The sequence below is a fragment of the Populus trichocarpa genome, chromosome 10 (assembly GCF_000002775.5).
Source record: "Populus trichocarpa isolate Nisqually-1 chromosome 10, P.trichocarpa_v4.1, whole genome shotgun sequence".
In the NCBI taxonomy this organism is placed as follows: Eukaryota; Viridiplantae; Streptophyta; class Magnoliopsida; order Malpighiales; family Salicaceae; genus Populus; species Populus trichocarpa.
Genome location: NC_037294.2, coordinates 10,900,979 through 11,031,535, shown reverse-complemented (window position 1 = coordinate 11,031,535; position 130,557 = coordinate 10,900,979). Strand labels below are relative to the sequence as shown.

The 130,557-nt window shown below is 32.9% G+C and overlaps 11 protein-coding genes and 1 long non-coding RNA gene across 26 annotated transcripts; 9 read left to right on the top strand and 3 right to left on the bottom strand.

The window, feature by feature from the left end:
- Window positions 1–10,677: 10,677 nt before the first annotated feature.
- On the bottom strand, window positions 10,678–13,638 carry LOC7498062 (protein IQ-DOMAIN 19). Its single transcript, XM_002314630.4, has 4 exons — window positions 12,804–13,638; window positions 12,439–12,672; window positions 11,262–11,948; window positions 10,678–11,069 (listed from the first exon to the last, which is right to left on the bottom strand). The coding sequence occupies exons 1-4, from the start codon at window positions 13,152–13,154 to the stop codon at window positions 11,049–11,051; spliced, it is 1,293 nt and encodes a 430-aa protein (XP_002314666.4). The 5' UTR covers window positions 13,155–13,638; the 3' UTR covers window positions 10,678–11,048.
- A 7,310-nt stretch (window positions 13,639–20,948) lies between these two features.
- Window positions 20,949–24,077, top strand: LOC7498061 (uncharacterized). Of its 5 annotated transcripts, none has more exons than XM_024609921.2 (7): window positions 20,949–21,380; window positions 21,599–21,754; window positions 22,387–22,467; window positions 22,555–22,680; window positions 22,811–22,891; window positions 23,623–23,704; window positions 23,802–24,077. In XM_024609921.2, exons 1-6 carry the CDS (start codon window positions 21,275–21,277, stop codon window positions 23,697–23,699), a joined length of 627 nt encoding a protein of 208 aa, XP_024465689.2. In that variant the 5' UTR covers window positions 20,949–21,274; the 3' UTR covers window positions 23,700–23,704; window positions 23,802–24,077. The 5 variants fall into 5 exon arrangements, with proteins under 5 accessions (XP_024465689.2, XP_024465690.2, XP_006378382.3 ...); XM_006378320.3 differs by having other exon boundaries at window positions 20,950–21,380; window positions 23,856–24,077; XM_024609920.2 differs by having other exon boundaries at window positions 20,950–21,380; window positions 23,799–24,077.
- A 17,357-nt stretch (window positions 24,078–41,434) lies between these two features.
- On the top strand, window positions 41,435–45,832 carry LOC7498060 (VAN3-binding protein). Of its 2 annotated transcripts, none has more exons than XM_024611379.2 (7): window positions 41,435–41,893; window positions 42,372–42,479; window positions 43,402–43,849; window positions 43,988–44,215; window positions 44,561–44,610; window positions 44,819–44,876; window positions 45,033–45,832. In XM_024611379.2, exons 1-7 carry the CDS (start codon window positions 41,585–41,587, stop codon window positions 45,245–45,247), a joined length of 1,416 nt encoding a protein of 471 aa, XP_024467147.1. In that variant the 5' UTR covers window positions 41,435–41,584; the 3' UTR covers window positions 45,248–45,832. The 2 variants fall into 2 exon arrangements, with proteins under 2 accessions (XP_024467147.1, XP_024467146.1); XM_024611378.2 differs by having other exon boundaries at window positions 41,438–41,893; window positions 42,369–42,479.
- Window positions 45,833–46,451: 619 nt separating this feature from the next.
- LOC7474174 (chlorophyllase-2) lies at window positions 46,452–48,940 on the top strand. Its single transcript, XM_002315716.4, has 2 exons — window positions 46,452–46,869; window positions 48,100–48,940. The coding sequence occupies exons 1-2, from the start codon at window positions 46,537–46,539 to the stop codon at window positions 48,769–48,771; spliced, it is 1,005 nt and encodes a 334-aa protein (XP_002315752.2). The 5' UTR covers window positions 46,452–46,536; the 3' UTR covers window positions 48,772–48,940.
- A 7,412-nt stretch (window positions 48,941–56,352) lies between these two features.
- On the bottom strand, window positions 56,353–57,420 carry LOC7498059 (EPIDERMAL PATTERNING FACTOR-like protein 5). The gene is made up of 2 exons (XM_002314629.4): window positions 57,102–57,420; window positions 56,353–56,999 (listed from the first exon to the last, which is right to left on the bottom strand). Exons 1-2 carry the CDS (start codon window positions 57,202–57,204, stop codon window positions 56,749–56,751), a joined length of 354 nt encoding a protein of 117 aa, XP_002314665.1. The 5' UTR covers window positions 57,205–57,420; the 3' UTR covers window positions 56,353–56,748.
- A 4,032-nt stretch (window positions 57,421–61,452) lies between these two features.
- LOC18102508 (uncharacterized) lies at window positions 61,453–64,190 on the top strand. 9 transcript variants are annotated; one of them, XR_002984046.2, is made up of 5 exons: window positions 61,453–61,669; window positions 61,890–61,998; window positions 62,124–62,809; window positions 62,881–63,693; window positions 63,780–64,190. It is a non-coding gene; the product is annotated as an uncharacterized LOC18102508 (long non-coding RNA). The 9 variants fall into 9 exon arrangements; XR_002984048.2 differs by having other exon boundaries at window positions 62,115–62,809; XR_002984049.2 differs by having other exon boundaries at window positions 61,843–61,998; window positions 62,749–62,809.
- A 4,327-nt stretch (window positions 64,191–68,517) lies between these two features.
- Window positions 68,518–71,050, top strand: LOC7498057 (heat stress transcription factor A-6b). The gene is made up of 2 exons (XM_024609856.2): window positions 68,518–69,328; window positions 69,959–71,050. Exons 1-2 carry the CDS (start codon window positions 69,023–69,025, stop codon window positions 70,727–70,729), a joined length of 1,077 nt encoding a protein of 358 aa, XP_024465624.2. The 5' UTR covers window positions 68,518–69,022; the 3' UTR covers window positions 70,730–71,050.
- Window positions 71,051–84,991: 13,941 nt separating this feature from the next.
- On the top strand, window positions 84,992–92,944 carry LOC7474173 (uncharacterized). Its single transcript, XM_024611156.2, has 18 exons — window positions 84,992–85,443; window positions 85,659–85,898; window positions 86,582–86,645; window positions 86,730–86,859; window positions 86,953–87,097; window positions 87,529–87,777; window positions 87,868–87,952; window positions 88,398–88,500; window positions 89,477–89,602; window positions 89,696–89,809; window positions 90,122–90,240; window positions 90,373–90,454; window positions 90,574–90,666; window positions 90,769–90,858; window positions 91,034–91,153; window positions 91,253–91,344; window positions 91,440–91,497; window positions 92,581–92,944. Exons 1-18 carry the CDS (start codon window positions 85,254–85,256, stop codon window positions 92,659–92,661), a joined length of 2,181 nt encoding a protein of 726 aa, XP_024466924.1. The 5' UTR covers window positions 84,992–85,253; the 3' UTR covers window positions 92,662–92,944.
- Window positions 92,945–97,169: 4,225 nt separating this feature from the next.
- On the top strand, window positions 97,170–99,818 carry LOC7498055 (transmembrane emp24 domain-containing protein p24beta3). Of its 2 annotated transcripts, XM_052456465.1 has the most exons (5): window positions 97,170–97,516; window positions 98,425–98,611; window positions 98,828–98,935; window positions 99,504–99,647; window positions 99,682–99,818. In XM_052456465.1, the coding sequence occupies exons 1-4, from the start codon at window positions 97,310–97,312 to the stop codon at window positions 99,635–99,637; spliced, it is 636 nt and encodes a 211-aa protein (XP_052312425.1). In that variant the 5' UTR covers window positions 97,170–97,309; the 3' UTR covers window positions 99,638–99,647; window positions 99,682–99,818. The 2 variants fall into 2 exon arrangements, with proteins under 2 accessions (XP_052312425.1, XP_002315749.3); XM_002315713.4 differs by having other exon boundaries at window positions 99,504–99,818.
- A 6,433-nt stretch (window positions 99,819–106,251) lies between these two features.
- On the top strand, window positions 106,252–108,885 carry LOC7474172 (stem-specific protein TSJT1). Its single transcript, XM_002315712.4, has 4 exons — window positions 106,252–106,546; window positions 107,400–107,640; window positions 107,766–107,886; window positions 108,445–108,885. The coding sequence occupies exons 1-4, from the start codon at window positions 106,344–106,346 to the stop codon at window positions 108,633–108,635; spliced, it is 756 nt and encodes a 251-aa protein (XP_002315748.1). The 5' UTR covers window positions 106,252–106,343; the 3' UTR covers window positions 108,636–108,885.
- Window positions 108,886–111,264: 2,379 nt separating this feature from the next.
- LOC7498054 (meiotic recombination protein DMC1 homolog) lies at window positions 111,265–115,608 on the bottom strand. The gene is made up of 15 exons (XM_024611006.2): window positions 115,417–115,608; window positions 115,206–115,288; window positions 114,504–114,595; window positions 114,353–114,424; window positions 114,218–114,256; window positions 114,036–114,093; window positions 113,870–113,915; window positions 113,708–113,753; window positions 113,122–113,183; window positions 112,918–112,984; window positions 112,572–112,664; window positions 112,405–112,473; window positions 112,245–112,323; window positions 111,819–111,985; window positions 111,265–111,576 (listed from the first exon to the last, which is right to left on the bottom strand). Exons 1-15 carry the CDS (start codon window positions 115,431–115,433, stop codon window positions 111,532–111,534), a joined length of 1,035 nt encoding a protein of 344 aa, XP_024466774.1. The 5' UTR covers window positions 115,434–115,608; the 3' UTR covers window positions 111,265–111,531.
- Window positions 115,609–119,832: 4,224 nt separating this feature from the next.
- LOC18102507 (uncharacterized) lies at window positions 119,833–130,242 on the top strand. Its single transcript, XM_024610208.2, has 11 exons — window positions 119,833–120,602; window positions 122,049–122,313; window positions 123,139–123,301; window positions 123,430–124,183; window positions 124,295–124,724; window positions 124,818–124,999; window positions 127,049–127,208; window positions 127,311–127,538; window positions 128,080–128,430; window positions 129,245–129,346; window positions 129,561–130,242. Exons 1-11 carry the CDS (start codon window positions 120,061–120,063, stop codon window positions 129,783–129,785), a joined length of 3,402 nt encoding a protein of 1,133 aa, XP_024465976.1. The 5' UTR covers window positions 119,833–120,060; the 3' UTR covers window positions 129,786–130,242.
- Window positions 130,243–130,557: the final 315 nt, after the last annotated feature.

Here is a 130,557-nt window from a genome sequence, read left to right as displayed (position 1 = left end):
ATTAATATGCCTGATATTTGATATTGATAAATGATTGGTTTAAATTTGATATTATTTAATAAAAAAATAAGATATTATTTGAGCCATAAATTCAATGATACTTTATTCTCCTTTGTAAATAATCTTTAAATCGGTGAGTTGTAATTTAATTAGTATTTTCTCTTTTCTTTTTAAAAAATCTCGAGTTTGAATCTTTAATCTATATATTTTTTTAAAAAAATTCGCCTCTAGATTCTAGGCATTAAGGTAGGTTTGTGCAAAAAAATATTTGGATATTTAGGTTTGCCTAAATAAAGTTTAGCAGATGTGCTTCTCTCTAGTTGGCTGAGGACATCCAGCAAAGCACGTGGCGGTTCATTGACCTGGTACGACTAATAATTAGTTTGGTCTCAATAATTAGGTTCCCAACTTCTCTCATTATAAGTGGGAAAACTAGCTGATCCAGATTCATATGAGATTTTTTAATTAGTTCTTTTAATTTAAATCAGTGTTTAGAATCTCTACTGGACAATTATAAAGAAACAAAAATACTCAGCAATTTACTGTATATCAATTCATAAAATACTGTGAATTAAAATAATGATTTTATGTTTTAGTCACTCTCAATAAAAACTAATGTTCTTGTTAATAGGGGTAATATTATTTTTTTCACATGATTTATTGATTATTGTTAAATTAACTGGAACAAATCTGATTTTTTTATATTTTTTAGCACAATAAAATTACCTAACTTTATATGTTTTTCATATTTGATTTATATGAGGTGAATCAGTTTTATGACTCGGGTTTCAATTATTAGCTTGATTTTACTTTAGTATTTTTTAGAATTTTTTTTTATCATAATTTGATATTAGATTATTGGATATTAAGTTTTGTAATTTTTACCACTTTATTTTCTATGATTTTATTTTTATCTCATATTTCAGGTCACAAGTTAGTTGAGTAACTCAAGTTTTTTTATTAAATTTTTTATTATTTTTTCTTAGTTTTTTTTATTTAGTTTGCTTGAAAGTTGATTTTTGTTATTTTATTTAATTATTTTTGAACAGATTATCAAATAAAATCATTCATAATATTGATAAATATTTATTTTTGTACTAATCATTTATTTTTCTTCTTTTAAAAATATTATCATTCTCTAGAAATTTTTTTATATTAAAAAAAATTAACTTAGGCCATGTTTGTTTTCCGGAAAGTAGTTTCCCGGAAACCACTTTCCAAACTTTCCTGTGTTTGTTTGCCATTAGGAAAGGTGGTCAACGGAAAACACTTTCCGGTCAACGAAAAACACTTTCTAGTCAAAGAAAAATTTAACTTGGTTTCTAGGAAAGTGTTTTTCCTTTTGATTGTGTTTGTTTTCTGGAAAGTGATTTCCGGGAAACCACTTTCCAAACTTTCATGTGTTTGTTTGTCATTAGAAAAGTTGGTCAACGAAAAATACTTTCTAGTCAAAGGAAAATTTGGCTTGGTTTTCAGGAAAGTGTTTTCCTGGAAAATTTGGGCGGAAAACACTTTCTGGAAGTTGTGAAAAATTTAGAAATGTCATTATTTGCTGATTATATCAAATTTGATCCTCAAACTTTTGATTGCTATATATATTTTGTATTGAATATTTATTTTTTAATTTCATCTCTTAAAATTTAATTTTTATATTAACTTTGGTTCTTATTTTTATAATTGCTATTTGCTTTTTTTTTAATTTCATTCTCATTCAAATTTTTAATTTGTAAGATTTGTTACTCATTATTTTAATAAATTTTAAAAAAATAAAACATTAATAAGTTATTTTCCAGCTCATTTTCCATAACTTAACCAAACACTGGAAAGTGTTTTCCAACTTATTTTCTATTATATTATTAAACATTGAAAAATACTTTTCTAGAATTTATTTTTTCAAAAATTTAATTTTTTTAAAAAATACTTTTCAATAAATAAACGTGAAATTAACCTCGAATTAATGCTAAACACCTATCTGGTTAGTATTACATATGGGCAAAGACTGGGATTATTAAAACCATCAAATCAGCATTAAAGTTCTTGAGTCAACACTGTTGCCATGGAAGGGAACAGTAAGAAAAGAAAGTTGATTTGAAATTGCAAATGAATAATTTACAAGAGACGACCAATTCCGTGTGAAATAGTAATTTCCTTTCTCTTCTTTTATTATTAATTATACCCCCCCATAACCATAACCATAACATTACTTTGGTATATATGAATCTCCCCACTTACTAATAAATCATATTTTTTGAACGAAAATTGGTGCATAATCAGCTGTTCTGATTATTTTTTTGAGAAATTTATAAATTAACAAGAATAAATTTTACAAGAATAAATTTTAATATTTCAAGAAAATTAAAAAAAAAAATATATTTGATTAAAACTCAAAATACTAATAAGATTCTATGTGAAAAAGATTGCCTTGTAATTTCTTTCTAAGAAAATATAAAATTTCCCACCTTGTCCAAGCGGATCAGGATCTGATTCCACTAGACACGTAAAATCCTAATAAAATATATAATATAATATAACAGAAACGATAGTTGATGAGGAAGATTAGTATCATCATAAAATAGCTCCAGATCCAATAATCCTCAGCATCCATGATAAAATAAAATAAAAATCAAATCAAATGCATCGCACAGAACCATGTTCTGTGAAAATGTGAGATTCTAGTCCCTTTTTTTTATATATAAATATTATTACGTGGGATTCTACTGATTTGTATAGTTCGAAATTAGGTTCTAGCTAGCAAACGTGTAATTTAGGGCGGAGGGAGTGCGATGCATGCCTAAAAGGGATTATACTCCGAGACAGTAGAATATTCTAGAAGGCTTTGGGAGCCACGGATCGAACCCTCAACAATAAGGATCTGTTGTGCTTTGAGTTGCTCAAATGATTTTTGCTCTTTTTAGTGAACATATCGCATTGGAATGTAATTCGAAGGTAATATTGAGGGCTTAATTTTAACTGGTATAATTACAATTGTATGATATATATATATATGACAAAACATATATTTGTTATAATATATTATAATATTTTTATAAAACATATTAAACTTATCTAATTTCACATCAAATATATGTATTATTACATAGAATATTGTGCACTCGAAGTGATGGATCGCGTCCACTTTACGACGATCATATTCCCAAACAACATGATGATGACATCCATGGATTTTTACAAACTAAACAATAAATTTCATAAGAATTTTTTTTTGTTAGATTTAAATGTTGTGAAAATTTGTTGTTAAAAGAGCAACTGATCGGCCGGTTGAACTAATTATATGAACCAATCTACTATTTTAAATAAAAACCATAATTTTATGAAAGGTTTTTATAAATATACTTTACGAGTCAAAATATATATCTTTATCCAATTTATAGACTAAAAAACTTAAAATATCAAAAAGTTAATGTTCAGATAGTAATTGTTTTTAATTTTTCATTGTTAATTGGTCAGCTGATTTAACTGACCATTACGAACTGGTTGACCTATTTGTTCTTCTTAATAGCATTGAAATTTCTTAATAGCATTGAAATTTAATTGATAATGCAATTCTAAATTGTAATATTTAAATAAATATTATATTTCCAAACTGCAAAATTAATTAAATATCCTGATTTTGAATCTTGAAATCTAAAAATGATCTATTTCACCGAAATTTTTCTTCACCGTTAATTCTCCTTATTGTTTTATTTTGTATGCTAATCGGCCAATTTGCCAGATAAAGAAAGATGTTGTCCAGAATTCACGTGGACAATAGTTGCTAACCTGAAGCTACAAGGCCCCGGGACTCCATGTTTCACGGAAGCCGAAAACAAGAGATGATGTGTTTCACGAGGGCATAAACGATGTTGGAAAGGAATTTTAAGGTTAGCAGAACTTATTTGACCGGTAAAAAAATTGAAAATTTCCATGCTCTTTTCCTCTTGTCTTTCTATACAATCATTGTATCCTACAATAATGGTAAAGCAGCCACGTTCCTCTTTCCAGGCTCGCATCTCCCACTTTCTAAGAAATCTCTTTGGGGAGTAGTGCCCCAATTCCTCTAAATTTAAAAGCAACAATAATGTGAATATTGCTGCCTTTACTTTACATTGTAGTTTACAGAGTGATTCTTAGTTAGTTGAGAGTGATATCAGATATTTGTCTATCTGATTCGGATTTAACCCATTCATGATTCATCCTTATCTTGCTTGAATGCATAGATCAAATGATAATTCCTCGTGCTTAATTCCAGAAGGCCATATATATTAAAATGGTTCTGTTGTAAAATCTAAAATGGTGGTAACTGATACCGTGTATGACGAGCTAATTACATCTACTTGGATGTCATGGTTCATGAATACAGAGAATTAATTCATAGTGCCACAGAAAAGCTAGTTCTTTATGGGGAATAAAGGTCAGCACAAAGTAGCACATGATTGGAAAGATGCTCATAACAGGATTGAAAGTACTCTTAAAGTAGCAGAGGTAAAGGAAAATGCAGTATTGTAATCCTCTTTTTTGCATTGAAATTAATAAAAAATGCCATAAATAGTTAGTGGTAAAGATGAAACTGCAAGGGCTAGCAGTTGGGATTTCAACTTCTCGAAGGATGAGAAAATGGGATACCCTCGCCAACCAAAGGCATCGATTGTAAGTGGTTTATGGTAATGATGAACTTGTTAGTTGCCATTTGGATTAGTTAAGCATTTCACCAGATAAAACTGCTTCTTCATTATTTAAGACCCTCCGACACCCTCTACCAGTACTGTTTGTCACTGATATCTGATGTAAAATGTAACTTACGTCATTACTTGAGTAAGATTAGTCTCTCCCACTAGCTTAGATATACAGATATTATCACAGAATACTTTGCTGCTAAATTTGTTACCTCACAGAATACTGAAGAATCAATATTTAACCTATAAAACTAAGCTATCAAGAAAATAATTTCGCAAAAAATGTCAGTAATAAGTTTTTGACTTCGAGGAAATATTATACAACGTGAAACAGCACCAGAATGTTTCACACCTAACCCAAATCTTTACCCTATTATAGTTTGCTACCACTTTAAGCTTTGTTTGTTTATGTGGTGCGTTTTGTGTTTTACTCCTACTGTATATTTTAATTAAAGAGTTTACTTAACTAACAAACAATTAACATAGTTTTATATAGGTTAAGAATTTTCAAGAAGTCCATATTTTCGCAATATTAAGAATTTTCAGAAACAATTTTTAGGCTAAAGAGGTCAAAACCTGCAATATTTTTTCTTACAAAGAAGAGGCTTTGACTTACAGACCACTAATAAAACAGAAACTACATGCATTTCTACTCAACGTAACTAGTTATTTCCAATATATAGACACATGTAAATTTGGGCATCTACGGTGAGGAAAAGTTCCGGCAGCTAATTGAGGTCATATGTTCAATATTGCTTCGCTTTCCTAGGTGTAGGGAGAGTTCGGAGTACTGTTCTCCATGTGAAAAAGTTTTAAAAAATTAGATCACATGCGTGGTGAGATTATTGCAAATAAAAAGAACAGTACTTGAGAATCTGGATGACTGTGTTGTGATAATGCCCGTACTCGTTTCGGTTGGCAGTATATATTCATCATCTGTTGAAACTTGAAATCCCGTTGTCTTGTCTTGGGAGAAAAAGATTATTCTTTCGCTGATGCAGTCCAGTCCACTGGTATATATGGATTATATGAACACTATCAGGCTGAGTTCAATTTTATGACCCATGAAATAGTACTGAAAGTTAAAGAATTAAAACAGAGAAATTTCCACTTCCTAGCTAGCAATGGTCCCTATAGGGTTTGAAAGAAATGCACTACAACAAATAATTGTGAAGTTATTGATTTGGTTTAAGAATGGGGAGAGAACAACCAGTAAGTTATGTACTAGATTCTCCGCATTCCATTGCGGGAAGAACTATTCCAGTCATCACCATAACATTTTTTATTGTCGATAAATGATGGTTGATTGATCGTACTTGTAGTCTCGATATGTAAAAGAAAAGCCACAGTATTATTGATATGAATATATACAGACATACTTTGATAAGCAAATGTTAATACTTCATGGAAATCACAATATTGCTTCGACGAATTTGGACGGTGGACCGATCAAATTCTCGTGTCTTGTCCACTGCTGCATGCCCGCCAAGCCCCGCGCATTGAGTGCTTGGGTAGTCAGTTTCACCTGTGTGTTTTCTCGGGGGATATTCCTTAATTTCCCCGTAGCTGTCGTCAGGATCAATAGAAGCTATTCGCTTAGCCTCTATCATGCACTCTCAGGTGGGCTTCCCGCATCTGGGATATTTCGTGTGGTGCATGAGTGTCTGCACTTTGTAGTTTATAAAGGATTATTATATGAGATGGCGTATCCTACTGTTTTCATCGATCCTAAACGATATGCAATCTCAAGCGTAGAGCTAGCTTTAGAAACCTCTCTTTTAGTTTATTTTTCTTTTAAAGAATGCTGATCGATTACTAAATTAACAACTCTTCACCTAGGCATGTCGTCTGCTTGCACTGACGTAACAAAACCTGGATCACACATGCTCTGCTACAGCTGCTTCTTTATGTCTCCAGTCTCCACTCCTCTGGGGATTTCTTTTTTTCCGCTTTGTTTTTTTTCCTAATATATAAAATGTGAAAGAATAATATAAAATAACTTTAAAATCTTATTTAATAATACAAATTCTTTAATAAAAATAGTTATTTGACATATAATATTTATATTAAAACATTTTATATTTAAAAATTGCATGGAAGATGAATTTAATTTGCGTGAAAGAACGAGCTGAAGGGTAGAAGCAAGTGAAGATAGCAACATATAATGAGCAAATTCACGTGCTACTGTTGTCACTTTCTTTAATTCTTAGTTATTTTTAGAGTATATTTGTTTTTATATTTTTAAAGGCATTGATTTTTTTTTATTTTTCTGTTTTAAATTATCTTTTTAGTATTCTTAAATTGTTTTAATATAATAATATTAAAAAATAAAAATATAATTTTAATATAATTTTTTTAAAAAATACTTTAAAAAATAAATAATATCACATTCACAAGCTGAAATTATAACGCATCAATGTCAACTGGCGCCAGCCGTCTACGCACTTTTCAATCTCGTTTCTTCCTCTCCACCAAAAACGTCAAAATTTCAATCAGTAGTCTTTTCATCAAGTCAAAACCAAAATAATAATATATATCAAGACCGGCACACTCCAGGTCTAAAATAATATCCATCGGAGTTGTTTGTTCCAAAATGTATTTCAAATAATATTTTTTTTTAATTTTAAAATAAATAATTTTTATATTTTAAAATGATTTTGATGGATTAATATTGAAAATGTATTTTTTTAATATATTTTGAAATAAATTTGCAGTCCCGGTGGCCATGCATGCTCGGAGAAATACAGCACCTTTAAATGTGGAATGTGGATATTATTATCCCGGTCTGACTATCCATATTCCGTACTTCAGTTTATGACAATATTGCTGTCATAATTGAAGCACGTAATTTATTCACGACTCCCTTAATCGGCAATGATACGTTATGCGAAGAGGATATGAGGAATGAAGTTTGTTTGATCGTGTGGTGCTTGAAATGTGACCACTGCTTTTCCTCCAAACCGGATTACATTGTTGCATTGCAGATATTGAACAGGCAAGGAAGTGGTCATGATGAGGGGAGAAAAGAGATGTGGAGGAGATCAAGGATGGGCACCATATTGTGGTTGACCTCTTTCTAATAATAGAGGAGCCAGGAAGTGAGTGGACTTGCTTAATTTGACTTCGGTCGATCGTGCTGCTCTTCCTCACGTTAAAATAGATACCTCTTTCATTTGATTGGTTATGCAAAAGAAACATCACCTCTTCAAAAATGCTTGGCAGATGGGGATCTCTGCTCTCTCAGACCCATGAACAGCTCCTGGTAATGATTTCATGGAGATTTTATTTTATTTTTTGGATCCAGATGGTGCCCAGCACCACGTAAGAAGATTGGAAGGTCCATGGCCGGCCTAAATGAGGAGAATATTGAGGATTTTCACAGAGATAAATATTCCCCTCCTTTACATGCATAAATATTAATATTCTTGGCTCCAATAATAAGCTTGTGTCAAATCATTGATACAGTGGAGGATAATCACGTTCTGGACAAATTTAATAAGCAACTGACCGTATAAAGAATTGAAAATTGATGACTTGTTGTTCCAGCACCAAGGGAAATGTCAGTTAATTACATTATGCTTCCACCCTACATATCTATAAAATTCTTCTCTTTTATCTTTAGATTTTGAATCTGATTGCTTTCCAATTTCTAAATATCACCACTACACCAACGGTTCATTAATTAGAATTTGTGCTCCTCATTTATATATATAATATTAAATCTCATGCTTCTGAGAAACTCTTGAGTAATTTATTGTAATTTTTTTAAAAAAAATTGTAACATATCAGCTAGTTTTTAACCTAAACAATTAAAATTGTTTGTATTGATTAGAGAGAAATTGAAAAGCTTCTCTTGCCACGAAAAGATTGTTTTTCTATGTATCCTTATTTTAGTTATTGTTTCATAGAAAGATAAGATATATATATATATATATATATATATATATATATATATATATATATATATATATATATATATATAAAATTGTATTTGGTAGTGATATAAAATACAAAATGATTATTTATGTCTCTGTATCATGTTTAATTAGGTGGACAATAGAAAATAAAATATAAAAAAATTATTTTACTCTTAATATATATATAATTATTAAACTTACATGTTTTAAAAAATAATTAGACATTATCTTTTTTTACTTTAGCTTATATTGAGTATTGAAATTAATAATACTATAATAACTCTAGTTATAAAATGAGGATTGACATGACGGGTTGACTAGGAACGCAAGCCTACCCGAAGCTTGAATTGGTCTGAATTTAAAAAATAGAGAAAAGATTAACTTAACATGACCCGGTCAAAAGCCTAGGTTAACCCAAGATAAAACATGGGTCAAAAACCCGTTCATTTTTTTTTTTAATTTTTTTTGTCAAAACAAGGTTGTCTTGATTATTATTTTTAAAAAAACAATATTGAGTTAACCCTTTTGACCTGTGACATCAATCTTGTCTCGATTCGATTCTCGAATTGAGTTTTAAAAGTATGATAATAACTATTTTTATTCTTACATTAACTTAGATCAACCTGAGCCTCGACTGGTGACCTAACCCTTGCTTCGTATCGACCTTCGAGTGGATTTAAAATATATATATATATATGATAATAATTATTTTTATATTTGCATGTTTTAGTTGGACAATTTTGAAATTAAGAGTTTTTTAGAATTATATTATAGAAATAAAGATTGATAAATATTATATTTGGAGACTTATTTTCTTACTGTTTTGAAGATAAATAAATTCACTCTAAAATTATCCGAGAAAAAAATTTATTTTTATATTTATATTTATTTCTTCAATCAAATATATGTCTATCTTCATTATCTGTATCATTTTTCTTTTAAAACAATAATCAAACACTATCCTTACATGATAATTTTTACTACAGCAGCGGATGGATAGAAAGCCGGGCATCAACAACACTTTAACATTAGGTTCTCCGATTAAAAGATTTGTAAGTGGCCCACTTGTCCTATCCTGATGACCATCTGGATACTTTCTTAGCATAGGGCAGGCTTCCTAGACTGGCTTAAAGCCATATCCATATAGGCTTTTCTATTGTGTTTTGGGCTTTGTGAGAAAATATATGCTAGCCCAGGATAAAAGAAGAAGTGGTTTCATTTTAAAGCCCACACATGGATATCTTTATTTTTCCTTGACTTTCTTAGCATGAGTTTCTCTTTTCTTTTCTTTTTGTATTTTTTAGTTCTATATCTTAAATTCGTGAGACGAATTTAAGAGGGTGTTTCTGTTCATTTCGAGAGCATATGATGTATCCAAGTGTATTCCTCCTCCTCCTTTCTTTTTTTTTACTCTTTTGTATTTAATTTGCTATTTTAATGTTTTTTCTTGTCATCTATAAATGAAGAAAATTAAAAGGGAGCACAGCACATAATTATTTTTAATTTTTTTTAATATCATCATATTAAAATTATTAAAAATATATATTTATCAAAATTAATTTAATATTCTTCCCAAATAAAAAATACTTATAAAAATAAAAGCTATCACAATATTTATTTTCATGAAACACGGCTTCAACACGGTGTTGGCCGTAACTTACGTGATCTATGTTAAGTTGTGCTCGAGGAACACACCCGTAAGAGTCCATGCTTTTATTCCATCCATATTTTTCCACGGATTGGTGATTTTAGGCATGGAATCAAACACTGCTTTGGTCGGGGGGAAATGGTAGTGTACATTTCCTAGGCCACCACCCAGTGTTTTTTGTTTCTATGTGTTATTGAACATTTATTTAGTCCGGTGACAGGTCGGTTTCCATAATTGCTGTGCAGGTTATGCGTAATTACCTTACGAGCATGTTAATTTATCATTTACTTTTTGTATGTGATTGCTGTTGAGAATCGAGTGATATTTTTGTTTTGCATTTTTGTATATGATTAAATAATTATTTATGTCCTAATTTCAAGGAAATGAATGGCATTAGCAGGATTAATATGAAATCGCAAGCACAAAACAAGTGACCATCTGGGGAAAAAAAGAATCCACTCTCAAATAAATTTCTATGAACACATTAACATTATAATTAAAAAAGTTAAACTGAGTGTCCCACTCCCAGCATTTAATTTGCAATGCTTGCACGTTAGCTGTCTTTGCCTTCTAAGGATTAAGGAACACGTTCATGGAAAAAAAGAAAAAGGAATACGACTCTACATACAGGGGTTTCCGACACTTTACTCCACCTTGACACTACAGTGAAGAGGAATTAAAAGTTGTACAACAATCCAGCAGCTTTCTGCGTAGAACATTTCTTCAGTTTCTTCCTTGCATAGTGTTTGCATGTGTTATTTTATTGGGGGCACACAACATACTGAGTAGCAATGGCTGGCTAGTGCACTGTTAGTACCTATTTCGATGAACCTGCAGGTTAAGAAAAGGTTCAACTGGTTAGATTTGGAGTAATATCAACCTTTTAACACCAAATCCTCTTATATTCAACTTCTATCAACCAATCATCTAATATCACCGGTTTGATATATTTACTTTGTCTAGTGTTTTTTTTCTTCTGATTTGTGATTTGTATATTGTGATTTAAGGATGGCTCATACTCACTTCAAATCCAACAAGAGATCTGCAGTAATTGGTGTTCGTGAGCATCGTACTGTTGGATTCGCACTCACTCTCTTTAAGTGAAACGGATGATCTGTCAAGCTTAATTGACCATGGATATTGATAGTTTTGAGCAGTGGCTCCAACATGAGAAGATGACCGCTGCATCCGCACTGCCCTTGGGACATTCCTTCCCTCTATCGATACCTTCCTCCGGCTTGGTTGCCTCTCAAATGAGTCTGGCCTTTGTTTCGGTGCACTATGTGACCGAACTTTGGCCCTGGATGATTCCGTGTTTGCCATGTAATTTGGAAATAATGAGTAGTCATAGGTCAGGGATTCTGCATACTCTGGCCTTGGAAAGGCAAATGGAATTGTTGATGGATCAGGTTTTGACACTGTAGAGTAGTACTGGGGACTGCTTTGTGCTGTGCTGAAGGAATAGTCCTCAAAATGCCCACTGGAGGCTCTGGGGCTCATATCTGTTAGAGCTGATGGAGCTGGAGAGACCTGGTAGTTCTCTTGCTTCGGGTATGCATGATTTGGGGCAGAATGTGTGGAGAATCTGTGCTCTGCTCGATCTGTTTGTGGATGGTGTGAGTAGCTATTTCTGCTCTTTATACTTCCCTTTGATTCTCCAACGTCCATCTCCACAATCTTGATGTTCTCATCCATGACTCTTTCATTCTCCTACATGTACCAAAACCGAATTGCAGATTACTCGCAGTGGTTTCAAAGTACTAATTGTCCCCTACGTGAATGACTTAGTTAAATATGCTTTCCGTTGACAAAGTATATATATATATATATATATCGTTTCCTTAAAAAAAAGGAGGAGAAAATTTTAGATAGTTGCGTCTTGGTGTGATGTTGGCAAAGCACTAAGAATACAGGAAAGATACTGTTCTGCTACCAGGAATATTTTTATTACTCTTAATACCACATGGCATTATTTTTTAAAATTAAGATTATGAAAGTTTTGTTTATTTTTCATTTACAACTACTGTTGAACAGGATGGAAAGATTATGGTTAAGAAACATGTTTTTAAGCATGACATGGAATATTAAGTTTTCCATTTATGAGGTAATCTGACTCATTCCTTGTCAAATGAATGGATAGCTCCACTGTTTGATAATAGAAAAACAAGGCATGAACTGAATAGAAGGAAAGAATCCTTACATAATTTGTGTGCCTAATCCTGTTCTCCTGAGTCGATTTTCTGTGGATTGATTGCCTCTGGCTGGGATTTACGTCTTCATTCATCCAGATCCTCTGAGCCCGAGCTCTAGTCTGTACATTCACCAATGCCTGCATGCACCGGAGAGTGGCAGTTGCCTGTTTCCTCACCAGGTGACCCCTTACAAGTGCCTGCAACTTCACTAAGCCTTTTAATGCACGCAATGCTTTTCTTGCCTGTTAAAAATACCAAAACCAATCAAGCAATCCATCAGTTTCATCCATGAGGCATTGGTTTTTATAATTTCAGTCTTGATATTGATACATTCACCAGATAAGAATCGATGGGAAATTCAAGAATTGCATACCAGATAAGATCGAAAGACTGATTGAATTTTTATGGCTTTAGCCTCTTTGTTTGCGATAGCCATGGCGTGCATTTTCTGTTCATTCTCTGAATCGAACGTGTCCTGCACTGCAGCTGGTTGTGTGGTGGCAGTTGGTTCTGTATAATTCGAGTCCTTGGGAGCAGCTGCTGTGGCCGATGATCTGCGAAAACTCCATCTTCTTTTTTCTTTCGCAGTAGTTGGTGGGATCGAAATTGGAGTCACCGGATTCTCAATACTAGGTGTGGAATTCTGATTACTTGTACCCTTTTCCTTCTCCTTGTCTTTCTTCCCTGTCAAGAAACTTCTAAGCCATTTGCCTGGCTTCCCCATCTCTGTCAATTCCGTCTACGGTGTCATTTTATCACCCGAGCAAGAACATATAAGAAAGCAACAAATGAGATTCAGATCTCTCTAGTCTCTCCTGTCTACTTATCATTTATTGCTTTCAACACCATAATGGTCCGGCTGTTTAGTACGGGATTTAATTACACCCTTCTTTTGACAGCCCAACTCTTACTGTTTTATTATTTTTCTCTTGCTGTAAATACCATTTTCCGAGGGCGGGTGCTGTGGCTTATTAAGTAAGATTTGCGAGGGATAATAAAAGCAGATGAAGTTCCCGGTTTGCCCACTTACCTTCCTCCTGGAAGATTATAGGCAGAGATTCCTTGCCTTTGATGGAATTTCTTAGATGCCAATCATGTCCCTGCAGGTAAGGCTGATTCTTGCGTAGCCGCCATTAAGGACTGAAAGGGTTTATTGGTAACTTGAAACCCTGTTACATTGTCTATTAAGAAATAAGGGAGGCGCAGAAGACCATGTGAAAATGGGTAAAGAACATGCAGAATCCTTGTAAAATACTCATCTCAGGCTGGGGGGAATTGTCCACTTGGGTCATGGAATTTAGAACTTGTATCATCCTGTGGGATTGTGGGGTCCTCGGAGTAGTGCAGTAAGGGGGTGCACATGCTTATCCTGTCCCTGCTGGTTGATTCTTTCACCATCTTTTTTGTAAAGTGTTTTTTTCCATGATCCCAAGTGAAGGTCACCTTGATTCCAAAGACTAGTAACGAAGTCATCTTATTTCATTATCATCACCCACCTCTAATAGGGCAGGGGTCCGGTTGCTTTCAAAACCCCTGTAGGAGACACTGCTAAGCGATAATGATGCAAGAATGAGAGCTGTTGTTGGGGAGACAGGCCCATTAATGCGTAGATTACCTCCTGCCTTTGCTTGTATTCTACGTACTGGCAACAGCTAAGAACCTCTACATGCTATACCCAGAATTGGTTAGGGAGATGTTATGTTAGTGTATTTTATGCCTTTGAATGGATTTGAAGGAATTTTGAGACCCGTCATTTGAATTCTTTTCCTTCTTTTTGGTTAGGAGAATCATTTTAACAAAGTAAGTTATCACTCCTGGTATAAATTCAATCTTTTTACTTCTAAATATTTTTTTTTAAACTGTTTGATCCATCATTTTTTGTGTTTAAAACATCCCAGTGGAAAACCTGAGGCTGGAATTACAACGAAACTGCTGCTGCAGCAGTATCAAAGTACATAAAGTTTGTGTTTCAATCCATGGCGAAAATATGGGCTTCTTTCTTCCATTGCCTGCATCCTTTTTCTTCTTGGTATTTCCCTTGGAATTCAATTGCTTCTTCCAACTAAATCAAGTACATGCACTAAAGACAAATACTGAAAAAAATAAATTAAATCGTGTTTCACAGCACTGTTAATCAGCAAGGACACCGAAGCCTCTTGGCTTGTAGTGATCAGTGCATGAACAATATTGATTTCATGGCATTTGGCTCACCTTTCTCATGAGTATAAAATTTAGGATGCAAATAGAAAAATAAATAATTCTTACAGGTGAAAAAGATTAGTTGGCATTCACATGCTATGTTGTACATGCAAAAAAGATAGCATGTGAATGTTTGACTAGGTGTTTGTTTCGGGGAAACACCATCCCTTCGAGGCTTGTTCATTTCCCTTGTCTAACCTCTGTGATGTTTAAGCACGCAGTTACTGCTAGCATTGAATAATTTATTAGCACGTTCATCCTTGGCAGAGACACAAGTACAAGATGGTAAGATATTCTAAACTCTCATTGTACACGGGTTTGATACATTTTACACCAAGCATTGATTTTTTTAAAAGATTATACACGCCTTACAAATCATTGATGATGATGTACATATTTAATATTATGGGTAGCAATTATTTTATAAATTTTTTTATATTTAAAAATATATGAAAATAATATTTTTTATTTTTAAAAATTTATTTTAACATTAACCTATTAAAACGATTTGAAAATATCAAGAAAACTAATTTGAAGTAAACAAAAAAAACCTAATGTGTTCAAGTTAGTTAGAAAAAAATTACAAAACAAAATTGTTTTATTAAAAACTGCAAGAGAAATTAAGAATTCAAATAATCAGTGAGATTTTGCAATCCTTAAAGTTGGATCAAATAATATAGCCAGTAATTTCGCTGTTATAGGTTTAATTAAGCTTTCAAAGAAAAGGCATCGTTCTAATCGACAAATTGGTCTGCCGTCTCAGTCTGCCCTCAAAACAAAACATCAAGAGCATGAATGGCAGTGATAATTCACTCAAGTTGAAGAAAGATTTGGAAGATCTGTTAGGCGGGGACACCAGAGACATCTATGATCTATATTTTGTCCCAGTTGATGATGCTGGCCATGTGAAAAACAGTCCATATCCCCTCAAAGACATTCTGTATATGTGCGTTAATACTATTAATGCCATAAAGCAACGAATCATATGCTAATTATGTGATTAAATATTCGTGCGTCAAGGAGCTGGGGGGAAAACAAGTGTATTATTAAAAGAGAATCTCTTGCTCGAATAAAATTGTGATATTGTTTTCACTTGCTCGCCACATGGCTTTGAGAAGGCTGTGCGATACATCAGTGGCATGTGAAGGATTACTTGAGTGTTAACCCGTAGATTAAATGGTTAGGTTGGATTATCAATTTAAGTATTATAAATTTTAAAATTATTGAAAATTTATATAGTCGTTGATTTTAGAGTTTTAAAGGATTAGTCAAAGAATACATAAACTAACCCAAACATTCACAATTAAAAAAAAAAAATTACTTGAGTGTTCTTCCTTTCCTCTTTTTGTCTCTATGTTTATCTTGCTTTCATTTATCTCATGGAAATGCTTCTGTGAAGGATTGAGATCGTTACACCGTCCAAGTTCTGAGTGTTCGGTTATTGTGCTATTTGTCGGGCAAAAGGTGTGTAGAAAGTGTAGCGAAGCTGTTTTTACTCTCTTTTTTTCCTTCTTTTTTTTTTAAACGCACACTCGTACGTGACATAGATTTATTTGACGCGAAAGATCATTGAACTGAAAAAAATATAGAAATTAGTCCTGAGCTGATTCACCTCCCGTGTTATATTTATCTTCTACGTCCATCCCTGCCCCGTAGCGTTACCAGGGACACATAGAAGCTTTATAGACAAGGCGGAGAGAAGAATTTTTTCTGTTATGAACTATTAAATAAGTATATAAATTTTTTTTAAGATTAATATAAATTTTTTTTAAAATTAATTATTAACCTATACATGAATTTTTAAAGTTAATAATAAAGTTTTAATTCAAATACACTATTCAAAATATTAAAAAATAAATTTAAAATTATATAAAATTGAAGTGAAAGTAAAAATAAACTCACTATTGAAGTTACATCTTTCAATGTTTTGTGGAATATAATTCATTTATAATTGAATCTAAATTGATATTGTAACAACCTCTCAACTGGGATAAAATAACAATCTCATGTTAACTGGAAAACAAAGTAATTAAGTTTTTTTCCTTTTTCAATTCCTCCTTCCTTCACTTGATTCTTACTTAAATTAGTGTTTTATAAGTTAGACTTTGTAAGTCTATAAGGTTATTCTCTCATTTTTATTATTTTTTCTTGGATTTGTTTTTTTATGTTTTTCCCTTACTTTTCTCTCTTTCTTTCTCGCTTTTTTTTTTCTTTTTCTATTCTGCTTCTGTCCAGTCGGCAACATATAAAAGGAATGAAGAGCTTATTTGTTTTATTTTTTAATGGAAAATAATCATTTTACTCCTAATAAGTCGTTTTGCTTTTATTTGACGGTCCTTTTTTTTGTTAGCACTACCAAACTCCATTCCTCGTAAAATTTTAACCATATTTTATTCAATATATTTTAAGATTCCTCATAAAATTTCAGCTCAATCTGATGGTCGGATTGAAAATTATGTCAAGTAACGTAAAACTGGTCAAATTGTGATTTTTCATTAAATTTTTGAATTTCTCCAAAAATTCTGAAATTTTAACCCAAGCTAAAGCATCATATTAAAAGGCTTCACACAAATTTTCAGATTTTTTTGATAACTCAATCAAGAATTATGAATTTATTTTACATAAAACAAGTCACAAAATATAGATAAAATCTTAACCTGGGTTATAACTCACCCAAGCCTTTAACATGCATCCACTCTTGTTTATAGATGTTCAGTATTGAGTTTGCTTTTTACAAGTTATTAGTTCAAGTACTACAAATCTCAGGATTATTAGAGGAATTATTAGAGATTTATCTAATTATTAACTTTAAAATTTTAAAAAATTAGTTAATGTATATAAGTTAATCCAAATACCCGTGGTTATTAAAAAAAAATAAAAACCTATCAGTGAGAAATTCTATACTTCGATAGGGGTGGATACATAGGTCTAGTGGTCAACAGCTTCCATCCTTCCATGAGACCGATGCTCTCGGATCATGTCGGATGTTCTTGTGATACTTCTGCGTGCATGTCACCAACTTAAGAAACTGATCTGCTAACGTTTACTCTCCCATCCCAAGTAAATCTCATCCACGGAGCAGGCCAGAGCAAATAGATAATTTGGACACTAATTCAAAGCCTCGGTCGCTTAACAAAAAAATCTCAAAAATAAATATATATTTATCAATTATGCGTTATAAAATAAAATTTGTCCCTGTTTAATAAAAGATTTCAAATAAAAAATGAATATTACTCAAGCATCGCTTGTAAATATACATGAAAAAATAAAAAAATACTTTATTTATAATCTTCTTAAAAATCTTTATTCACGGCTCTAATACCATCTTTCATATAATTCTGTAATTCCCCCCTCTCTCTATCTATGCTGGTGGACCGTACTATCAGCCCAGCACAGCTATCAACGCCTTTGTGATTCACGAGTCACGGCCACCTGTTGTACTCGAAACAATTGAGATGTGGTCCACGGATCCTGGTGACTAGCTAGGAGGTCTACCAATTTTATGAACAAGCCCATGGGTTAGGAATGGAAACAAAGACGTTCACCCTGCTGGGTTTTCATTTTTTATCGTCTTCGAGACTTTGATTAATGGAAAATTTTCCTTTCAGATTTTCAATAAAATAAAATAATAATAAGTGCAAGGGCTTGAGCCCAATATGGAGAAACAATAGGAAGTTCAACAGAGTTAAGCCCAGAGCTCTCAAACAACCATCCGAAAGCCCAGCCTAGCAGCTAAGATTAATTATCATTGATCAATATAATTCATTTAAAGTATGGAAGGGAGTAAATCCATGAAATGTTTCAAGGAACCCATTTTTTAAAGATTTTTTATTGGTTATTATACTCTTAAATGATTAATATTATTATATTAATTATACTCTTAATAAATTCCATTATATGATTATGCTCTCGGAGTTTAACATTGTTAGTTTAGGATTTTATTTTATTTTTTGTCGGGAAAGGTATATAACATTCAGATTAGGCGTTCCTTTGTTGTCAGAAAATAATAAGCTAAATACTGTACATTTCTAAATTAAGTCAATAGAGAATGCATAAATCTTGTTTCGTTCTAAAATTATGTCTTTATATTACGTCACAAAAACAAATTGTTAAAGTTTTATTTCACCAAAATACTTCTATTATTTTATTTAATGACAAAAAATATATGTTCAATGAATAAAAGGTTATTAATGTGCACATGGATAAATGGAATGAAAAATATATATATATATTTTTTTGTATTTAGACACATTACGGTGGTTGTTTTTTAAAATAATTTTTTATTTAAAAATATATCAAAATAATATATTTTTTAAAAAATTAATATTAATATATTAAAACAATCTATAACTATAAAAAAAATAAACATAAACAACTCATCCCGTTCAAAACATAATACCAAAGAGAGACTTGGTCTATTGTTTTTGTTGGACACTGTATTCCACTTATTTTATTAGAACAACAAGCTAAGTTGTAAAAGTGATATTGTAGAACCATCTAGTAGGTGGCCTAGTAGTAAGAGTTTGGAATTAAAGGGTTTGCTCCCCTGTGATCTCATGTTCGAGGCATGTGGTTGCTAATATGATGATCATTAAAGGTTTACATGGTTGTTAACTTTAGAGCCCGTATGATTAATCAAGGTACGCGCAAGTTGACCCGAATACCCACGTTAATTAAAAAAATAAGTGATCTTGCAGGGAACAAAATAGCATGATAATGTACTCAAATTAGGGGTAACATGATTTATTAACTCAAGAAAATTCAAGCCATTATTTTAAAATCAATGGTTTGGATCTTCTCACATTTACCATATATATATATATATAATCAAACCATCCACTAACTTGAAGAGACTAAATCCTAACTATTAAAATCCAAACCAATGATCTAATCCCTCACCTGAAAAAGAATCCAATCCCACGCCAACAAGAAAAGACAACAAGACTTTTTTATTTTAACAGAGTTTGAATTTAATTGCAATAGACATGATTCAGGTCCTGTTTAACATTTGATATTACGATGTAGATGTAGTACTAGTGTGGTTAGAAATACTTTTAAATTCATTATAAATTTAAAAATTATTTGATTTTTATTGTCTAGATTTAATTTTCATTTGAGAAAAATTTAAATTAAAAAAAATATAATTTATAATTTTTTTAAACATGTATTTTTAAATTACAATTACAAAACTATCACAATATCATACCTATATTTAGAAGCTTTTCAGAGTTGTTTTTGCTTGGAAATGTATCAAAATAATATATTTTTTATTTTTTAAAAAATTATCTTTAATATTAGCAAATTAAAAAAATTAATTTTTTATAAAATATTGTTTGAAACATAATTTTAAACCGTGGCTTAATGATATTAGAAGTTTCCATGATGTTGATTTTTTATGAAATATCTTTGTGGTTTTAATTCAAGCAGCCGGTTTTTTATTAAGTGATCCACTAGATAACAAAATTCTCTTCATCTGTAATCAATCTAATTTGTTATTTTAACTATTATAAAGGATGGAAAACACGTGTCAACTCTTGTTGGTTCCAATTCTAGAAAAAAATTAAAAAGGTTAAAAAACTAAATGAATTAATTTTTTTCTCAAGATTTTATTTATCTACCACTATAAGTTTTTTTTTAATTTTTTCTTACTAAAGAAATAATTGAATATTTTTACAAAAAAAAAAAAGATCAAAACATTGCTGTATTTTTATTAATTGATGCTGGATTGTTTTTATTTTTCTAGTTGAGTTTTTCTATTTAGTTTCAAAAGCCAAAGAAAAAACTAGAAAATAAATAATTTTGATGTAAAAATTAGAAAATATTGAACACATAAAATCGAAAATATTTTTTTATTGTAAAATAAAACAAAAGGTGTTGCCCATTATAAAAGTTAAATCCGGGCCCACGATCTAGAGTTTACTAGAATAGTATACACGGTTTACTCTGGAATGTTGATGGCACATAAATAATCTCACCAATTCCGGCGGCGACTCTAGTGAAGTTTCGCTAGACCCAACCCTACTTCCCCTACTTTAATTGTCATGGGTGCGAGCACCGAGCATTGACTTCTACTATCTACCTTTCGAGTGTTTGGTAGCGTCGAAACTTTTGTTTTTTTGTTTTTTTTATGTTTTAAAAATATATTTTATTTTAAAATATGGATTTATGTTTTTTTATTTTATTATTATTTTGACATATAAAAATATAAAAAAATCATGTATTTTTAAATAAAATAAAAAATATTATCTATTTTAAAATTAAAAATATTTTAAAAAACAAATATTACTGTGACACGAAGCACAGGCTTTATATATGGAAGAGATACGCATGGGAACTGGAAGCTATATGCGGTGACATCTGAGTGGCTGCAAAACCATACCCAAGCGCGAGCTTTTTCGCACAGGATCCTTCAAGCATCGACATTTATTAACTAGTTCCGGGAGCCACGTTCGTTCACACACACACACATAAATATCCTTGCTCAGAGAAAATGAAAAAAAAAGGAGAGGTCTCATGAGAGTATGTGACCCAACAGAAGAAGCTTCCAATTTTGTAGAGCCTCTGTCCTAGTTTTAAACTTCACATATTCAAGTACACCTCTGACCTCACCATCTCTCTCTATCTAATTCTCTGTTTGTTCCAGAGATGGCTTATGCCAGTACCTGTGTTACCTGGGTTGCAATCCTTTTTCTTCTGCAACCTTTGATTGCTAGAAGTGGCTTTTTATCTCCACTTCTGTCTCCTGTCTTTGGTACTTGTTTTTCAATCCTTAATCACCGTTTGATAATTAATTAATTTAGTTTCTTGCTTGTTTTTTCTTTGACTAGTTTATACAGCTGCCAATTTTCCTTGATGAGTTTCGATCGATGTTAATAACATTTATCAACAGGGTTTTTCATTCTCGCTATGGTTTTGGCTATAATAACATCATCGTATTATGATCATTTTACTTTGGTTTTTTATTACTAGATGATGTGTGCAAAAAAGTGGAATGTGGGAAAGGAACCTGCAAGCCCTCTGATAATAGTACCTGGTTTTTTGAATGTGAATGTGATCCTGGGTGGAAGCAGACTAGCTCTGACCATGACGATCATCTCAAGTTTCTTCCTTGCATAGTTCCTGACTGTGAGTTCTCTGTTTCTTCTTTTCTCTCCTGTCTTTAATCAATAAGTACATATTTGTTCAACTACGAGTCCTGTGTGTTCACTTTAATGATTTAGCTAGCTGTGGTTTGTCCATGTCGGGCTATACATGGTGATTGGTAAAATATGACAAAAATTATGTGAAATTGAAGATCACCGAGTAAGAACAGAGTAAAAACTGTCTAGAAATATGTGCAAGACTTTGTCTTAGTTTAAAGGAAGGAGGGAATATTCTTTTCAAAGGAGTGGAATTAACTAAAACAAATAAAAAAAAATTCTGAATTGGGAAAGCAAATTTTATTTTTTTTGAGTTGGTAATTTATGCCAATCACAACCGTCCTTACCTTGTCAAGGACGGTTGTCTTGCTGAGATGAATTAAATTTACTAGAGAAATAAAACCGAATGCTTGTCAAGATTTGATGCCGATGGTGATATCTGCCTACATCATCAAGTCAAGGATTAGGTTATTGTTTATCTTCAAAAATGTTGGATAACTAGACAGAAAGATTAATGCGATCCATATCATTTTCGTATGATTAAATTTCGTGAAGAACTTTTTTTGCAGCTCTCACACTTCTGAATTCTGATTGATTATCTGATCCTTATTTCCTTAGGTACCTTGAACTCGTCATGCATGGCAGCACCCTCACCTGTCCAAGAGAAAGCAAGAAAGGATAATGAGTCGATTTTCGATTGTAAGCCTTATTACTACCAAAACCGCACACTGTCGCTTGTTACTCTTTTGATGCAATCTTAGGCTTTTGGTCTATTTATTGTTGTAGCGTGCTCTTGGACTGATTGTGGAGGTGGCTCCTGCAACAAGACATCTACATTCACTTACAGTTGCGCATGTGCAGAGGGTTATAATAACCTTCTTAATGCCTCTGCCTTTCCTTGTTACAAAGATTGTAAGAGACTGCATAACTTGCTAAATATATAACCTGTGTATATAAGAATTTTCAATCTCATTAAATATTTCTGGAATTGATAATTTGCTTTGAAAATATTTACCTGGTTTTGTTTCTTGTTCTGAACAAGGTGCAATTGGAATGGATTGCCGAAACCTTGGTATTTCAGTGTCGAACAAATCAGCTTCGGTTGACAATAGTAGGAATCAAGGTGAGGCTGTCAATTGAAGCCAGTATCTGGCTGCTTATGTTCTTAACATTCTTTGCAATTTCTCAAAGGATTATGCAATGCCATGTCTTGCTTAGTGCTTAATATTTCTTCTTTACCATCATAGTTTTTAGCCATCTAACTCTAATTTATCTTTCAGTTATGGTCCTTTAACATTTTGGAGTTTTAAAGTGTTCGATAAACATCCATATCAATTAAGGTTGCATCCTGAGTTTTTTGCTAGAATTTTCCAACATAAGCGGTGGTTGTTTGCTCCAGTACATCTCAATATGTTTCTTGAAGACATATGACCATACTGTTGTGGAAGAATCCCCTAGGTTGTGTCGACCCAAGCATTGAAAATTCCATAGGAAATTTGAACTGTCTGCGTAGACACTCTCAATTTTGAATCTATATCTATTTCTAAATGGAAATTCATTCTCTGGCCATGTAATACCCAAGCCATGATCCAACTCGTGAACTTTTCTTTGGGTTCTAAGATCTACCTAATGCGGTTAGAATGCCAGCTTAAGCAAATGTTTCCTTTTTTCCAGCCTAATTTAGAAGAAGCATGCTTTCTGGTTTTGAAGTTACTGGATGACCAAAAAGGCCTGTTAAAGTCCTTGATTGTGAGAGCATGTATCTTTCACATTGCATATCCTATACTGCAATCCGTTTTGTGATGCTAGTGCTCCTATGTTTAACATTCGAGTGTCGCCTCTCCCCTTTTGCAGCTTCTTCGATTCTGCAAGAAAAGTTCCATTGGCTGATGACATTGATTATGTTGCTGTCTATGATTGACTGGATGTAGAACTAGTAAGGCATATGCTCGATGGTTTTGGCTTGTTATTGTGGAGAAATTATTGTTTCTGATGCCTAATATACTCGCGACATTTATCTATAATTTTAGCAGTTATATATGGCATCAGGGGACGAGGGGCTGATAGCTTTGTATTCTCACATACAGGATGAAGAGGGGAGCTAGATTTGGCGTGGAGATATGTCTGAGTTACTGAGTTCGCTGTTACTGAATTCATGTAGAGGGGACATTGTCTGCTGTGGCATGTGCTCCAGTAGTGGCTTCATATACTTGATGTACAGAACATGCTGCCACAGTTTGATTACTTTATAATCGTCTGTTTATAGCAATCTGAGACACCTGGTGTTCTCCGAACGCCTTTGCTGCTAACGTCAAAATGCAAGTGCTGATCTTAATTAAATTGTGACGTTTTTTTAGGCGGTTCGGTCCGCCTTTAAAGCAAAACCTAGGCGCGCAGTGTTAAGAGCTCGGGACCAAGAGGTTTACTCCTCTTGTGGTCTCAGGTTCGAGCCTTGTGGTTGCTCATATGATGGCCACTGGAGGCTTACATGGTCGTTAATTTCAGGGCCGGTAGGATTAGTCGAGGTGCGCGCAAGTTGGTCCGAACACCCACGTTAAACTAAAAAAAAAAAAAAACCTAGGCGCTTCCTGTTTGGTAAAGTCAAAACACAGTTTATTGTGTACATAGGACCCATATAAATTTTATTTAAATGAGTTGCTTTCCGCAAACCTGCGGACGTCCAGTAGAGTGAATTATAATTCATTGTTCAAGTAAATAGTGGAGTCACTCTCTACTGTTCCGGTCATATTGGGTCCGATCCAAAGCTAAATATATTGAACTGGATCCAACGCAGTAAAAAAAAATTCAATTTTTATTTTTATTTAATTGTGTTTTAATTGAAAAATTAGAAGAAGATCGCTTGATGACGTAGCATTTGCAGAATTTGATCCAATCCCAATTTTGTTCTTGATGATGTTTTACCTGATGTTGTTGCGCGCTTAAGAAACCAATGAAACTCTAGTCCTTGTCGGATGGATTTCATACGTGATGAAATTGTAGATCGTTTAATGGAACAATAAAAAATATTTGATATCAATATTATTTATTTCATGATGTAATAGCAATAGTTAAATCTATCATACTTAAATTAAAAATCATCTATATATATATATATATATATATATATATATATATTAATTATTTTATAACCTCAATTTGAAAAGCATTCTTTTAACCAAACATATTAAATTACTTTTTGTTAAACCTTAATTTCAATCATAGTTTTAACCAAATATATATAAATACCAAACTAACTTTAACTAAAAGTATTTTTAATAAAATAATTTTTTTTCAAATTACAAAAGTTGCCACAATAACTTTTTTTTTTTAACGGTTGATTTGATATTTCTCAAATAAGAAATTGAATGCAACATGTGGCTCATCAAGCCTTCTCTTTATGGGCTACTAACGCGGGGATAGATAGCCATAGCCCAAGCCTACCCTTGAGAGTAGTGCTGGGTTTGGTCGGGCATCTTTATGGGCCTCGAATGATGTTGCCTTGGTAGGTTGTTTGGTCCTTCGAGCAACTAAATGTTTTTGCTGCTTTCTTCTATGGTTGCTCCTGCTTTGTGTATTTCGCCACCTTGTTCAACGGTCCAGTTCCTTCTTTAGCCATCGCTATAAAATTAATTTCTACATCTTTAACAGTTTAATTTCTTTAATTTAGAATCAGAGGGTTATTAGTTATTACTTCTATTTTATATATTGTTTTTCCACGAGGCTGTTTAGTATTATGTTTTGATATTTGGATGTATTTTAAAAGAATTTTTATATAAAAATAAATATTATTTTTAATATTTTTTAATAAATTTAATATAATAAATTTTTTTAAAACTATTTTAATATATTTTTAAACAAAAAAAATCAAACACGAACAACCGTGAAACTCCAGACCCTGTAAACGCCTAAAAAGCTAACCTATATATTCTAGCAGCTAAAATGTCCCCATCTTATAAATATTTCCAGTACAGGTACGTAATAATCAGTCCTCGGCCCTCAAGATAATGACACGAGTCATTTAGTACGGCGCCTCCGTGCCAGCGGGCTGCGGGCGTACGGCCCACATTATAGGCTACTATTTTTTTCAGCCTACATAGATTGGACCCTAAGCAGTGAACAGTATAACTTTTTTTTTTTTAATTGAACTTAATTGATTGCCTGGATTTAAAAGAAAGTATCCAAGAGGAAGATCCTGGCATTGCTCTTTTTATATCAAGTGTTTATTATAAAAATTATTTTAATATATTAAAATAATATTTTTAAAAACAATTACTACAAACACAACATACAACTTAGGTACCGGAAGTGTTTTTATAGTACTGGCAGTACACTTCCTGACTCCAATCTTTGGTTTGCGTGTGTGTGAATTATTGCTGCTTTTGCCTTCCTTGAATCTCTGCCTTTTGATTCCTCGGTTTTTGTTTCAAACAAAAAGCTTTCCTCCTTGTTTCAAGGTTCTCAGAATGGTGGAGGCATCTCGTCGAAACTTACAAAGGGCCCTATGGTTTTTCACTGGATGGCTAGTTGCAGCCCTTTTCTTATGGTTTTCTCTCTGCACTTCCTTTTCTCTGCTGTGTAATTTCTTACCTTACTCCCGTGCTTACCCTTGTGTGGTTGATTAGATTGGATGCCGCGGCCCCTCTAGCCTTCCCATCAAAATCTAGGTAAATGTGGTGGTCTATCAGTAGTGCCTTCGGGAATTGGAGCTGAGATGTCCATGTTTTTTAGCTCATTTATGTGACAGCAGGAGAAGTCGCATCCTTGGTGGTAGTTTCCATAACTTTACCTAAATGCACTGAGGCGCTCTGTCGGTGGTCGCCAATCTCTGATCCAATTAACAAGCCCCGTGATAATCTTCCTTGAAATTTCTACTTCTTTTAATCATTGCAAGCATATGATGCCGTTTAAGGGATTCATTCCCTTTAGAGCTTAAGCCTGTAACCTTTTTTTCTTCCCTTTAGCCCTTAAAGCTTCAAGTATAATGATTGGTGGAAGCTAAGAGGACAAGTTTAATTAAGAAAAACAAATTTGGAATGGTCGTTCGGTGGGTTTGCGCCCACTAATTATCAAAATTTATATGTTCTTTATTTCAGTGCTTAAACACTTTAAGGTTTTCTTTTATTCTTCATAAAATAAAATGAAAGCAGAGTCTAACAAACGAGGTATCGGTCTCTTATAACAAGGGCTTTGAAATTAAGATTTCGAGAGTTCGATCCAAGTTTTATAACGGGGAACTTAGTTTGATTTATCAAGATATAACTTTTTAAGAAAATACTGATGTTGTTAGCTTTTTTTACCGTTCATAAAATTTTTACCACAAGCTAAAAAATTTTATACGTGCATTTAATAAAAAAATTAAAAATTGTAAAAGTTAATAAACAATAAAAAAAGTGCTAATTAAAAAAAAAAAAAACCAAAACTAACCAAATGGATTCTCGTTAGAATCTAACTGCTACGTGGATCAGAACTCGATTCCATTTACGGGCTTAAATACTCGATAGATAAGTGCAATATCCATGGAAAATGAAGTGTGCTCGATTTTGGGGTTGAACATATCGGACAAATGGCATGTCATCTCATAAGACTATGCATAGCGAGAATGGTTGCTAAGCAGCATTTAGGTGGGGGTACATTGATGATAAAATATTCCACTGACGCTGTGTTTGAAATTAGGGATGGTGAATATTTTGCTCGGTGTGGGCGATCTCATGCTGGATGTTTGAATTTCACTTTCACCCTATTAAACTGGTAGGGACTTCCTGTCATTCACACGAAAAAGCTCCCTCTAAACATAGTATTCTGTGAAGCAAATTCAATGGTTCATGTCACCCTCCAGTTGGTAGTGGGTTTTAATCTCCTATTAATCTTCTCAATCCTCCAGTTCTTCCAGCTGACTTATCTGGATCGGTACTGATGCTGACCCATCTCATTATATCTGCTTTAATTCCTTGCCATTTGTTGATAATCAACTTGCAATAGCTAGCCCACAATTTGATGTATACAATCGCCGTCGCCAAAAGCGCCGTGTCTAATATTGTAGTTTAAAATTGCTTTTCATTCTTCTTTCGAACTGCTATTTAAAGAATTTCTAAATAACTCGATCTCTCTAAATAGTTCAATCTCGAACTGTTATTTATTCGCAAAATCAGCTTGGCATGATATATTTGGAGACACGAACCAATTAAAAATCAAAGTTTCCTGTTCGGATTAAATTATTGATTTCGGATACACGACTGTGTTGAATTATGTAGTATCAATAATATGGTTCGAGTTATATTGTAGCAATAACGCTGATGGAGACAAAATGTAGGGGAAAGGTCATTTTCGCCTGCGGGATTTGACTCGGAGGTCATGATCAGAACTCCGGAGGGGATGGTTGCTTCGGGCAATGAGAAAAAATAGAGCCATACACCTAGGGCTATAAGGAGCTGCTCGGAGTATCATGTTTAATGTTGATAATGAGATAATTCTGTCCTACCAACCGAGGTACCCCTCACTTTAATCTCTTCCTCATCTCACCCTGAGACCTAGCGTCCCTGTCTCCCGGTATTAAATGAGAAGGAATTTGATGAGTGGCTGTATTTTCTTACGGACATGGCTATCAATCATAAAAACCTATCATGTTTCACGAACTCATTGACTTCAGAACAAAAGAAGGAAGAATAATAGATTAGCTACGGCTGCCAAAAAGCCCAATATGCCGCTGCCGGTCACATTCTTTCAGGCTAAAAAATACTAGAGATACTCCCTGGTTCCATAGATTGCAAGCTTTCAGGCTTTCCTGCACAATTTACACATGATTGTCCTAATCTTCTCTCTTCTTACTTTCTTTTCTTGGAATGATTGTCCCGGTGTTCTTGGATGAAACGATGATGATTTTTTATCTTCCCTTTTCGTCTGATGGGTTCTATACGCAAATAACTCACATTAATCCATAATATATTGGAGAAGAAACGGGAAAAATAATGTACCGTTTCTTGAATGAATCTCAACTCTTTTGTTTTTTTTTTTTGGAGAATAATCTCAAACATTATGTATCCTTTAATTCTTTATATATAAACATCATTACCAAGGTTTCTCACAGAATATTCTTATTATCTCCCCCAGTAAAACCATGACAACTTGTGTTTATGCTAGTTATTCATTTTTATTTTTATATTCTAAATTTTGACCAATTAATTCTTATATATTCTTTGATTTTATTCAATTTATCTTGGTGTTTTTTGAATTCTTTTGGTTAGCTCAAAAGTTACACCAACTGTACCTGCTAATTACATATTAGTTAAATATTTTATATCATTAAATGACTTTTTTATATTCATTTAGGTTCTACATCTCCAATAAATTGTATTGGGTTTATTTTTCTAAACAATTATCAATTTTTTCAAAGACAATTTATTTGGTAATATAGGCCTGTATAAATATAAAAGGCCATCTCAAAAATAAATAAAAACGTATTTAATAATATATGATCTGTATACATGTATAGTAGAATCGATAATTAATACAAGTATTGCTACAAAATCAAAATTCGTAGCAGTTATTCCGTACCTAGCTATACCAATATTTGATGAAAATATCATTGTAAATACACATTATAATACCATTCTTAGCAATTGTCTTCATTTTACATGTTTAAAGGCATTTATTTAACTTAAAGATATCTGTACCAATTATGATAGGCTATTCTATCTAAATGTACATGTTTCAAATAAAATTTAAATTTAATTTCATTTGAAAATAAATGCCTTTGTATATATAAAAAATACCACAATTTCCAATAAAATTAAAAAAAAAATCAATCAAAAATATATAGCAATGGAAATTATATTTAAAATGCCATTTGAAGTTAACTATATTGGATTAATTAGATAGATTAGAGAACACAATAGGCAAATTAATAAATTCAAAAAGTACAAGAATTAATTTATCAATTTAAAAACACAGAGGTATAAATGAACAATCCACGTAAGCACAAGTATATAATCATTGGTTCCGCAAAATTAGAATTAGAACCAGAATCACTACTGTAGTATAGTGGTATACATTAGCCGACAACATAATTTTATGGAAAAATGACAACCTTATGGCCGCCTTCATTTATTTTAGGGTGACCGGATAAAGTACATTAATTGGACATGGACCGAGCAAGAAAAAAAATACAGTACATTTCATTTATTCTTTTTTTTTTTTAATATTAGACAAGATATATTAAATGATGTTTGGAATAATAGTAGAAATTGTTTTTTTTAAATGATATTTTTATTTTATTTTTAAAAATATTTTATTGATATCAAGACATTAAAACGATCTAAAATAAAAAAATAAATAAAAAAATATGTATATGCGAAACTTCGACGCGAGGTCGAATACCCCCTTAAAAATGTATTTGAGAGTGTTTTTGCTTCCACTTCTGCTTCTGAATATTTTTAAAAGTGATTTTTATTTAAAAATATATTAAATTAATATTTTTTATTATTTTATGATAATTTTCATATACCAATATCAAATATTAAAACAAAATTTTAAAATAATTATTTTAATATATTTTCAAATAAACAAATTACTTTCAAAACAACTTGCATCACCTACCGAACAGGCATTAAAATACAAGGGCCATCGGGAATTGGCTAGAGAAGATAAAACAAAGTCAAAATATTATAACCGCTAAAAAATTCTGGATGTCTGTCAAGACTACTTTTAGATAACTGATCCACTAGGACATTCCCTTCTCTAACAATATGCATTAAAGTAACTGATTGGCGACTCCTAATTAACCAAGGAAAAGAGAGGGCATAAAAACTTGTTCTGTAAACGCCATGGCTTGCCAACATCCAGCTTACTAACCCAACGAATAGCGTTAGAGGAATCTAAAAACACCACCGATCCCTGGTAGGGCCGGCTTCCCAATCAAGGACCCCTCGGTATTTCATTTGATCAAGATGTTGTTCTTCCATGAGACCGCAGGACGGATTCTGACTGTGTTGGACCAAAGATCGATGAATACCTGCAGAGCTCCGCAACAGATGCTACCCTGGTCATCAAGGTATTAAGACCAAAATGCTACCCTGTGGAAAACTAGAGCATAAATGCGGTCTCATCAATCCAGCACAAAATCATCGAAGATACAATTATTCCTAGCCAGCCAAACAGACCAAGGCATAGCATACAGAATAAGAGACCATATCCTTCTTTGCATTTCTCCATGAGCATAGAAACTCCACTGCTGGAAAATTCCATCAATGGGATTAGGATCCGTCCACGCAAATTAACCACACCACATAAAATCCAAACCTTCCGACGGTGAATCAACAAATCAGATACAGTTTCTCGATCACAGTAACAAAGATAGCAAAGCAAAGGACTCATCAAGAACAGCTAATATCCAGTTGTTTTTCTTGATCATAAAAATACGACACTATAAAATCCAAACCTCCCGAGATCAATAACACCTTTCCTATGAATATAATATCCATGTACCGAGTTTCCCAAAATAAAGAAAACAAGTGGGATACATAAACATAATTTTTTCATGTTTCTTGATCACAATTGGGACTCATCAAGTGGGTTTTTTCATGTTTCTTGATCACATAATTTTCTCTTGCAAGAAAACTACATCAGCTCTTTTTAATGCATTAAGAAAAGTTAGAGATGATGTTCAAATAAACATCAACTTCAAGAGAAAACAAGTGGCATTGGAGTCATATTTATAAAGGTGTCTTAATCGAGTCATGTATATATATAATTTTGATATATAAAGAAATTATAATAAATTAAAAACACATAGTTCTCACTTGATATATATATATATATCAAGTGAGAACTATGTGTTTTTAATTTATTATTTTATAAAATTAATAAATTATTAATTTACCACAAAGACAGGACTAGTACAAAAAATTATTTAATCAAGGTTATATTGTATATAGGAATTGTGTTTTAGAAAAATTTCCTTCAACATATACACACGGATTTCGTTTCGATCAGTAAACTGTTTTTTATAATCATTAATTTTGAACAATAAATCCCATCTCAATAGCAAGAAGAACAAATTCATCATCCATGACATTGGTGCACCGGTGGTTAATTTTAGCTCCCTTAACTCCCCTATTAGCACCCCCTTCCAATTTAATTTACAACGCAGCAAAACTAATTAAAGACGACATCTCGTCTCTCATCTTCCTGGCAATGGAATCAATATTTCAATCCGGAACGCAAGATCCTGTCTCCAGTGATCCCCTCCAAAACTAAATTTAGTAATTGATATAAAGACAATAAATATAATTAATGTTAAAAAGACGCTGCCTTACTAAATTTACATATTTATTTATTTTTTAGTTCGCCGGCGCCATTGTTCCTGTCATTGCAACGGGTATTGAAAAATGTATTAAATGAAATATGAAACGGTCTGATTGAAAACTTTTATTTATTTAGTCCATATTCTGTAACTTCTTTTCATAGCAGCAACTTTAATTGTTAATTTTAATTATTTTTTTAAGCAAAAGTTTTCTATTAATTGCGATTGGACCGTAACCTACTTTTTGCAAAGGGGGCAACTTTAATTTCATTAATTAGCCGATTAGCGCACTGGATGCCACCTTATAGATGAGAAATGTTATTATATTAATTATATAGTATATCGTCTAGTGATAAAAAATTACGATCAAGTAATTTGCTTATTCTATGATTTTAAGTTCGAGTCTTATGATTACTAATATGATAGTTATATGAGTATTACATGGTTGTTAACTTCAAGACCCGTAAATTAGTCGAAGTGCGCATAAATTGATCCATACACCCACATTAATTAAAAAAAATATTATTGTATTTACATAATGTAATGCCTAATTGCCAGGTCTCGAGTTATTATAAAATGAAGATCGCCCATGTTCTTCTGGGGACAGGATCAACAATTACATGTAATACGTGTCGTACTATAATGTTAAAGAAAGAACCATGGCCATTAAACATTTTTATCTTCTTCCCTGTGCAACCGAAGTCCGACACAAACCTCAATGTACTGATTGTCAAGATTCTGGATATAAAGTTTCTCATTCGCCATCTGTTCATTCCAGTGGTAACCAACAGATAGTTGGAATTTTGATAAACAAAAGTGCATTCATTCTCTAGTGATTCATTACATAGCCCCACTTCTTTGACCATCGTAAGACTTTCTGTGAATTATTGGGTTCAGCTCCGTTGTGTTTGATGTAAAATAATGTTATTTCGAAATATTACTTGAACAAGAATGAGATTTTATAATTAATGGCGGATCTAGTATCCAATTTACAAAGCAGGAAGTCAATAAAAAACAACTCAAAACTAGGAGAGTTCACTGTCACAGACGAGAGACATTCATCTCACTTGGGAACCCAAAAAAAAAAAGGACTCCATCGATACATTTTAATATTGTTTTTTTCCTCCATCCGCCGGGAACATTCTAAATATGGTCTTCTCGGGAGGAGAGGAACTATCGTCGTCAGACGTTAGTCACAATTCCTAGCTTACCACGAAACTTGTGGGCTCTTTGTTTCACTTCGTTGTCATAGATGCTTAGTTTTAAAAGATCTGAACCGGCAAAAACACCACCAATTAATCAGCTGAAATATATCAGATCTCGTGCTCAAATACGAACACTAGTGATTCCAAACAATCCACTCCTGCCTCCAGCCCCTAACATCTCTCCATATCTGCCATTGAAAAGCAACCAAAAGGACTCTGGCCACCACTCTCCATAATAATAACCACAAGCCCATAAAACCCACAATAAATCCACTTCTCCACTGCAAAACTAGCATCTAATTCTTTTCTTTAAACACCAGATCCGTTGATAAAACAAATAAAAACAATATGAAAGCCTTCACAAAGGAAAGAGTTGGAGAGGAGGGGGAAGGCCACCTCCCTGGACGAAGGGATTAAACCCTAGATTAGAGGATTTTTTTTTTTTTAAAAAAAAGATTTTCTCTCCCTAGAAACTAGAGAGAGACGATAAAAAAAATTTAAGAAGAAAATGTTTATGTTATTCTGCACCATTGACAACTACATGCGGATGTGATTGATGTAAACATTATGGTACCGAATTGGCTTAAAGAAAAAAAAAGCTAGCTCAAATTAATATTGTACATGTTCAGAGAATGAAAAATCAATCCGGGAAGGATAAAATGGTAAAATGAGAAAAGCAGGCATTTGAGTCTCTCCTGCTTGTCCTCATTCACGGTGAAGAAACAGAAGATCGAAAGACTCGAAAAGAAAAGGAGAAAAAGCCTGTTATGTTTCTTTTTTTTCTTTTTAACTTGCACAACTTGTGGTCTCGTTCAAGAGAGAATATGAAAGAAATCACAAAAAAGGAGGAGATGATGACGTAGCCAGGCACGCCACCACGCGCACAGTAGCAGAGCACAGTAACATAATAATACAGGAAGTACCCTCTGCCAATAAAAATAAATAAAGAGATTCCCTGCTACGATGAAGAGGGCTGTTAGTTTTGTCAGGACTATCTCCCTCTGTGTTCGTTTGTCTGGCTCAGAGAAAGTCAGGCTCCAGAGGCTCTTTGCCGAAGATAGAAACACAATCACCTGCTTCACCTGCAGTTGTCACCTCCGTTGCTCCAGCACAAACATCCTACGTGGCTTTCATCTGCGGAGTTTTGGTCCCCGTGAAGTGGATGTCTTTCGGGGATAAGGATTTGCAAATTTTAAGGAATGTGATGGTGAAAATTCCACTCGAAACCAGCAAGAGTGTACACTTTTCTTTTATTTATTATTTTATTTTTATTTTTTTTAACGCATAAGAAGACGAGGGGATATTTTAAGGTATATTTTCCATTATTTATTTTTATTTAGGTTGCGTAGCCAAGGCCTCTTTTATTGGTGGTGATTTTTCCACACTTATTTCTTATAACGCCACATCTCTTTTAACTTACTAGTTATTTAAAAAACAAAATGTAAGTTTTTTTTAACATTTTCTTTATATAAAAAATTCTAATTGTAAATTGAAAAGTTTCTGTTTATATCTATGTATTTGATTAAATAAATCGATAATTATATGTATCAATAAATCAAATAAAATAAAGTACTTAATGATAATTAAAAACAAATAAAAAAAATTAAAAGATTATTGTAGATAAAAATATCTGATCTTGCAACACGTGTCATGTACTTTATTATGTTTAATATTATTATAATGATATTTTTATTTTATCAAACGATAATAAAAATAGACACACATATGAAAATGATCGAATAAAATTAGAAAAAATATATTTATTATATATGGTTGCATATTTTAGAAAAAAAATGTTATCATTTTTTGTGAAAACCAAATAAAACTAAATGATATTTAGCCCAAGATTAAATTCAAAGGTTGACAAATAGATGGTGATATATATATTTTATCTCGAAAAATGAGGTCATAGACTCAATTATATTTAATAACTTATTTTTTTGAAATCAATATTTTATTTAATAAAACAATAAAAAAACACACACGCACAGAAAAGCTATTGAATAATTAAAAAAAAATTTAAGTAGGGCCACATGGAAATAACCCATAAAAAAATTAAATCATATTCTATTAAAAATATATAATAGGAGGTTCACTAGGGATATTTATAGATACTTACAAGGGATAAAATTTAGAATCCCTTTCAAAACCTACTACATTGGAGCAAGAGAGGTTGGATTTTTGCATATTTCAACTGTACTAAATAACCCATAAAAGACTTTAAGAATATTAATAATGTTTTTTCTCCAAAGAACAACAACAAAAAAAAATTTATTCATGTCCAGAATCCAAATATCCGGAGCTTAACAATTTCAAGGCGTTCAGCTTGCAGAGTCCCTTGATTCGCACGCGTATATACACGTGCGGGCGTGGGGGGACTTTACAAGAGATGGTAATTAAGGAGTTTATTCAGTGTTAGCTCAAAACTTTAATGAATCAATTGAACATATCCCTTTGTCTAGTCTGGATTTTTGTTTTGTCTCTTACACGTGAAAATAAATCGATCACTTCTGGCGTTTGTGAGCCCACACCTACAATAACTTCTCCTGGACGATCCTATCGAATCTCATCCTGGCCATTCATGCAGCCATCATCAACCTCTCATCTCTCTTGGGGATGCAAGCATTTAAGAGCTTGTACGGCCAATGTCGTTAATTGCCAGCATACGACTGGATGCCTATAACCACCGCTACAAACAAAACAATTGCTCGTGAATAATTGGAATGAAAGATTCGTTACAGTTATCAGGCACTGATTGCAGGGTAAGTAAGTTTATTTTCAGAGGGCACGACGATCCCCCTCCTAGCTCCAGCTCCAGCTCCAGCTCCTTAATTGTTTCGCCATTACAGCCACCTTGAACCGAGCTCAGTGGATGCCTCTAATTCCAGCAACAGCCGTAAAGGATATGGTTACAGGGACAGAACTCAATTTGTATGCAATTGATCAGCTCTCAATATCAGAAGTCGCCTTAGTGAAAGCTCCCAGGTTAAATAACTCGGGACTAGAAATATGTTTTTTGAAATATCTTAAGTATGATAAGTGTTTGCTAAAAGGATTAAAAGAAAAACAGAGGCTGCCTGATAATAATCAGTAAAATTAGCACGCGTCGGAATTTTGTTCACGACAAATACGTGGGTCAATGACATATCACATGGTTGACCCACGTTCCATCCCACTTGTTACGAGAGAGCCATTTTATAGCATATTTTTAAAACACATTATATTTAAAAAAATATTTTTTTTATTTTTAAAATTTAATTTTAACAATAATACATTAAAATTCAACATGGTGTTTTCTTTTCGATTTCATACGAAAACTCACCGTTACAATGGATCAGTACAGAACACAAACTACAGTCCCTCGTTTCATTAATTACTCCGTATGGATACAGTTAATCACAGGTGCAATTCAGGTCCCTACGGAGGAGGGTCTACTGGCCAGCATCCTCTGCTTCTGTCACTGTGATATCTCTCCATAATTATTTTTCCCCTTTCCCCCTTTTTTTTCCCTCTTATTCTTCAATACATGTTCTCAATTTCTCCACTTTCTTCGAGCTCGAGGGTGAGTGAGTGGAAAGAGTGACGAAAGCTAGATTGCCGGTAAGCTGCAAAGGTGACAAAGAAAAGAGAGAGAACGACTTGATTTTCTTTTGATCTTTCAAATTAATCTTTTTTCCTTTTTTGTAATTACCTTCTTTAATTCAGTTAATTTTATTTTTCGGTGATAAATAAGGCGTTCTTGATTGGTGGCTAGACTTGTACCTGTCAATTGAAGCGGGAGGTGTTCTTTGTACACGTATGGTGCTTGGCCCCTGGCCTTATCTAGTTATCTGTTCATACAAATGATTGGGGAAGGGGCTTCTATCCTTCTATGAGAAATCTCGTGCTTTTGCCTCAGGAAGAGCATTATTTGATTATTTTCGAATATTATTGCATTTGGTTCGGTCTCATTTAAAGACACAATTTACGGTTTGCACGTATAGATGATTTATTGGTAAGATCACTACGTTAAGTAACATAGAAATAATCGAAGCACCGCCACTCGGAGAGGGTGAAAATGCTGCTGACCAGGGAGCTTTAAATAGTGTTTTTGCATTTCTTACAGATTTAGTCAAATGCATATACAATTCAACTCTCAAGTCCCGACATGCTACGTGACAAAAAAAAAGAACAAAAAACTGATGATGTTCGAAGTTAATCCCGATGAGATTCAAATCTTTTGTTACCTTTACAGATATTGTTTTGTTCGCTTGCTAAAGAAATATGTGAAATAAATATAATTCCTGTTACAGGCTTATTACAGCTTGATTGTGTATATTTGAGAGCCTTGAAAAACTGTTTAAACCTATAGAACGATTGTTTTGCAGAGTTGTTTACTCATTTACAAAAATAAATATTTGAAAGAAAGGCTTGGACCGGTCCGATCTATCTCTCAGACAAGGAGCAGGGATTAAATTCTTCAGTGCTCTCGAGCGGATTGCCCAGTTAAAGCAAATGCGTTTCCCGGATTGAAAAAAAATCAAATTAACATATACTAAAAGTGCAAGTTTTTTATTTATTTATTGTATTGATAGACACATAGCATCCGATGAGAAGGAAAAAGTGACAAGGGATATCGTTGTTGGGGAACCAAATCTTTCCGTGTGATTTAAATTCCAGAATGTACGTCCTGCTGCAGCTGCTCTGTTGGGCACACACCTTGTCAGCAAGCCCTTCTTTCATGACATCTTTCCCTCCCCTTCACTTTGATTTCCGATCACAACTCGCAGCTGAAACAAAAAGACAGAGAGGTAAAGAAAAGCGAGAAAAGAAAAGGAAAGGAGAGAAAGAAAGGAAAGAAAAGAAAAGTCATGTTCTTCCTCAACTAGTTTCACTTTCATGCCATTACTTGGCATTATCAATTAGATTTTTTAAAAAAAGTATTAGTGTTTTACTGTGTCGTGGGAAAGATTTCACTATAGATTCCCAAAATCTCTATTTTTTTTCTTCTTCTTTTTCTCATTTTGGTACCTTAATTTGTTTTTCTTTTAATGTTCTGTTTCTTTGGTATTGGTTATGGGGTGTATAGGAGCCTTGTAATGTTGGGGGAATAATTTGTCGATCAGTTGATGCTTGGTTTGGTAAAATAATATTCAATTTTATTGATTTATAAGAATTAAAAATTTAGAGATCAAATTCAAAGCTAAGACAAATATTAAGCTCCTTTAGTTTGCTAATATAAGGGATTGATTTACACTATTAAGGGGAGTTTATTTTTGTGGCATAATTTTTTTCTTCTAATTTAGTCCTTTCATGTTGATTTTATTTGAGATTTGATTTGGTATTCCATTTTAGATGCCTAGATATGGGGTTCTCGCAGTGTTGTGAGAAAATTCTAGAGCTGGGTTTGAGAAAATAAAATTATTTTTATCTTAAAAAAATTAAGAGTTAAAGAACCAAAATTAAAATTAGAACAAATATGGTGGACTGGGGTAAACATGCATGTTAACTTGGATGTCTGTATATGGGGTTCTTGCAATGTCGTGAGAAATTTTTTGGTGCTCAATTTGAAAAAAATAATAAAAAAATTATTTTAAAAAATTAAAAGTTAAAGGATCAAAAATTGAAACTGAAACAAATATAATGGACTAAGATAAACAAGCAAGTTAACTTGGTTGGCGCCTACACTACACGCACCAGCCCTTTCTAGCACATGAGGTTGCTTACGGTAACTAAAAATAGTCGTCCACTGTTACATTGAATTTGTCGCGGCTAGAGCTTTTAGATGAGGTGGTAAGTGGCAACTTATTTTTTTTTTTTTCCTTCTCCTTCCTCTTCTCTCTCTGCTATCCTTGAGATTTGTGTTGCTCTACCAAAAATAAAATGTGTTTATTTTTTTGGATTTTTTATAAAAATTGATATTTTTTTCAACTTCAACCTTGAACACTAGGTTGGTTGGGGATTTCACTCTGTGATCTTTTTGCACATTTCTTTCAATAAGATTATTCTAATCTCATATCCTAAATCACGAGCTTAGTGAGTTAGCACGTGGTGACTTAAATCTTTTTTTTACATTCATTTCCAATTTTTCTTTTTTAATTTTCCCCTTCAATATTTAGTTAGTTCAGGAATTGAGCTTCGTGGTTTTATTTAATATCTTTTTATGGAGTTATCCTGATCTCTTGACTAGATTACTAATTTGACAGGATAACTCAAATTTTTTTTATCCTTTTTTAAAACTGATTTTTTTAATATAATTTGGTCCTTCAATATTTTATTTATTGGAAATTAAACTTGGAATTTTTGTTCATTTTGCTTTCTAGTGAGCTATCACGTTCTTATTTATATTTTGTTTTTTTATCAAATAAGATATGGAAACCTTTTAAGAATAATGAGAGGATATCCTTCTAAAGTATTACCAAGTGTTTATTTTTTGCAGTTAATCATTGTTAATTTTTTTATACCTCTATTTATTTACTGTTGTTATATGTTTTTTTTAATCATCTTATTAGATTAAATAAACTTATTAAACTTAGCCAAGTTAATGACCAAGTTTTGGATTTTTTTTACTTCTATAAAATTCTTGTATCACCTAATCATCTTTTGTTTATGGGAACCACCAATCTAGTTTTTTTCAAGAGAGAGATTGAAGTCATTGTAGTCCCCCAACTTTATAAAAGAATTTGTCAAATGAGTTATGAGCTAATTGTCCTGCTTGACATATAATAAATTTTCGTGCAAGAAATTTCTAATAAAAAATGTTGCATGATTTTTTTAAAAACAATTTCAAGAATGTGTTTGTTTTATGTAAAATATTTTTTTAAAATAATATTTTTTTTAAAAAATGATGGTTATAGTGAATTTATAATAACATGGTGATGGTAACAATAATCAAATGACGAAGTGACGAGGAGGTTGTAATAATGATGATGGTAACAAAACCTGTAATCCAATAATTAAAAACATATATTAACATGAATTTTTAATTCATATAAGCAGTAGAACTAACATGTTCGGTTTGGATGTTTTGATAATTACAAAATTTAAAAAACAACTATTTAGTTTTTGTATTTTCAATGCAACTATAATTTATTTAGTATCTTCTTAAAACCACCCCTTAATTTCTTGATCTGCTTTTTTACAATTGTAACTTGATCCTGTGAGCTGTCTATCGCTGGGGTGGCTCTGCCACGTTGTTGTGTTGCGTCGTTTCCGGACCTCTAGCCCACCTCTCTACCAGAAATCTCAAATCCATGTTTAGATATATATAATAGAATAATAATTCTTTAGTCTGTACTTATATTTTTTATTTAATTTAATTTATTCTTAAATACAAGTTAAATTTATTCGGACAAAATCTTCAAATCAAATCTCTAGAACTAGCCCTTTGATTTCATTTAAAAGCTTCCATTTTCTTACCTTAGATAAGAAAAAAGTCACATGTAATAAAGAATATATATTTTTATATAAAAACAGATCAAGTTATTAACCTAAATAATTTATTACTCCCAAACGACCAGATGAGTCCCATGTTTTAAATTTCAGGAACCACAAACAAAATCCAAAACAAACTTTACGGGCACTAGCACTAAGTAAGTTTTCCCACACATATATCCCATCATGTAGTCTTCTCATCTTCTCCTTGGTGCTAAATATTCTGTTGAATCTCCGTAGAAGTTTCGTCGTCAAGACATTATGACAACTTGGAAGAGAGTTCTGGGCAGGATCTTCATAATGTTCCTTTTGGCAAATGAATTCCAGCTCGCGGCTAGAGTTTGACCAGAGCATCAGACTGAATTTCGTCATAAACTTTTCAGCGTTGGAGGGCACACAACAGCTCCCCACTTGCAACCTTGTAATGAGAGCAAGAGTGTCATTGACATTGACTAAGACGACCCGACAAAATGAAGCTCTCTTACTTCGCACCTAATCTCTCCTCGTTATGGTAGGAAAATTGCATGATTGTGCTAAGTGGATAGTTCAGTTAAGATCTGATCAATGAAGAATTTATTTCTATAAGCAAAAATTAATTAGAAGATATCTTGCTGTTGGGAGCTAAAAACATTATTCCAAGTATCTTTATGGGAGAAAAAGAATCTAACTTGCCCTTTTCCCTCTTTATCTTTATTGCTAATTTTCAAGTTGTTATTTTATAAATATATATATTCCTTCATCCAATCCTCTAAAAATAAAAAAGGGCATTCATAAAAACCTGTCATCTCACTCCACCATCCTCTATAAAACACCCAAACCCAACCATCCACATTCCTTAATAAGAACCCCCCACTCAACACACCACCAACACTAAACACACAAGCGCGCTCCTCTCTTTCCAATGGACAAACCCATAGCAGAGACATGGCGACCGGAACCGGCCCATTTCCGGCCACCGGAAACACCACGTGAGCCCATGGAGTTTCTTTCACGTTCATGGAGCTTGTCAGCGTTGGAGGTATCAAAAGCCCTGGCTCCACCACAGATGGTTTTCTCAAGCAAGACCAACCCATGTGGTGCTGGTGGTATGATACAGGAGGATATTATTGGAGAGTTAGAAGAGAGTGGTGCTACTGTTTCTGGAAACCCGTTTTCTTTTGCTTCCTCTGAGACTTCCCAGATGGTCTTGGAAAGAATCATGTCACAGTCGGTGAGTTTAATTTTATATATTTAATCAAACACACGCAGAGGGAGAGAGAGAGAGAGAATAAAGACAATATGTGAGATTTCTTTCTTTTTTCCTTTTGGCTCTCTTTGAGTCTTTGTTTTCTTCTCTCTTGATAATATACTAATCCACTCTGCTTTGTCTTTTTTTGACGCTCTGGTTTTATATCTATTTTGATAAAATCTTGTTTCTGGTTTATTTATATCGAACAGATTTGCAAAATTTATTTCAGTATGATCTTGTTTTGAGGCCTGTACACCCCCTCTCTTTTTTTCTGGTTCCGTCACACCCCCGACTATCGATTGAATTATTTATTTTCCCGTTCTTTACTCTTGAAACACACACGAGCAGAGACTCTGTCTCTCCTTCCTTCACAGTCACTACTACCTGCGATCATTACTTATAACTATCTCAAAAAATGAAGCACCCATTTTTCAACTCTTGGGGTCTGTTAATGCAGCAGGAGGTATCTCCACGCACTTCAGGCAGACTCTCCCATAGCAGTGGACCTCTCAATGGTTCCTTAACGGACAGCCCTCCTGTTTCCCCTTCTGAAATGGATGATGTCAAGGTAATTTTTTTAAGAGTTTGCCGGAGCTAATTAATATTATGAAATCTATTGCTATTTTTGGGGTAATATAATTATACAAGTTTGAATAAAGTTGGTGTCTTTGCTTTTGTGGCTCTCTGCTTGTTTTTGCTCTTTTTTTGAACAAAGCACGACTTCTGTTCCACTGACTTTAGACCACCATGAAACATATCTCAGGCTTTCTCCTTAACCAATGCTACTTATATATATATATTTAAAAAAATTATTTTTAACATTAACATATTAAAACAATCCAAAAATAATAATAATAATAAAATTTAAATTTTAAAAAACATTGTCGGAAACACAATCCAATCTGCCCGGAGTATCTAATGTTCTGTTTCTCTTTTTAAAATAATCAAAGCAATGATACCTATTATACTTTGCTTTGTTCCAAAGAAAACTATATAGTTTCCCTTCTATTTCTATGGAAAAACAAAAGCTAGAGGTAGCAAAAATTGAGTCAGAGGTTAATTGGCCTTCTTTCCTTGTCTATTTTTTTAGCAAAAATGTCAAAAACTGCCATTGCTAGTTCTGTGGGTAACTTGCATAATGACCTGCATGTCCTTTTCTATTGAGATTCAACAATGACCTTCTTTCTTTGATGGTTGTTTTTAGAAAACGCGGGTTTGCGCTGGTCCCCTCGTGAGTGAATGAATTAGATTAGTTACAATACATAACCACAACAGCGAATTTATGGTGTATGGACCCAACTTTTTTTTCCAAAACATCCTAACAACTCGCCTCCATAATTTTAGATTATCACCGATGTGTCTCTGTCATGATTAATTATCAGCCATCAATTTCACTTGCTGCATTAATGTACCCAATTTTAGGTTAACAATAGTTAATCTAAAGTGATGAAAATAATGAGTTAACGATCCATATGTATTCTCCTTGCCAGTATTCTCGATCCAACAACCCTCACAACACACAATTCCGTGCACCTGCGGTAACTCCTGGTGGCAATGCCATCACAGCCGCCGCCACGGGTGGTGGTGGTGGTGGTAAGACTGTTGGTAGGTGGTTGAAGGACAGGAGGGAGAAGAAAAAGGAGGAGACTCGAGCCCATAATGCGCAGCTTCATGCTGCGATATCTGTGGCAGGGGTTGCTGCTGCCATTGCTGCAATTGCGGCTGCAACAGCTGCCTCTTCGGGGGCTGGGAAAGATGAGCAAATGGCAAAGACTGACATGGCGGTGGCATCAGCTGCAACATTGGTGGCTGCACAATGCGTGGAGGCAGCAGAGGCCATGGGGGCAGAGCGTGAGCACCTTGCATCTGTTGTGAACTCTGCCGTGAATGTGCGTTCTGCTGGTGATATCATGACATTAACTGCTGCTGCTGCAACAGGTATGTTTGTTTTCCTTTATTTTTGTTGATCAATCATTTTTATCGTCTTAGATAAATGCAAATCATACATGATCTGCGTGCGTTTATGGAGGGTAGTTTAATGGAAATGATCTCAGACTTTTTGTGTGATTGTTGCAGCGTTACGTGGTGCAGCAACATTGAAGGCGAGAGCATTAAAGGAAGTCTGGAATATTGCAGCGGTCATTCCCGTGGACAAAGGATTAGCTGTAGCTGGTGGAAATGGCAGTAATGGTAGTTCTAATGGTAGTTTCAGTGGTGAACTGGTGCCTGAAGAAAATTTCTTAGGCATATGCAGCAGGGAATTGCTTGCCAGAGGCTGTGAGCTACTCAAGCGCACTCGCAAAGGTGATTATTACTATGTTGTCTGGAATTAATTCAGCTCACAATTGTTTTGTATGTTTAGTTTGGTAGCTTTGTTTTCTTTCTTTCCCCATATTGAATTGAAATTGGAACGTGTCTAGAGAACACATCGAATTGCTGTATTACAGAGAGACATTTTGTATTGTGATTTTTGCTGTTTATTTTGATGATGATTAGCAATTCTATGTCAAAGTGCTTTGTTGGGTAATATTCCCCACATTAAATTAATTTAAAAACTGGTTGGTTTGTAGTATCGGCCTGTTAATCTAAAAAAAACTTGTTACTTGATGTGGAAGGAGGGTCTTGATCAGGTTTCTTTGATCAATGCAGGTGACCTTCACTGGAAGATAGTTTCTGTTTATGTCAACCGAATGAATCAGGTAATTAGAGCTTCTATTCCAAACCTATATTTCCGCTGTAATTGTTTTGGAATCAAATCATTTAATTATTTAGACATGATGAGTGTGAATCTGACGAGGTAAAAAGGGATCGGTGTCAAAGTTAAAGATGATCAAATGATGAAATAAGTAGAACCACTTTCTTTATTCTGCGCTTACCACCTAGCTTTTGAAACTTCTTTTGGTGCAGGTTATGTTGAAGATGAAGAGCAAACATGTAGCTGGGACCATAACGAAAAAGAAAAAGAGTAAGTATCATTGCTTTTGTCTTTCTCTAATAATGTGAAAAACAGAATAGGAGGTGGGGCTTCTTCCATTCTGGGGATTTGGGAAAGTTCAAATGGCACTAAAGTGTAAAAGATCAAAAGGGATTATCTTTAATTCACCTCCTTTTGAATTTACAGATGTGGTGTTGGCGGTGATCAAAGATATGCCCGCCTGGCCAGGCCGCCACTTGCTAGAGGGTGGTGAGCATCGACGGTATTTCGGTTTGAAGACTTTGCAACGGGGTGTTGTCGAATTCGAGTGCATGAACCAGAAGGAATATGATCTCTGGACTCAAGGTGTCTCGAGACTTCTCTCCATAGCAGCAGAAAAGGGCAACAGACATAGAGTGTGACTTATCTACTAGGGGGGTTAGGTTTGCAATGAAGTCGAAAAACTGGGATTTAGGATTATTATTATAATATATATAGACTTGTTAAAGCTTTTTGAGATTTGGTTGGGTTATATTTTTGGTGTTCCTAAATTGTAAAGAACGAGGAATTTAAACATAGCTAGCTTATCCATGTGGGTCTCTCTCTCTCTCTCCAGTCCAGGGGGAATATAGTTGGGGCCTTTGTTTTTGTATCTGAACTGGAAAAGGCAAAGTGTTGTGAATTAAAAGTAAGCAAGAACCATGTGATCCAAGCCTGCGTGTGTTTCACCGTCGAGGGAAATAAAAGGAGAGTCTTGGACTGGGGTGGTCAAAGAGAGGAGTTCGATAATGGAATGGTAATGGAAGATAAAGACACGGCTTGAATCTATGTGCTTCCTGTCATGTGGGCTTTGTTTTTGTCTCCCTGATTTGTTTAATTAATGGAGCGCTTGTATTTTCCTTATGGCGGAGGCCATGATTGTCTTGATTAGGGCATCTCCACTTTACCCAATAATTTTGTTTGGATTAAGTTAATCAAGAGTTTTAACGACGTTTTGATTATTGTAATGTTGGATTCCATCTTGATTGTCAGAAGATACTTCCACTGTATTTGGAATCTTCTAATTCTAAATAAATTTATAAAAATAAATTATAAATCAAGCCCAACAAATGCCCATTAAATAAATGAAAATAAATTATAAATCACACTATGATTCTTTTTTGGCCGATTTTTGAAAAAATAAATGAAAATTACAATTATACTCACACAATTAGTCAGATCAACTAAATACATTATGTTGGGATTATAATGGGCTGGATATAAAGCGGATATTTGCTTTACTTGGCCCAACAAATGCCCATTAAACATGTCTAATGGGTATTGAGGAGGATAAAAAAAAAAAATACATATAGGTATTTATTTTATACCCTATTAATACCCACTAATTTTCTTGTAGACTTGATTGACAATATAGAGACTTGAATGCATAAACTATAATAAAGGAACCAAAATGTATTTTTTAAAAAAATTGAGGACCGGAAAACTTATAAATAATTGTTAAAAATATTAATTTTAAGGAGAAATTTTAACTTTTTTGAACATTGCGAGGATTAAATTGAAAGATTTTGACATTATTTTTAGCAAGAGAGTAAATGGGCGGGTAAACTGGGTATGGACCGGGTATCCAATCGCAGGGGTCGCGACTCTCTCTCATAGAACAAGGCCATAAAAAGGCCACCTGAACAACTTATCCTTGGCACAAGAAACTTACATGAAAACGTTAGAAAGAACAAGGAAAAGCCTAATTAATACAGTAACCATGTCATCCTCTTCTGCTATAGCAACTGTTACTACTACTGTGTTCGAGGCTGGGAAGTATACAACAGTGCTTCAAAAAGTAGAATCAAGAACTACATGCTGCACCGCAAAGACTTCACCTCCACTTCCTGTTCCACCTCCAAAACCACTCTTGATTGTTATGCCATGTGAAGCAGGGGAATTCCCACTTCTTGTTTTCCTCCATGGTTACCTTCTTTACAATTCTTTCTACTCCCAGCTCCTGCAACATATTGCTTCTCATGGGTTCATTGTCATTGCTCCTCAGGTACATATCACTCTCTCTTCTTGACTTCTTCTTTGTGATCATATATAGGTCGTGGGAAAATTTTGATGCAGCCATGGTCAATTACGAATTGCAAGTCTTTTAAATATATTCAAAGGCTCCAAATCTCCTATCGCGGCTGTGAGTGAATTGCAAGTCTGATGAATTTGGATATATCTGTGCCTCTATTAATTAGGATTAATTTCCTTACTAAAGCAGAATTTCTACCCAAAATCAATAGATAACAGATAAAGATTACGATTAGATACTATATTCTGATCCCAAATTAAGATCATTTCGATGTTATTAATTGTTTCATCCATTTACATTTTCTTTTTCCCCGGATTAAAACAGTTGGTCTGGTATTTTCCTGGGTATGTACTATGTGTTACTGTAACGACCACAACCTTTTCTGCTAAAGTTTTTAATTTTCTTTTTAGTATTCTGCAAATTGACATTGGTGTGCCAACAGCGAAGTGGAGATAACTTCATTTCGTTCTCAAAGAAAAAAAAGATAAAACTTTAGTTCCCAAAGAAGCTATGGTGCCACGCCATGCCATGTTGGCCCCCCCGAGTAACTTCATCTCTAAGGCAAAAGATTTCAAAGTATCGTTTTCTCAAGGGAAAATCTAAAGGCCTATTAAACGATTATCAGTGGCATCTTGATGTGATTGATGATGGATGAGCCAGAATGCTCGAGATATTGTATCCTTGTCTCCTGATGCTATATTTCATTTGTCTGTATTCTTTTCAGTCTTCACGTATACCCCATCCCGTGTATAATTGTCCTTGTCTTTCACATTTTAAAGCGACACTTTGAGCCAACTTCTCTATTTTCTCCACCCGTTCCCATTTAAAATTTTGTATCTTCTACGTTTCAAGATACTGGATTCTCCATTTTAACTTTCAAGTCCCTGTTTTTGGTGCTCATGTTTTGCTTTATTTCTATTAATTATGGGGTTAGTAAAGGTCAGGAGAGGGATTCGATCCAATTTCCTAAAGTACTTTGACAAAATGCTGTATATGAGCAAATATGGCATAGCAATCTATGTCAAAAATGAAAACCATCGGATTAGATGCTACAAAAACCATATATTAGTTAAGGTTCGGTTCTTCAATTGCATCAATTAGTGTCTTAGTCGCTTGATGCTTGCCTGTTGATTTCTTCAATTTGAACTTTAACTAGCACTACTTTGTTACTCGTTGAATCCTTTTCTTCTCTGCACTTGGCAGTTATATCTTGTGGCTGGACAAGATTCTAGTGATGAAATTAAATCTGTGGCTGCAACCACAAATTGGCTATCCGAAGGACTGCATCACCTACTTCCACCCCATGTTAAACCAAATCTAAGCAAGCTAGGCCTTGCAGGCCATAGTCGAGGTGGCAAGACTGCTTTTGCATTAGCTCTTGAGAAAGCAGCAGCCACATTAAAATTCTCAGCACTAATTGGTGTGGACCCAGTTGATGGAATGGACAAAGGGAAACAAACCCCTCCACCAGTACTCACATATGTTCCTCATTCGTTTGATCTTGATATGGCAATCATGGTCATTGGTTCTGGCTTGGGTGAGCTGAAGAAGAACCCTCTGTTCCCTCCTTGTGCACCTGAGGGTGTTAATCATAAGGATTTTTTCAAAGAATGTAAAGGGCCGGCTAGTTATTTCGTTGTTAAGGATTATGGACATCTTGATATGCTAGATGATGATACTGAAGGGATTAGAGGAAAAACTACATATTGTCTGTGCAAGAATGGGAAGTCCAGGGAGCCGATGAGGAAATTTATTGGAGGAGTTGTGGTCGCATTTATGAAAGCATACTTGGGAGGTGATAGCAGTGACTTGATGGCTATAAAGGGTGGGCAGACCGGACCGGTGGAACTTCAAACTGTTGAATATATTCTCTGAAAATTATATGATCTGAACTCCAGGCAGCCTGTGTTAGAACAAGTTCTCTCAATTCATGAATATTATTAAGGTGTTCTGTAAGTATAATGATGGTAACAACTTTGCTTATGATATGGATTTTGCAATGAATTTGACGTCGTGTGTAGCAAAGATTGCACGTTGGAAACCATATTCTAGCTACGCCTTCCTCTGTGTCAAGTCCTGTGTTTTTATGGGCTTTAATTAAGCACATGCGTCGGCTTACTAGTTTGGTCCAAAATAATCTCAAGGGAATCCAGTCCATCATCAATCCCACTGCACGCTTTTTGGAATTGCTGTAAAATTTATTTATTTTTGTTTAAAATTATTTTATATATATATATTTAAACTATCTTAATTTGTTGATTTTTAAAATATAAAAAAATATTTTTAATGCATCTTCGAGAAAAACTTGCTTTTGGTGAGAGGTGGGTTTTTTTTTTTTTTTTTGGAAGCCAAAAAAAAAGAAGGAAAACTTGCTTTCGGTGGTGGTTTTTTCAACCTTCCAATTAAGCAAGGGGAAAGCCCCGTCAGCAGCCACCGGGAAGAATGGAACCGTCGGTCTAAGGATCTTCACTATTGGGCTTTTAGATTATGACATGGATCGATGAATAGCGATTGGGACTGCTGAATTCAAACACAAAATTGTTTGTACTGAAAATCAGCTCAAGATGTGTTAGTTGATAGGCGTCCATGAATATGGGCCTTATGAGCCAACTCCTGAACCAAAAATCAAAGGCAAGCCCGCGCACCTCGTCAATATAATTTTTTCTGGTCTTATGGCCACGAACCTCATCAATTAATCATGGTCTTATGGGCCAACTCCTGGACCAGAAATCAAAGGCCCTGCGTGTCTGGCATCTCTTTCTTTTTGCTTTTTTTTTCCCTGTAATTTAATTTAAAATGTCATCTTTAAATTAATTTTGTCCTTTAATTTCTTTTCCAGTATCATCTTTTATTTTTTTATCATAACAAATATTTTTAAAAAAAATTATTAAATCCAGTAAAATTCATAATTCTAATCAGTTATCGAGATGAGTCGTGAGACCCGACCAATATAATATATTTGTTAGATGCGCTTGCAAGCATCGCCAATCACGGCGGAAGTCTCAAGTCTAGTCGTACACCACCTAGCCCACCGGCAACGACAACAGCACTGTCAAATCAAGTATCACTTCAAAATCATTTCTCTTTATCTCGCTTTTATTTCCCTCAGAGAACCCGAAGTAAAGCGAAGGAGGCAAGGAAATGGGCACACTGACGAGACCTCCTTTGGGATTTGAATACATTTTGGAGCCACTAGGCCAACCCTCCCCCGTCCTCTCCTCTGTTCTCAAGCTGCCTCACCCAATCCAGCAAGTGAACTTACCTTTTTTTTTTTTTTTTATGGAAACAAGACGTCATAAATATTGAAAAGGTAGCAGCTTTTTATTCGAGAAACCCTTATTTTTTCAACTGTAGGAGCTCTGTAATTTCAGTCTTGTCCCACTCGTACTTGGGTAAACAACACCGTTACACCATCATTTCGCGGTTTACAAAACCGATACATTGAGTTCGTGTAAATGCTGGATAACATGGTACAAGTTATATTTTAAATGTTTTTAATTTATAAATATATTTAAAAAAAATTAATTTTTTTTAATATTAGTATATTAAAACAATTTTAAAAAAACAATTTTAAATAAAAAAATCAAATTTTAAACCATCAATGTTTTAGCCGCAATACAAATCACGCTCGAAGTGTTTTTTCCCCCTAATCGGAGGCCTTTCTAAATGGTTTATTAAAAACATCCTCAAATGGTAAGTGAGAATTTCTGTATTCAGTCTTGATTTCTCTCTCTTCATAATTAATCACTATACCTTTACGATCCACAATCGCAGTTACAGGACACTCGGATCCTGGCAGTCCCAACTCCTGACTCTTTAAGCAAAACTTGAAATCTCGCACCTTGAAACTGTAATCAAGCAAGGAAGCAAGATAAGCTAAAGCAAATCACAAGTCGTTGAAGTATGATTATCGTAGCAACAAATCCACAGAGATACAAACCCAGCAAACTAAAATACAAGTCTCTGGCCAATCATGAAGGCTTTGATTCGATGCATATTCATAAACAAGAAGGCTTTTTGGTCTTGAAATGCTACAGTACCCCCATGACTTTATAAGATTCTAATGTTAAATATTGTTTGCTCTTTATGACCAAACCTGGATGACTACAAGATAAATATAATTGTATTTGGTCTCACACCACAATCCAACATCCTTCTGGAAAGCTTTAGGGCTTAAAGGGCATTACCTTGATAAGTATAACCAACAATCATAGCAGTCCAAGGTTATCGTCACCGTGAGTTCCGTTGAGAGAAGAGATTGCAGGGTTATTGGTGTTGAATTTTAGAAGGGCCGGAAACTCATGGCCTGGATGTGGGTGATCACGGTGAGAGAAGAAAATTTCATAGATGTGGACTCGAGCCACCAAAATAAGACCCCTGAGCTAATATTGAGTGAGGTTGAAGATGAAACACCCAAAGACCATCAATACAGAGACAAAAATGGACTGCATGATTGCAAGCAAAACTGTTCCAAGCAACTGTAGAAAGAGCAATGAGGGGTCCACACAGGGGCGATGCTTTCACTTTGATGCAAGCATTTATTGAGCCATACTTTTGGTTTTTCTTTTTCTCACTTTTATTAGGATCTCAATGAAATAGTTATTATAGAATTTGCTGAGAATGTAAACAAGCTTCTAAATATCTTTAAAAAAAACAATTTAGTGATTAGGGTTTTATGTTTCGAAAAAAAAAATTATTGTTTTTTTTCTTATTAGTAACAATTTTGATATTTTATCATAGGCTTTTTAATAATTATTTAAAATATAATGACAAAGTTGTTGTAAATAATTTAGTTTTTTTTTATGCACACTAGTAATGATGTAAAATATTATACTATTTATAAGTTATGATATGTAAACTGGAATTTTTAAAAAATAAATATCAAGTTAAGAAAATAAGTGAACTACGTACAAGATGCTTAGTATAATTATTCCTTACTAGTATTTTGTAAAAAGATTTTTAACATGCTTTGAAAAAAATTAAATAATTTTATTCTCATCTTTGTGTGTGTATTTTTTTCTGGAATAATTATTGATAGGGTCCATATGTTTCGCATAAAATACTTTACGAATGCAAAATATTTTACAGATTTTACTGTAGAATGTTTCACATGTAAATATTTTTTAGTTGTGGCAGTGGTGAAGATAATAGTGAGAAAGAATACGATTGTAACATGAAAGAAATGATAAAGAAGACGGTAGTTAAAATAATAAAAAAGATAGTAATAAAAAATGATTAAGGTGGTGACGTGGTGGTGGCGGAAAATGATGATGAGTAATGATTGAAGTGGTGAGATGGTAGTGGTGAGATGACAACAATGATGGTGTAAGAGGTTGTCACGGTGCTGGTGATGGTGGTAATGAAAGGAAAAAAAAGAGACGATGAAAATTATATTGAAAAAATAGATTTTAATTATTAAAATAGTTGTATATTGTAAATAAAATAATATTAGTGAATTATTTTATATTTAATGAGCTTAGAATACTTTTTAATAAAAAGCTAAGTTTAAAATTTGATTATAAAATATTTTATATTGGTTATTTTTTCTATAAAATATTTTACTAAAAACAAACATAAAAAATAATTTTAAAAAAATAAATATAAAAATACATTTATATATATAATATTTTAGACGAAACAAACGGTCAAGGGTATTCTAGATATTTTCAACATGCGCGCACATTTTAGAGCTTTTAAAGTCATCAAGAAAGAATTATATATATAATGTCAGGTCTCGTGATCAGACAGAGGAGCAAGACATCATGTGGAAATTTCGGTGAAATTCCACGAGCAACTGCTATAAATATCATCCCTCTGATTGATTGATTTAAAGGGTAGCAGTGGGGTCCTTTTAAAGCAAGAGTTTGAGAGGCTTTTCTTTTCACAGTCCCTCTTTTTCTCTGTTTAATTTAATAAACGATACTGGCGTATGCAACCGAACAAAAGATTCCCTCATGATAGTTGTATGGCGACGAGATTCCATTACCATAATTCTGCAATTATAATAATATAATAAATAAAGGTTTTTTTCTTATCATGTAGAAAGATTTACTACATCTCCCATTAAATAAATAAATAAAATCATCCTTCTGTGTATTGAAACCAGGAGTAATTAACATCTGTGATTGTAAAATTGCCTTCAACAATAAAATTAGTTGCTTTTTAAATTATATTTTTATTTCAAAATATAATAAAATAATATTTTTTATTTTTTAAAAAATTACTCTTATATCACACATCAAAATAATATAAAAACATAAAAAATATTAATTTTAAATAAAAGAAATTCAAAATTTATTCAACCTCCATTTAGAGAAATTAAGGAATAACAAATGAGGGTTAAATAGGTTCTGCACAATATAACCAAGTAACCCTTGTTCAATCTTAAATTCCATCCACACTCCACCACTCTCTCTATAGATTTGATGGGAAATTTAATTTTTCATCTATATTTGTTATACGAATAAATTCCAATATTTTGATAATTATAAGTTGATGAACATGCCTAGCAAAAATTGCATTAAGTTCTTGCTTGAGATTGCGGCCCAAACAATATCGATCAAAATTCAATTTTTTTTATTTTAAAATTGTTTGATGTGATGATGTTAAACATAAATTTTAAAAAATAAAAAAAATTATTTTAATATATTTATGAACAAAAAACACTTTGAAAACACAACCGATACTATACTCTAAAACACTCCCAACATTACTAAGACAATGTGATAATGATATTGTTTTTCATATCATGTTGAAGATCGTAAGACTTGAAGTCTACCTGTTTCTTCTCTTAAATATGAAATATGAATGTGCATAGAATTATTACTAGAATTGATACAGAAATTGATACTAGAACAGTATAAAATAACGGGAAAATGGTGGTAATCCTCGTGAATTTGATATTTGGTCCCCGCAAATAGGGAGTTGGAAACTATAAAAACCAGAAAAGAAACAATTCTTGGTGCATCTCACTCAGACGAAGTTTTGTTCGCAAAGAACCTGTAACTCCAATGTTCTCTTGCTGCGAAGAAACAACAGTAGAGGGTGTGTGACTGTGTGGTGGGGTCGTTCATTTACTATTTCCGCCATGGCCAAACATGAAAACGAAGCTGGTAATGAAATTATATCTTGAAAGAGGAAATATTTCGAAAGACTTTCAGGTTAGCTAGCCTGGGTAACAAATTGTCCTCTAGCTAGTCAATGAACAATCCACGTGCAAAGAAAATCCTGAAGTATCTTGATTCTTAATTCAAACATTAACTTTTACTTCATGTCCTGCAAGTGGGATACAGGCCGATGGAAATTCTTCACTCCAGGCAAATTTGCAAAGGCATGGAATTAGTAGCTTTGGAATTATATTGTTTGGAAATTGAAATAAAGACAATCGTTTAGGGTTTCTTTCGGATCATCTATTTTTTACTTATTGTGTGAAGTTCATTACCAGTGGGAGTTTAGATAAAAACCAGAACGTTTTAATAAGACAACGGTCAGGAAAACAAAGCTAAAAGACTTTAATATATGTAAGATTTAAATATTGTTTGAACTCAAATTCGAATCAGGGCGTATATTTTTTGTAAGAACCTAAGACAATCAGAGTTTTACTCGCTCGCCTGGACCAATAAAGTGTATTTTTTGGAGGGTGGAGTTTCCTCAAATCCCAAAAAAAAAAATTATGTTTTTTAAAATGAAATATATTTTTTTAAAAAAAACAAAAATTACTGCATGTTTAAAGTTATAATCATGTTGTACTTATAACATATTAACAACATGTGCTATAGAATAATTTACTTCCGAATCAGAAAACATTACGAGGAAAGATAAAACACTCAGATGATATTACGAGGATGTTTGGCAGTGTGATAGCGGTTGCTTTTCAAATAATTTTTTGTGCTAAAATATTTGTCAATAATATTTTTTTATTTTTAAAAAATTATTTTTTACACTAACACATCAAAACGATACAAAACATATAAATCATATTAAATTTTAATAATAAAAAAAATTAAATTACCAAACATGTTCTATCAACAGATTAATTATTATTTTAGAAGTTGCATCAGTTTTCAAATAAAACAAATCAAATCTACTAGACATTAATGCAGTGATTTTCCGGAAATCATCATTCAAGTTCATTCCATTCGCTCTCCTTTGAAGCCAACCAAGTACATTTATTCCTTTTCATTTCACTGAACATCTAATCTATAGCATTTATTGACCGCCGCTTGAAATTTTCAGAGTGTGTTTGTGAGTGAGGAGGATTTTATTTTTTTAAAATTTTTATTTTAAAATATTTTAAAATAATATATTTTTTATTTTTTTAAAATTTACTTTTAATACTTGCGTACATTCAAAAACAAAAAAAAGAATTAATTTAAAGTTTTTTTAAAAATTCAGAAAACCGTAATGGCTTGAATGGCCTCAGCGAATACCAGTATCCTTAAGATCAAATCAATGAGTCATTCAAAAAAAAAAAAAAAAAAAATCAATGAGTCATTCACTTCATTTCACTAAAAAGCTACTACATTTAATATCAATTACAAATAAATAAATTAATGTGGTAGTAGATTGATTAACTTAGATCCCGATTGAAATTGAAATTAGGGTTAAACCTATTTCTTATCAAAATTTGATTATTTTTTTAATATTTTTAAATTGTTTTTATATACTAAATTTTAAAAAATAAAAAGATATATTTTTTATACATAACACTTTAAAAAAACAATTTCTCCTAATCTTTCCATCATTTCATTTAAAAGTGAAATCAATGTCAGTTCTCCGACACCTTCCTTATCCTAAGGTGAGAGAACGTGGAGAATCAGAATGGGCAATTTTGGTACTTAAATCAGCAATGTTGAGAAACTTTCAGATACCAAACCACACGAAGAAAGAAAAGCTATATCATGGAGACTCGAGAGAAATGAAATCTGTCGCATCTCTCTACAGCGGAAAGAGATCATGGATGAGAAAAGCAGAGGATTGCAGAGAAATTATGGTTATAAGAGATCATGGTAAGATTGTCTGAGAGATCATGGTTATAAGATTGCAGAGAAATTAATGAAACACAAACAAGTGGGTGCCTATCTTTTATCTTGCATGTTCCCTGCCAGCTCGTTTCCAATTCTTCTAGTTAGTCTAGTTAGCTACATAATAGCATGGTGGAGACAGTGGTGGTTGTTTTCGTTTGTACATATATGCCCGTTCCTGAACTCTTTCATATGCAACAGTTGTTATTATTGTCTAATTCCTAGTTCTAGCTAGTAGTAACACTATAATGAAATGCATGGTAAGTACATAAAAACTAGGTTAGATAAGAGATTAAGTATAATCTTTGTAATCACGTGACATGAAAAATATTACTCCCCGAAATCTTTTAAGTTTTAACTCAGATACGTCGACTTCAATGACAGTAAAATATCTTCTAGTGTAATACAAATATAAGTGACAGAGAGAGAGAGAGAAAGCAAGAACTCAGGCGTTTCAACTTCTGTTCTTATAAAGAAGCTCATCTTAATCACAGCTTTTCTACTTAATTACAATATGTCTAATGATCAATAAACTTGCATCAATGCATGTTGGAAGAAAATAAAAAACAAGGAAAAGAAAGGATAGTTAAGGAGAGAGAGAGAGAGACAGAGAGGTATCCTGGCCTCTTGGTATAGTAACCTCACCTCTACAGCAACTTACATTCCCAAAGCTCCCTGTCCAATGGCAAAATCATAATATAAGCACATAAAAGCACCCACCTCCATAGCCAGCCAATGGGAGCTACAGTTACCAACATAGTAACATAGCAAGAGAGAAAGTCATTTCTTTTCACTGTATTTGCCTCTTGTACTCTCTTGGTTTTTTTCTTCAAGGCATAAAAAGCTTGTTGCCACACTTACATCTCCAAGCCTCTGGGTAATACTCTAATGGCATACGCCAACCATGTTGAATTGGCACGTGAACTGGTTCACATGGCGAGCACTTGTCGCACTTGGATCTACACGAAGGGGGCGAAGAACCTGGTCCACCGTGTCGCTTCTGAGTCAGAACTCGCGGAAATGCCCCTAACCCACTTCCTTTTCCCTTATCTTCCCCTCCCTCTTGAAGTGATCCACTGCCTGTATATTAACGAAAAAAGGTACCCAATTAGAGACCAAGTAAATAATCATCAAGTTGTTGAAGTTAAGAAGTTGGATTTAGTGAGTGAGTGATATACTTACCTAGCTGGGAGAGTAGTACTGTTGTAGCTGAGGCAGAGAAAAATACAAGAAAAGTAAAGGCAGTGAGTGTTGATAAGTGGTGACGGGGGCGTAGTAGGGACATCGCGGAGGGTGGAGTTGCTGCAAGTTAGAAACCAAGTGTGTGCGTGCGTGCGTGCGTGGGTATTGTGGGTAGCTGTGGAATTTTAAAGCTAAGAAAAAGCGGTGTAAAGAAGCAAAGATCAAGAGAAAGGGATGGTGTTCTTGCAGAAAAAATTGCGTGTAAGCCAGTGGGAGCGACTAGTCCAAGTCAAAGACATCTACCAAAAGGACTAGAGAAAGTGAGAAACATTGTTTCATTGTTTGGCCAAAGGAAGGGTGTGGGGGTGAGAGTGGGGTCAGTAAGACCCTGATTGATGGTGACATGGCATTAAAATCCATGTTACCTTGTTTTATTTACATAAAATGCCACCAATCTGGGACTGGGTAAATTCATTATGTATTGTATGACTTGGTGCTGCCAAGTACCAAGTTTAACGAAAAATCACTGTCCAACTCAAGTAATGAAGCAGGTGCTTCATAAATCAGGTGTTAGCTACTTTAGTTGATAAATTCATCAATGCTACATCTACTATTTCTATTCTTGGAGGATATAAATGAGTATGCTATCTACCCAATAATCATGGGGAATATATATATATATTTTTTTTTTTTATTAACGTGGATGTCCGAACCACCTTCCGAGTATTTCGTTTAATTCGACAAGTCCTGAAATTAACAATCAAGTCAATTTCCAGTAACTCTGAAGTTTGTGGGATTTGAACTGGTAATTTTTAGAAAACAAATATAACACTTGACTAATTAATGAATGTGCAAGTTGTATGGAATATAATTTTGATGTACAAAAACTGACTCAATAATATCATAATCGTGAAAAGAATTATTTTGGGTGATAAACCACACTCACGTTGAAAAGATGAATAGAAAATGAAGGGATTGGAGTTTTTTCAATGGTATAGATATATTCCAACATTGTGTAAAATTACGTTCAAGCACGGAATAATTTTTCCTAATCATTTTCCATTTTTCCAAGTCACAACTAGAAAATTTGAAGACGAACTCGAAGTAATTTTCCTTGTTTTCCAACTTTATAAATCTTTTCCATGTTTAAAAGTGCTTTCTAATATCTTTTCAAATCCCAGCCTTGCCCGTCTCTATGCATCTTCTTTTTAATGAGATAATCCTAGAAACTTGATTTTTACAAATACATTTTGTTAATCTTTTATTTTTTGTCTATATATGAAGAAAATAACTATGATTTTCACACATTTCCCTGTTTTCAATTTTGAAAAAAAAAATCCTAAATGGTAATAAGAGGAAAATGTTTTTGGTTTTCTATTGAAAAATAAAAGGCTAAAATAAAGAAAAAGGTTGGACTTGGAAAATAGACGACATTTTTCGTTACTCAACACACCTTTTTATCTTGTTGAATAACTCAAAATCTAATAAAACTTTTAATGAATGAGAAAATCTTACCAGAAAAATTATCATGTATTATTTTACATGATTTGGCTTAAATATTGATTTTTTTTATACAAGAAACGAAAGGGGGTAAAAATTATTTTTAAGATTTTACTTAAATTTTTAAATTAAAATGATTTTTTAATATAATATAAAAAAATCAAGTATAAATTCGAATTTTATCATTTTTATTATAAATAATAAATTTGTTGAAGTTAGATGACCGGAGAGTTAATCAAGATAAAGGAAGAGCAACTTGAACAAATCTATTATTTTAAATGATCGAAGGATTAAGCTTGGCTTGCTTATTTCATTCAAGTACGTCGATTCAATTTAGGCTTCTTGTCCGAATAAGACAAGGGAGGGTTCATCAAAACTTTTCTCCAAGACATAAAGTGCGAGGACAAAAGTAAAAGTAATATTTCCATAAGAAGGGGGGTGCTCCGATTGAAACAACAGCACCCGTGTGGTTGCGTACCTGTGTAACCATGGGGAGTGCTGTCTCGTACGGGGAGAGCATCTCTATATCAAATTGCTCAATTCATTCATTTTATTTTATACAATGCCTATAATTTTTTTATTAATATATTTATTGAGACTTATGGTGTAACAAATAATATCTAAAAAATACATAACATTATATCTAAAAAAAAATATTATAATAATATCTAAAAATGATGTATTATTTATCAAGATAAAATACATCTGACAATCTTATCAATTACTTTTAATCTTGAACAAATAAATTATATATTTGTTGATGAAATTACTTATTATTTATATAAATCATGAAAAAAAACTTATAATTTTTTGTGTTGTGTAAAAAAGCATTTTCGACAAGTGTAGGCTCTCCCACTACCCATTGTTGAACCATCTCCATGAGAAACCCTTTCTTCTCTCTGCAGAGAAGATATCGTGGAGAGCATAACAAGTACATATAAGCTAGTAAATATGAATGGGGCCAAGAGAGCAGATGTGGGGTCCCCACAAAACACAACAACATGGCAAGACGTTTTTTGATGAAATTATTGTTGTGGAAAAATTATTGAGAAGGTAAGGTGAGGCCAGTTTAGATTATAAATGAACCCACCCCCATGATCTTTCTGTAAGTGCGGGCCTAAACCTAACATTGGAGTTCTGGTATCTCCAGGGTCTCTCTCACTGATCAGTAATAAATGGGGGGTCTGTTCAGCAGCATCTAACGCATCTGGTCTAGGCAGGTCCTGAACTTTCAAGCTACAAATGCCCGGTTCAGGTTTCTGGTTTGGGTCTTATAAGGCAAGCTTACAAGGTTAACATACCAGATAATCTCCTGGAAAGCACTGAAGAAAACAGTAGCAAAACATGGGCTCATTTTAATTTACTCCTGCTTTTATGTGGAAGAAAAATTAAAAAATTAGACAGTTTAATTCATTGAATAGAATCTATAGGCTACACCATAGGCCTGACGTTCGACCAGAGCAATCCAAGAACAACAAACCAGGCCTTCTTTAATGATATTGTGGACGCTCTCGCGGACTGTAGCTCGAGAACAGGTTGGTGTTGAACAGTGGACCTACCACCGGGACAAATCTGGCAGCAAGCAACCGTTACCTTTTTAGATACTGGATTAGATAAATCGGGTTTAGAAAATGGAAAGGGACACTTCATACTCGGGCACTATGCAGTATCCATGCTATCATATTACAAAGGGATTCTGCAAATCCTTTTAGTCTGATTATCTGTGTATCTGTACAGTTTTGGGCAAGAATTGGAAGGAATATCGGATGACGTGCTTTCATTTTCATTTTGGGCTTGTAGATGGTGGAGAACCCACCACACAACTTCTTGAATCGCGGGCCTGTATCAAGGCCAGAATTTATTCGAAATCAACTTATTAGCCATCCTATGTGATCGCTCTGCTTTCCCGTATTTCTAGAGTGCCAGAGCCCAGGAGCTTGCACGATTCACGTCCACAGCATATCAGGAGCATCACAGTAACAGATAGTTCTCTGGGTATATGCTAAGTGACAGTAAGGTTCGATGGATAGCTAACATAGTTGATTGCTAGAGCCTAGATAGCACATCCTGGCTCAAATGGCGTGAGGATCGTAGTTTTTGGTCTGTGGTAACTCCTCGTGCTATGACCTGTCTTATTTAGATACCAGGAACTTTGATTTCGATCAATACAAATGTGACGTGTCTTTCTTTGATAGTAGCTACACACTAAAAGATGATGTTCGAATTTGAGAATTCAGACCTTTTATTTTTGTGAGAGTACCGTTTAACCCTAAATTAATTATTTTTTTTTAGGATTTACAATAATCTAGTGCCCTGCGTTTTTTAACAAAAAAGAAAACAAAGCAACGAAATTGGAGGAAAACACAGCAGTCACTGGCAGGTTTAATACAGGCTTAGCATTTGAAGAAATTAATCAAGTAAGAGCCCAGCTCAAGGAAGATCCTGGATAAACTTACGCAAGGCATTCTGATTAATCAAGTTGAATTTTTGAAGAAATTGTTTTATTCGCACTCCTTTCAATTCAATAAACCAAATCAAAGCTTCAACAGGGCATGTGATTTTCTGTTATTGCTACGAAGAGTTCGTTTTCTTGTTTTTTAAATGGTTTTTTAAAAATATATTAAAATAATTTTTTTATTTTTTAAATTTTATTTTTAATATAATACATTAAAAATAATATAAAAACACAAAAAATAAAATGAGTTTTTTTAAAAATTTTACAAAAACATTTTTATAACACACAAATTTCTGTAATTCTACTAACCGCCGCGAGTCAGGCCTCCGTTACTGATAATGACTATAATAACCCTAATAAGTTCAATCGTAGATTCTATTAACCTGGACGAATACAATCTCCAAAGTCCAAACAATTATTTCTAAATTGCAGCTGCCAAACACGCCACAAATGGATAAGGTCAATTGTGTCTTTCATCTATTCATCTCCTTCCAATCCCGTCCCGTCCGTTTTCATCACTAAGATTACTTACAACGGAGCAAGTAGTGAAGAAAACAGACTAGAGAGAGAAAGAAAGAAAGCACATAAAAGAAACATGGTTGCCCCGGCCAAGGTAAGCTGCTATCCTCACGTCGTCTTCTTCTTCCTTCTTATAATCCATCTTTTTCTGTGGATCTTTTTTTCTGACAAAACTATGTATATCTAAGATGGGTTTTTTTATTATTTATTCTGAGAATTTACGAGATTGAGGTGATTTTGTGGTTTGTTCTATGTGGAAATTTATAGTTTCTTCGAATTTTTGTTGTTAATGGGTGATGCGATGCAATCAGCAGTCATGTTGTCGTTAAGCTAGTGGAGACGGGTAAATGAGGAAGTTTCGATGGTTGATTCCATTGAGGGAGAGATTTTTATATGGGAATTTTGTATCCCTTCCGAGGGCAGGTACTTTTCAATTCCATTCAAGCTATATATATTTTGAGAGACTCAGACTTTCCTTGTCTTGTGATGAGGATTAGATGGACTGGGACCAAATTCTTATGCTAATTGATTTCAATTAGTTGACCCAGGTCTTTTTGGTGGTTCGTGGATACAACATTAATTAAACCAGCAGTTGGTCGTGGGCTTTGTATGTTAGTTGCCTATGGATGGAACCTTAGTACCTATGTATATCAGTACATGGGTACTTCCTTGCCATTCATTAATCTACTGTGGAACGGAGACTCTAAGGTAGTGTTTATACTTGCATTGTCAGGTCTATACCAGAGTCTGTCAAGGTTCACCTCGTGACCTTGCAATGAGGTGCCTTTCCCAGCCGGCAACCATAGTTCCAACCTCATTATCTTCCTCCTCCAGTACTTTGCCCTTTATTGCAGCAATTGAAAAGGAATAAGTTGTGTTTTTTTAGAATCTTAACTAACTGCTGGAGCTTCCTCTCATTGACAAATAGGTTCTGTCTTATTTATTTTTGGATCTTTACTAGTTTCTTCTTCTTTTCTAATGTAGTAACTTTTGTCAGAACTGATGCCAAATAAAAAAAACTCATTAGGTTGGTACATGGTGTTGGATCTTGATATCATGGTTGATAGATCGTATGTAAATTTTTGGACGCTTTGTCTGCATGAAGTTATTCTCTTGTTTTTTAGACTCTGCTCTTAGTGACATTATATTGTTTGGATTTGTTGTTTTGGTTAGGGGGTGGGTGATGAGTGGTTGCCCACGCTTTGAGAAATGTTGAATCCTGGTTTTCTTAAAGGTGAAGATTATGATTTCCTTTTTTTTCCCCTTAAAATGAATGTGTGGTAATAGTGCATCTTCTCTCCGCAGGATCCCAAAGAAGAAGTCATTCAAGCATGGTACATGGATGATAGTGACGAAGACGAGGCTGCCTCATCACAGGGAGCCCAATGAATTTGTCTTTGGACCAACTTTATGGTAGGAATTGCTTAAAAGTCAAAATTGAATGGGATTATCAAATTGTTAAGAGTCTGTAACTTGCATATCATTTGCAATTATGTCTTGCCTTCGGAGTACTTAGTTGGCGGCTTGATGCTGACAACTATGAAACAGATGAAGAGTTGAAGAAGATACGTGAAGCGCGTGGATATTCCTGCGTGGTTTGTCATCTTAACTCAGCATGTTTATACAAATGTGCTGCTATAGTTCTGACCAGCTTATCATGTTATTCCTTCTATTCGAAGGCCCAGGGTATCAATTACCTTAGAAACAATTGGAAAACAGTTCTTGACCTTTTTTTTTTTTTTGCTGAGAAGTGGGAAACATTTTTGGTAACTTTGCACTGTTGAGTAAATCGATTTTTTTGTTGATGCAAGACATGAATCTGATTTAAAAGAAGATTATTTTAAAACAGTTCATCTGCTTTTAGACTGGGGTCTCTTAAATCCTGTAGAATGTTGTTTGAGTAAAGAATAAGAAGGATTGTGTATCAAAATTCATATCATTGTAAACATGACAATTAGAAATATTGCACACAAGGAACCATTTTTACTAAATAATTTTTCTTCAGGACTTCGGTGAAGTTTTCCCAGAGAAGCTGCCTAATTATGAAGAGAAGATCAAAGACTTTTTTGAAGAACATTTTCACACTGATGAGGAGATTCGCTACTGTGGCTGGAAGTGGTAAGATTGGCTACCCCACCAACACACACACTCTTTCTCACTTCGGCTATCAATTCAGGCCCGCTAACTTTCCCTACTTGGTGAAGGTTATTTTCATGTTAGGGATCATAATGACGGCTGGATTCGGCATTTGGGTGAAGAAAGGTGGAATGATTGTCTTACCTGATGGAATTCATCACCGCTTCACATTACCAAGATGACTATATCAAGTGATATATAACAAAACATTCAAGAGAGCTTGTTTGTGGAAGAATGGGAAAAACTCCTCTGTTTCATAATCCCATTTCTTCGGGAACTAGGCTTCAGTCGTAAAACTGCTATCCTCGCCCAATGGTCACGGCCAATGCTCATGTAGTTTCGCAGTTGCTTCATGTTCGCGGATGATTTGCAAGGGAATGATTCTTCGGGTTTTGGTAGCCCCGTCTCTAAAAAAAAGACATGGCATTATCAAATAAAATATTAAGATTTTGAAATAAAATATTTTAATTTGATAAAAATCCAAATTTACTCATTTATAAATAATTTGAAACAAACCATTAGAGATTATAAAAAAAATCAGCTGACAATACAGGTACGAAACGCCTAAAAAACTAGCATTACCAAATTAAGATTTAAGATTACAAATAAGCCATCGTTGAGAAAAATACAAACATAGAATCAGCAGGTGAAAAACAACAGCCGAAAGGCACTGAAAACTAAAAAGAAAGGAAGCTCAGGCTGTTCAAAAACATTGCAAGAAAACAGCGAACGACAAGAAGAGTGTATATACAGATTGATTTCAGTTTAGTGAAACCTGGGAAGCCTGAGAGAGCAATGGACACCAGAGTTGAAATGCCAATCGAATTTCAACCAGAAACAGGAAAGAGGAAAGAGACCCAAGCACTTTATACAATATTTTACTTTTGATTAGCTAAAATCCAACCGGTACAGGGCACAACAGACCACAGCCTGCATAATTGTCTGGTTAGTATTGTTTTAATGAAATATATTAAAATAATATTTTTTTTAATTTTTAAAAATTATTTTTAATGTTATTGCATATTTAAAAATATTAATTTTAAACAAAAAATAAAAAAATTTAAATTTTTAAAAACAATGTTTTAAAATCCATTTATCACTTTTAAGATTGCGTTGCAACCACCTTTTCAGAACAAAACCACTAGTGACATTTCTTTTTTAAACGACACTCTAGAGTCTAGAGGTATTTGTTTTTGCGACGCGGCCACACTTAAAAAAAATCTTGATTTTAATTTGTTTTAAATTATTTTATATATTTTTAAGTTATTTAGATGTTCTAATATTAAAAAAAAAATTATTATTATTTTAATATATTTTTAAATCAAAAAAATTATAAAAAACAATATATCAAATATTAAATTAGCAAAGGATGCGGTCTGTAAAGCTGTAAATACGGTTTGAAAGAACTTGTGAGTTATAGAAATCGATTTGACCTTCTCGGAAAGAAATCAAGAAAGAATTGTCAGACTGAAAACGGTACAAGGAAGAAAGGGTATAAAATATCGAATCAGTCCTATCATTTACTTACTCTGCTGACTCAGATAAATTGACTGTTTCTTGAACGTATAAACATGACAAGCAAATTTAGTTGAACTGTTCCTTCTTATAAGGTTGTTTCTGGTTAAGATTGTCGAAAGTATTTTGAGAGAGATAAAACCAAGTCACATTCATTCCCTCGGAAGAAATCGAGAAAGCTGATTCCAGATAAGAGGTGGATCTGCAATAATTCGATCCAAAAGTTACATTTGATTAGCCCCCCTCCCCACCCCAATCATCCTCTCCAACGTCAACCTCCTCCTCCTCCTCTTGTTTTTGTGGAAATCTACTTCAGATTTGGTCGTGTCGGGTTTATTCCTCTTGTTTCTACATTCATCTTCCAGCCTCTCGAGAAAGAAACTGTTCGGTCTAACTTTACTTCAATTCGATAGTTTATTCCAAACTCTTGCATTTGTTTAATACCCTTTTCTCCATCGTTCCATCATCCTCCCGAGCGTTTACTGACACGTTAGCCCCCATAACGTGTTCTCTTGTAAATCGAACCACTTGTCAGCTAAGGTAGGAAATATCTTCTTGTACTTGTGCCTTGGATGATGCTGGATGGCCAACTATCCCACACCTGTCCATTAATTTAATTGAGGGGGAACAAAAAGTGAATCTTCTAATTACCATGTGCTTAAAGAATCCCTATTAAACCAAAATATCTCAACGAATCTCGTAGCATGGATGGATCGCATATGAAAGTTGCATGCTAATTATGTTTCAAAACCTAATATGGTAATTTAGTGTTTGAATAATAATTAATTATATGTTCATGTTAATTTTTTTTTTCATTCATGATGGTTGATTTCAAAAAATTCAATAATTGAAAATAATCTTTTTTAATAGGATTTAGAGATACTCACATAATAAAATCAGTGATTTTTTAGTAATAAATTGAAATAAAAAAGATAATGAGATTAAAATTCTAAGAACAAGAATATTTATTTTTATTTTTGTATGATAAATGCTATGAAAATTAAAGTATAAATATTTAGACAAGATAAATTGTGAACTTTTTACCTGAGTGATTCGAGGTGCATATATAACCCATGAATCTAAGGATATTGTGTTTGACCGCTCCTCAGACCCGTATCTATTTGAGCTCAGCACATAGCTAACATAGTTAAACATAGGTAGTTGCATTCTTCAAGTTTTTTTTAAAATGAAAACAAAATTGAATAAATGAATTAAGAAAAGCTATTTTTTGATAATGATAAAAATTGATTTAATTACAATTATAATTATATAAATTGCCAGCCTAATTTATTTAATAGATTTGTTAACTAACCAAATGTATGAAAGGTTCTAATAAAAAAGGTTAATTACATTGATAATTCAATCAATAGCAAGCAGGTCATGCATTCAATAGTTTCTTTAACTAAATAAATTTCAAATCAAAGTTTCCTCTTCAATTATATATATTTTTCTTGTGAAATTCAAGACTCTTTAAATATGCTAATTAACCATTGAGGGAAAAAAATCATTTTTTATTAATTAATTGGTTAAGGATTCAATCAATACTTTCTCTCGTAATCTTTGGTTGTTGGCCACACAAAAGTTTTTATTTGAAAAAAACTCAATATATATTTAACTTGGAGATATATTTCCAAAATTTTAAAAATGAATCGATTTTTTATTACATGACATAACCGACAAATATCATGGGAGGAAGAGAGTCCTTGTCATCAGGAAAGAAGTCAAAGAACAGGATAGTTACACTGACCTTTTTTGGATTGATAAACTTGGGCCAATGAATGCATGACACGGTTACCAGACCGCACTTTACCGACACAATACAAAAATGGTGAGGTTGCCAACCCAAAGAGACCCTTAAATTTATTATTTGGCCAACCAAAGTTCCAGTTTCATTTATTGTTTCAGCATTTTTCACTTTGCCAAATCTTTTACCTAACAAATATTTTTTTTATAGAATTTCATTTTGGGCAGCGGTGATTATTTTTTTTGTTTGATTTGGTTTTTATTAAAAAAAAATATAATTAAACTGAATTTTTTTAAAAAAAAAACTGAAACCAGTTCAAACCGACCGGTTTCGGTTCGGTTTTTTTGGATAAAAACCGGTTCAAACTGGTTTGACTTGATTTTTTCGATTTGGCTCGGTTTTTTTCTGTTTTTTGTTCGGTTTGGGTTCGGTTCGTTTTTTTGGTTTCAGGCTTACAAAACCGAAACCGAACCGGTCGGTTTTTTTAAAATTTTAATCGGTTTTTTTTTACGGTTCAGTTTTTTCAAATTTTAATTTTAATTTTTTTGATTTAATCTGTTTTTTGATTTTTTTTTTCTCTAAGTGATATAATCTGATATAATCTTCAAAGGGTTTAGAAATATAGTAGCACATTAAAATAATAAAAAAAACATAATTTTGTTTTTAAAAAATCATTCCATAATACTGCTTGACAACAATATTGGCTTGCGAGATATTTATCCCCACCACCCCATAGATATTTCAGCTTCATTTCTGCGAAGCTCTATGATTGTTCTGCCACGGTGGGCTTTTTCTTTAATTTCTTTTTCTCATAAGGTCACTGTCAATTCTAAATTAAACAGTTTCATTGGTACACTATTTTTTATTTTTTTAATGTAAAGATTGGTACACGTACTTGTAAAAGACATATAAGGTGGGTCTAATTAATATCCCCTTTTCTTTCTTTTATTTTTCCTTTTATTCATCCATATATATATATATATATATAACCTCAAAAAACATGTCATTGTTGTCCAATCAAAGCATCCTTGTGATAATAACATAGGTTGTTTTTAAGGGTTTTTTTTTAAAAAAAAATATATTTAAATAATATATATATTTAAATAATTTTAAAATATAAAAAAATTAAAAACTAAAAAAATTAAAAAAAAATTAAAATATAATTAGATAACAATGCAAAATAAAAATAAAAAATACCTTCATCGTTCCATTCTCAAGCACCACCATCAAATCTCTATTCCTTCCCCAGCAAAATCCAGAACATTCCGATGGAGTTCCAATTTCATAACCAGACCGAGAAAAAACGACAAGGACAAAAACTCTCTTGAATTACTCCAGAACCTTCTATTGTTAATGAAAACTTGCAAGAATATTAATTTTAAATTTCCAATTCTCTTCGTAAATCAATATTTTTTCCATTCTATAAATAAGGCTAAAACTTCTTTGTTCTTGGTTCTGACATAATTAAAGTGGAGCACGAGACTTTCCCTAAGGAGAAAGAAGTGATGTGGGGGCAAAATATCTCGTCGCCCACTCAGCCTGCTGACTATTGTACTCTCCCAGTTTTTTTTTTTAAAAAAAAAAAAGGCCAAGGAAAAAAAAAATCTCTCATCAGCTGTTTAAAAACCAGCCGACCCATAGCCTAATTTTTACATCTGTCTCTTATTCCCCAGCTACTTCTGCCTCCTTTCTGTTTTTCAGTCATCATTCATAGAATCATAGCACAAAGCTTCCTTTAAGTCCTAATCAGGCCCTCTTCCTCTGTTTTTGTAGCTTAGGTTCAGTTTTCTGATTCATTCAAGATCAACATTTTTTTCATGAGCCATCAGGAGTGATGTGTATATAGTTTCCATTTTCAATAGCTTTTCAAACTTAGTTTACTTATCCCAAACTGCATTCTTCTCAAGATTAGGCCTTTATACCAATTTAGGCTACACAAATCTACCTAACAAGAAATCACGCTGGTAAACTCCAAAAAACGAAAAAAAGGAAGAAGCTCACCCACCTCAAATCTTGTCTTTCTGTCTCAGTTAGGTCAGTACTTTCCCTATCATGAATCGTCGGGGCCGAGCGATCAAGGAGGAGTATGCAGGTGGTAGTTCAAGCACATACTCATCAGGCATGGCATCTACAGCTATTCCACAACCAATGGAGGGACTCCATGACCCAGGTCCTCCTCCATTTCTCACTAAAACTTATGATATAATAGAAGATTCAAGCACAAACCATATTATCTCTTGGAGTAGAGGTAACAACAGCTTTGTTGTTTGGGATCCCCAAGCCTTTTCCATTAGTCTCCTCCCTAGATACTTCAAGCACAACAATTTCTCAAGCTTTGTTAGGCAGCTAAACACATATGTAAGTACTCTTTCTTTATAACCTTACAGATTTATCAACTTTAACTTATCTTTATTTTAAAGTAGGAAAACAATCAAGGGATTGATGGGTATTGGTTTTTCTGGATTAGTATTACTGTAATTTTACGTGGGTTTTCTTTCTAGATGTGACTGCTTGCTTATTCAAGAATCAGCTAAAGCTAGAAACTCGTAGCTTTATTATTCTTTATTTTTTTTTCTATTCTTTTGAGAAAAAAAGATATATTTGATACTCTTTTGTTCAATTTGTTTAATGGGTTACTTAATGTGGATATTTTGCTTGTTTAATATATAGTTTGAAAAGAGGAGCTGCAGAGATCGTGTGTGTGTGTGTAGACACCCACAGTATGCTATTATTAGGTTGTTAAGCATGTGCAGTGTTTCCACATTTGGTTTGTTAAAAAAAATCATGACTATTTCATGAAAGGAAGTTCATTAAAAACTCAACCTTTCTAAACCCCTAATAATTGCACACAAATTATTGTTCATCCTTTGTAGCTCTCGAGTACTGTTGTTGAGAGTTCATATAGTATCATTTATGTTATGATTCATTTGGTTATTAACTTAGTTTTGTTTTGGAATTGATCAAGAAGATGGAATTTGGATTATGTAGGGGTTTAGAAAGGTTGATCCAGATAGATGGGAGTTTGCTAATGAAGGATTTCTCAGAGGGAAAAAACATCTTCTCAAGACTGTTAGGAGGAGAAAAGCTCCTCAAACTCAGACTTCTCAGCAAGCTCTAGAGGATTGTGTTGAAGTTGGAACATTTAGACTGGATGGGGAAGTTGATCGATTAAGCCGAGACAAACAAGTACTAATGGTGGAACTAGTGAAGCTTAGACAGCAACAACAGACTACTAGAGCTTGCCTTCAACTTATGGAACAAAGAGTTAAAAGGAATGAGAATAAACAGCAACATATGATGAGTTTCTTGGCTAGAGCAATGCAAAATCCCACCTTTGTGCAGCAACTAGTCCAACAAAAGGACATGATGAAAGAGCTAGAAGAGGAGATTAGTAAAAAGAAAAGGCGACCGATTGATCAAGGGCGTAATAATGTTGAGGTTGGAGAATTTGGCCATGGTGAGGGAGTAGGAACATTTGTTAAAATTGAACCTCGGGAGTTCGGTGGTTTTTCTGAGTTTGAAGTTCCAGAATTTGTTAATCTGGCTATGAACATGCAAGAACTAAATGAAAACCAACTGATCAACTTGGATGAAGAATGTATTGAAAAAGGAGAAGAATATGAAAATAATGGTAAAGACTTTGATGAGGCTTTCTGGGAAGATTTATTGAATGAGGATATTGGCGAACAGGGTGAAGATGAGGAAGATGTAAACGTGTTGGTTGAGCAGCTTGGTTACTTGGGTTATAGTCCAAAGTAGAGGGCTTGAGATTTGATGCTGCTTTTTCCTTGTTGCTTCAGTACTGGAGTAGGAGACTCTCTTAACTGTCTGAACTTTATGATTTAGTGTGTGTTTGATTCGGATATCCTGGCTGACAAAAGCCAATTGGGTATCTTCAGATGGGTTTGATTTGGTATTGACAGGAGACTGCATATGTAGAAATGATGTACTCTAAGATAGTAAGCAAGAGCATGTTTTCTTTGAAACTGATGGGATCTTTTAAGATACTTTTTTTTTTGCGGTTTCATAATTGAATGTTAACTGATTTTATTCATCGATTAAAATCACTTCTTCATCTCATTTCTTTTGTCACTCAGTTATGCGATCCATATTGATACACCCTAGTAGCTTGGAAAATCATGGTATAGTCTCATGATCTTTCTTTATCATTAGTCTTAGTATCATATATGATCTTAATTATTGTCAAAATCCAAACTTGTCTATCTAGCTAGGGAAGTTTGAATTTTTGTATGTGGCTAGTAGCTATATATCACTCGGTAAGCGTGCATGTTATCTGGCATAGTAGCTAAGAAGCACAAGCTTGGAAAAGCATGTTCAAAGTATCCATCTTGTTTTACCTTCGATATTACCATTGCTCTTTTTAAGATTCAGATTTATTTCTTGAGCTGGTTATGATTGTTTCTTTTGGTTGTGCGAAATTGAAACATTGAATGTTATGACGTGGTGTTTGGGGGGGGGGGGTATATATTTACTGATGCCTTAATTATGTAATAGAGTAAATCGATCTCATTATTTGGTTCTGATTTGGCTGAGCTTGATTTACTCTATACATTATGATGCATTACAGGCAAAAACTTGGAAGAGAATTCTCAAAGTATTGTGATTGTTCAGTAGATATTGATTAGATCACTATATATAGAATGCTCCTTGTGCCAGAATTGTTTCATATATGTAATAGGATCATAATTTTACCAGTTCAAACTTCAAGGTGTTGTTTGACACATAAATAAGCATATATGTTCAAAGTCTAGTTTTATTCTCTCTGACAAAGTTCGAGAGTGGAGGTAGGACTTGAATTTCATATATATCACGTTTTTGGCTTAATTTGATTTTGTCAAAATAGCTTATTTTATGATACAAATTTCATTTATCCAAATCTCATACAAATTTTTTTATAAGCTCTCATATGTTTGTGTTTTTTTTTAGGATTCGTTATGATCTTACCTGTGAGATTTTAAATAAATCTGTGTGTAAATTAATTCATGAGTTAAACAAAACTCGACTTCTTTATAAAATGGACCTTAAAAATGGTCTAGCACCTTTACATCCCTAAATACTAATCATTAGATGTATTGATGAGCTTTTAGTCTAGCAATGAGATCATTTATTATTGTTATATTGCGGGTAAGATCAATTTTTAAAAATAAAATAAAAAATAACCAAGTATTGTTAACATGTTCTCAAAAAAAAAAATCGTGTAGAGGTTAATTTGATATGATTCAATCAACTTGATAAGTTAAAAAACAACTTCGATAAAAAAAAATATATAGTTTGACTAAAAAAATTTCAAGACGATATTTTTTTTAAAAAATATTGAGATGATAATATATTAAATTGATCCAGGTCAACATGAAAAAATCCATAACCCGAATCATGAGACTATGATAATCTCATAAAAAGTAAATCAAAAACCATATTGAAACTTAATTCTCAATCAACGCAATATTAAAGAATAAAATTTTAAAAAAATCAATTAAATAAAATAAAAAAACTACAGTCAATTTGGGTTAACCTACCAAACCTAGATTATGAGACTGAGATAACCCAATAGAAAGTAAATTAAAATAAATTATGAAGCTCAATTACCAATCAATCCAACATTGAATGATTTTTTAAAATATTAAGACGATAATATATAGGATCAACCCAGGGTTAACATGTAAAATTCACGACCCGGTCAGGTTACGAGACCATAATAATCTCATAGAAAGTAAATAAAAAAATATATATTGATGCCCATTTTTTAATCAACCTAAATGTTAAAAAACAAAATTTAAAAAGGGACAAAAAAATATGAGTAAACCCGATTAACTTGCTAAACCTGGATCACGAGGCCGAGATAACTCAATAAAAAACAAATTAAAATAAATTATAAAATTCTATTCTTAATCAATCTAACATTGAATGATGAAATTAAAAAAAAATTAATAAAAAAAAAAAGAAAGGTCATACTATTGCAACTGTCCCCGAATGAAACATTATAAGAACATCAGGGGTCTTTAAATGGTGATGATGTGAATAGTGTTTGAAAACTGAATTTCTTTGGAATAACTTTCGTTGGTTTTAAATGGACTTGTCGGATTTGTGTGAACAACATTTTTTTTCTCTTGTAAAATATTATTCATGATCATGTTGTCCAAACCCCCCATATATACAAATCTTGGCTCCAGTGCTTTTTTTCTTAGTCCGAGTACGTAGTGTTTGTTGGCTTCGAAAACCAGTTAATTTACTATTGATAGCTATTTCATCTAGAGCCAGAAGAATTAGTTGGGAACCTTACACTTTAAAAGGAGTGAAATCAGAAAATGAGGTTTATGCATTATTAAGATCCACCACCTTTCTTCTCCACGCCACCCTCATCACCACTCTCTCACCTATCTACCGCCACTCCCACCTTCACTGCAAGATCGATGTGGTTGTCGATCTCTTCGATGAATCAATCTCTCCGAGGAATATGCCTACACAAAACAAAAAAAATATCTCTCTCTCTCAATGTAAGAAATCAACAGCTAGTTATCAAGGAAACAACAAGAGAACCCAGTAGATCTAGAAATTAGCAATGAATCCTCATCAACAACAAGAAACCTAGTGGATCCACAAGAAAACACGCAACCCAGTTTGTAGCTGTTTCATTGAATTGGCTGATTACATTTATATTCAGTTGCAGCTGAACTTCAACAGTATATTAATTATACACTCATATCCAATGGCGAACTACATGTTTTCGATCATGCTGTCTTGAAATATTGCAGCACTTTTTTCTCTCTGACTATGTTGTCGGTAATATTAATACTATTGTTCTCTGCGTTGTTCTAGGAGCTTTTGCATTTATATATAGTATTTAATTTAATTTAATTTAATTTCCTGTAGCGTGGTGAGATTGGTGATGGTGTTACTACAAGTATCATAAATCTTGAAATCTCTATGGCATCTTGAAAAAAACACATTGGAGTTTTCATTAGCCCTTGTCCTGTGTGTTTGATTAAAACATATTATTTTCACCAAAAAAACTAGTGCATTCCAATGTTAAAATAAGCTCGCATTGCTGCTCATAGAAAGACATTTTTTTCTTTTTCTTTTTTTCTTCTTCTTTCTTGCTTATGATTTAATTATTTTAAAGATAGCCACTAGCAAGAAGACAATGGCACGAAACTTGGTATTTAACGTATCCGCACCAACCAAATTCTATTGATTTAGGGTTTCTAGACTTGCATAATTTTCAGACTGAAGAACAAGGTGAGTGTGTGTGTGTGTGTGTGTGTGTCACTTACCATGTGCGATCTAATTAATTTGTATCCTTGTCATGATTGCCAAGACAGAGATAAAGAACATCAAAAACAAAAATTAACTCATTTTTCGGGTAATTAACCATAATCTGGAATGTGGATGTAACAAGCCATCGCCTATATATATTTTTGGAAAAATAGTAACACCGTGGGAGCATATTAATTATGATATATGCCATGTGCAGCTCTTAAAGAAACTATGGTAACATCTTTATTTCCTCCTTTTATGAGCATAAGGGGTGGAAAGGTAGATCATGATCAGGTCCCCTGACGTTGGAATTTATGGTGCCACCACCACCAGAATTGAGTTGGATCACACCAAGCCTCTTTTTTTTTTTCTGTCTTCTGAAGAGATAGGATTGCACATGCTGTGCATGAACATGAGCTAGCTAGTATAGTTGTCATGTGCCAAGGGCCTGAAAAGAACGGGAACAAGCCTGTCAAAACTCAAGTTTAATCCTGCCTGTAAGGTTGCCGGTATATATGCTTATGATATTTCCAACAACATTAACAAAAATCCCAGCTACAATTACGTGGAAAGTTATTGTTATTCTTTTTCATTAAAAAATCATCATTATTATTTAACTTAGATGGGTTTTTGTTGATGTTGATAGGAGAATGATTTCTTTAATGTATTTTTTAGTTTGATACCTTTTATTCTACCTTTTTCTAATCATCTAACAAAATCTATTAGCTGATCTGGATGGAATTCGAATGAAAGAGTAACGTTGAAACTATTGATTCAATCCACAGACATATGAGGGCTAAAACTGAAAACGATTTTATAGATTAAGAGCATTTTTGTAATTAATCTTTTTTTTATGAAATGAAACCCACAAACTCCCAGATCTCGTTGGCGTGAATGTCAACTTCTCCCAAGGAAAAATGATCTGGTCAATGAAGAGGTATGGATCTTTTCGTAATTTGATACTTACAAGTGCTCAGATACATGTGTTAAATAATATTTATGTAGTCTTATTTATTAAGGGTAGAATAGTACTTTCAGTTTAACCTATATATACTTTGTTTGTATTTAGGTTAAGACTAAGCACTCATAATATACATATTATTCAGAATTCTAGCCTCCTTTACGTGTTTGAGCTTAATTATTTTAACAACATCAACATAAACCTTAAAATCTAATTGTTAGGTTATTGATCCATTCTTACATGTAATTAATAACTTCGCTTCTTTTTTCTTCTTTTATTTTTTTCATTTCTAATTAATTGGTATTTAATACTAAAACTTTACCTTGTTAGCTTTTATTAAATAAATAAAAGTCTTCTGTGGGGTTGGTCAGTTAAAGCCGAAACCCACTCTTGACCAGTTTGGACTAACACCCTCTAATTTCCTGCCTTTTAATTTGAAATTTCGCATTAGAGTTGGCCCAATCTTTTCTTAACCGAGTCTACCATGTGGACGCGATCAAGAGTGAGATGAGATGATAAAGCTATTAATAAAAACTTGAGTAATTTAGCGATATTTATCATTCTGCACAACTTCTATTATAAAATTGAGATACATTACTAGATTACTTAGTCAATGTTTGTTTTAGGTGCGGTTTGTTTTTGTATTTTAAAAATATTTTTGAAATTTATTTTTATTTTTTACTTCAAATTAATATATTTTTAATGTTTTTAAATCATTTTGATACGCTAATATCAAAAGTAATTTTTAAAAAATAAAAAAAATTATTTTAAAACATTTCTAAATAAAAAATATTTTAAAAAGCAATCATAATCACACTTCCAGACAAACTCTGAAATTATTTTTAAAAAAAACTTTTTATCTATTCTTTATTCTCATAGGTCACTTGAGTTCAACTCTAATTTGAGTTCAACTTTAACTTTAAAATACGTACATTATCTAAAATTAATTTTTTTAATATTTGCTTTTTGTTCAAACATTATACACATAAAAACTCATACTAGTATGAAACTAGTATATTAATTGAAATAGATCTAACTAGAAATTTAATATCTTTGTAGAAATAAATTAACTTTTTCATAAAAAAAAAAACAAACATTTGATTTGATAAAATTCCAATTATCAAGTAAACAAATATTTACTAAAGATGTTTGAAAACATAGTCGTGATATCTGAAACAAATGTGTGATTTTTTTTTTTTTAGTTTAACATTGGTGTCCGGGTCAGCTTACGCGTACCTCGACTAATCCCACGGGCCCTGAAGTTAACGACCATATAAGCCTCCAGTGGTCATCATATGAGCAATCACAGGGTTCGAACCTGAGACCACAGAGAAAGCAAATATCTTGATCCCAAACTCTTACCACTGGGTTACTGTCTAGATGGTTATAAATGTGTAATTATTAACAAATAATAAAAGCATGTCGGTCCAAACGAAATTGCAAACGTTAAACCAGTGGACAATAAGATTTTTTTTGGCAGTATCAAGCGCAAATCTTTGACATCTCAAATAACTTTCTCGAGTGCCTCCATATCAAACTCCCTCCTGTAGTTTTTGCCGAGATTATTCACACGCATCACTTTCACAGGCAGGTTGAACCCAGCCTCCGGTTATTTATAAACTAGACCAAGCCCGGTCCATGGTATGTCTTTTCAACGACTTTAAAAGTTTGGCATGATTCTAGTGAGTTGGGTTTTCAACATCATATAGTTGACAAACTCTTATGGAAGTTTTTTCCATACAACTTAGTCCAAGATTGTACAGAGATCACAAACGATCATCCAAAATTCGGATTTCCTCCTCTCCGATTCTCTCTTTCTTTCTTTTTAATCCATCAATTTTGATATATTTCATGAAGTGGAAGAATGAGTGAAAAATTATTATTTTAATTTTTCACCCATTTTAGGTGTTTGGCTAGGAGTTGAAGAATGTTGAGTTGAAACACACATCAAATTAATTTTTAATTGTTTTTCATTAATCATTGCTAATAATTTATTTCCACCAATATCAAACCCTTCAATTTATGAATATATCAAAAATTATTAAAAACCCATCAAATTAATCATTGTTGACCCTGAGTCTGTTACAAAGTTTCAACAGCTTACCCAGGTTATACAGACCTGGATAAAATTTACTATAAAGAGAGATAGAAGAAGGGATAGAGAGGTATCATCGTCATCTCACACTGTTCATGGAGTTAATGTGTTGTTGAATGACTTTATGAAGTTGACACCTCCTATTTTTACTGGGATGGACAGTTCAGATGATTCTCAAAGGTTCCTAAATGATATTTGGAGACGGTGCGAGGTTTTGGGATGTATAGATCACCAGGCCGTGAGTTCCGGTTGCTTTTCAGAGTGTGGTTGCGGTTGCAGTTGCGATTGCTTTTCAGAGTGCTTTTCACTCAGAAATACATTAGAATAATGTTTTTTTATTTTTTAAAAATTATTTTTGACATCAGCATATCAAAATGATCTGAAAACACCAAAAAAATATTAATTTAAAGTAAAGAAAAGAAATAAAAAAAATTTAAATTTTTTTTAAAAACGCTTTTGAAATATAAAAACAAACAAAAAATACATTAAAAAAAAAAAAAGATGGAGACATCGAATTCCGCCCACGACCTTTGCTTAGACTGCCATTAAATAAGAATTTGTGTTATGAATAATAGTCTATTATAACAAGTGTGTGCCTTTTCACCATCGGATTTTGAACATTGTGTTTCAGAATTCTAGACATGAAAGTTTCAACCAAAACTTTAATTAGATTTGTAATCATGATTATAGAACTTGGGGTGAAGTTTAATGTTTGATTTTATATTTGTTTTAAGGTCAGTAATATTTGAGTCCGTGGTAATAGTTGTTTTTTAATATATTTTTTATTTAAAAATAAATTTAAAAATTTATTTTATTTTTTAAAATATTATTTTTAACATCAATATATTAAAACAATCCTAAAATATTTTTTAAATTTAAAATTTAATGAAACGATGTTTGGAATTCCATTCCATGCTGACTTTAAATAGATTTGTAAAGGGTATTTTGGGTTCTTGAGGATAAATTTTATATAAAAATGCATTTTGGTCCCTATTGTTTGGATAAGATATTATTTCATCCATATATTTTGCATATTTTTTATTACATCCTGATTTTAATTTCTCAAGCCTTTTGTTTTCAGTTTCAGGACCTGAATTGAATTATTTGTTCTTTTGGTTTTTATCATTTTGTTTTCTATTGAATCTTTGCAACTTTAATTACAATTAATTTAAAATCTTGTTTTTTCAAGTATGATTTATCAATATTATTATACGTGATTTTTTAACGACATGCATTTCAAAAAACATACTAGATAATTATGTTATAATTAATAATCGATCAATTTATTGTGTGTAGTTTACATAATATTTATACTGATTAGATTTTAGATTAAATAATTTATTTGATTATAAGAAATTCGTATAATAAATTGAAAAAATATTCATATGTATTTTAAACTCTGATTAAATTTAATGAAAGAAGACAGTCGAACATAGCACATCAGCTGCAACGAGTTTATAGTTAAACGTTATTGTTTTGATCATGAATATAAAAAATGTTTTGTAATCATGAATTGCGTATATTATAACCTTAAAATTCTCATCGTGACAATTTAGTTGTCATTAAGTAGTATAGCCTAATGAATTTAAACTATGTGATTAAAACATTTTTTATGGGAGAATTGAAAAAAAAAAGATCTTGATAATATAGGTTTTATGGTTTGTTTGGGAGTGTGGTTATGATTACTTTTCAAAATGATTTTCACTCAAAAAAATATATCAATTTTAAAATTATTTTTGAAATCAGTGCATCAAAATAATCTAAAAATAATAAAAAAATATTAATTTAAAATAAATAAATAAAATTTAAATTTTTTCAAAAACATTTTTATAATGTAAAAATAAACCGTAACTTATTAATTATTTTAGTTTTTTCATGTAAAATATTTGCAAAATTAATTTTTTTTTATAGAAATTTAATGAATTAAAATAGGATTTTCTAGTGGATCCAAGACAAGTCGCGATCATTTAGTTACCGACAAACTGAAATCACGAAATAAAATGTATCGCGGGCACACTTTGAAAAATATCCGTTGCATGAGGATATTCAAATTTGGAACAAACGTCATGCTAACCGGAGGCTTCCAGAATCCAGAGTGCCAAAAAGGACCCATGATTAGCTCAGCCTCTGAACGTTATCTGTACCCGCCGACAGCACAACCCAAGTCCCGTATTGATCCATCGTCCAAAACTATCCAACACTAGTAATTCATATATCTATATATTTGGCACTGTGTTGATTTTTGTAATTGTGGTTTGTAAGAAAAATAGGTTTAAAAAAAAAATTAATTTTAATTTTTAAATAAATAAATTTTAAAAATATATGTCTTGTTAAAAATGTTGTGGGATGGATTTTTATATATAAAATAAATAAATAAAAAAAGTTTATATAAATGAAAAATAAATTATTTTATTTCTTACAAAGCTAAAATATAAAACGCTTATATGTGATTCAGTAAAAACACATAAATTATTTTGTAATTAAACAATTTTTTCCCAGAAAAAAACATAAATTATACCAATATATAATACAGTCTACATAACACGATTGAAATTATATTTTTTAAAAGTTTAAAATTTTTTTATTTAAAATTAATTATTTTTTTGTTTTTAGATTATTTTAACGTGCTGATATCAAAAATAATTTTTTTAAAAAAATATTATTTTAATACATTTTCAAATAAAAATCATTTTAAACTGTTATCGTTATCACATTTCCGAATACCAGGATTATAGAAATTAAAAGGCTTGAAAAAGTTATAACAACTCAAATTTGCTCCAAATGTATGCCTTTATTTTTATTGAATCCTGAACTTTTTTTATTTTATCAATTTTACCCTGAATGTTTTAAACACGAGATAAAACTAACTACCCCTGCACGTGTTCTTCTAATTAGCCTGAAAGAATATATAATTTGATCTAAGAGATAATGAGTCCCTCCATCTTAGCTAGATTACATAAAAACCCTGATTTAAGATGATCCAAAACTTATTTGTATCTAACCTTCAATTTATATTAAAAAAGAAAATAACACAAGAAAAAAATAGAACAGGCAAAATTACAAGTAAGTTTAATGGAGTAGCTTGAAAAGGTGATGATAGAGTTAATGGTGCTGTCAAAGTTCTTGAAGTATATATTTTTTGAAATTATGGAAAAAGAGCATCAACAAAGAATAGCTGACAAAATTGAATAATTTAGATAGAAGGTTTTTATATTGTCCAAACTGTGGGGTGATTTATTTTCAATTTTATTAGAATGATTGTGCAACAAACTACGAGTATATATAGAAATAGTTATTTGACTCATGATTTGTCAGAAAGAATGTTTATTTTGTAAAAAAAATAATATATAGGTTTTTTTAAGGTGTTTTTTGAAATAAAAAAAATATCAATCATAAATCAAAATGTTTGTACACGCATTTAATTAATTAAATCGATGTTTAATCAAGAGATAATTAGGATTAAAATATTTGATCTCGTAACACGAGCCATGTACTCGGTTGTGTTTAATAACTTTGTTTTTTATAGTAAATTTTTTATTTAATCAAATGACTATTAATGCCAACAAAAGGTAAAAAAAATCATTAATAAAAGCGAGTTGAATAAAACTATGAAACTCGACTATAAAACAACTCAATGTTAAATGAAAAAACCAAAAAACAATAATTAAAACAAATCTAATGTTGAGGGATAAAATAAAAAAATCAATTTAGAAAACTTGCCAAGGTAAATCCAACAAAGAATAAAAAATAAAAAGAACTAAGACAACCTGAGTTATTTTTAAAATTAATGAAAAATTATATAGAAAGAAAATAAATAAAATCCTAGGCTAATCTTTAAAACTCGCAATTTATAAAATTATAAACGTGAACTCAATTCCAAACTAATTTAATGTTGAAGGATGAAACAAAAAAAAAAAATTTTAAAAATCACCAAGGTGAAAAAAACAACAATCAAAATAGATCAAATTTGATATGAAAAAAAAAATCTGAATGGGATTAAACTATAAAAAAATTAATTTTAAAAATTATTCCAAACAAAACAAATAACAATTAAAAAAATAAGGTTCAAATCTGAAAGCTAAAAAAAATTAAAGGGGGGGTGACATTTAAAAGGAATTCTGATTTTATAGATTATTCCAAATAAAACAAATAATAATTAAAAAAATCCAGACCAGATTTGAAGAAATAACAAAATGAAGGGCTGCTTGAAAAAATTAAAAGGAAATATGCGGAAATCGAGGAGGATAGAAAAAAATAAAGAGACTATTGGTGTCAAACTATATATTCGTTGGTCACATGTGTCGCCACAACATGGAGGCGACACCAATACGATCCAAATATTGTTGTGAAAGGCGACACATGTTTACTGAACTTAGCTGCACGTGCCATTTAAATGATGCAGGGATGCAGGGGTTGCCACACGCATGCAACTTGTTTTTTTTTAATAACATAGCAACTTTTATTTAATAATATATGTATATATTAGATTACAAAACCACCCATAAACCAACCTTACCATAAAAAAAAATGATTGCAATTAAGAAAATGCTCCAAAATGTAAGCTATAGAAAATCTCAATTTTAAAGGAATGCAAATTATTTTATTGTTCTTTAAAAATAAAAAAAATGAAAAAGTCATTGTAAAGAGCTTTTAAAAAATTTGAATCGAGTGATAGAATGATTATTTAATTATTTATTATAAAAGCAAAAAGATATAATTGCCCTGTTTTTTTTTTTTTTTTAAAGCAAAATAGGTATTTCCTGTCAAAGTTTGAAAAAGCCATCAATATCCTTTATTTATTTTTCACTTTGGTTTGATATCTTTTAATTTCATCATCTCCTGTCAAATTAGTCTAAATTAACTTAAAATTTAATCCTATATAGACCAAATAAAAAAGAAAAAGAAACCGTTGTAAACAGCAAGTCAGAGGGGATCCATGATGCCATCATGCATAGTGTTTTACTTAACATGTGTGAACTTTTAATTATCACACATGAATAATGCATTTCAGAATAATCTTGTCTTGCGTTACAAATATTTGAGTTGAGCTATTCTATTGATAAGCGTATGATTGAGTGTGGTTGTGAATGCTTTTCAAAATAATTTTTTTTTAGAAACACATTAAAATAATATTTTTTTATTTACAAAAATTATTTTTGATATTAACGTATTAAAACAATAAAAAAACACTAAAAAATATTATTTTTATCTTGCGTTAAAAATATTTAAAAATATTTGAGTTGAGCTATTCTGTTGGTAATGGTATGTTTGAGTGTTGGTTGCAGTTATTTTTCAAAGTAATTTTTATTCAGAAATGCATTAAAATAATATTTTTTTTATTTTTTAAAAATTATTTTTGATATCAACGTATTAAAACAATAAAAAACACTAAAAAATATTAATTTTAAACAAAAAAAAATTAAAATTTTTAAAAACATTGAACCCGTACCTAAATAGTCTCTAAGTCTGGAGAAATTTGTGGTTTCAACCAAAAAAAAAAGAAAAAGAAAAAGAAAAAAGAAGTATCATTATAACTTAGGAGCACCTCAAATCGAGCTATCAAGTACCCCACATCCATAGATAAAATCCAAAATAATAATAATAATAACAAAAATTACACGTCGTGTATGCATTTTCTCTCATGTAAATTATATACATGTGATGTCTACGCATACATCTTATAAAGATTCAAAGAAGGCGAGCAGAAGGATTGACCTTTTCTTATTCGACTTAACTTTACCGTATATTATTAAAAGACACGGAATCGTTTTCCTACATGTAGAGTACAATTCCTGAAAGTCGAGTCAATCCTAAAGTCACTGAACTCCAGGTCAATGGTGATGAAATTTATGTGGACATACATCGGTGGCACGTCCAAAAAGGATCACAATTAAAATCACTGGTCGCGTAAGCGTGTTAAGAATTTGTTTTATGATCTTATTATTATTTGTTGCTTTTTAATTTTTATTTTGAAATATATTTAAATAATAATTTCTTTTAAAAAATATATTTGATATCAGTATATCAAAATAATCTAAAAAATACATAAAAAATTAATTTAAAACAAAAAAAATTATTTTTTTACAAAAACACTTTTCAACTACAAAAACAAACGAGGCCTAATAATAAAGGGGTGTTTGGCCTCGTGGTTCAATAAGAATCTTGCAAAATATTGATTTTTTTTGTATTTTTAGATTATTTTGATATATTGATATCAAAAAAATTTTCAAAAAATATTATTATAATACATTTATAAATGAAAATCATTTTGAAAAGCAATTTTTACCATTGTTCAAAATACCCCCTAGTGAATGGTGTACTTTTTAATTAAAAATATATTAAGACTATATTTTATTATATATATATTATTTTTATATTAATACATGAAAACTATAAAAAATTATTAATTTAATATATTTTTAAATAAAAATAACTTGAAAATCATTTTTAGATTGAACCATCTTAATAAACATCACATAATTAACTGAAAAGAAGAAAAGGAAAAAACTAAAAAGCCAAACAGAAAAGGGATTGGCGGGATCAATTAATGTGACGAACACAAAAAAGGAAAGGAAATACACGTGTAAAAACATTTTCAATTGGCATGAAAATCGCTTCACAAAAACTGAAAGGCAGTGAGTACTCAACTAACCAAGAGTTCTTCCCATAACCGAAAAGCTAAGTCTCCTGGTTATGGGTAAAATAGTGAATTAATTAAAAAAGAACTGTTTGTAGGATAGTATTTAGCAGATTCCAGGGGCTGCTGCGGACGAAGTAAAAAACAGTGTGCAAATGACAACAAAACTGCGATTAATAGGGATACTTCACCTTCCAATTTTATACAAAGACTTAAATGCCCCCCACCTTCTCATGGTAGGGACACTTTCCATTAATTTTTTTTAGCGCCCATAACAAGGTATAGACACACACACGATCCAGCCTCCCTCCTTATTGACCTTAAATTCTCCTCTCTTTTTTTATTCAGAGAGAGGAAAGAGCCTCTCCACTTCTCTTTCCCTAGAAGGAAACAATTGCTTTTCTGGGGGTAACAAAAGGAAAACGATATAAATTTTTAAATTAATTGAGACGGAGAGGAATTTGATTAAGGTCGCAATTCTGCTGCAACTACGGCGCCGGTTGGCTACCCAGCTGGCTGTTTGTTAGCCAAAAATTTGATTTTTTTTAATGTAAAATTAAATTTTTTATATTTTTAAATTGTTTTAACATGTTGAAGTTAAAGATAAATTTAAAAAATATATTATTTTAATATATTTTTGAACAAAAAAAATATTTGTCTTTGTTTTAAAATCGTGTTTTAATTTTTTTATTGTTTTGATGGGTTAATATTAAAAATAAATTTTAAAAATAAAAAAAATATTATTTTAATATATCACAATTCATATATATTTTTAGTTTAATTGGTACCCTACATAATCTTGCCAAGTTAGTCAAATTAAATTAAAGAAAACAACTAAAACAAAACACCTTTGTTTTCTTTAATTACCAAATCTGTGAGGTTATTATATTTTTTTAAAAGAAAAATGAAAATAAATATATTATAAACTTAAATTAAAGAAAACATCTAAAACAAAATACGCATTTGAAAACTAAATAAAAACGGGGAGGGCAAGTCGGTCAAATCACTAAAACTAATGAGCCATCATTATCGTTCCAAGATAAAACCCAAAAACAAAAATTTCTACCAAAGCCTTTAATAAAATTTCTTCAAAAACTTCCTTCCTAAGCTCCTCCCTCCCTTCACGAGCACACCTCGATATAATTCTCAGTGTCCATTTCCATTTACATTATCTCTAAAAAGCCAGACAGATCCGAAATCACCATAACTCCCTCACTCTCCATCTCTACGATGCTAACCAATTGAGGATCGGCGGACTCGCTTTGTAACCAAAGTTGACTCAGCACTCTTAAACACGACCGACTCAATAATTCCAATGGGAGCAGTGCCTTCTACGCCGCGTCTCTCCGGCGCTCGCCCTCAGGACACGGCCGATTATTTAATCGGTTCATTTGTCGGTGAGAAGACGTTTCCTATAGGTTCTGACTTCTGGCAGAAACTTCTCGAACTCCCTCTCAATCTCCATTGGCCTACTCACCGTGTTCAAGAAGCCTGCAAGCTCTTCGGTCAGTTCATCACCAAACCTCTTTTCTTCATCCGTGCCTAATTCTGCATTACAGGATCTATTTTTTCTTTAATTATTACTACTTTATTTGCATATTAATCTCTTAATTATGTTCTTAGTGGCTTGTCTGTTTATTGGATCTGCAATGCTTTGATAATTATAGAGATTATGTATTTTTGTTTTTAATATTTTGTTCTGGTCTTCTTCTGTGTGCAGCACAAAATAATTGTAATACAAGGCATCTAACGAAGATTTTGATTCACTTATCGTGGTGTTTGCAAGAGTGTGTTTCGAATTCCGGTGCCCCGTCGGAAGTTTATGAGAAGGCTGTTAATGCGGTGTACATTTCATCAGTTTTTTTAAAGTATTTAATCGAAAATGCTCAAAGCAATAGCATCGAGGAATTTCATTTGTCATTGAATGAGAGCGAGCCAGCACCGAATGGTTTCAAAACAGGTACTTTATTTTGTTACATAAAATATTTTATTAGCCGCCGGCCGGCCATTTTGATATAATTATGATTTGGTAACTAGTGCAAATTGGAGCCGGTGGCAGTGTGTAGCTTTGTTTCAAAGAATCTGGCAACATAAGTATTTAGCCTGTTTTCTTTCATGATTTAAATGGGGTGTTGTTTAGCCATCTTTGCTTCAAAGGAAAATAATCTAATAGCAATGGGGATGCCGATAAGCTGCACTTTTATTGTAATATTTGAAATTAAGCTTTCCTACTGCACGCAATTGTTTCCTAGTTACGAGTGAAACTAGATTTGCATTAAGCTTATTATGAAAATAAATGCAATTGCTATAGAAGTTTCTGAAAGTTTAGTTAAGTTAAACATCTGGGTGAACAACTGCTGAACTATGCCTTTGTGGCTGGCTACACATCCTCAAACATTAAATGATGGAAAGTGATGGAGGTTGAAAGTAAGTTGGATTTAAACTTCTGGACTTTCAAGGTGTAATTTTGGGATAAAACTTGGTGTCTGACTGTTAGAATTTATTTATCCAATTCCCAAGGATGCCAATCTATGTACTTTAGACTCTCTGCTTTCAGTTTTATTGAATTTTTTGTTTGACAGCTATGCTTTCCAGTACTAGTAAATCATTGTAGGCCTGAATTTTGGGTTTCCATATGTGCAGATCAAAACATCGAGAGTCTTGTCATGCATAATGTGCTTAACTTTATTGGTTCCGTAGAAGTAAGGTACACCATGGATTTCTCACCATGTTTACAATATTGAGATTTCGTGGAATTTGCTCTTCTAAAATGTATTATTTTTGTTACAAGTCCGAAGACATACCTTCTACATCATGAGTTACTCAATTTCATGCTTGTTGCAATGTCAACCCAACTTCTCTATGGGCCAGCACCAGGACCGACTGATATGAACCCTTTTATTGATGCAGCAATGGCTCAGGTTAGTGGATGAAATTTAGCTTAATTTCTTGCTCTAAATTCTGAATTCTTCAGATCTTTCAAACTTATCATGTATGCCTTCCATAATTTGCAGGAAAGTTCTTTGGTTGGTTTGGTTGTTCGGAGATTGCTACTTAATTATATAATACGACCTCGTATCCCATATAACAGCGCATCATACCCAGTATTTTCTGGTGGGAGTCAGCCTGGAGTTTTGCAAAGAGTTGGTTCTGCAGCTGGTATGATGTTCTCTTAGAGTTGTTTTTTTTTTTTAATAGTCTTGAACTAGTTAGTTTTCTCACCTACAAAAGGCTTGAACCACACAGGTCTGTTATGTGGAACTTTCTAATATCTATTTACTATCTTTTCCAATTGTCTCATTTGCATTGCTTGCCGCATGCTTTTAAATTGGGCCATATTTATCAGACTAATACCGAGGCTATCATTGTCATTGCGTTGTAATTTTTTCCTTTGTTTAAAGTGGAGCATATACTTCTCCAACTTCTTTTCTCAATTTGATTTGCATGCTTTTGTTAGCTTTTGTATATCATTTTCTCAAGCCAAGGGTTTCAAGAATACTATTTGAAACTCAGTGACAATTCTTAGGTTTTTCCTTTTCCTTTTCTTTTGCCATCAATGCTTCTGTTGACATTATATATTTGATTTGCAGCCACTCTTGTTTTATTGCCATTCAATTATTTGGTCAGTTCAACTGGTGATGGCTCAAGAAATCCATTGGCAGACAGCAGTCTTCATGTGCTGCTTATACTTAATTATTATCATAAGTGTGTTGTGGGTGATGAGTCCCTGACAGACAGAAGTGATGACAGTGCCACTTCAGATTCTCTCTCCAAAGGAAAAACATACTTCTCTGACAATCCTTACTGCAAAGCCTTAGAAAATGCAAGGGATATAGAATGTGAGATCTTCTTTTTGCCAATTTCCTTTTCAAATTGCTTTGGCATGCTGTAGGTTGTTGCCATATTGCTGAATAGTACCATGTTTTCAGTTGATCGTGTAGATATCGAGGGGAATGCGCACAGTGGGTCACATGTGAGATTGCCATTTGCATCTCTGTTTGATACTCTTGGCATGTAAATATCTTACTCTCTTACCTCCATGACGACAATAATTTCCTTAGTTTGAGTTATACTAGTGTTTTCATTAGATTGGATGTATACATGCAAATGCATGTGTGGGTACCCAGACAAAAGAAAAACAAAAACAAAAACAAAAAAAGAAACAAAAAGATCATTGGCACTTGGTTTGTAATATCATTGTTGCTCTAACGCTGCTTGCTTGGTTGCTCCAATTTTCATTGTCCAAGTAACAATGTTTGAAAGTTTCATCCCCCAATCTATCTAGAGACATATCCGAGAAAGGCATTCAGAATTTTTTGTTGCCAAAGGTTGTTGTAGCCAGATATTTTGATAAAAAAATTGTAACTTCTTGAAGGACTTTACTGTAGCCTTTATATAAGAACGGGCTTAACCTGTCTCTATCTCGTGAAGTATTTCCTAACAGGTTCTCCCTCTGCAGGTGCTTGGCTGATGAAACTGCAGTCCTATTGCTTTACACATTGGTGCATGGAAACTCTGACTTTTTGGAGTATGTTTTAGTGAGAACGGATCTGGATACATTGGTATGAAATATCAGCTCGATCTTTTTCCTGCTTGATGTAAAGAAACAAAAAAACTTTTTCAAAATTTTGAACCCTAAGGCATTACCAAATGAAAGTATAGGCACTGATGAAGCAAATTACATTCATTACCTAATGGAATTGGAAAGCTTTGTTGCCATTACCCAAGGTTATAGTTTTTATGATCATATCTGTAATGATCATCGCAGTTGCTGTGGCCACTACATTGGAAACTTGTCAATTTTTTACATTTTTATTTTACAAAGTCTTGCTATAACCTATTATTTATGCATGCGTTAGATGAAATTGTTGAATTTTTTTTACCATCTACTATGTTTTCAGTCAGAAATTTTGTTGGGACTAGCATTGTCGTTCTAGCAAAATTATTAAAAATATGTATGTCAAAGACAATTTTCTAAAATTTGTAAACAATTCATGTTCAGTGGTTGCTACCATTATGCGGTCCTGATGACCTTGTAACTGCAACTGTGACAAAAAAAAAAAAAAAGACCACGACCATGATTATAAACCATGCTACTAAATCCATTTTGAAGGTGGCACCTTTTAGCCTTGGGCCTGAGGTGACTGCTACTAGTGTACTTCTAGCAGCTTTTACCAAGTGTAATCTACAACCACTTGATTGTAGAGAGCAGAAATAAAGGGAGCTAAGGAACCATGATTATAGTCTTCTGTGGTGGTTCAAAACAATCTTCAAGATAATTTTGCTTTATTTTCATATTCCTCATAAATGTTACAGGATGTTGATGCAGTTTCTTGAATATACAAGCATATGCTATGCAATGAGTGTATTTTAGTTAAATAGGTTTTGCTTGACATGTTATTTAGCATGCAACTGGCTCTTGAAATCAATGAGATTATTAGGTTTTCTTGATATTTGAGTTGGCATGTGATATTTACTTTTGCTGTCACATCGCTGTAGTGCAGCTTAACAATCTGTTTTTCGCAATGAGATCTGCAGTTAATGCCAATTCTGGAAACGCTGTACAGTGCTTCAAAGAGGACGTCCAATCACATATACATTTTGCTGATTATACTTCTTATACTTAGTCAGGATTCATCTTTTAATGCAAGCATTCACAAGATAGTAAGAATCACTTTCATTTGCCAACTTTCAATCTTATTTCCAAGATGTGTATTATTTTTCTTATGTTATTATTTCCTTGTACTGTTCCCACAGGTACTGCCAAGCATTCCATGGTATCAAGAACACCTTCTTCATCGAACATCCCTTGGTTCCCTAATGGTCATAATTCTTATAAGAACAGTGAAGTATAATCTATCTAAGCTGCGGGTATGTTTTAAAGTACTTAGCTTATTAATTCATGTTCAAATTGTTGCAGTGTCCCTCTTGAAGTTGTTATATCCGCCTGCCATGGCTCATGTTTTGGAAGTTGTTAAATCCAGTTGATTTTTAATATTGCAACAAACCGAAGTTCTCATATATTTTATCACAACAGAAGATCTATTAGGTTCTGCTACAATAGTCCATGTTCTTCTATTGATTCTAGTATATTCATATCTACTTAGTTTGCTTGTAACTGTTATATATGTGTTAAAAACTTCTTCCACTCTGCCTTCTCGTAACATTTTAAACTTGTAACAGGATCTCTATCTTCATACAACTTGTCTAGCAACTTTAGCAAACATGGCTCCTCATTTTCATCATTTGAGTGCATATGCATCACAGAGACTTGTTAGCCTATTCTATATGCTCTCACGCAAGTACGTCGCTCTTATTTGGTTTCTTTTCTTCTTCATTTACCACATTACATTAATACTTTGATAACTCATAAGCATACTTTTCTTTTCTGGTATTCTTGCGTTATCTTTTGTTTGTTTGATATTGCATTTTAGGTATAACAAACTTGCAGAACGGATAGATGATAAAATGGGGAAGAGTGGCTCTTTGGGGCAAGACAGCCTTGCTGAAGATCTGGTAGTCATTATGGTCTTTGTTTATGATATGACTCTCATAGTGGGAATATTATGCCATGGAAGGCTTCCACTTTTTTAATTATTTTCCATGTTAGCTAAACTGGATTGTTTTTATTGCAGTCGGCAGAGTTGCATATTTACACGGACTTCTTGAGAATTGTCCTCGAAATATTAAATGCAATTTTGACTTATGCCTTGCCACGCAATCCCGAGGTATAATTTCATGTGCATAGTTAGTGTTATGTGCAATCCTCTTCCTTTACAAGAACAATCATGTACCTTCCCTCTGTTTCTGCTCATTTCTTTTTTTGGCAGGTTGTATATGCAATAATGCACAGGCAAGAGGTTTTTGAGCCATTCAAGAATCATCCGCGCTTCAGTGAACTGATTGAAAATATTTACATGGTATTTATTATCTGTAGTTTTTTGTATGTAAACATCAATGTTCCTGAATAAATCGAAGCAGAACTCTAGGCAGTTGTTTTTGTATCAGTCTATCAGCTTTTCTCAATATCTGGATAATGCTCTTTTCCTTTACCTGATTGTGTTTCATAGCATATGACTCTTTTGGACTTTGTAGGTTTTAGATTTTTTCAATAGTCGCATCGATTCCCAAACACATGATGGTGAATGGTCAGCGGAGAAAGTCCTCCAACTCATAATTATGAATTGTCGATCATGGCGGGTTGAAGGCATGAAGGTTAAAATAACTTTGGAAGCCTTGCCAAACTTTGAATGTATTGTCTGAAATGTTTTTTTTTTTCCATTTTAATGTGTTTTTCTTTATTATATTTCGCAGATGTTTACTCAATTGCATTTCTCATATGAACAAGAGAGTCACCCAGAGGAGTTCTTTACACCATACATTTGGCGCGTTGCTTTATCCCAACGGTACCATTCCTCTTTCTCTTGCCTAGCTCGGAATCATGCTAGATCTAGTTGGATATACAACTAATAACTATGTTTTTGTCATGTGCTCTTTTCAGTGGACTGAGCTTTGATCCCAGTGCCATAAATCTGTTTCCAGTTGATCTGCCAATAGAGGCAAGTTCTAGATTTGCTTTGAATTTCGAAGATATCAACATGTTGATCTTATAGTCCATCTTTTGTTACATACCCTTTCCGCTCTTCAAATGTTTCATCTTTCGAGAGCTATTGAGCCTGAGTTTAATGGCAAATGTTCTGTTTGTGGAAACAGCAAGCGGAAACCATGTTTTTGTCTTCCATTCAATCCCCTATCAATTAGCAAGCTGCACTAATTCTTGATTTGCTTTCATGAATAATCAACCAGAAGCACTCATTAGTTACTAGTTACAACCTTAATTATTCTGTTAATCTCTTTAAAAATAACCCAATTTTTTGAAAGACTTATCAAAATATGGGAGAGGAGCACCCATTCATGGCCCTCTGAAATTAGGAGTTTCTAGTTTTTTCTGTAAAATTCTATAGGGGGCGGTTTCCTCTAATTTTGACAGAGGATTTCTTGCAAGGGAGGCTATGAGAATCCAACTAGACAGGTTAGGATAGGGTACTTTTTAAACATCATCAGACGGAAAAAGTGCTGTTACGGGTAGAATTCAGATATAAGAATGATAAATGGGGTTGCTGATACTTCACATGAAAGAAGGAACAAGAGAGGAACTTCCCGTGTCTCTCTGGTGTAGTAATTCTTTTTTTCGCTTGGCAAGGTGATTTCACCTGCCTACTTGAAAGATAGACTAGCTAGATAGTTTGCTTGGTTGCTGTTTGACTACTTTATCCTGCATTTATCTTCAGTGAAATCCTCTACGGATACTCAAAATGATAAAACAAGAAGAAGAAATAAACTATCAAAGCAACAAATTCTTAGGAAGCTTATGCTTGCAAAATTTTCTTAATCAGCTATAATATAATTGAAAACAACTTAAGGAGGTTTATGTAGACAAATTCCAGCAGACATACTCGTTTGCATGTTTGTCTAGTTTTTGTAATTACACTGTTTTGAGCAACTTACTCTTTGTTGGCTTTGAAGGAAGTGATAAACAATTCAAGATTTCATTTTGATTTATTTCCCTCTTAATTCAAGACTTCATTCAAGTTTTTTACATGCTACTTCTTTAGATTGACAGTTTGTTTGCTTTGCTGCAGAAACCAAATGATGACGTTGATGATCAAAGTAAATTTCAAAACACGAATCTGAATGAACACAGGGTACTGCTTGACCTGTAGTGGGTGCAGCATTATATATCTCCCCATTAATGTTCATACTTAGTGTTTATGTAAATAGTACTAAATACATGAAGTAGTAGTAATGTATTCTTCTCATTCTTTCCTGTTTATATGCTTGGAACACTGTAGAGCCCCCCCCCCCCCCCCCCCCCAATATATATGAAAATTGAGATGCACGATGTAATGAATAAGAGAGGATGCTATGCTATCCATATTCCAGGTTTCCAAGTATAGTCGAGGAAAAGGAATAATGAATAAAATCTGGATTCCAATTATTTGACAAGTGCTTCTTTACAGCGCGGATTCAAACCTGAAAACAGGTACATGATTGTTGCACTAGCGAGTCGTGGCTAGCTTAAACATCTCTAGCTGACGTTGATTCATGAGATCAGGCTTTTGTTGTTGGGTCTTGTGATACAAGATTGTTCAAGTTTAAAATTCCTTAGTAGATCGAATGTTTTGAAAACTTTGCTCTATAATTGTACTCCAGCATAACGCAACGCGTCTACATATGCTCGGCAAACGAGCCTCTACTAGCATCGCAATTTTCCACTGCGTTGTTTAGATGGGTGCAACTGAGTCCTTGCTTGTCTCTTGTCTCTTCATCAATGGCTATTAGTCAAGAAAATTTGTAATCTGCATGTAGTTTTCTATGCTTCACAGTTCAGTGATTTTTTTTATTTGACTTGACACAAATAAATATACTCGAGAAGAAGTGACGGATATATTTAATGCGGAAACAACCTTTGTCGAAGTTTCTCATGTTATACCACGGTTCTAATGCCAGAGAAGCATGATCCGATTTTGAAGGTACTGTATAAAATTTCCCTTATCTAGTCCCGAAAGCTATCTGCTAACATCTATGGTCATCATCTCCTATTCCTTTTACATCTCGTGTGACTTGCAGTTTCTGAGAATAATGTTTTTGTTAATACCCAAGTATGATCAAAGGTTAAACTTGTTTATCTAATGTGTTGCAATTTCTGAGAATGAAAGATCCTGGCAGTGACAGGGTTTGCTGTGTGCCAAGAGTTTCTTACTATTGATCTCAAAAACTACCGGAACCATGTTCATTAAACAGCAAGTTGACGAACATAAAGTCCAAATTTTCTCTCTTGCACAGTAGATCTGTCAAACTGTACCAATGGATAAGGTATCATTTTCACTGAATAAACCAAACAAAAGAATCCACCTACATAAACACGAGAAGAGGGCAATTTTAGAATGAAGTAGGGGGCTCATATACCAGAGATGGGGACTATGTCGTCTCCCTGATGAAGAAGCCATGCCAGTGCTAGCTGAGGAGGGGTGCAGCTGTGCTTTGTAGCCAAGTTGGCAAGTCGTGTATATAGGATTTTGTTCTTCTGCAGATCCTCCTCCACAAACCGCGGATGTGAAAGTGCCCGGAATTAATACAAGTGTATGAGTGACCATTTACCAAGCTAAATTTATACTGCTATGCTGCTAAGACATTTTCTGTTGATAGTCACAGTATCCTCTATTGGTACTGAAGCATCCACGCGATGCTGGTAATAAAAGATCAATATAGTCCATGTCAAGTCGCGTAAGACTAGCTTCACAGCATTCTCGTACATATTCAGGGGTACCCTTGGATCCAAATTGGAAATCCTCACACAGAGTTATTCCAAATTTTGTTGCTACCTGAACCATTTCTCGGAGAAGCTGCTTCAAAGCCTAAAAACTAAAAAGTATCAACTTTCTTGATCAAAATTACATTTTTGCATTGAAGTCAGGACTAATGTTCCTCGGGATATCATATGACATGCCTATCTCAACAGGATATGTTTGTTTAGACAACATTAAGCACATATATAGCCCATCATCTACAATCAAACCCTTGACAAATTGGATACATAACACATCTCCAATCAAAATCTTTCAACACAAAATACGCTGCATCAAACCTGTAAATCATGTTTTAGACCCCTTTGAACTCATCGCTTACTAACTACAGCTACTTGATGGTGAGGCCATTATGCTGTCCTCACCACTGCCCCCCTCTTTCGATCTGTCTTTATTTATCAAAACCCAAAATGATCAAGGGGGAGCATATATTACCAAAACTCTAAAATGCTTAGGGAAATCACTATCCATTTGTACAAAAATAAAAAAACTATCTATTGCTATATTGAAATTATGTTTTTATCCTTTAAAGAAAAAACAAAAAATCTTGATTTTGGAGGTAATTCAGTCTTTTCAATGACTCATTAGTTATTAAAAGATTTTTAGATAGTATATGCATCTATTTTATTATTTTAGAATGGTAAAATAACTAATTTATCAAAAAAAAATTACAACTATTAACCGAGAGTATTTGTCTTTTTATTTTTAAAAATATAGTAAAATAATATTTTTACCCTTAAAATTAAAAAAAAAAACATTAATCCAGGGGCATTTTGATCTTTTATAATGATTAATTGATTTATATACTCAAAATATTATTGGAGTGTGTAACGACTTCTAATGGCCAAACTTGCCCTTCTATTATGTTATGTTTTCTTTCTACTGATGTGGTACGCGACGGTGTTTGATGGATAGTTTATTGTTGGTGGTTTTTTTTTTCTTCTATTCTTTTCTCTCTCCTCCCCAAAATGTATACATTAGTTGTTTTTGTCTTTGGTATTTCAATTTCAATCCTTATTCTTTTGATTTTTAATTTTTATTCTTAACTGTTTTTATAAAAGTTTTGTTTGTTTCAATATAGTCATTTAATTACAATTTGTTGTATTTATTTTTTCCAATCTAATCCTTATTCTTTTGATTTCTAATTTTTTTCTCTTTACCCTTTTGTTAAAATTTTATTGGCTTTCAATTAAAGTTTATGGTGCATTATTTTTTTCAATATAGTCCTCATTTTTTTTATTTTTTTCTTTTTGTTAAAGTTAGTCTTCTTTTTAATTTAACTCTCCAATCAAAAAAATTTGGTTGTACTCTAATTTATTTTTTATTTTGATTTTCACCCTCATACTTTTAATTACAATTTTCATTTTTCACCATTTGATTTGTTGGGGATTAGGATTCTCGGTTTTTCTATTTATGGTATTTCTGGTCTAATGACCCAGGTCACGCATTTGAAAAGTCAACGTGAGTCGACATTATTTTTCTTCTTTTTTTATTTTTTTATTTGATATTATTTTTTTTAAAATGGCTTTGTTGTTTTCTTAAAAAAAAAATTGGATCGCCCCTTATTATCCAGGTTACATGTTTATCACGTTAACTCAGGTTGACTCGAGTTTTTTTTTTGTTCATCTTCTTTATCCAATTTCATACTTCCAATGTTTTTTTTCAAGTTATCGTAATTTTTTATATATAAAAATCTTGTTTGTTTACTATTGTTTCTTATTTTTTTCATAATCTAATTAAAATAAAATCAACTTATTAAACATAATCGAGCCTATAACCCAAGTCATTCGTTTTTATTATTTCTTTAAAACGTGTTTGCACACTATCACTATCTTTTTATTATTTTTAATTCTAATTTTGGTTTCTATTTTAATTGATACCTTTTTAAATATGTTTTTTTAAATATTTTTTTTAATTTATGCTTCAATTAATATCACTCTCCTCTATGATTTTTTGTTTTGCTTATTTAACCTTTTTTTAATAGAGGTTTTTTTTAATTATTTGCATGTATTTAATTTTTTAAGATATTATTCTTATTCATCTATAAATATTTTTATGTTTTATATAGATGAATTTTATTTTATTTTAAAAAATATTTATTTTAGATAATATTTCTAATATGTGTAACCTTACATAATATCTTTTTTTCTTTTATTATATTCAATCAATTTTATTTGTGTGTTTATTTCTATTATTGTTTGATTGAATTAAAAAATAATTTTAATAAACAAATTTAGTAAATATAACTGAGTAAATATTTGATATTGATGAGATCAAATATATTGATCGACATTTATCTCTTGATTTTTCTAGTTTGTCTTTTAGTTATCGTTAATGATTATTTATTTATTTACATAAAAAATTATTAATTTATTTAATTTGATGAGTGTATAACTTTTTTATTTGTATTTAAAAAAATTATATAAAAAACATGTTAAAAAAACCTATATATCTAGTTTTTTTTTTTTTTAAATAATACATAGCATGCGATGAGGCATTAATAAAATAACTAGTTATTATTCTAGATGGTCGATCGTCATGATCTCTTTATTATTATTATAAATAAATAAATAATGAGCTTGTAATTTGATTAAGAAAAGTGTATTAGAGTTTATTTTTTAAAATATTTATATTTTAAATTAATATTTTTTTTTATTTTTAATATTATCACATTAAAATAATAAAAAATATTAATTTAAAACTTCAAAAAAAAACTAGAAATTTTAAAAAACAGAGTTAACAGCATTGCGAAACGGCATAAGACAACAAGAAACGACTTTCCTTCGTTCATTTTACTTTAACGGATGAATGAAACGACGTCGGATAGACGTCATAATAAGTATCAGTAAATAACAAATAATAATAACGCAAAAGGCAATTTCACGGACAAAAGAACCCAACTTTCTCATCTCTGCAATAAACGAAGAAGCTAAAATAGTTTTTATTATTTTTTAGAAAAAGAAAAAAATCACAAAATCCAGAGAGATAGAGGGATAGATCAGAGATGGAGAGGAGGAGAAAGCAGATCTACGTAGTGGCAGCTCTTTTAATGAGCTTTATTAGCCGCATCTATTCTCTCTCCGTCACCGTAAACGACGTCGAATGCGTTTACGAGTATGTCCTCTATGAAGGCGACACCGTTTCCGGAAACTTCGTTGTTGTCGATCACGACATCTTCTGGGGCTCCGATCACCCCGGCATCGATTTCACTGTAAGCTGTTTAGTCTTTCATTTCAGTTTTTTTTTTAATTCATTTATTTTGATTTTACTTAGGGGTTTTCAATCTTGCTATGTTTCGTATCAGTTGAAATATTTTGGAAATTGAATTCATTATCGATATAATTTGGTGGTATTGGTTTTCTGCTATTTAATTATCATTTTAGATTTGGATAATAGAAGTGAGAAGGGCACCAAGGAGGGTTAATGATTTAATTAATTAAAAAGAACAACCTTGTATGGTCTGACGAATCTGTCAAGGGATGTAAAAGCAGGTTCCTTTTGGATTGATGATTGTCAATCGTTGTTGCTGGACACGAATTTCTATATAACCATATCATGAATGTAAAAAATAGAAAAACTCTTGAGATTTTAGCTAGATCCTAGGAACTTGTTCGCAAAGTGCTCCCTCTAACCACCGGGGTCCCCTCCAGCTTCCCCCCACCGTAAACGATCACTAAAAAAAGAGTTTTTACGCTTTGCTTTCAACCGGCCCTAGAGCTCGATCACAGAGCGAAAGGCCTCTTTTAGAATTTAATAGTAGTGCAAAAAACTCCTGTTCTGTACTAGTTTGCCAGACAAAGCAATTCCATGTATTAATGGGAAGTATCTCTCGGAAAACCTTAGTCACTGTGATTATTTGATCATTAGCAAAAAGGGAGTCCTTCATTATCCTCCACCATGTGAACTTCATTATAATAAGCTGAAGTGCTCTGTTTGATTTCGCGTCAGAAGATGGTGCAAGCATCTTCTCTGTTTTAAAATGTTATGCACCTTTTGTTTACGTTCATTGTGGACTAATTTGTGAACAATCATGCACCTTGTTATTTATGGTTTTGGAATTATTTTAATATTGTTGCTGTTCATTCCAATTTCTTTATCTTGATTTCTGCTGTCATGCAGGCAACATCTCCTGGAGATAATACGGTGCACACTGTAAAGGGGACATCTGGAGATAAGTTTGAGTTCAAGGCTCCAAGAAGTGGAATGTACAAATTTTGTTTTCACAATCCCTACGCAACACCTGAGACTGTCTCGTTTTATATTCATGTGGGCCATATTCCCAGCGAGCATGACCTTGCCAAAGATGGTTTGTTGATTTCTCTCTTATTAGTTTATTCTTATATTTCAGATGCATCTCTATATATAGTATCAGGTTGTGAGTTAACTGCAATAGTATTACAGCCTTGTGAAATTTCAATTGCTTATTCTAGTTGATTAGTCCATGTTAGTTAGGCTGATTTCCTCTGTGTGAATAGATTTTGTTCTGCTGTCCTTTGACCTGTATAGCATCTGTTCCTTGCAGAGCATTTGAACCCAGTTAATGTTAAAATTGCTGAGCTGAGGGAGGCATTGGAGTCTGTTACAGCAGAGCAGAGGTACTTGAAAGCCCGTGATATTCGACATCGTCACAGTAAGTTTCTTGCTCAGGCATTTTCTTTCTTTCTTGTCTTTTCCCTTCTTTTAATCTTTAATTGATGGAATTGCACAATTTTAGGGTGATTCTCAAGCAGTTTTTTTTCTTCTTGCCTTTTTCTTTCGTTTCTTTTCTTTTCTTTTTCTTTTGCTTGAGAAAGAGGCATGATCTTTTCATGATATTTTACCATCATGGTGTTCAGTGTCACTAACTGCAGATTAACATATCGTGTGTGATAGATCCTTATAGGAAGTCTCGACTTTTGTGCATAAAAGATCTAGATATGAACGAATACCATCCTGCAGATTAACATATCGTGTATGATAGATTCTTATAGGAAGTCTCGACTTTTGTGCATAAAAGATCTAAATATGAACGAATACCATCCTGCAGATTCAGGCAGTCATTTTGTGCTGAGAAAAACCTGTTTAGTGTATATCGTGTATTCAGTTTTTGGATACACCAATGCCATTATTTCAACATGACAAGGCTGCCTTATGAGCATATTCTTCAAACAATTGCAATTTGCTGATTGCTTGCTAACTATGATTTTTTACTTGTGCAGCTAATGAGAGCACAAGAAGGCGTGTCATAGCCTACACAGTTGGAGAGTACCTTTTGCTGGCCGCTGCCAGCACACTCCAAGTCGTGTATATCCGTCGTCTCTTCAGCAAGTCAGTGGCATATAACAGGGTTTGAGCCCTGATTATCAGTGGCATATAACAGGGTTTGAGCCCTGATTAAGTCATTGACTGTTGATTAATAACATGCTGAATTTGATAAGACAACTTTTGCACAAATGTATGGTCTGTTGTTTCATGGTTGTTTAGTCTTCGCATTTCATTTATAATACAAAGTTTAGAACCCATATTTATTTCAACTTCTCATCTTTGATTTTTGTCTATTATATTCCGAATCTTAACATGTTGACGTATTGGGTATCTGCAATGGTCATTATCTAGGAGGCGGCTTTCTTTGGGCCCTGGAAAGTGTAAAACCATGGATCTATAGATAGAATTCACAATCTCTCTTTCTTTGAGAATGCACAATTCTCATGATTGCTTTTATTGAAAGGTAAGCCTACGGATAAAATGCTTGGCATAATTTCGGTTAAGCATATTCCTGAAACAAGCAAGATCTTATTGGAAGGAAGGATGAGAGATTAAGGCAAATGCAGCATATTTAAAAAGTTGAATGCCTGCCTGTTTATAAAATTTGCGTTTTAAGCTTCTGGAGTGACCAAAAGCGTGTGCTTCTTAACATTAAGTTTGCCATGAGAATAGTATACTCACAGCAATTACTAAGTGCGTTGCGTTGCAGGTTAGTTGTTTTTTTTTCCTATAAAAAAATTATACTTCCTTTTTCAACGTATATTTGTATATAAAAAAAGCAAGTGTGAATTAAAAAGGTTATGTATATATATAATTAAATAAATTGAAAATTATGTGTCGAAAAAAAATCATTAATAATAAATGAAGATAAAAATAAAAAATTGATAGATATATATAGATCAAGATATTTGATATTATAATATAAGTTTTTCACCCGATTGTATTGAATGACGTTATTTATTAAAATTAAATTTTCATTCAATCAAGTAATAATACATATACTCACAGCAATCACTATGTGCATGTCAGGTTTTTTTAATGTATATTAAATTGAAAAGCTTTTTTGTGTATATATATATATATAATTGAATAAATTGAGAATCATATGTGTTAAAAAAAAATCATTAACAATAAATGAAGATAAAAGTAGAAAATTGATAAATACATATAAATTAAGATATTTGACATTACAACACCGGTTTTTCACATAGTTGTGTTGAATGATGTTGTTTACCGAAATCAAATTTTCATTCAATCAAACAATAATATAAACAAATATACATGAAATTGATTGAGTAAAATAAAATAAAATATTATGTAAGGTTATGCATATTAAAAATATTATCCAAAAAAATATTTTTTATTTATATAAAACAAAAAAAATAGATGAATTAGAATAATCTTTTCAAAAATTAAATACATACAAAATAACTGAAAAATAAATGTCATTTAAAAGAGGCTATATAAATAACATAATTAAAAAAAAAGAATGTGTATTAATTTAAATATAAATAAAAAAACAATTTTGAAAAAAAAAACATATAAAAGAAGCATTAATTAAAAATAGAAAAAAAAATTAGAAAAAAAAAAGAAAAATGTGTTGTTCGGCTTGACAAGCCATGCCAACCCGCTTGGCTCATTTCATTAGGGTCGTGCACTTGAGATCATTGTTTTTTACTGCAGTTGGGGTGGATGACATGTTGTTTGCCCTAATTGTTTTTTATAAAAAAAATCAAACACGTCGTTTGATTTTGCCTAAATCTTGACCATTATGGTGTCCAAGAAATCAAGGTTGAAGGGTTTTTTTACCCTAAAACTCATTTTCAACCCATTTGTTTTATTAATAACATCTAGAAAACACATTAGAAATCTTGATAAACTATACATGACCTTAAAAACCTAAAAAATCATCCTAAAAAATCAAAACCAACCCGAAACCAAAATCTTCTTGAGCTCAAATATGTTTTTTTAGGAACTTTCAAGGTGAAAAGTACCTAATATGAATTCCCCTAATCAAATAGAACCATTTGATACAAAGATTAATTTTTTTATGGTAGAAATCGGCACCAACAATATTTTTCTTTCTTTACTACCAGAATACAACAACTTATCTCTCTCCACACTCGAACCAAGACTAAAAAATAACAAAAATAAATTTTTGTACCAAAATTGAACTGAAAAAATATTGAAGGGCCGAATATGTATAATTTTTAAAGAGTGAGGACTAAATTAAACTTTGTGTATGGACTTTGAAACCATCACTCATTTGTGGTGTTTATTCTACTTTGATCCCTTATATTTCAATCTTGTTCTTAGTCAATAGATTTGATCAATTGCCCTTGATTTTGGCCCAAAAATGATACAATTGCACACAAAAATTGTGAGGATTAAATTGAAAACAAAGAAAAAATTTGAATAAAGAGTCTACGGTAAAATATGAGAGAATGATCAGTGGTGTGTGCATAGTAAAAAAGCAATTTCATTTAGATTTCTAGTAATTATTATAGTCATAAGACCTTTTGATAAGTTAGAGACTATTAAAGGATGATAAAGCAAATCTTAAATTTGATTATTTAGGATTTTTGCTTTGCCATTCATTAGATGGGATGGTATTGTGTTTGGACATGATTGGAGCTGCTTATGGAGATCCATCGAGAGATTGTGTGTTTGATATTGTATTAGTTTTTGTGGTAGCAATTTAAAAAAAGTAGATCAAAAAAACATTTATAGTTGTGGTTTTAAAAAAATGTGTTTTGTTAAAATTGCTATGAAATGGATTTTTGCATGCAAAATAAATAAAAAAGTATGTCTTCATTAATGACAAACATGTTATTTTAACTTCTATAAACCAAGGTTTGAAACAAAATTGCATGAGTGCAAAAAACATAAGTTATTTGACTAATCAAACAGTTTTTTTCTATGTGGTTGAGTTTCGGTTTTTCTTTATAGTTTGGGTAAAAAAAAAGCTACCACAACACAAAACTGTTTTAGAAACACGTTAACATAACATGTATAATTCCTGGAGGTTTGACCAAATTTAGAATGAGCCACTAACATTAAAACATTTTCTAATTATTTTAAGAACATATTTAGTTTATGTTTATTGTTGTTGTGCAATATGCTTTTTAAAAATATTTTTCAATTGAAAATGTATTAAAATAATTTTTTCAGATTTATTTTTAATTTTTAATATTAGTACATCACAACTATTGAAAAACATCTAGAAAATATTAATTTGATGTCTTTTCAAATAAAAAATAATTTGAAAAACATAAACTCTCACAATACCAAATGCACATTTAATCTCCTATAAAATTATGATTTTATTAGATATTCTTCATTTTGAGAAGTCTTGTGCATTTAATTAGTGGTCTGCTAGATAGTTGGCCCGCCCTACACCGAGGGCCAACCCAAATTCTTTTCACCGTAAAAAAAAAAGATATTAAGGCGACATAGGTGTTTTTTTTAGAATACTAAGGCCTGAGTTATTAACTTGATTAGATTTAATAAGATTATATGATTTTGATAACATGAAATGAAAAATACAACAAAAATAAAAAAAATTGACGTAAAAAAATTGAAAAAACAATTCATAATACTAGGGCAACTCCATCAAAAACATGTTGAATATCTAAGCTTAATCAGGTTAGTATGTCAAATCTATGACCTAATTATGATACTAGAGCAATCCGATCTAAAACAAGTTGAATAAAATAATGAAATTCAACTATCAAACAATTCAATGTCAAAAAGCGTAATTGAACAAAAATTCAAAATAAGGAACAAAAAAAAATCTAAGTGAATCTCGGTTAACCCATCAGCTCGGGTTAACCTATCAACTTCAAAATCATAGGGATAGAATTGTGATAGGGGTATAGACATGAAAGCAAAAAAAAAAAAAAAAAACCCACGGAGATCAATTCCAAAAAATCAAATATTGAATGACGAGATTAGAATTTTTTTTAAAAGAACCTAAAAAAAGTGAATTCAACTCGTGTTAATATTTGAAATCCACAACCCTTGTTAGGAGCCTAGAACTAATGCCATAGAAAAAAAACCTAAAAAATAATAAAGTAAAATCCTCAATAAAAATACACTTAGGGATGAAATTGGAAGAAAAAAGCAATAAAAAAATATTCAAAACAAAACAAATAGTAATTAAAAGAATGAGGATAAAATTTGACATAAAAATAAATCAAGATCAAATATTATAAGATGAAATTGAAAACAAATTCAATTAGAAAAGTGATAAAAAAAAATAATTAAAAAAATAAGGACCAAATTTGGTACGAAACAAAATGAAACCAAGTGATGAAGGACTAAATTAAAGAAAACAATTAATAAAAAAAAATCAAATAGCAATCAAAAGAATAAAGATTAAGATGAGAATGAAAAAAAAATAAAAGACACATAAATAACAATTAAGAGAATGAGGACCAAAATTTATATTAAAATAAAATCAAATGACGAGAGACTAAATTGAAGAAATAAAAAAATCAAAAAAATAAAAACTAAATTAGATATAAAAAAGAAATTAAAAGGCACATTTGTACTTTACCAAGGAGAAGGGAGAGAAAGGGAGAGGGAAAGAAAAAATTACATCATAATCACATTATATGTCTATCGTCAACATACGCCCAGGAGAAGAAAACATGCATTGGAGTCACACCATATATCCGTTGCTTGCACGCTCCCATCCATAATGAAGATCTTGGTGAGACGCGCCTAACACCACTGTGGATGACTGTGTTTGTCTATTAGATGAGTCCGCACGAGACTCCTCAAGAATGCAAACTCCTCTTACTCGCTAGGAAGTGCGTTGCACATGATAACAACTTTTTTTTTTATTATTTGTTTTTAATTTATTAAAAAATCATTCTACCCCTAGCCTAACAAAATTTCTTAAAAAAACAAAAATAGCACGAAAGGACCACACAGTCTCTTGAAGTAAGTTATATATTATTATTATTATTATTATTATTGCTTATAAGGGGCTTTGATAATTATACTATGCTTTTAAAAAGGGAAAACCGAAAATAACCCTGACTAAAAGTCAAGAAAAAAAATAATTTTTAAAAGATATTTTATACATCACACTTTGCTAATAAAAACTAAAAATACTATTCGACGTCGTTCAAGCTTGAAATAACAAACTAACCTGTTGAAAAGACAATTTTGCTCCTCAATGCAAGTTATATAAGTTTTACTGTAAAGAATAAAATAATTATTTTATTGTGTGAGCGTGACAATAAAACACGAGACCCTCAACAATGAAACTGAGCTCTTTTTATTTTTTTACTTAACAAATATCTTAAATCTTGTCCCACCGACCCTTCGCCACGCAATCAACTTCTTACGGATAAGATCGAATACTAGTTGTACTAAATTAACGGCGAGAAATGAATTTACTAGGATACCCCTCCGATTTCCGGGATTTAATAAATGAAATTATTTTAGGTTCACAGCGTAGAATTAGACGATGGCTTTGTCTTCCCGAGTACACTCAACTCCAAATCTTTCTTCTTCTTCTTCTTTTTTCTCCCTCTCTCTTAAGAATAAATCAAGATTATCCCCAGAAAAAGAATAGGAAAATGATATTTGTCATGGCTTGGATCGAGGAGGCCTCTAATTAGAAAAGAATTGACATGTTCCTTGATTTGAGTTTCTTTGCTAAAAGGAAAGATGCACCTGGATAGCTATGGATCTGTCTGCCTGCAATAATTACCTCTTTCATGACTTCGATGTCTGACTGAGTATATGGATAAAAATTGACTGAGAAAAGTTCCCTTTTTCAATGGATAAAAAGGACCATCTCAAACTATGTAATCGAGTAGGTGTCATGTGTATTAAAAAATAAAAATAAAATAAAAAACGAAGCTTTCTACATCAATATTTTATCAATTGACACACAAAGTCAATCGACAGCAAGCTTTTAAAAAAATAAATTACATCAGTGTCGAACTCACATCAACATGGAAGGTTTTGTTTGTTTTTTTTTTTTAAAAAAAAAAAACATCAACATGGAAGGTTTTATAGCTAATTCTGTTCTTCTTAAAGATGCACTAAATTAAATTACAGGTTACGGTTGAATTGGGAGGTTTTATGCATAAAACCAAAGTCTCTTTTTTTTAGAATTGGGAGTGTGGTTGCGGTTGTTTTTCAAAATACTTTTCATGCTTGAATATATTAAAATAATATTTTTTTTATTTTTAAAAAATTATTTTTAAAATCAACACATTAAAACAATTCAAAATATACAAAAAATTTAAATATTTTAAAAACACGGGTATAACCGCGTTTTAAAATGCAACCTTGGAGAACATCCTTGTTAATATTTTTCTTCATTTCATTTCACTTCGTTAAGTCTTCAATGTGATAGGAACAAATAATAACAAGTTTAGATTTGAAAGGGCAGTTAAATTATATTTTTTAAATTTCTAGTTTTTTTTTTTCAAAAATATTTTTTAGTGTTTTTTATTTTTTAATGTATTTATATTTAAAATAAAAAAATATAATTTTTTTATTTTAATATTTTTTTAAAAAAAAATTTAAATACAATGCACCGAAAACTGAAACGCTACCTGAATTAATACAAGATACAGAGAGGGATAATTGAATAGACAAGTCAAGTAATGTACGTGGCAATTTATAGAAAACACAAAGGGCAATGTGGTCAATAAAAAAGTATTGCAGACGCCTTCAACTATAACTACCTCAAACCTTCTGTGATCTCTCCCTCACGAACTCTCCTTGCCTCTACCAAATCCTACAAGCATATTATCCAATCAAAGAAAATGTTGGCAGTTTTTGACAAAACAGTTGCAAAATGTCCCGATGCTTTACAGAGTCCACACTCTGCCCCTGCAGCTTCTGTATTGAAAGATGGCTTCTTGGCTAACCACTTGGCCTCCCTTCACCCTGGCTCCGTCACTGTCAATCTTGGCACTTCTGGTCTCATTGCTTACTCTCTTGATAAGCAAAACCCTCTTCTTCCAAGGTATTTCTTTTTATTTTTCCTTAAAAAATGTGACTTTTTTTTTGGTTCTTGGGACTGATCTGATCTTGATCGATCGCTTGAGGATCGTTCTTGTTTCAGTTTTGGCTTGTGGGATTTTTGCTTGATGATATTTAGTACTGATATTTGCATGCGTATGCTATGATTTGTAGCAACTTGCTTGGATAAATTCTCAACTTTTATTGATTTTTTAGTAGATCTTGTTTTTCATTGATTTATTTTTTGAAAACTTTTTTTAGTTATTTATTTGTTTAATTTGTTGGTACTTTCTTGCTATCAAGAAGGGTTGTTTCTTTTTGTTATATCTTTTACTGTCACAAACTTTATGAAACTAAAGGTTTCGTGGAGTTGTTAATTGGTGTTAGGGTGGCATGAGTTTTATCTGGTCATTAATTCCTGCCATTAAAAAAAAAACAGGGTGTTAACGCAGCATATAATCCAAATCTAAAGATTTTGTTTTGTCTCCAGTTACATGCGAACAATTTATTGTCTCATTTTATGGTTTTGGTAAAGAAAAAAGACAGATCTAGCTCACTTGTTTTTTTTTATCAGTTATACTTCTACTTTAGATAGAAATTGTCCGTTCCCTTGGAAGCTTCAGGGTGATTTGTGGAATTGAATAGCCCCATTGGTATTTCAGATAAATTATTTAGCGTCCAACCTTCCACTAAATCAATGTTATATATTTATTTTAGTTACTGTGAGAATCTTTTTATGTACTAATTTAATCATGTAATTTAGATCTACTACTTGGATTAATAGTTTTCAACTTTTTACTCTCTTCTTGATGCCTTGCCTGTACATAACAGTGGTAATATCTCTTTTCTCTGGCTAGGTTATTTGCGGTTGTGGATGACATTTTCTGCCTGTTCCAAGGCCACATTGAGAATGTTGCTGTTCTCAAGCAGCAATATGGTTTAAATAAAACTGCAAATGAGGTGATCATTGTCATTGAAGCTTACAGAACTCTCAGAGATCGAGGCCCTTATCCTGCTGATCAGGTTGTGAAAGGCATCCTCGGGAAATTTGCGTTTATTTTATATGACAGCACTTCAAAAGCCACATTTGTCGCTGTTGTAAGTGATCCTCTCTGCTTGGACTGTTCTCCTCCATTGTCAGTTGTCCTTGTGGTCTTTATTTCTGATTGCTTCGTCTCTGTTACCAGCACAGCTTAAATCATTCGAACTTTACCTTTTTGCAGGATGCTGATGGAAGTGTACCCTTTTTTTGGGGAACTGATTCTGAAGGCAATCTCGTTCTTTCAGATGATGTTCAGATTGTTCAGAAAGGCTGTGGGAAATCTTTTGCACCATTCCCTAAAGGTAAAGTCTTAATTCTGGTTCAATCATCATACTTAAGATCTTTAGCAATTCCTCTCTGCTTCTTTTTGCATGGTTAAACTGTCCTTGGAGGGGAGAAAACGTATGTAAAAAACTCCAGGGCAACAGATAGATAGGCACTGAAATGCAATTAAGAGTGTATTTAGAGATGAGTATTTATTTACACTGGAGAACCTAGCAATGTGGGAAATGTTGGTGCATTAAAATTTTAAATACCATGTTTCATGATGCTCTCTTAAAAGTTCCCTCCACTGTCCTCGTGTTTTTTCGTTTGTTTGTAGATGTCCTGTTCATTTTCTGCGTTGCATCGTTTGCTGAAAGTTAGGGCCAAAATATCTTCACCCCTTTTGGTTATATAGTTTATGTAGAAAAGTTTACAATGATTTATTGTTCTTTCTTCTTACCCTTTCACCCTTCCCTAATCCCTTGGTACTTTTGGATGGCCATTCAAGCTCCCTTGGCATTGATGGGATCCTTGTATGATTTTTGGGCACACAAGGACTGGTTGTATAATCTAAAAGTTTCTGCTGTGTTTATCAGGATGCTTCTTTACAACTTCTCGAGGTTTGAGGAGCTTTGAGCACCCCATGAATGAGTTGAAGCCAGTGCCAAGAGTGGACAGTTCAGGTCAGGTCTGCGGGTCAACTTTTAAGGTGGATGCGGAGACGAAGAAGGAATCAGCTGGCATGCCAAGAGTTGATAGTTCTTACAACTGGTCTTCAAACTATTAAGCCTTCAAGTTCTTTTATGGCAAGGCTTTTGTTATATGGTGGCCTTTTGGATTGTATCTTTTTCTTTATCCCCCACTCTTATCTCTATCTTCCATGACACAACTGCGCTAATGTGTCCAAAATCTCACCGCTATTAGTAAGTACTCTGAAATTCAAGACAGCAATTGATGCGGCTGTATGTTGGATACTCTCAAATGAATTGGAGACCTTTGCTGGATATAACATAAAATAAATTTTGCATTGCATAGAAGATTTCCAATGTGTTTGCTTCCTAATTGGTATTCAATCGTGTGTCCCCTTTTATGGAAATCTTGATGGGGATTTCTTTTTTCTTCAATTTGCTTCAGCTATTGGATGTCATTTTTTATGAATTGTATCATCCTGTTTTATAAGCAAAGTGTAAGTTAAATCAAGCGACATGTGTTCCTTAACCCTGCTAATATTTTTATTTTTTTTTATTAAAGAAGGCATTTATTGAAATTATAAGATTTTCTATCATAATATTATACTTGATCATCGTTATTATTTTTTTCATGATTTCAACAATTCCGTAAATCACTTGTCGCCGTTAAGAAACTGATTAATGATCGTTAACCTCGTTTTCTATACCTACTGTATATGCCCTACAAAAAAACTAGGGTTAAGGCAGTGGCCTGTATCCTGGCATAAAAGATCAGCAAAAGAAAGGGGTTGGTTTGGGGCAGAAAATCCTTGACATGCTCCTCTGCTTCACCTATAGCTACGGTATTGTCACAGTGGCCTAATCGGGGAGGACTTCTCCGGCTCTACTCCTTGTTATATATATATATAGAGTAACGGAGTGGAAAACTACGCTTGGCATTGTCATTTGATACCAGTGCTGCGCATAAAAGATAACATACTGACATCATCGTGCAGCAGTCATGGTCGACACTCTGGCAAGTTCTCATTATATCTCGTCTTGTTCTCTGCTAAAAAGAACAGGTATAGAAGCCTTGGATCTATTGTTCTTCAGAGTTGGGCGACTTCCCCTAAAATAGCTACGGGATGTAGCACATCCCTTCTTTAATTTGTCCGACTTCCCCTCCTAAAGTAGACTAACAGAAACTACAAACTTCCTCGCAGAGTCATCCATTCCAATTCAGCATCGGTCTAATTCTTCCGCAATTCCTGACACTGCATTCATTTTAAATGCTGAAATCTGTGATGTTCTAACTTCTACATGAGTCCACGTCGGAAGGGCATCATATGGAACTTTGATAACGTTTTGTTCTGTGGTGTTTTTTTATTATTATCTTCTTGCTGTAGATTTGGCTCCCAAATGGGAAAGGGGTTATAGATACTTGTGAAACCCCTTTTCTTAATACCTTTTTCCTCCTTTAATACGAGCTAACCATACTTGGGCTATTTGCACTATACTCGCAGGGATGGAAACACCGAGTATATTACGCTTCAGCGACTGCCATTTTACTGGCTCTAGTATTCTCCATGTTATGAAAAACCTGAGTAATTATATAGAAAAAAATTTAGAAAAAACATAAGATTTAACGTGATTCGACAATGTTCTTACATCTATACATCTATATAGGATACTATGTTGAAATAAAATTACAAAATTTATATTTATAGTAGATCGCATAAAAAAACATAGTAGCCCAAGAAATATATATTTACACTAGCTTTTGGGGAACCTTGTTTCACAGCTCGGCACCTCGCTACTCTCGGTTCTCACTTTCCTGGTGAGTTGGGAGCTTTGGAATGGCTGAAACCAAGCATCTTGCTTTCATCTGTGCATCCAATTGAAGCACATGGATTCTACTCTAAGAGGAAGGAGTGGGGAGAGACCTGCCATCCTTCGATGAAGGGACATACCTTGCACTACCTTTATCTAACCACCTGATTCAAACATGTACGAGAAAGGGATGGATCTTTTGCTAGTATTTCCCCAGGTCAGGCAACGACCAATATGATGTCCGCGAACAAATATTTAAGAATCAACACGACTACAGTGGAACCCTTTATAAAAACTAGTGAGAACCGAGCTAATCTGAAAGCAGGCACCGAGATCTTATAAGGGGGCTGCTTTAGTTTTTTGGAGGCTGTAATGTAAATTGTTTTCTTGAGCTTGCATTCCCGGTTGGGATTTCTACGACTTGGAGGAAGAGAAACCTGTAGCTGGAGGGGGCTGAACCGCTGAATATACAGCGCTTCAAGCCATACTCCTACTGTATTGGAGACCAGATTAAGATAAAAGGTTTGGGAGTCAGATATGCAAAGGAAATGAATCGGATAATCTGTTACTTTCAAGTCCCTATCGCAATAATTTGTCTCTAATGGCCAAGATTTGAAGAAAAAAGAAAAAAAAACTGTCCTTGCAACTTCTTTGAAGAGCTCGTTTGAAACAGTACACATGACTTGTACTTCTTGCAAGGCATTAGTTTATTTTACAGTCTACTCTTTACGCTAGTTTCATAAGAAAGCATGAATTAAAGCAAGGGATGATGGAATGCAAGGCCCCTATGTTGTTTGGTAAAGGCTTGGCTTGGATGTGCCATTGAACTAAATGGCTTGATTTCTCTACGAGCACCTGACCATAAAAAGGAACCTTGCAGGATATTAAATTGTAAGTATAAAGGAAGCGGTGCTGGTATTAGTTTTCAACGAATGCTGCTATCAAAGAGGTTAGGAAATTCGAAGCATGGACAAGAGCGGCCATGTGGTTCGCAAAACAAAACGACAAGAACAGCCATGAGAAAACCATTTAAAACAGCATACAGATAAGTTGAATACTGTCAATGGCATTTCTCCAGCAGAAGCACGCATATAACAAATCTACGAGTATAGCAGGAAAAATGAGATATTTTACTACTTCCAACTCCTATAGCTCCGCAGAAGCACCTCTAGCAGTGTCATTTTTCTAGTCCTTTGCATCTGCAATGCCTCCTGATGTTATCTGAAATACGTGCTTCGGTCAAGAATAACTTCTCAATAACTATTGCAATATTAAACACTTGGCTGGAAATTAGGATCGGAGAAGATGCTGATGCATTATTGTTCTTCGGATTTTACTTCAGCAGCCTTTTTATCATTTTATCAAAAAAGAAGCCAACCCTGTATCATATAATCATTTTTTCATGAAAACATGATTAATTAAACCAGAATCAAAAGGTAAAGCAAAACCAATTGTATCGAGATTAAGGATATTGCTTCAGCCTCAGGCAAATTTGGGGCATCGAACACCTTGCATACCCGCTGTTCACCTTTGCCTTTCCTGAACATCAACCTGATAGTGGCTGCATGGGCAAGCACATGCCCTCCTGCTGGTTTTTTCGGATCTGATATGAACATTCCTCCACCTGGGTCAGCTATGACTGCAACCAACAAATCGATGTTATATTTCAGCTCTAAAATGCAATAACCAGAAATAAAATTATACCGTGCTGAATGAGTAACAAGAGAACTTGGTGGCTAATGCACCACCATGATTTTCAGCGAGCTACAGGTCATAGGTGTATAGATATGTGGGGAAAAAACCAACTAGCCACATAAAAGAAGACTTTACAATGATGGAATCAAAGCTGTGTGGAAAACTATTTATAACTTCCATGAGTGATAATAAGTCAAGATTACCTTGGTTGGTCATGTAGACTGCAACGTTAAATTCCTCAGCTATCTTTATCAACCGAGACAGCATCTGTGCCAATTTTTGCTGCGAAGGGTAGATGTTAATGTCATTGAAAATAAACGATACGGATATTATATTATAGGCACTAAAGACTTTGGAATTCACCTGACGCTCTGCAAGCTCTCCCCTTCCAGTAAAATCCACCCGAAAGAGAGCGATAACAGAATCAACAATCTGAACTCATAGGCGCACAATCAGACTTCATCATACCAAGCCTCATAGTGCAGGCATCGCAGGCAACTCACCTTAAAAGAAGAGGGGGGAAAACTCACCAGAAGTCTGTACGGCTCTTCAGACATTTTTGCAGCCAGACCAAGAAGCAAGTTGTATTGATGCTCATAAGTATATGCACGGGCATAAATGATCTTCCACATTCATAGAAAAAACAGTGACAGGGGAGATCAGCTTCCATAAGTCAATTAATAATAGAATAGAAATTCATACTTGTTAAATAATATTTATGTAGTCTTATTTATTAAGGGTAGAATAGTACTTTCAGTTTGACCTATATATACTTTATTTGTATTTAGGTTAACACTATGCATTCATAATAAACAGATTATTCAGAATTGTAGCCTCCTTTTTGTAGTTGATCTCAATTACTTTAACAATACTTACATTGTCAAGGACAGCTCCTGGGTCCATTCCAAATCTTTCAGCTATAGGGACAATTCTATCAGGTCGGCTGCAAGAACAGAGTTAAGGAAACAGACAGGAACTGACAAGGTATCATATGATTATAATTCTCCATTACTTTTTCATGAAAAAAGGAATTGTATATGTTGGAACAGGTTAAGACGGAAGGGAAAACAGAAAGAATACAAAGTTCCTTCAGTATCAATGTAAGCAACCTTTCCATTTCCACCATGCATTTGTGTAGGAAGCTGCAAACGCAATACGAATGCATATTTAGCAAAGCTTAGGGCACATATTGTCATTTCCAAATCTGAAATTCAGATAATGAGGCTTCTGCATAAATCAATGGCAGTGCTACCCACGACATCACATCATGACTAGCACTCTCACTGAAGGACTTCATCAGAAAAACAAGAAATAATGTTGGTACATGACTTCAAATTCTTTTAACTGGAAAATAATTCTCAAGAAAAATTGTGTTATGCCTAAATTTTGGCAGTAACAATTTGGAGATCAGTGGATCAATGTTGTCTATTTTAGGCTCAGATTTTTGTAAACTTTTTACTTATTCCAAGAATATCCTTATTATTAACAGATAATCATATTTTTTTTCAATTGAAGACAAATTCAACATTCCTTGAAACAGCATCACCTATCATGCCATATTTTAACAGCACTGATGAGTAACAACTAATATTCTCATTTTAAACAGACACCACAGCCATAGATATTATACCAGCAACCTTATTAAAGAGTAAAACGAGAGAGGAACCTGTGTAGAGACGCAAAGAGTATGAGCGAGCTGTGTCTTCCCGGATCTAAAAATAATATTGCTATGGTTAGTATAGAAGTACAGAGATTTTAGGATCTGTGAGAACGAAGAGAAGATGTCAACAGAAAATACAGTAATTTATAGGAGAAGGTTTGTTCTTACCGGAATTCCCCAAAAGCTTCTGTGATAGCCGAAGTTTCAATCCCACCTTTCAAATCAATCAAGACGATCATATCAATCACAGAAAAACAAATTGCAGCACATTATGTGAATGCATATACACTAGCAGCACAGACAATTCTAAGCGAATCTAGGTATGATAGATTACCCCCTAAGAGTTCATCCAGGGCTTGACTTCCAGTTGTGATGCGAATCACAGATTTCCTCTACAGCATAAAAGCATAAAACAAGAATGAAATTTAAACTTGAAAGGCGATACAAACCAGAAGCTGGAACTATAAGATTTGAATATCTCCTCAAATTTAGAAAGCAAGAGGAATTTGAACTTACTTTGAGCAGAGCATCACTTCCGGTTATATAACCATAATTCTGAAAAGAAAATAAAGTGATTTCAACAGTGCATCAAAATCAAGCTTAAAAACATAATCACCATCTTGATTATTATCCTATAAACTGAGCACTAACTACTATCTTTTCAGCAGCTTCACAAATCTTATCAACTTTAGCCTCGGACAATCCTTTGATTCCAGTCAAGTGCTGCATAAAAAGAAGGTAATGGTAATCAGATGGAGCTAAAACACTTACATTTAAATGACCAGTGTTGGAAATTGTATACCTTCTTCGTGAACATCATCAAGCCATTGCAGGTGTAAATACCTGCATCTTGAAGCTTCTTGACATCTCCAGCATTGATGCCTTGATTGATCACTGCACGAAATGCATAGATGCATCACAATTCACAAACAAGGAGACTGAGCATTGAGCAACAAAATATAATTAAGTTGATCTTCTCGATAAATCAAGTAAAATTCATCGAGAGTAGTACACCAAATCTCAAGGCACAGAGAAAAATTCAAGTTCAATTGAAACAGTAAATACTCAGCAATGATGTCCTAGTTAATCTTCTCATGAATCGGAAAAAAACAAAGAGAAATCAAGAACAGGACATGTACAATATTCTGTCGCCATTTGTATTTACATTTTTTTTAGAACTGAGTTGAAAGCTAAATACTAACACAGCAGATAGATCAGAGAGGAATTGTCTTTTACCACCAACATCGAACGATTTTCGTGTACAAATTCAAATTGAAATAATGAAAAGTGCATACAAATCGAGAATCCAAGTTGAGGAGCAGAAAAAAGGATATATATAAGTAAGTAAAATTCGAGTTGTGATTTAAGCATCCACACAAACAAAAACACAAAAAGCAGATCATCAACACTGACAAACAGGGGGGGGGGGGGTGCGAGTAAAAATCGATAGAGGAAACAATCGGTAATGCAGAGAGAGAAAGAGAGCTTATAATTTGTATCTTACACTTTTCGATTGCTTCGAACAAGTCGTCTTCGCCATCCATTTCTTCTCGCTCCATAAGCTGTAGATGGTTTTGCTCTTCAGCTCTAAAAACAACCATCACGAGCACAGGCAAATTGAGGAATTAGTAAGTAATTGCTACTGTTAATCATGTCTCTGATCAAATAAAGATCAGAGGAGGGATAAAGTACTGATTAGCTTAATAGACTTTTACTTGAGTGCGGCCATCATCTTCGCTGACTTGCAGTAGAAGAAACTTCAACTTTTAGACTTTTAGTGTTTGTTAATAGTAATTTGTTTAAGAGAGAGAGAGAGATTTTGATTTGAAATGCAAAATGTGTGAGACAGGCGTGAATTTAAAGAGGCGGGAGTCTGGAATTCAGGGGGGATTTTAAAATTTATTTCACGCAGAGAGTCACAAACGGTTGAGATCCGCGATTATTTCATCCCATGCCGCTCGTCGTGTTAACTAGTGATACGCCTAGTGGGAAAAGTAATAACACGTCATGATCCATTTAGAATATGTTTCATATGATTTATAAAAAGTTTTTTTTTTACTTTGAGTCATAAATCAATCAAAACTAATTTTTTTTTATGACTAACTCGTGATAAAAATGAGTTAGAATATGCTTAAGAATGTTATTGAGGTTATTTTTTAAAGTATTATTTATTTAAAAAATCATAAAAATAATATTTTTTTATTTTTAAAAAATTTATTTTTGACAATCGCATATAAAATAATTCAAAATCACTAAAAAATTAATTTGAAACTAAAAAAATACTCAAAAATTTTCAAAAATATAACTGGACAGTAATATCAAATGATATCTTAATTTAAAACAATAAAAAGTGATTCAAACTATTTTTTAAAAAAATAATACAAATTAAAATTCATAAATTAAAAGTTTAAAATCTTTATAACTTTATGATGATTGTGTATTTGATACTAAGATATCATTTATAAAGATATTTATGATATTTTATTGATATACATGACTGGATTAAAATGATAATAACATGAATCATCTTCAATAAAGATATTATTGCTAACCGATAATATGTTTCTCATTTACAAATCATGTTAAGTAAAGACTAATATTATAGTATATGGAAGAAATTATGTCAAATAAATCATATGCAACTACCATAACTCTTATTAGTTTCTACTTAATTATGATATACGTGAAATCAATATATGTAAAGTCTTAGCATTATTCCATGCACATTATGTTAGTATATTTATTAAACCTTAAAAGAAAGATAATGTTAGGAGAGCCAAGTGGAAGAATGTAAGATGTGACCCACATAAATAAAATAATGAGTTTTTAAATGATTTAATAAAGTATTAATGTTGAAACCTTATTGGTCAACTTTGAGAAATAATTTTTTATTTCAATAACTATACACTCGATAAATATGTGAAATAAAAAGCTTTTTTAAAAAATAGTCATCTCTCCAATCATAGTAGTATATTTCATTCCATCAAAATTTATATAAAGAATTTTAATAAAATTAAGAGAGAAATACAGTTTTCTTCATCAATTCATATTCAAAATTTTAATTTTCAAAAAGGTTTAATATGGATACATGCATGCTTTCTTTTAAAGCTTTTTATAAATATCTACTTTGAATGTAAAAATCATAAAGTTATAAAATCATGGATATTATAATTTTATTTGATGTTAATGTTTACAATTAGTTAACTGCTAACAATAAAGACATAGCAAGTTTGCTATGCCCTTGTTTCTTTGCAAGGGTTATAGCCTGCCGATGCTCCGACACTGCTTGTGTAATAAACATTACCATACTGTTTGTTTTTGTATTTCAAAAGTGTTTTTTAAAAAAATTGAAAATTTTTTATTTTTTATTTGCTTTAAATTAATATTTTTTGATGTTTTTAGATAATTTTAATGCTCTAATGTCAAAAATAATTTTTAAAAAATAAAAAATATATATTATTTTGATACATTCCCGAGTGAAAAACACTTTAAAAAACAACCGCAACCACACTTCCAAATACGTTATATTTGCTTTCCCATGAACACGTAAAGTCTGAGGTCGGTGGGCGAACCTTTTGAATTGTTTGCATTTTTCGGTTATGTTCTTTATTGTTTGGCAGGCGTAACCCTTTCGGGTCTGTTTGAGAGTGTGGTTGTGGTTGCTTTTTAAAGTGCTTTTCGTGCTAAAATGCATCAAAATAATGTTTTTTCATTTTTTAAAAATTACTTTTTAGATCAGCGCATCAAAATGATTCAAAATATACAAAAAAATATTAATTTTTAGCAAAAAAAAAACCATTTTGAACTTTTTGGAGACGCGGGTTGGCCCGCGTTTCCAAATTTCGATGTTTGGTAGTGTAATGGAAAATAAGTTGGAAAACACTTTCTAGTGTTTGGTTATGTCATGAAAAATGAGCTGGAAAATAACTTATTAATGTTTTATTTTTTTCAAGTTTATTAAAATAATGAGAAACAAATCTTACAAATTAAAAAGTTGAATGAGAATGAAATTGAAAAAAATAATAATTTCATAAATTATCTCAAATAAAATAAATAATAATTAAAATAATAGAGATCAAATCTAAAAAATAAAAAAATTGAAAGATGAAGAAATTAAAATAATAATAATTAACATTTCATAAATTATTTCAAATAAAATAAGTAACAATCAAAAGAATGAAGACCAAATTTGATAGATAAAAAATTTCAATTAAAAAATATAAGAAAAAAGAAAATAACAATTATAAAATCAATGACCAAAATTAATATAAAAATTAAATCATAAGGGATGAAATTAAAAAACAAATATTCAAAACAAAATATATATAGCAATCAAAAGTTTGAGGACCAAATTTGATATAATCAGCAAATAATATAATATTTTTAATTTTTTCACAACTTTCAGGAAGTGTTTTCCGTCCAAAATAGAAGGAAAACACTTTCGTGAAAACCAAGACAAATTCTCCTTTGACTGAAAAGTATTTTCTGTTGACCAACTTTCCTAATGACAAACAAACACGGGAAAGTTTGAGAAATGGTTTCCCGGAAACCACTTTTCGGGGAACAAACCCAGCCTACGAGTATGCTTGTTTCCCGGAAAGTGGTTTTCGGGAAAACACTTTCCGGTCAACGGAAAACACTTTCCAGTCAAAGAAAAATTTGGCTTGGTTTTCAGGAAAGTGTTTTCCTTTTATTTTGGGCGAAAAACACTTTCTGGAAGATGTGAAAAATTTAGAAATGTCATATTATTTGCTGATTATATCAAATTTGGTCCTCAAACTTTTGATTGATATATATATTTTGTTTTGAATATTTATTTTTTAATTTCATCCCTTAGAATTTAATTTTTATATTAACTTTGGTCCCGTTTTTATAATTGTTATTTGTTTTTCCCTTATTATTTTTTAATTAAAATTTTTTATCTGTCAAATTTGGTCCTCGTTCTTTTGATTGTTACTTATTTTATTTGAAATAATTTATAAAATGTTAATTATTATTATTTTAATTTTTTAATTTTTTCATCTTTTAATTTTTTATATTTGATCTCTATTATTTTGATTATTATTTATTTTATTTGAGATAATTTATAAAATTATATTTTTTTTTCAATTTCATTCTCATTCAACTTTTTAATTTGTAAAATTTGTTCATCGGTTTTTTAATAAACTTGAAAAAAATAAAATATTAATAAGTTATTTTTTAACTCATTTTTCATAACATAACAAAATATTAGAAAGTATTTTCCAACTTATTTTTTATTATATTATCAAATATTAAAAAATAATTTATTTTTTAAAAATTAATTTTACAAAACAAAATTATTTTCCAGCAAATAGATAAAATGTGTCCACCAAAATCTCTCGTTTAGCATCGCTATCTTAAGGATATTATGGGGACACACACACACACAAATTAACATTTAAAGGGAGGAGGGGGGACTGATAGAGTCGGACCTGGATCTTTATATTGCTTGTGTTTTTTTCCTAAGAATATCTGTTTGATCGCCGCAACTACGTTACTTGCCTAATGTCTAGATTTGTTAATGGCTATGGTTAGCGTGAGAAAGAAAATAAAGCAATAATCATTTACCTTTCCTTTATTTTTATTTTAAGTACGTAGTTTTTAAAGATGTTTTTTAATTAAAATTTTATTAAAATAATAATTTATATATATATTTTTCTTAATATTAAAATATCAAAATACTTGAATTTTTTTATAAATATATCAATTTGATGTATTTTTATAAAAAAAATAAAAAATAAAAAAACATATTTAACTATAAAAAAACACTCAACTAAAATTTGTTTATTTTATTTTTTTGCTATTGTTGGGTCAATTTCTATGTTTCATCAATATTATTTTGATAACGTTTTAGATTAACAGAAAATGATTATTGCCTGAAATAATTATTAGGTGCCAAAAATTAATAAACATTCTTGTATTCGGCTCCAAACAACCACGGTCGAATTGGGACTGCATCGTTCGGTTTGGCATAGGATAAATTCAGACACGTCTTGTATTTTCTTTGCGAAAGAGAAACGAAAGTTCCTCCCTACCCTTCCTTTATTGAAAAAGTAAATTGATTAAAATCACAGCAACTCCCTCTAGATTCTAGGGTTTCTTTTTTTTTCGTAAACAAAAACTACACAGCAAAAGGGAGCGGTCCGCATCCCCCCCCCCCCCCCCCCCCCCCCCGCTCCTCTAATTTCTCATGCTCCACTCTCTGTCCTTAATTGGTATTCTCTCTCTCCCAAATATCCCAAAAGATCTTCTCTTTCTTTTCACAATCACAACATGCTCTGAACCCCCCTTTTGCTAACAAAAATTCAATCCCTCTTATTCCCTCTCAAATTCACCCAATGCAGCCTTCCAATTCCACCGGATCCAATTCGAATTCCACCGATAACCCCGAAAACCTTAAATCCTCAAAATCACCCTCCACTGAATTCAATGCCACCGCAACAGAAAACAGTCACAATCATGTCGAAAAAAGAAGTGCTAACGTGGATGATGAGTTGGTTCTTGATGTTACAGGCAAAAGCTTGGAATTTGATTTACTAGAAAAATCTGATGATTCAGTTGAGGGTTTGTATTTGTATAAGAATGCCTTTAGTTTGGTGCCCAAGTCGGTGGGCGGGTTAAAAAAATTGAGGACGGTCAAGTTTTTTGGGAATGAAGTGAATTTGTTTCCGGCGGAGTTTGGGAATTTGGTGGGATTGGAGTGCTTGCAAGTCAAAGTATCATCGCCGGGGTTGAATGGCTTGAATTTTAGTAAATTCAAAGGGTTGAAAGAGCTTGAGCTCTCGAAAGTGCCGCCAAGACCTTCGGTTTTGACGATTTTGAGTGAGATTTCTGGGATTAAGTGCTTGACAAAGCTCTCTGTGTGTCACTTCTCTATAAGGTAAGTGTGTGTGTGTCGGTTTCGAATCATGTTATGTTTTTCTATAGTTTAGAGGATTTAGGAATGGAGAAATGTGAAAATCTCAATGAAAGAAATTAAACTGAATCTTGTTCTATCAAGAAAAAAGAAAGGAAACTACATGGGGTAGCTATGTAGTTACAAATTCGAGTCAAATTAAGAATTTTTAATTTATTTTGCTTGCTTTCGATCTAGTAAGAGGTAATTAGTAGGTTAGCAAAAAAAACTTGCTTAGGAATGATGTTATGAATTCCAGTCAAATTATGAAATTATATTTGATTGTTTATTGTTTCGCTGGCATATGAAAAGAAATAATAATACTTTCTTTTTTTTGAGTGAAAACTATCATTTATGTTGGAGATGGTGATTTTAAATGTTGTTGATTATTGTGTTCTTGTAAGAACCGCATTAAAGGGCGGTTGTTGGTGAAAGAAACATTATGTTTGGATCCAATAATCTGATTCTTTTGTTTTGCTCGCCTTTATTGTTATTGTTAGCTTCGGTGATAAAAGAATTCCTTTTCAATTTATACGAGGTAGAATTTTTCTGAATGGAAGTTGGACAATAAAGGTGTTGGCTGTAAGAAATCAATGTGTTGCTGAATGATCACTTCTTTTATGGGGAAAACTTACAACTAAGGATAGGTCTAATAGCGTGTGATGTAGGCTACCACATGGTCTGAAATAAACACCACAAGAATGAATCATGGGCATTGTCTGCTTGACCTGTTATGCTTGCAAGTATGCATTCGACTAGCTTACAGAGTTCTTCATCCAGACCTTTGTAGTTTAGCTTGTGGAGAAAAAAAAAGGAAAACATTTTCAGTCAAATTATCTTTCTAGGTGCCTGACTCCCCTTCTTTCAACACCTCAAGTTTATTATCTATGTTTTGCTTCCATTGTTTCCATGGTGTTAAGTTATAGAATTATCTTATTCAAAACAATGGTAGACATTTTGAGACATCTTTAAAGGGCTTTGCCAAATCCAATGAAACAAGATAGAGTGGCTCTAATGCTTGCTGTTAAAGAAATAGTCAAAGGTTAACTGGTAAAAAATATCAAGGAAGGAGAGAAAACATTGGGAGCAGAGTCACCTTAAAGTGATAAATTAAACAACACCATTGATATGCATCATATTCTCGGAAAGGTAGACAGGACATAATCTTTAGTGTTACCCTTAAATTTTGGCACCCATCTGAATTGTTGGGCCTTGATAATATTTGAGTGCTGTGTAATACCTCTAAGTGAATCTAAAATGAAATTCAGTTTCGGTCCTCTGCATTTCCAAGAAGTTGTTAGTACCAAACTTTAGAGATGTAGTTCTTGAATAACAACTCACAAATTTAGTTAGCTACATACTGCTTATCAGAAATTTGAAAAGAAGAAGAAGAAGAAACAGAGAGATCTGATGTTGTACTTTTTCCTGCAGATATCTTCCTCCCGAAATTGGCTGCTTAAGTAACTTGGAGTACTTGGATCTTTCATTCAACAAGATAAAGAGTCTGCCAAATGAAATAACTTATTTAAATGCCTTGATATCATTAACAGTATCTAATAATAAGTTAGTTGAACTACCCTCAAGTTTGTCCTCATTGCAAAGATTGGAGAGTTTGGACCTGTTAAATAACAGGCTGACGTCACTGGGATCTCTTGAACTTACTTCAATGCATAGCCTCCAGTATTTAAATCTTCAGGTACTTTTCTGTAATGAACTTTTAGGGAAGGTTGTGATTTACATTCAGGTTCCAGATGTGTAATGGTACTTCCACTCGGTTCATTGATTACTCTAGGATGTAATAATCAGCTCTCTAGAATATTACTTGATATGCCTCAAAAATTATGCTGCTGCTACTACTTTACTCAACATGTTATTCTAACCTTTTGCATCAAGCAACTTTAACCATTTCGGTCGTTCTTGTTCATGGCCCATATCTCTGGTCAAAATGCTAAATAATCACGTTCTTACCACATTACTGCACTTTCTCTAGAATCATGTCGATTCTGTTTCTCTGTTAGAACATCTATAATTCGCTCTTCTATTTTTCTTAAAGTTTAAGTTGTTTGTACTTTTTTTTTTGTGATGCTAACTTATACTTTTTTTTTTCTTTTGTTTTTTTTAGTTTAGTGTTTTTCAATACTGTTGTTACACCCTTAAAGCATTCAATGGCACTGGCTGTTTGGTGTGTTTAGATCTTTTATTCATTGCATCTCCTTGCCTGTTGTACTCAAAGCTAGGGGGGAATTGGAGATTTTATCTGGTGACTTGGCCACACCTAATTGTGGTTGCAAGTAGTTCATTCTTGATATCGAGAACATGATGGTCATGCAACATTTTATAGGATATGGCACGAGCATTTTAAATTTTTGCTGGAAATCATTTTGATATGTCAGCAAACTCTGTAATGGAAGGGTGGTCCTGTGGTTAAATTACTTAAATTTTTATACTTTCGTGGGTTCAAAGTTTGGATGGCCAAAACCTATCATGTTTATTGATCTTCTTAATGCTTATTGTTTTCAAGAACAATAGGCTACTCAGCTGTTGTCAAATACCTTCATGGATATGCTGCAAATTGGAAGGAAATGGAAAGGACTTATCAAATGATGATTTCATTAGCTCTTCAGTTGAAATGGACGTGTACGAAGCCTCCTTTCAGGACGATGGCAATAATTTTTCTTGTAATGGTGAGGACTTTTGAATCACTTTCTCTTTATATACTTGAAAAGCTTTTTATTATGGATGTCTTGGGTTTTTTATTCATTGGCTCTACTTTGTGTCAAATGAACTTTTGATGATCAAGAATGTGATGCAGGTTCCAATCATGCTGCATCAAGCATAGTGACTGTGCCTTCATCAAACAGCAGATGCTTTGCAACTCGGAGGTCCAGTAAGCGGTGGAAACGGCGACATTATTTGCAACAAAAAGCTCGTCAAGAACGATTAAACAACAGCAGGAAGTGGAAAGGTGAGGGCCATGCTGAAGCTTTGGATCTGAAGGAAAGTGAAAGTTTCAAATTGAACAATCTTGATGTCCGTAACTTCGAGATTTGTGAAGAGGGTATATCAGACATCGCAGGTCTGGATGATGATGATGATGGCGAAAAAGTTGAACTTTCTGGAGAAGCTGAAGTCGAAAATCTTCTTATCAGTGTTGAAGCTGATAAAATCAGCTCAAAAAAGGGTGTGGAAAGCTGCTCATGCGACCTTGGGTCTATAAATAAAAATGAGGAAGAAGTATGTTGTGTGCAAGATGAATCTCTAGGCCCTTTACAGGGTGAAGCTGGTAGTCAGGATGAAAATCCATCTTCAGAAAAATCCAAAATCACCTACAAGTCAAAAAGGCATTATGATATGGATCTTGATAATCCAAAACCATGTAAATGTCGGAGACCAACAGAAGATAGCTCAAGATTGTCTCGCAAATATAGCAACCTTTCTTTTTGCAGCATTGAGGACCGACTACCAGATGGCTTTTATGATGCAGGACGTGACCGACCTTTCATGCCACTGAGGAATTTTGAGCAAATCTTGTCTCTTGACTCACGCGAGGTCATTCTTTTGGACAGGTCAACTCTTATTCAAGACATGCTCATACAAAACACGACTGCGCTATTACTGTGTGGTTAGATAATGCTTATTTAGTGTTAATGACTGTGGTTGCTTATTGTTTCTTTTAGGGAGAAGGATGAACAGTTGGATGCAATAGCTCTCTCTGCTCAAGCATTGGTGTACCGTTTGAAGAGATTAAATGGTTCTACCAAGGAGAGGAATAAGGTTGCTGTTGATAACTTGCAGATTGCATCATTGCTTGCACTTTTTGTTTCTGATCATTTTGGGGGCAGTGATAGAAGTGGTGCTGTTGAAAGGACAAGAAAAGCAGTGTCTGGTTCAAACTACAGGAAGCCTTTTGTTTGCACATGCTCAACTGGAAATAATGAAAGTATCAGCTCTGCTGGTAAACAGACTTTGGAAACTGTAGACGATATTTTTTTCTCCGATCTCTGTGAGAGATCTTTGCGATCTATTAAAGCAAGACGAGGTTCCATTGTGATTCCTTTAGGGAGCTTGCAGTTTGGTGTTTGTAGACACAGAGCGTTGCTAATGAAGGTAATTCTTGTCTTGCATTTTCTTTCAATATTACTTGTTGAATAATTATGTTACTTGCAGTACATTTTCAGTTATTAATAGAAATTGCTCCAGTATCTATGTGACCGAATGGATCCTCCATTACCTTGTGAACTTGTCCGGGGTTACTTGGACTTCACGCCACATGCGTGGAATGTCATTCTCAGCAGGAGGGGTGATTCACTGGTCCGGATGGTGGTGGATGCATGCCGTCCACATGATATTAAAGAAGAAACAGATCTGGAATACTTTTCCAGGTCAGTCCTGCTATTTAAAGTGGTGATGGCAATGTTGTTTCGTTCAATACGATATGCATGCAGATGCTAGAATTTGTATGCTCAAGTCCATAATATCATGCAACATTGATTTTTCCCCTGGTGTGAATTCTTTTATGTAAAGTTAAGTTAGGTAGGAGGTGATAGGGGTGAAAACTTACCCCTGTAAACCTTTGCCTCTTTTAATGTTGTTGGGTAAGACAAACTGTTGCAGGTTAAAATTACAGTAGGGTGACATTTCACCCCAAAAGTGGGGTGGGACATTACTCCCCAGTCACGGGGGTAAGATCCACCCTTAATCTTTTTTCTTGAAATTGGTGCTCATATCTTGTCTCCATTTCCTCTAACTTGATTTCTCTTTCTCCACCCTCTCTCCTTGCTCTCCCATCCAGCCATAGCGATTATCCATGATCTCTCAAACACATCCAACACATATTTCTTGGATTTTTTTTACACGAACTTGCCTATTGCTTAATGCCTTACCTAGCCCTATCTTTCCCATCTGCAAAAAACTGCAATCTCATTCAGCAGTGATGAGCTTGCACTGATCTCAAGTTTCCTATATGATAAATCTGACACTCACAACAAAAGAAAAGAAAGATGACTTGAAGCAATTGTTTTGAAGAATACAAAAGAGATTGTAAGATACGCAATTAGTGTTTGTTATTAAATTATTAATATATGCAAGTGATTTGTGAATGCTACCAAACAAATAGTTTTTTACCCTAAAAAAAATCCATGTTTGGTATTGAGGTAGCTGTTGTGGTTGTGGTTTGAAAAAAGTTGTTTTATAAAAAGTACTTTTAGTTGAAGTTGGGTTGGAAAAATATATGTTTGGTTAAAACTGTGGTTGAACAAAAAGTAGTTTAATGTGTTTGGTTAAGAATGCTTTTGAAATTGAGGTTATAAAATAATTTTAAAAAATATATATTAATATTTATGGTTTTTAATTTAAATATTGTAGATTTAACTATTGCTATTACATCATGAAATAAATCATACTTGATATAAATTTTTTTTTATTGTTCCATTAAACTATCTACAATTCCATTACGTACAAAATTCATCCGACAAGAACTACAAAATTATGTAAAATATTATCAGGAATAAAATTGAGATTACAGTACGAGTAAATTTAATTTACCTTAAACTAATTTTTTTTAAAAACAAAAAAAAAAATTGTTGTTCACGTTCACGTGAACAGTGCTAGTGAAATCAATTAATTGCACTGGTTTTCAAAAAAAAAAAAAAACTGTTCACTAGTGAACAGTGCGACAGTGGAGCATGGCTGCACTGTTCACTGAACAGTCACCACGAGAAGCAGCAAAATGCTGCTTCTCCAAACCTGCAGCACGCCAGTGAAAGTTGGTGGGTCCTACCAAGCAAAATCACATTTTTTTTTTGTTACCAAACGCTGATATGTGTGGCTGTGGGTGAACCTCACCCGCAGCCACATTACCAAACAGCATCTTACACCTTAAAACTTACTCCCTGAATAATTCACGCCCACTCTTTTTCACCCCATACCAAACACAACCTAAACATTGAAGAATATATGATTATTTTGGTGTTTGAGCAGAACTGTTCTGCAGAATTAATATGCAGTTCTAGTGCTATTTAGAGATTTTTTATATTTTGATAGTGTTTTTGTGTCCTGCTTACCATTTTGGCGGGTTCTTTTAAGGGAACTGTAGATTGGAGCGCCTTTTTTGTGATCTGTGTTGCCTGTTTTTCTTTATTGGAATGACTTATTTTCCAGCTATCTTTTGTACAACTACTTCATAATGTTACATGTTTGTTTTTCTTCATCTAAAAATAAACAAAGATTTAGAGGGTAAATTGTGGAAATGGAAGAGCAAAGCGTGCACTATATGAAACTTTAGTTGTTCAATGCACATTCAATTACAGGAGCACACTAAAGCATTTGTTCCCCAAACAAGCTCCAAGAATAAGATTATCTTCTTGGTCAACATTTACTCATCTGCTTATACATTTGATTTCATATTCTCATGAATTTGCTTGTTGCTTCAGGTATGTTCCACTCAGTCGGGCTGAAGTTCCCCTTTCAACCAAGAGCATTACCAGTCCTGGTTGTTCATTTCCTTCTTTGTCAACATCTGATGAGATAGGAAAGGTGGGTTCCAGTACTCTTATTCGGTGCAAATTTGAATCTGTTGAAGCTGCAGCAAAGGTATGTTCAGCTTTTGCAGGCTTGTATATTCATAACCAAGGAATTTCCCCTGTACAACATACAACAATTGCTGGCTCTATCTAATGAACTTTTCTGATGCAGGTGCGTACTTTAGAGGTGTGTGAGGCTTCAGCAGATGAAATTAGGAATTTTGAATATAGTTGTCTCGGAGAAGTAAGAGTTTTAGGTGTGCTACAACACTCTTGCATAGTTGAAATGTATGGACACCAGCTATCTTCAAAATGGATTCCATCGGAAGATGGAAATCCAGAACGCCGCATATTACAGTCTGTTATTCTTATGGAGTATGTTAACGGGGGATCTTTAAAGGTAACTTTATTCTTTTGTTTTTTTAGTTGGCAGATGCAAACATCATAGTAGCAGAACTAGTTACATGCCCTGGCTTTGCTTCTGGCAACTACAAAGATTAATTTTAGTATGGGTAATGGGGTTAGTTTTAAACAACTGCGTGATCTATATTTTAATTTACCTATTCTGAAAAAAAATTTCCTGCAATTTCACAAGACTGCACCTGAAAAACCAACTATTTATTGACAATCAAAACCTACTAATCCCTCATACTTGTACCACATGTCACTCAATGCTTCATCTAATACCCTAACATTAAGTAGCCACTTGTAACAATCCCACGTTCGTAATTTCATATGTAGTATAATTATTTCGCAGAAAATCTTGGCCTTGGTAGTTTGCCAAGGAGAAATAGGATTCACATAGCTTGCCCTAACTAGTGTTTGTCTGAGACATGTTTGAGTTTAACTGTTTTTCTTACATAGTTATCTGTTTTTTTTACACAATTATTTGATTGCTTTCCACATATTTCTTATTGATTATTGCTCTCATGATGCACTAGAATTATGTAGAGGAGTTATCAAAAACTGGCGAGAAGCATGTACCAGTGGAGATGGCATTGTGTATAGCACGAGATGTTGCATGTGCATTGGCAGAGATTCACTCCAAAGATATAATTCATCGTGACATAAAAAGTGAAAATATTTTGATTGATTTGGATAATAAGAGAGCTGATGGCATGCCTTTAGTGAAGCTCTGTGATTTTGACAGAGCTGTGCCACTCAGGTCTCTCTTGCATACGTGTTGTATTGCTCATAGAGGTATTGCACCTCCTGATGTTTGTGTTGGAACACCACGATGGATGGCTCCAGAGGTTTTGCGGGCAATGGATAAACGCAGCACATATGGTCTGGTATGTTGCTTCTCCTGTCTGTTAGTTTGGAAAATCATTAATTCTTAGTGCTTGGCTAGATATTTTTTTTTCTCACGTGATTGTTAACATTTCCATTGCAATATTGTGTTACAGTTATGTGGGTTCCATAGAAGTTTTATGTTTGGAATGAGAGTGATTTTAATCGGTCATTATGTAAACATAAAATTAAACACGTGCATGAAAAATTATAAACACATGCATGTCTTGCTCTCATTACCTTGAATTGAATATGGAGTGGAAGGGAGGATTTTTTTGGATTGTTAGCAATGATGTGGACAAATTTGAATTGCCCTTTAAGGTTGAAGGGATGTGACAGCTGTTTACCAACACCTGTGTAGTCTTTTAAATGGTTTTTATCAACTGCAACGAAGTGTGAAGCTAATTATTACTTCTGCTGTTCAATACTTATCCTCATAATGTGTATTGTCCGGGATTCATAAAATTGAGGGCTTACCTCCATGAATTGGACTGGCTCTACATTCTAAATGAATTGTTATCAGCAAATACCACATCTGAGGAACTAGTTGCGTTGCATATCATCAGATGCAGGATCAAATTTCTGATTTCTCAAAATGCCACCAGTTTTGGTACAAATTTTGATCCCTGTATCAAAACTGTATTAACATTGGCTATGCTACTAAGACGGACTATGCCAAATATGTGCAATCTTTGTGATGAATTTGTGTTGGGCTATGGCCCCATATTGCATGCAAAAACATACTGCTTTCCATATGCTTTAGTTTGTGCATGTTGATAGTATGAGTTGTAATGGGATTTTCTCTTTTGGTTGTAGGAAGTGGATATTTGGTCATATGGATGCCTGCTTCTGGAATTGTTGACTTTACAGGTCCCATATTCCGGCTTACCTGACCTACACATACACGAGCTTCTACAGGTACATCTCACTAGAAACTGAAATTTTCTAATGGATAATTTAGGGTGGTTAACACTTAGATGCAAAAAGATTTTAGTGTTGCCGTTGCATTGCATGCATTACGAATCAGTAAAATCTTTTTTTCCCGTGGTACTATTAGCTTTTTGATCAATGCTTGATTTTGTTACCTCTGGTCTTGAGCTGTTCTTTTATTGGTTTCTCTTGATATAAGCAGTCAGGTAAACGACCACCACTAACTGATGAGCTAGAGGCATTGGGATCCATTGACGAGCATTTGGTGACTCAGTCTGGCTCAGATCTGGAGGGACCTGAGGTTGAGTCAGAAACTCTGAGATTCCTTGTTGATTTATTCTGTCAATGCACCAAGGAAAATCCAGCTGACCGTCCCACAGCTTCAGACATTTACAAATTGTTGCTTGCACGCACAAGCATTAACTAGTTGAAGGAAAGTTGGGTACAATTTTAGATTAATCTTTGGGTAATAGTTTATTCCCAACCCCAAATTTTTGTAGCCTTAGGATGTTATGTTATTATATTTAATATTAAGGCTTCTGGGAATCAAATCTTTGGGTTTTCTCTAGAGTTAGTGTACCATCATTGTAGTTGAAGAGCTAGAATTAGCAGCGTCTTTCAACTTTCTTTGTGAGTAGTGTTCAGGTGATGGGTACAAAGTGGGCTCTTGATGTCTTTTTTTTTTTTTTAATCTGGAGGTCTGTAAATTTCTATGTAGTTCTGTGTCTGATTGTGTCATGTCGCGGCTTTGATGTATTTTTCAATGTAAGTAGGCATTCTAATAAGTTACTAACATTCTCAAAAAGGTAAACAAAGCTTTCGAACTTTGATTTACTTGTTTGGAAGAGGAATATGAACTGGTCATGGTTTTGATTTCTTGCCTATTTTGGGGAGGATATTTTTACTTGTCCTTACTTCTCGCAGGAAGTAGGTTGCTAGACTTCTATGGTTATTTTGCAGGCCTTATGATTTTTCTGTTACTGCATCATCACGTTTAAACTTGTATTGAAGTACCTTGCATCTTATGGTTGATATCCTGGCCAAAGCATTCTGCAGTTGACTGAGCTGAGTTGGGGCTCTGTCGAGAACAGGCCAAGTCAGGATATGTTTTACCTAAAGACTAAATTAATCCGACTGAAGAACGTCTCACCCTTGGACTGATTTTGGTAAAACAGCATGAACAGGCCAAGAAGGAATCG

Bases quoted from the DNA above. Each gene is read 5' to 3' on its own strand.
- LOC7498062 (XM_002314630.4), bottom strand. From the start codon at position 13,154: ATGGGGAAGCCAGGCAAATGGCTTAGAAGTTTCTTGACAGGGAAGAAA. The intron at 12,673-12,803 runs GTATGCAATTCT...TATTTTTAACAG, and splicing joins CAGTCTTTCGATCTTATCTG to GCAAGAAAAGCATTGCGTGC. The intron at 11,949-12,438 runs GTAAGGATTCTT...TGGTACATGTAG, and splicing joins GGATTAGGCACACAAATTAT to GAGAATGAAAGAGTCATGGA.
- LOC7498061 (XM_024609921.2), top strand. From the start codon at position 21,275: ATGGCTTATGCCAGTACCTGTGTTACCTGGGTTGCAATCCTTTTTCTT. The intron at 21,381-21,598 runs GTACTTGTTTTT...TTTTATTACTAG, and splicing joins ACTTCTGTCTCCTGTCTTTG to ATGATGTGTGCAAAAAAGTG. The intron at 22,892-23,622 runs GTGAGGCTGTCA...CCCCTTTTGCAG, and splicing joins TGACAATAGTAGGAATCAAG to CTTCTTCGATTCTGCAAGAA.
- LOC7498060 (XM_024611378.2), top strand. From the start codon at position 41,585: ATGGACAAACCCATAGCAGAGACATGGCGACCGGAACCGGCCCATTTC. The intron at 41,894-42,368 runs GTGAGTTTAATT...CTGTTAATGCAG, and splicing joins AAAGAATCATGTCACAGTCG to CAGGAGGTATCTCCACGCAC. The intron at 44,216-44,560 runs GTGATTATTACT...TGATCAATGCAG, and splicing joins ACTCAAGCGCACTCGCAAAG to GTGACCTTCACTGGAAGATA.
- LOC7474174 (XM_002315716.4), top strand. From the start codon at position 46,537: ATGAAAACGTTAGAAAGAACAAGGAAAAGCCTAATTAATACAGTAACC. The intron at 46,870-48,099 runs GTACATATCACT...TGCACTTGGCAG, and splicing joins TCATTGTCATTGCTCCTCAG to TTATATCTTGTGGCTGGACA.
- LOC7498059 (XM_002314629.4), bottom strand. From the start codon at position 57,204: ATGTCCCTACTACGCCCCCGTCACCACTTATCAACACTCACTGCCTTT. The intron at 57,000-57,101 runs GTAAGTATATCA...GTTAATATACAG, and splicing joins AGTACTACTCTCCCAGCTAG to GCAGTGGATCACTTCAAGAG.
- LOC7498057 (XM_024609856.2), top strand. From the start codon at position 69,023: ATGAATCGTCGGGGCCGAGCGATCAAGGAGGAGTATGCAGGTGGTAGT. The intron at 69,329-69,958 runs GTAAGTACTCTT...TGGATTATGTAG, and splicing joins TTAGGCAGCTAAACACATAT to GGGTTTAGAAAGGTTGATCC.
- LOC7474173 (XM_024611156.2), top strand. From the start codon at position 85,254: ATGGGAGCAGTGCCTTCTACGCCGCGTCTCTCCGGCGCTCGCCCTCAG. The intron at 88,501-89,476 runs GTATGAAATATC...TGAGATCTGCAG, and splicing joins GAACGGATCTGGATACATTG to TTAATGCCAATTCTGGAAAC. The intron at 89,810-90,121 runs GTATGTTTTAAA...AACTTGTAACAG, and splicing joins ATAATCTATCTAAGCTGCGG to GATCTCTATCTTCATACAAC.
- LOC7498055 (XM_052456465.1), top strand. From the start codon at position 97,310: ATGGAGAGGAGGAGAAAGCAGATCTACGTAGTGGCAGCTCTTTTAATG. The intron at 97,517-98,424 runs GTAAGCTGTTTA...GCTGTCATGCAG, and splicing joins ACCCCGGCATCGATTTCACT to GCAACATCTCCTGGAGATAA. The intron at 98,612-98,827 runs GTTTGTTGATTT...TGTTCCTTGCAG, and splicing joins GCATGACCTTGCCAAAGATG to AGCATTTGAACCCAGTTAAT.
- LOC7474172 (XM_002315712.4), top strand. From the start codon at position 106,344: ATGTTGGCAGTTTTTGACAAAACAGTTGCAAAATGTCCCGATGCTTTA. The intron at 106,547-107,399 runs GTATTTCTTTTT...TTCTCTGGCTAG, and splicing joins CAAAACCCTCTTCTTCCAAG to GTTATTTGCGGTTGTGGATG. The intron at 107,641-107,765 runs GTAAGTGATCCT...ACCTTTTTGCAG, and splicing joins AAGCCACATTTGTCGCTGTT to GATGCTGATGGAAGTGTACC.
- LOC7498054 (XM_024611006.2), bottom strand. The intron at 114,596-115,205 runs GTAAGATACAAA...CATTTCGTGCAG, and splicing joins GTTCGAAGCAATCGAAAAGT to TGATCAATCAAGGCATCAAT. The intron at 114,094-114,217 runs GTAAGTTCAAAT...TTTATGCTGTAG, and splicing joins GAAGTGATGCTCTGCTCAAA to AGGAAATCTGTGATTCGCAT.
- LOC18102507 (XM_024610208.2), top strand. From the start codon at position 120,061: ATGCAGCCTTCCAATTCCACCGGATCCAATTCGAATTCCACCGATAAC. The intron at 122,314-123,138 runs GTACTTTTCTGT...ATTGTTTTCAAG, and splicing joins TCCAGTATTTAAATCTTCAG to AACAATAGGCTACTCAGCTG. The intron at 124,184-124,294 runs GTCAACTCTTAT...TGTTTCTTTTAG, and splicing joins GAGGTCATTCTTTTGGACAG to GGAGAAGGATGAACAGTTGG.